This window comes from Embiotoca jacksoni, unplaced genomic scaffold (genome assembly GCF_022577435.1).
Source record: "Embiotoca jacksoni isolate LCO1_2020_lvr unplaced genomic scaffold, fEmbJac1.0.p SCAF_4, whole genome shotgun sequence".
Taxonomy (NCBI): domain Eukaryota; kingdom Metazoa; phylum Chordata; class Actinopteri; family Embiotocidae; genus Embiotoca; species Embiotoca jacksoni.
Window position 1 is genome coordinate 16,692,501 of NW_027185392.1, and position 113,806 is coordinate 16,806,306.

The window sequence follows — 113,806 nt, forward strand, 5'->3', positions numbered from 1 at the left end:
AGACCTGCTCCTCAGCTCGTTTTCAAGTCTTCACGAACAAGATTTAGAAATAGCCTTTTGGTCAGGGTTGACGCCGAGTGCAGATAAAAGGAGCCTAACAGGAAGTTAGCCTTGGTTTCAGGGGATTAGATTTGCCGTTGCATGCCTTAAGCCCCCTGTGGCACCAAGCCAGGGCATCTGTCTACAGGTTGTCAAGTGGTTATTCACCCACTAAGGCGATCCCTGGTTTGCAGTGAGATTTTCACTCTCCCAGTACTGATCTGTCAGCTTTAAGAGGGTGTTAGTCACAGGGTGGAGGGTGGGTTGGTCTGTCTGTCTGTTGATGTACAGTATGCAAACACACCGGTTAGCCCTTTTTTGTTGTTGTTGTTGTTTTGCTTCTTCATCTTAGTCTCCAGTCCTATTTGCTGAACTCCTTAAATCTCGAATTACTCCTCATTGTTCTCATGCTTCTTCTGTTTTGCTTCTGCTTGGTGCATGACTGGTATGCCTTTCCTGTCCCGTCCCAGGGGTCCTGCCTCCAGAGTGAACAACGCCTCAATCTGCAGATTAATCTGTCTGCGCGCGGCGACCGGCCCGCTGACCTGGACAAGCTCAAACCCTACGTCATTGAGCACATTTTGGTCCTGCTGGTCGCCCCCAGCGCTGGACAGGCTGCATTAGGTGAGTGTCTGGCTTCTCTGATCGGATGTCTGAAGGCAAATTCACTGTGGGAATGTGACTGTGTGTCGCAGTGTTTGCAATACGCCATACAGCTGGCTTTACACTGATGTGTCATTCATAATATATATTTCATATGATATTTGTCTCAGTTTTTTCAGCATTCACTCACATAACCTCATTGAATGTCTTATCTTCTGTGGTGGAGCACTATCAAAGCAAAAGTTTACAAGGTTCAAATACTGTTTACATTCTGACGTTGGATGCCGACCTAATGAAGTTTTCTGCATTTCACGTGGCTGCTTTTTCATTTCTTTTGACTGAGTTTGACTCTGGGGAAAGAACATATTTAAAGAATGAGAAGATACTGTTGCTGTTTGTAAAAAAACTGTCAGATGAGAGATATAAGAGGACTTCAGTTCTGATTTCATGGGCCCACTTTACAGAATAACACACGGGCCAAAGATCAAATAAAATCAGCCACCGCATTTTCACTGGTTTACAATAACTTAATAGTGAGACACAATTTTGTTTCTTAAAAGTGGTTTCTAAAGTCATGATGTCACCATTTTATTGTAAGCAGTTGTATTTTATTGTGTTAAAGATTCCTGTCACTTGAAGGTTTAGACTTTATATGGTCTTGTTTTAACCTCTTGTTGCATTTCTTACAATGTTTTAACCCAAATAAATGATAGCTTTGTTTAAGCTGGCATGGTCTGCCTGTAACAGAAAATGTAGATTTGCATATAAACATTATTATGATTTGTCTGTCATTGTTGTGATCTTCAACAGGAGAAGCAAAGATAGGAGTTTACATGTTAAATTCTGGAGGGAAGAAGCTCTATGTAAAGGTGAAAGTTTCTCTGTTTTGCATCATCATAGCCTCTAAGTAAAATCATTCCAGCTCTGACAAGATGTTTTATGTCCTTAGGACATGCAGGTGCTATCAAAAGTGGAGGCCAGCCTAGACTTCAATCAGGTTCTCCTGACACCAGAAACAAAAAACTTCACTGAAGTGGCTTCTCTTGCGTGCACAGGTGAATACTCAATTCAGTGCCGATCAATTCCTCTCAGCTCAAACAATATCTTCTGTGTGAAATTGCTTTTCAGTCAAATGTCTTGAAATCTGTCAACAACAGTTTTATTTCTTGTATCAGGTTCATTGCCAGGCCATGGACAGAAATGTACAAGTCACATCAGTTTAAAAATTCTGGGAAACAGGACAACCTACAGCTTCCCTGGACTGCATATCACACACAGGTAACATGGAGGAAGTTTGCTTAAACTGAAGTTGGAACAAACCTGAAGGGTTAGAGACAAACCGTTTGAAAATAGTGGTTTTAAGTTCTGATGGCACAAAGAAGTGCATGCATTTGTATTACAGTATTTGTGAAGACAAACAGATCTATATTTCCCTTATGTGAAATGTGAAACTTGAGTATTATGGTGTAATTGAATGTGTCGTTGCCTTCTGCAGGGGGATCGTGGAGAATTTGTTCAGCCTCTTCCAAGTAAAACAAAGCGGTGCCAACCAGGTGGACCTGTGGCTCACCAACCGCTTCACCCTGCCACTCACTGTGCTCAATGCCAGCCTCTCGGAGAAGCTGCAGGGAGTGATGAAGGTAAGCGCCACTGCATCATGGGATGATGGGAAGCAGCTCCAATCACATGATCATAAAATGGGGGTCAGCAAAGCTTTTGTTATTTTATAGTATACAGATTTTGACCTGGAACACTTTATTGATTTATCAAAGGGATTTTTGAGGACAAGGTTTGACAGATTGTCTCTGCTGCCCCCTGTCTGTCAGGTGATGAACTTCAACAGTCCGCTGACTGTTCCTCAGGGCTGCTGGCGTGTCCTGTCCCTCCAGTTGCTCAGCAGGACCCTGCCCGTCAACCAGGTGTCCACCCTGAGTCTGGACACCAGTCTGGGCACAGCCCTGCACATTCCACTCCACTTTCAGTCTACAGCTTCAAAGGTAAACTACCAGCTCTAGTGGCCAGTTAGTGGGGTGCTGAGTCGGGATCTGTATAGCAAATCAAAGATGTAAATTATTGTTGTGTCTGCCAGCAGGGGGAAGTGGTGTTTGAGGCTGAACAGGAGTGTGGACGCCCATGCCCTCTCCAGTTATCAGAAGCGGGTAAAGCTTGTCATCTCATAATGTCTTCTTAAGTGAGAAAAAGTGATATTGTAGGGTTTTTATTGTTTACTTTAATGATTTTGATCTCTAATGTCTCATCAGGGCGTTCAGAGTGGCAGCGCTCTCTCCTCCCCGACTTTTTACCCTCATCCTGGGCTGTAGACAGCAAACTGATAGCTGAGCTCTGCTCTCGATGGCAGAGTCACAAAGACAAATTGCCTTGCAGGTCAGTCTTAGATGCAACATACGCACACATTTTCTTCCCTTATTGTGCCTTTAATCCATCATTACTCAGCATTATGATCCTTAATCATTTCAATATTGTTGTCTTGTCAGGTGGCCCAGACTCCCTGTAGAGGCATCCTCTCCTCTGGATTTTGGTGCTACACCTGTCAATGAGAGCAAGGTGTGCAACACTTTGTGATTCTTTACTAGAAATATTTTATTTTACATTTATATATTTCCAGCTAGATATTCAACTTGTGACATCTGTCTAATATACTAAATCGGTTTGGTTGTTCCAGGTGAAGACGTTCATGCTGAAGAATCCTTCGTCCTCAGTGGTTTCTGTAGAGATTCGAATCCTCTCCCTGTACCCCGCCCCCCTGGAGGCCCTGGACCTCCTAACCAAATGGTACACTGCCGAGAATATATTTTATATCACAAAGAATTGGAGCCATGATGCTGCAGCACATCCTTGTAGTTTATTTGTAAAAGTGTTTTCTTTGTTTTCATTGGCAGGTTTAATATCAGCCCCCTCTCCGTCAACATCAGCACAGCAGAATTTTCGCTGTTGGCTTCTCCTCACAAGGTAAATCTTAAAACACTCATTTGTCCCAGTGATACATATTATAGTATTTACTCACTGCTTTTTGGCTGACAACGTACATTCCCTAATTTAACTGTGTACATTTTTTGAACACATTTTGTCATTTTTCAGTCTGGCTTGTGTTGCCTTCTCTAACACCCTTTTTTCCCCCCCTGTCTCTATCTGTGTGTTACTGTACAGGTGGGTAAGAATATACAAGCCTTAACAGGAGATGGTGTCCTCCGTCTGTTGCTGCAGCCCTGGGAGTCCAGAGAGGTTGCTGTGGTCTTTACGCCCTCCGAACACAAACCCACCACTACCATTCTTATTATCAGGTAACAATTCATATTAGTAGGACACATTTGTTCATGACTTCTGGGTGTATATGGTGTTCAGTTTTCATACCAGTTGAGAATTTCACATTAATTCCATTATCTGCCATTTTTCTGGCATCTGCTTTTGTACAAAAGTGCAGTGAAATTTTTATTACAGCCAGTACCTTGAATGTAAAAAAACAAAAAACACTGAATAGATTTGTACAAATGAAAAATGTGGCTTTGATTTCAGTGGCTTTGACTGTACTACTGGTTCATGTGATTCTTTTTTAAGGGCTGAATCGAGGCCTTAGTTTGTGCGTGTTCTCCATTGTTTTCAGGAACAACCTGACGGTGTTTGACATGATAACGGTGCAGGGCCACGGGGCCAAAGAGCTGCTAAGAGTTGGAGGCAAACTGCCCGGTCCAGGAGCCTCGCTACGCTTCAATGTTCCTCAGTCAACTCTAATGGAGTGTCGTGATGGTGAGATACATGTACAAAGTTAATATTAATAAATGATCTTTTGATAATATTCCCCTTAATTCTACTTTTACTGTAAATGGTCACTTAAGCTGAAAAGGTAAGAACACGAATCTCACAAATGAGTAATATTCCTGTGTTTCACTCACAGGTCTGCGCACCAATAAGCCCCTTTTTGCCATCAGAAAGAGTTTTAAGGTGGACAATGCAGGAGAGCTTCCTCTGACGGTCATGTCCATGAACATAAATGGTTATAAGTGTCAGGGATTTGGCTTTGAGGTGCTGCAGTGTCGTTCCTTCAGCCTCGACCACAACACTTCTTCTGAGATCACCATTGCGTAAGTTGAATTTTAGATTTATTTTCTTACTTTTGTCCTTTAATATTTAAATTATGTAATGTTTGTGAGTCAGATTAAATGGATGAGATTTTTTTCTTTGGCTGCACAGTATTTTGGTTTCTCAACTGCAAGCAGTGCCCACATTTGAAATTTTTTCTACTGTCTCTTCCTCTTTTGCATGCTCGTGTAATATGTCACAATTATATCTTCCTCTTCCTTTTTTATCTCCTTATTTTAGCCTCAGTTCACTCTATCTTACATTTGTATGTCTTACTTCACCCATTTGTGTTCTCAGGTTCACCCCCGACTTCACTTCTTCCTGGGTGATTCGGGACCTCACCTTGGTGACATCACGCGGCACCTCTTTCCCTTTTACCCTGAATGTGACGCTTCCCCACCACATGCTTCCTCTCTGTGCCCAGGTGGTTCCCGGCCCCAGTTGGGAGGAAACCTTCTGGGTGATCACCCTCATCTTCACATGGTTAGTAACTTCATTGTTAAAGGAGAGGGGCCAGTGAACACTTACTGATGGGAGTTTGACTGAATAAAGATTGTTCTTGGGCAACTCATTTACATTTGTCAGATCTTCTCATAAATGTAGTTGTATCTCTTTTTGTTGCAGCTTCTCCTTGTTTGGTGTGTGTCTGATGGCCTTCCATCAGGCGCAGTATATCCTGAATGAGTTCTCCACACCCAGCATCAGAAGCAACCACAACTCTGTCCTGTCCCGGGACAACGGCTCAGTCAATAATATCATGCTCAATGGAATAAAGTATGTGCAGCAATTTCTCTTTTTTTTCTGTAATTTAAACGCACCGTTCACAGACATACCAAGTGGATTTTTTTTTTTGGTGTTAAATACTTTAAATTGTAATTTCTATGTTTGTTTGTGCAGTAAAACAAAGGGCAGCTGTAAGACCTATGTGGACTCTGGTCACACATCAGACAAAGGCAAAGGGCGCGGCTCTCCAGCCTTGGCCAACAGCCCCACCTCTCGTCCTCAACCCTTAAAGAAAGGCTCCTCAACCACCATGTCCCAACAGCAAAAGAAACACAAAGTTTCACTCTATTACACCAAATTTAAGTCCAGCGCCTCCACAGCTGCAGCTACAATGGATGAAGAGCATGAAGACCTGACACCAGACGCTCCCCTTACCCCAGACTCTGATGTCTGCAACAACAACCAACCACCTTTAATCAGTGATCTGTGCAAAAAGACATCCACGGACTATAACGAAGTCCTCCAGAGCAATATAGAAGACACAGCGCCAGCAGCGGTTATGTTTCCCGTGGAAATGGCTGCTGGTTTCCCAGATAAAGTCGCAATGGGTCCAGGATCTAGACCAGGCCTTTTAGTGTGCAGACCTGTAGAGAAGAGCTGCACGGAGCACTATACAGAGAAGATGGACTCTGAGAAAAGGGACAGCTCTGAACTGGAGGTAAGGAAGGAACTGCATATATGCCAGTAATTATTATTCTGTGACTTTACAAATTGATTCAGACACTTTACAAAGAACATAATCTAAAGGGTTCCTATGGAAAAGTAACTGTCATCCCTTTTCTTTTATTTTACCATTCCAGTTGAGAGAAGATGGAAAAGGCCAGAAAAAGAAGGTGCAAAGCACAGAGACTGGCACTGCACCAGGGAACAATAAGGGAAAGAGGAGTCGCAGGAAGACAGAAATCGTCTCCAGGTAATATAGTGTGTTAATTCCTCATAGAAAGATACCTGACAACAATGGTCTGTGAGATGTAGTGTTAAAAAGGGAAACCCAAGAGCACATCAAGTGGCCACTGAACCAACTAAGACAGGACAGCTTTTAGAAGCATCAAATAGTAAACTGACTTGTGTTCTTATTGTTTTTGTCTGATTACTACTGTAGTGCTCCTGAGCACAATATTGTAGTGATGCCAGAAAGGGACAAAGAACCTGATTGGAAAACATCGGACCGTAACGTCAATGGAACCCGCAACAGGAACCGCTGCTCCAACGGCCCCAAGACAGAAGCACTAAAACCGGGTCAGAGTCCTGAGAGCCCCCTCAAACAGAACGGTGGGCGGCCAAATCGGATTCTACCATAACTGAACTTGTTTAAGTCGCATCACTTTGAACTCCTGCATTCGTTGGCTTCAACAGTAACACAATACTGGATCTCAGTAAGACCACTTTTGATCTCACTTGCTTTTGTTGATTTCTGGCAGGTGTGTGTCCAGCTCGCAGTCGGAGAAAGTGTGTTGCAGAGCGGCGTGTAGGTGGAGTGTGCGAGTCAGGCTCGGACTCCGGCAGCTCGTCGGGTAGTGTGAGGGCCAGCAGAGGGAGATGGGGCAGCTGGAGCAGCGCCAGCAGCATGGAGGGAGACAAGGACCCCAATGCCCGAACACACCCCTGCACTACCTCATCAAGAAAAAGTATGAAGCGCCTACACACCACCTTCTCTTGGAAAATTTAGCTCAGTGTTTAGTTCTTCTGTTTTTGAATTAATAATGAGACTATTTTATGCTATTTACCCCCAACACGGGCATTATGTCTGCTGTCCTGACAATACCCTAGCCAAGGACTTCTTAAAACTAGTTGATACTTTTCATTTCTCACGGGCTCTAACAGGACCCGCACACAAAGGACTTATTCTTGACTTGATTTTGTATCGGGGCATCAGGATCAGTGATGTTATATGCCAAGACAGTGTGGTATCTGATCACAAGTATCTGCTTTTTAACACCTATGTTCATAATGCAATTATCAACTACACAGACCAGTCCTATTCCCACATTTTCAACTTAACTTCAGCTGCCAGTTTTTGCAATACTTTTGCCTCCATCGATATGGGTTTCCACTCTAAACTGAGTATTAATGACATCACCACCACTTTCAATTCAAGCCGTACAAATATTTTCGACACGGTGGCTCCATTAAAACCAAGAAAACCCCACATTACACACCAGCCATGGCTAAACAGTTACATCAAGTCCCTAAAGCAGTCGTGTCGCAAAACAGAACGAAAATGGAGGCGTTATAATTGGCCTACAGACTTGAACAAATTGAGAGTTTTACAAAAAAATGTCATTCAAGCAGTGAAGATGGCAAGAGAACAATATTACAATGACCTCATTAACAAATATGGATCCAACCCCAGAATCCTTTTCAATGTTGTAAGCCGCACATCCGGTCCACTAACCAACTAAGCAACCTCCACATGTGCATTGCTGAAATAAAAAACTGGATGGCATCAAACTTTCTACTGCTAAATTCAGAGTAATCAGAAATTATCATCATAGGTCCAGATTTATCCCAAAATTATATTTCCTCCCACCTCAGTTCCTTCTCAGCTAACATTACTTCCTCCTGCAGAAACCTCGGTGTAATCTTTGACAACCATCTTAACTTCGACCAGCACATCAACTCTGTTGTCCAATGATGCTTTTTTTCAACTCAGGAAAATCTCAAAAATCAGTTCATTTCTATCCCCCAATAACCTAGAAACAGTAATCAATGCTTTCATCTCAGCCCGTTTAGATTACTGCAATGCACTGCACTCTTGCCTCACACAATTTAACATAAACAAACTTCAACTCATTCAAAATGCAGCAGCCAGACTCATAACCAAGTCCAACAGAAGAGAGCACATTACACCTGATTTAAAAACACTTCATTGGCTCCCTGTCCATTTTAGAATAGATTTTAACATTTGAATGATCACTTATAAGACTCGCAGGGGGCTGGCGCCTGAATATATAGCGGACCTCCTGTCCGCCTCCGAGCCTACATGCAACCTGAGATCCTCTGGTGGGTCGTTCCTGACCGAACCCCGAACCAAACACAAAACTAAAGGTGACCGGGCGATTTCTGTTCAGGCCCCTCAGTTATGGAACGAAATGCCAGAGGTGATCAGGGACGCTAACAGTTTTCTTTTAAGTCACTCTTAAAAACACATTATTTTAGACTTGCCTTTTGTTGACTGCATTTCATTTTATTGATGAACTCTGTTTTTTGTCTGTTGTATTTTATCATTCTATTTTATACTGTTGGATATTGTGTTTTAAATGTGAAGCGCTTTGAAACTTGTTTTTCAAAAGCGCTACAGAAATTAAGTTGTTATTATTATGTACATAATGCAGTTTTATGACTGACGAGAGGTGTGGATTGCTGCATTTTGACATTGGCCTGGTTGATTTTTGCAGGGGACTCCATGCAGTACAGTGTCTACCCAGTAGAGAGAGACTGCTACCAGAACATGAATGCAAACCACAAGGCTCTAAGGTACTCGATCAAACACAGTAGCTGATACAAGAACTAGTTTGAATCATTGCATGTGAAAGACTGTGAACCATGCTCAGAATAAACATCAATGCAAATTTGCCAGTCTGATAGATGAAAAGGCAAAAAGTCAAATCTGTGGATTGTACTGATCCCCTTTTTAAGTAAAATAGTACTCGGCAAAGAACTTTAAAGAAGCTCTCATTTGCACTGTGCACAGGATAGTTTCATTTAAATATATTCTTAGTGTTGCTTATGCCTGGAAGTAGGTCATCAAAGAATAAATAGCTGCTGTTTCTTATGGAAAATACACTCCTCTGTTTTCATTCGTTCCCTGTGTAACTTGTAACCTTTGCCTCTCGTCTGCTTAGCATGAACAGCTTGTACCGTAAAGACTTGTGCCAAAGCCCTGAACCCACAGCGTCCAGCTTCGCCCCGAGTTTTGCTGCTGTTGCTGCAGGAATGGATAGGAACATGGGTAAAGGCAGGAACATTCATAGTAAATGCACACTTAACTTGTAAATAAACTCTTGTCTAAAAAAAAAAAGAACGACCTCTGCTTTCTAAAGGAGTTTTCTTGTGCTCCCTTTCAGACCTGACAGGTCAGTATCTGACCGAAGAAGCGTGGTCCGCTCCGTCCATCCCCCTCACCAATGAGTTCAGATACAACACCACCGAAGCTCTGCCCTACATACCTCAACCACCAGCCACCGGGCCATACAATGGGTAGGTTTTTAGACACTTTTAATAAAGCTCCATTAATGAAAGTTTTTCTGTATTATCAGTAAATGAAATGTGTCTTTGTGTTGTTAGAGAGGCTGTTTGTTATAACAAACCCAGCGCCAGGCAGAAAGCAATGAAGTGAGTAAAGGACATAAAGCAGTCAATGGTGGAGACCAAAGCAAAGCTAATTTCCACAGTAAATATTAGATTCATGGAAAAAAATATAACTTCACATTAATGCATATATTGCTGTGTGTCTGCTGGATGTAGAAGTAAGAAATCCTTTGGTAACTTTACCTACAACATTATGTTGTGGGTTTATTTGCCCCAAGTCACAAAAAAAAAAATCTGATAATACAGATGTAAAGTTATCTGTTTGTTTTTTACACATCATGTGATCCGAAAATGGGACAGAAAATCTTATTATAATTGTCTAATGTTAACATAAAATGTCTCTGGCTGTGATCAGTCTGCATATCCGTCTGTGTAAACATCATCTCCAACTGTTCATTAGTTAGCACATAGATCTGTCTGCCATTATGATTGATATTGGATTTTTTTTGATTTTTTTTTATTGTTAGGATAATATCGTTCCCATCGTGCTGCAGCAATGTGCGTTTGTGTTTTAGTAGATTAGCGTCAACGTTTTCTTAAAACCTCTCGAATGTTTCCTGGTCTCCTGCAGGTTTACGTGGAGCAGTGCCAACAGCCATTGCAACAGTCCCTACACCTACTGTAACGAAAGGAACTACATAGGTACGAGCTCAAGCTCATGACGTGCAGTTTGAATCCTGTTGCGTGTTACATGTTGTGCAAGATCTAATTTTGATGAGAATGAACGAAGGAATTCGATCCCGTGAACCAACGAACAATCATTTACACGGCATCATTGAGGTGGATCCGGGTTCCCGCTCAGCATCTGTTTGTTGTAATCATTTTGCAGGTAATGGAACATTTCCGAGTGGTTTTCCCAGTCAAGAGGCCCACAACACGCACGGCAATCAGAACAGCTGGAGTGAAGAGCAGCCTCAGGAATCGTCCTCAACCTGGGACACGGCATCCTGTGTGGGCAGCAAGGTGAGTCCTCGTAGCACTAAACAAAGCCGAGTGATCTGGCTGCTCTCCTGCTGCAGCTGAAGGGTATTCTTTGTTGTCATAGGAAGGAAACTTAGAGCTACATTTTAAGGCTGCAAATTATTTTTTGTTGTCGATTAATCCGCTAATTCATTTCTCGATTGTTTTGTTTGTAAAATGAAGTCGAATGTTGGAAAATCCAAAGATATTCAGTTTGAACATAACCTGATCACAAGTGTTCGCGCCACACTCCCAACTCCAAAAAAAAAAATCTGATCGAGTGTCTTTTATTATCACCGACAAGAGCAACGTTGCTCTTTTCTGGTTAAAGATGTTTATCTTTCCATGACTGACATTATTTTTGAAGAAGTCATACATCACACCAATGAAAATGAGTGAAATGAGTTAAAGTCTTGGACAGAAAGTGACACGGTGTGAAATACCAACAATAAAAGGGGTTGTTAAAAAGCTCCGTACTGTTTTGTCACACAACTGATTGTGCCAGTACATTGTAGCTCCACATTACAACACGGCTCTAAATGGAGTAACGCAGTAGTATTTCATTGTTGCTTGAAAGAAAAGGAACTTTGGGTTTGGTACCAGAGGTCTGATTAGCATAATTATTCATACGATACCTGTGGCAACTTAAACGCCTAAACAACTCATATACACGTTAACTCCCAGATTTGGTGTCAAGTTGTAGGTTTAAACTGGAGCTGTGTCATTTTGAGCAGCATAAGTCCACGCAGACATTGAAGACAGTACTGACTTCTGTGTTCTGACTTTGTATATCTTTCAGACGACGTTATCAGCTCTCGTACATTCATCACTCGTCTTTCTGTGCGTGAGCAGAAATGAGAAACGAGAGCATTGCTTTTAATAGACTTATTTATTCTAACACAGTCTAATTTAAAATAGGTTTTAAAACACTTCTCTTTCGTTCGCTGCTTCTGCTTTTCGCACAGCTGTTGCATTTATTTCGTAAACTTTATGTCCAGTGTTTTTACTCAAGTGCCCAAACAGTGCAACAGTGAGCCGATACTAACAGTCAATACCCACCTGAGTGCAAAGCTGTGAGGATTTAACTAAAAAAAAGTAACACTTGTCAAAAGAAATGTTTAATATGTCTGTGAAAAAAAAGAATCACTGATGCTTTAATGTCCTCATTTTGTACTATAAAATGTAGGCCTCGACATCCCAGTGTCTAATGCTCAAGTCATTTCTACTTAAACTGTGTAATGATGTTTTAAACAAAAAAAACTTCATATCATATGGAACGGGATTTTATGAAACCGCCTATATCATTGATCTACGTATAGTTTCCTGACAAACGTACCTTAGTCACAGAAATATCAATGTTGTGTTTAATTAAAACTTGCAGCTGAAGTATGTCTTCAACTTAAATCTTTTTTGGTATATTTTGGTATGTTTTTGCTTTGGTGCCAGTGTAATAACAAATATAAAGAAACAAAGAGGTTTGTGATATATAACGCTGCGTTCCATGACCTGCGCCTCACACTTGTCACTACAACACTGGAGGAAAAACTTTTTTTTTTTGCTGAGGATGGAGAGAAACGTTGCCGTCTGTAGTGGAGAGGTCTTTTTTTTGTTTTTAATTTTAGCTGAAACGAGAATAAAAAGCTGAGAAAGAACAATCGGGTCATCCCCGCAGGGAGCAGATGGTAGCGGAGCTCGGTGACAGGTGAGGTTAGAAAATTACAGAGAAGTGCAGAACTTCTGTGGACAGCAGCTCCCGGGCACACAGAAACACTGTGACTTTGTCCTGAGGTAATTATTTTCCTCTCATCATCCTCCACAGCCATACTTCTCGGGTACCCGCAGCCTCTCCCCCATGTCCAGCCTGTTTGGGTCCATCTGGACCCCGCAGAGCGAGCCTTACCCGAGCCACTTCCAACCTGAGCGATCAGCCCCGATATCCCCCGTGTCGCCCATCACACCGATCACCCCTCCTCACACTCCCTACACCCGGGAGCCGGTGGGGACCTGCGGACCGATCCAGTACTCTAGCTTCAACCCCTTCGGCCCACATATGAACCTGGACATATGGAACTCCTCATCCAACCGCAGCTCCAACTCGCAGCTCTCCAACGACTCCGGCTACTGTGGAGATGTTTAGTATTCAAACATAAATCCAACAAAATGGCAGACCTTAAAGATTGCAAATGTATAAAACATTGATATGTAAAAGAAAGGAAATAAAAATGAATGTTCTTTTATCATTATTGGGGAAAATGTGAATATTTCTTTTCTTTTATGTTCCCATTTTCAGATGTTAAATGTTGTGAAAGGTTAAGCATTTGTTGTATATTTTTCTAGATGTTTTGCAGTTTTGATCATAGAAAATTAAAAAAAAAAGTTTTTGTACTTGAACATGTCTTTTTTTTTTTTTTTATTAATTGCATAATTTACTGCTTAGTTTGTACCTAACCGTATTTTCCCAACTTTCATTCTTTCCTGACTTCCCTCTAAAATTTGATCAGGTCATTTATCAGAGTTCAACCTTCGCCGATAGCTTTTGTTTAATCCTCCTGCATATGTGAAACCCATAAGACCAGAGGCTCTAGCTTCTGAGAGCCACCAAACAAAACAGCTTCCACTTCCCAAACTGTATATGTAGGATATGTAGACAGCAATCTATGAAAAACGGTACAAAACATACACCAACCTATACATGATACTCTTACCCGAATATCTACAAAAGAAAAACAACAGAAAGGGAGACCAAAACTAAAACAAACACATACGAATGCATGCCAAAAGGACAATGCCATTCGTCTCCTCTCCTTATGCCCTTCTGACCTCCGCTCTGCCTTGACATCCTGTCCATAAATAGCACAAACCGGAGTGGAGGAAAGGAAGACCCGAGGACCACGTTGAACAATCTTGACTTCCTGCCAAGTATACGGAAACAGCTCTTTCTCCCGGAGCTCCCTCCGCAGAATTTCTCAGGGCAACACGGTCGTAGTCCTTCTAAGGCCTTGATAAACTCCAATCTCTAATCATGATCTCATCTGAGGGGGTGAAGAGCCGGTTCGCTCTTCCTCGCCTGGGTCGGAATCGGCGTCGATCGTCAGTCTGAGGTTCAATCAGCCGGAGTCTCCTTTCCGCCACCTTGGCATAGACTTTTCCAGGGAGACTGAGAAGTGTGATACCCCGATGGTAAACCGACGTAGCCACGTCCCCTTTCTTAAAGATGGGGACCTTTTATCCCGGTCTGCTTGTCCAAAGGCTCTGTCTCCGAGGGCCATGCCACAGCCAGAGCCTTCATCTCATCCAACCCCGGGGCTTTGAAACTTTCTTTAAGATCTATAGCAGGTGTCACATTTTTCAGCGCACCATCAGACTGGATCAATCTGATCTAGATACCAACTTTTCAGGATTACCAAATCCAGATCACCAGTGCTCGAAATGGGACTGCAGGGCTCAGTTGATCAGATCTGGATTTGGAAATCCCTTGTTTTGTTATCCAGGATCAGGTGATCCATCTTATTTTTCAGATCACTCTGATCCAGATACAAGCTTCCCCTTTGAGATCACCAACATTTTGAATAGCAGCTGTAATTTAATAACTAATTACAACTGATTACAACTACATATATTTTATAATTTCATTATTAACTTAATTTAATTAGTTACTCACTGGTAATGGCAAGGTATTGGGATCTGTGAAAATGTCTCAAAAATATTGACTAAATGAAAAAACAGTCCTCAGAAAATGTGACATGAAGGACTGTGATGACTCCTGTAGGTGGCGACACACACCTGCTGCGTCACCCAATGAAGCCAAATCCACAGGAGGAAGAGGAAGAGGAGGCTTTTATGCTGCTTTTCAAGCTGCCAGGTGGACTATTTATTTCCTCTAAACTAACTCAGAGCGTGTGTGTGTGTGTGTGTGTGTGTGTGTGTGTGGTGTGTGTGTCTGGGGGGGTTGGGGGGGGGTTGTGTGTGTGGGTCTGCGGGTGTACTGACAGATCCGTGAGTCAGCTGTATCACCTCTTCTGTTGTTACGGCTGAGCCAGGATCAGACCTGAACGGACAGCCTATCGTTAGATCACAGTTAATGAGCTGCTGCACAGTTTGTGGATGTTGTAATTTAAATAAATAATTTCATAATAAAGGCCTGCGGAAGTTGTTGGAAATAAATATGGAAGATTCTTTAAAACACTTAATTATTACACACGATGCTTAATCATGAGTTAACTAAAACTCTGTAAAAGCACAAAAAAAATACAAAATAACTGGAGGATCAGAGCTGCTGACGATCTTTAAATCAAGTCACTGTTTAATTAAAATACCATTTGGTGTCATGTATCTAATAATAATTGACGTCATGATTACGTGTATTGACAGGTCGTTACATTTTGAGTCGTGTAAATAACCTCTGATGTGAAATTTGTGTTCCACGACTCAAAATAGATATTCCGATATCCTTCACATCTCTCCCAGTAGTATCCCCCTAATGTCCTTTAGATGCACAGAAGCGTGTGTGTCTGTGTGCGCGTGTGTGTGTGTGTGTGTGTGTGTGTGTGTTCGTGCGTGTGCGTGCGTGTGCGCGCGTTCATGTGCTTGTGTGCCTAAAAGCGTGTGTAATTCATTGTTAGGCTCTTGAGAGCTGACATATTGCCGCTATTGATCTTTAGTCCTAAAATCAACACAGAAGCCTGGATACTGGTGACAGGCAGGCCAAGGGAGTCAGGGTCTCCTGATAACACACACACACACACACACACACACACATATATATTAATGCTCAACATGCACACATAAACAGAAGCACATGCACATATGTACACTGCAACAGATGTCTTTAAAAATGTGTCAAATCTGAAAGAGCAGGATTTAAATCATCAAATAATTATGGACCTGTGATATAAACATAGAAAGGCACTCTTACATGTTTTACATACAGTACACACTGTACACTGGCATTAGTTTATTTTATTCTACTGTGCCCTACTGTCATGTCTTTCCAAAGGTGTTGTGTGCACCTCTAAATATTGCACAATTCAACATAGTACAAACCCACAGCTCTAATTTACATGGAACAAAGATTTCAAATATCTCAGCTTACATTTTGAACAAATACATGAATATACAAGACATTAAATATATTTAATATAATGAAAGGATGGTGCTGTAAAAACATAGTTGCTTGTTTTTAAATGTTTTACAGTAAGTTCCTGGTGTGCTTCATCTACAAGTGCGAGAACTGGACAATCCAGCATATTTAGAAATTTATTTGACAGATTACATAAATCTTTAAAATATTTCCAAGAAGTTTACTACTTTGTTCTTGTTGAGACATCCTGAAACTGTACATTTGTTAAGTCTGCACTCATTTAATTGGGTATGTAAGACTAAAGACAAAAAATGCTACAGTACTTGTAGAAAGAAGTGAAGCACAGTTCATTTGAGGTTATCATTTTTTAGAAACAGCTACTAAAGTCTTCATAACTCAAACTGACAAATGTGTTTACTCTTTCCCAAATATAAATTTGTGTGATTGGAAAGTCTATTCTGAGGATAAAAAAAATCTCTGGGCCATGCAAGAAATTGATTAAAAAAAATGACTTCTTTGTTTCAAGTAACTCCAAACAAAATAAATTACAGAATTACAACACAGTCCCATACATGTCTGCTTTTAAGGGAATTATTCAAAAGCTTTCCTACAATGTGAAAGTAATCAGTGTTCTTGTGTCTGTAACTTTAAAGCCAGATTCAGGGCAAAATTAGTAGGGAAAGGAATAATTTAAGAGGTTAAAGGATTTATTCAAATATTTGGGGGAAAAAAACCATTCACATTATCAGTTTGAGAAATTAAGCTTTAAAACAGACTGTAACAATTCTCTGTTTTTGTTGATGTGACAAATCCCATAAAAAGATTAAAACAGCATTCAGCTGATCCTCCTGGCAGGTGTTTGTGTCGCCAAAGCCAAGAGCGTCTCTCGCCTTTAAAGTGAGCGGATTTACACCATTTGATACAAACAGAACTGCCACGGGAAGCGCTCAGCTGCTCATTATGCGGCAGTTTGTTGTTTGTGGGGACTTCGTGACGCTCTTGCTACCTGATCTGTTGTCTGTTTTGTTCAACAGAGGTGGTCAGCAGCTACAAGTGAAACTGATGCCGTGTCTGAGCACACAGTCATCTTCTGTTGATTAAAGACTGGCAGGTGTGGAGGTCGATGTGCGAGTCTGATGTTGCGTCCTGATGCACCTCACTTAAAAACAATAAATTACAGTGTGTGTGTGTGTGTGTGTGTGTGTGCGCGTGTGTGTGTGTGCGAGATCCCAGGTTGCGCTGTATCTCGGTGGTGTTGTAGGTGGGCTGATGTCGGTTCAGAGTGTTCCCCTTTAGAAGTCAAAACAGCATATGATTTGATTTCACGCTCTTTTATCCTTTAACTAGCCTGATAACAGGGACGGAAAAAAAAGCAATGATGTGTTTGTGTGTGTGTGTAGAACAACTCTCCATCGTCCCCCGGCAGAGGATCCATTAGGCCCGGACCCCCTCCCCGGTTGCCCAGTGATAAAGTAAACAAAGTCTGTTTGACCAATTCGGCACGCAAATATTTGTTCTGGAAGCTGCCTCATCCGACGCGAGACGCACACGTCTGTGCTGCGGTATATATACAGTGACGATCCTGCTGGACCTGTGTGACATATGCACACACATGCACAGAAAGGGGAGATCCATCAGTGACCCGGGACACAGGCTGAACACGGAAGAACCCGGCTGCGAATTTGCACTTCACCAGGTGATAAAACAAACTTTTTTCAACCAGTGTTTCTCGTCAACAAACTTCTTTTCGATCAGTTTCTTACTTTTTCTCTTCTGTATTCATCTCTCCAGGGTTCTCAGTCAACATGGCGACAGGAGTCATCAGGAACTTCCTCATCCAGGCCCCGACTCCAGCCTACTACCCCCTGATTTTCCAGCAGTCTCCATGCAAGGAGGATGAAGAGGAGAAACTGCAGGGTAAGCCTGAGGAGAGAGAAGACGAAGAAGAAAGAGAAGAGGAGGAGGAGGAGGAGGAGGAAGATGAAGATTCTGAGGCTCAGGAGGAAGAGGAGGACTGTTTGGAGGAGGTTTTCCTGATCCCGGCTCTGGACGTGACGAAGCAGCTGCTGAGGTTTGCTGACCTCATCAGTCGTGACGTCCAGCGATATTTCGGTCGCTGCTCCGGTGACCAAGAAGTTTGTGACATCTACAGTGACTCTGTCTCCATGACGACCAGCGGGCGTCTGCGTTACTATGACGATCTGCTGAGAATCGCGAGAGCAGGAAGTCCAGAGGAGCAAGACAGCAGTTTTGCGACTTGTGCTGATGACCAAGGAGTCACGGTTGCTAAGGGCAACCGTGGTCTGGGGCCCCTGGCTGAACTGTTTGACCACAGGGGCCCGAGCCAGGGCCGAGGCCACCCGATGATCAAGCGACACCTCCCGCTCAGTTTCTGGACGGAGCCGATGCCGTGCTGCTCCCTGGTCGGTTTCAGCGGCACAGCTGACGTCTCACACGCAAACAGCAGCACACCGTCGCAGGAAGGCACACACGCAGACGGTAACACAGACATGCACTACAACCCGCTCACACACCACCACACGCACACCCTCGACAGCGCTCAGCCGGACTTCAGTGACCTGCTGGCAAACTGGGATCCGAACCCGGAGCTCAGTCACACACTGACGGAGAACACACACATGCAGCATTAAACAGCAGTGTGCTGGGACTGACATCTGCGTCTGAGAAAAGACTCCGTTCACGTCCTTTAATACAAACACGGAGCGCAATAAAAAGGAAAACAACAGAAACAACGTTGCCTCTGATACGCTGTATATTAATAAATATTTGTGTGAGGTGCTTTTAGGATCCCAATTGTGCCTCTCACCGAAGAAGAAGTGTTTTCTTTTGTTTGTTTTAAAGGGTCAATTCATCTAAAGTAGAAACAAACCTGCCTCTTGTGGTGTGATGTCATGCCGACAGTTTTCTGTGCTCAGGTCTTAGCTCAAGCTCCTGTAGGATTTCTGTTGTTGCCCTAATGCGTTACAAATAAAAGAAATTCAGACTGTGAAGCGCAGAAGTTTCAAAATTTCAAAGATTCAGTTTCTGAACTGTTTAACTACTGTTTACTGTAGAAAGACCTTTTTTATTGGAAGATACACTTTTATTTGAGTTTGTCCAGTTGTTCACATTTTAAGGCAAGGCAAGGCAAGTTTATTTGTTTCGCACATTGCAATTCAAAGTGCTTCACATAAACACCATTAAAAGCATCGAACCATCAAGCAAAGGAAAAGGAAATTTAAAAACAATTAAGAACATTGATCGAAACATTAAAAACAGCCATTAAAACATTAAACAAGCTAAAAATTGAATAAAAGTTGCAGAGCAGTTTAAGAAATAAAATACAGTAATAAAATGCAGAAATGCAGGAAATTGATCAACATCCTTGAGTCTGGTTCGATTGAAGGCAGCAGCAAACAGAAAAGTCTTCAATCTTGATTTGAAGCAGCTGAGAGTCTCAGCAGACCTGCAGCTTTCTGGGAGTTTGTTCCAGATATGTGGAGCAGAAAACCTGAACGCTGCTTCTCCATGTTTAGTTCTGACTCTGGGGACAGAAAGGAGACTCGCCCCAGACGACCTGTAGCGTTCTGATTGACTTTTTAGAGAGACCCATGAACACACCATTACAATAGTCGAGTCTACTGAAGATGAATGCATGGACAAGTTTTTCCAAATCCTGTTGAGACATAAGTCCTCTAATCCTTGATATATTCTTCAGGTGATAGTAGGCTGATTTTGTAATTGTCTTGATATGGCTGTTCAGATTGAGGTCTGAATCCATAACTACACCTAGATTTCTGGCTCGGTTTGTGGTTTTTAACATCAGTGATTGAAGCTGAGCGCTGACTTTCAATCGTTCTTCATTGGCCCCAAAAACAATTACTTCTGTTTTATCTTTGTTTAATTGAAGACAATTTTGGCACATCCAGTTGTTGATTTGTTCAATGCATTTACCAAGCCCTTGTATGGGATTATAGTCCCCTGGTGATATAGTTATGTAGATTTGTGTGTCATCTGCATAATTATGATAACACACTTTGTTTCTTTCCATAATCTGAGCGAGTGGAAGCATGTAGATGTTGAACAGAAGAGGCCCCAGAATTGAACCTTGGGGAACACCACATGTCATTTTAGTCCGCTCTGATGTAATTAGCTATAGACACAAAGTATTCTCGGTCCTTCAAGTAGGATTCAAACCAGTTTCGAGCTGTGCCAGAGAGTCCCACCCAGATTTTTAGTCCGTCTAGTAGTATGTCATAGTCGACCGTGTCGAATGCATCACTGAGATCCAGTAATACTAAGACTGAAATTCTGCCACTGTCTGTGTTTAAGTGGATGTCGTTGAAAACCTTAACAAGAGCAGTTTCAGTACTGTGGTGCTGTCGAGAGCCTGACTGGAAGACATCAAAACCCTTATTTACGGCCAAGAAGTTATTCTTTTTTTTTTTTTCTAGTACTCTATTAATCTCCGAGGGGAAATTTCTTCGCTATTCGGTATTCAGCTGTTGAAAAACCGCCTTTTCAATTATTTTACTTAAAAATGGGAGGTTTGATATTGGCCTGTAATTTTTCATTGTTGCGGAGTGTAAATTAGCCTTTTTTAGGAGTGGTTTGATAACTGCAGTTTTTAGGGCCTGAGGAAAAACACCTGAGAGAAGGGATGAGTTTACAATTCGTAAAAGATCAGTGGTCATGCAGTTTGAAATATTTTTTTTTAAGTCTGTTGGTATAATATCCAAGCTGCAGGAGGAGGACTTCCGATGTTGTATAATGTCTTTCAGACTTCTATGGTTGATTGAATGAAATTGTGTCATGATATTTGAATGGATATCATTTAAAGACGGGGACAACACATATCCTGTGGTTGGTGTGGAGGCACTGACTCCTCGTCTAATTTTCTGTATTTTGTCAGTAAAAAAAGAGGCAAATTGATTGCACGCCCAAGTGGATTGGAGCTCAGCAGCTGCTGACACTGGAGGGTTCGTTAGTCTGTCGACGGTAGCAAATAAGGCGCGTGTATTGTTATTGCTTTTGGTTACGATGTCAGAGAAGAAGGCATTTCTCAGTTCCAAATTGTAATTGCGAAGTCTTTCTTTATAGATGTCACAGTGAACCTGGAGATTTGTTTTTCGCCACCTCAGCTTTTCGATACTCTCTTTTCTCTATTCTGACTGGCGTGGCATTTCTCAAAGGAGATCTTTGCTTACCAGCAACAACCTTCACTTTAGTGGGTGCAATAGCATCAATAAATTTTTTTACTTTAGAATTGAAGCTATCTACAAGCTCACTGACTGAGATGCCAGAGAGGGCTGGTGTGGAGGAGAACCTCTGAGTAAATAGTTCACTGGTGTTTTCAGAGGTGTAACACTTTGTCACAACCTCGGTTTGGACATTTGTGTGCAAGGAGATTGAACTCTCAAAGAAAACACAGAAATGATCGGAGAGTGCAACATCAGTCACAGCAACCTTGGAGATGTTTGGACCTTTGGTGATGATGAGGTCCAGAGTGTGTCCTCTGTTGTGGGTGGGTCCTGTCACATGCTGAGTGAGATCATAGTTATCAAGGACACCACATAGTTCCACCACTCTGTCCTGGGGATTATCAACATGGATATTAAAATCGCCAACAATAACAACACAGTCAAAATCAATACAGATTATAGACAGCAGCTCAGTAAACTCATCAAAGAAGGTTGCACAGTATTTCGGTGGTCTACAGATGTTTAGGAATAAAGCTCGAAGGGAATTCAGAGCCAAATATTCAAAAGAAGTAAAATGACCAAAGGAAATCTGCTTGCATTGAAGAGAATCGTTAAATAAAATATCAACTCCACCTCCTTTCTTATGCGCTCTTGCTTCACTCATGAAACTGAAGTTGTGAGGTGTTGACTCAATAAGATCAGCTGCACTGTTATCTTGGTCCAACCAAGTTTCAGTTAAAAACAAAAAGTCAAGTTTGTGCCTAACAATAAAATGGTAAAGGGAGGGAGGTAAAGACTCCTCCTCTTGGAGGGGGAGGAGGAAGTGGGTGATAAGAGGCGGTCCCTGATGATGAGGTTGGAGACTCCTCCTCTTGGCTCTCCTTTGGTGGGGGCATCCTTCCCCGAAGGTCTCTACGGCAATGTTGTGGGGTTATCTCTTGTTTAGACTCCTCTTGTCTCTTGTCCTTGGCAGTGGGAACAGACGGGTGACGCAGGAAATAAAATAGATTAGAGGTAAACAGTCTTACCCCTGACCGTTCAGGCAAACTCCATCTGCCTTAAAAAGATGTCTGCGCTCCCAAAAAAGGTAGAAATTGTTGAAAAAAATTTAATGAATGGTCAGCACATACAGTTGACAACCATTTGTTCAGTGCAAACAGCCTGCTGAATCTTTCATCTCCTCCTCTAACAGGTGGAAGAGGACCATTGATAAACATCTCAGCATTGACAGAGCTGACTGTGTTTAACAGATCAATAAAGTCTCGCTTCAGAACTTCAGACTGTTGTTTCACAATATCACAGTTTCCTGTATGCACCATGATGTTTTTCACCGTGGGATGGTCAGCCACGATGTCCAGGATTTTGTCTCTCCTGTTAGAGACCATATCTTTCGGAAAGCAGAGTATTTTGGTATTCTTGCTGCACATCGTTCTACAAACTTTTACAGCAAAGTCACCAACAGTCAGAGTCTCAGGTCCAATCATTAGCTTTCCCTGCGGCCTTTTACGTTCATTTTACTCTTAGTCCTTACCCTGCTTTGAGAAGATAGCTGCTTATCCAGGTCATCAGATGGAGATTTAAGATCCTGCGACAATGGAGCAAATCTGTTTTCAAGTTGTAGGCTCGATTGTTGTGGAGGTTTTTTTTTGGCTGGTTCTCCTTTTCCCAGCGGTCCTTGGATGTGTCCTGCTGAGTGCAGGGGTTGAGGAGGAGTTCTGCCTGTGTGGTAGTGCAGGCCAGCCAGTCGCATCACAAATCTCAGGGCGCTGGGCTCTGCCTGTCAGTCGTCCTCCCACATCCTGAGGGTATGAATTCCTCTTTGGCTTTGCACCGAGAGTGTTCCAGGGAGGATTACTGTTTGAGGATTCATTATCTGCTACACATCCCTCCTATTTCTTGGTAGGCCTGGTGGTGTTAGTTAACTGTGTCTTGGCTTGCATTTTTCCAATGTTTTGAGTCCATATTAAAGTGGTATCATTCCCACACAGTCCATTTACCTCCACATTTACTTCTAGTCTGTGGATTTTTGTTTCCAAGATTGCAATCTTCTGCAGGAGTTTGTGGTAGTCGTCCGTGGAGAAGGGAGGCATCTTGCTGCTACTTAGCTTTAGCTTAGCTGCTAATTAGCCTTAGCAACTGTTGGCTTTGCTCCCGTAGTAATGAGGTGAGAAGTTGTTTGTTTTTTGGGAAAAATGGCAATGGCTTAATTAATCTACAAAAAATAAAATGACAGTGATCTCAGATTTTCACAAAAAAGAAAGGGAAATAAAAGCAGAAAAATGCAAGAAAATGCAGGAGCAAGCAGAAAAGCGTCTGCACTGCTTGAAGGTGACCTTCTCGTCCAGAAGGACTTTTAAGTTGAAATAAAAAAAAGTCACGTCTTGATTTTAGAAATGAGATCTATTTTGTGTCTTTCCTGCAGGCTATTTAATACAGAAAAACATTTTTAAAAAGTGAATACATTCCAAATAAAATAATCATTTTTTTTCAGCCTTTAATTAAGGCTTTTAAGTTTCATTTTCCTAAGATAACAAAAAAAAAACTCAGTGCAGCAAGAAAACTTGGTTGTTCAGAATTTGTTAGTTCCAACTATCCTCTAAAATCTGTTTTCCTTTTATCTCAAAACTGTTAACCTAAAAAAAATAACTCTAAATTGTGTTTTTATGACCTCCAGTGGTTTAATCTTTTCCACCCTAGAGGTCCACCAGTGTAAAAATGCTACCATCTGCTGGGTGGCCGGATCAGTATGAAAATTTTTTTTTTTTTAAATGGAGCAAACAGAAGAGAGAAGTGTAGGTGTGGTGATTTCGATCAGCTAGTTTACTCATTTCTGTGTCTACAAGGCACCATTTGATTGGCTTACACTGGAAAGAGTCCAGTGAAGGCCTAATGTTTGATTGGAAGAGAGAGAAGGCCAGTAACATTTCGACACACACTCTCCATCTGAGATAAATAAACCTACAAACGTGCAGTGACACATGCATTGAAGGTTTCTCACACCTGAGCAGAGGTACCAGAGCAGCTCAGACACAAACGCAGTCATGAGGACGCACAAGCTTTTGTCCATAACTCTGCTGGGCCTGCTGCTGTGGGCCTCCTGCACCCAGGCCGAGGACACCACTGACCAACAGACCGAGACACAAGAGGAGACGACAGAGGAAACAGAAGAGGCACCAAAGAAAGAGAAAACATCGGAGATAGAAGAGGAGAAAGACGTGATGGTTCTCCACATCAACAACTTTGCCAGAGCTCTCAACGAGAATCAGTATTTACTGATCGAATTCTGTAAGTTGAATTGAAAACAGAGTCAAAAATTCTTTAAAACAGTCCATTATTATGATACATGAGCTCTTTTGTGTCCAATTAGTGATTATTTCCTTATAAATATTTCCCTCATATTTGTTTGTCTTTTGTTGTTGCATTTCAGCACAAATAACATCAGTTACAACATATGTTAAAATAAAACGTGTTTTCATTGGCAGATTTTGTATTCAAATATGTCACAGATGTGTACCTTAAATAAGACATGCACATGTAATAATACAGAAACGTACATGTAAATTTAGCACAGAGGTTCCTTCTTAAACTTCGGAACATGAATATTTGGAATAAATTCAGCTGAAGAAGGTTGTTAGCTGTGAATGAAATCTTTAGGAGCTGAATTAGTGGACGAGGTTTGAATTTCTTTTGACAGCACAAAATAGAAAATGACTACTATAGGTTTCCACGAGTGCTTTCTGTCCCAGGGCTTGAGAGCATTTAGGCATTATCATAGGAACGTCCAAATGTGCACACACGTGACCTGTCCTGTCCAGATGTTGTCCCGGTTCAACTCTCCCACAGATGAGCTCAGCGTTACCAGAGGAGAGGCCATGACAAGGAAAAGAGCAAAGTGGTGAAGGCTGAGCCCAACTGGCTGTTTTGGTTAAAACCCCTCAATTTTCAGTGTCTCCTGTAAATAATGCTGCAGATAGACATAAACTATAATATATATATATATATGTGTGTGTGTGTAGATGCTCCCTGGTGTGGCCACTGCAGACAGCTGGAGCCAGTTTATGCCGAGGCTGCTGGGAAGCTGAAGAAGGAGGAACAGGGGATGCGTTTGGCCAAAGTGGACGCCACAGAGGAGAAAGAGCTGGCTGAGGAGTTTGACATCGGAAGCTTCCCCACTCTGAAACTGTTCATTGACGGGGACCGCAAGCAGCCTGTCGACTTCACTGGTAAGCGCACACACACACACACACACACACACACACACACACACACACACACACACACACACACACACACACACACACACACACACACGGGATTCACGTTTTTACATACCTCACCAGTGAGCCTGTCAGTGTGTGTGTTTGTGTTTACCTGTTCACCTGTAGCTTGCTTAATAATGTTTTTATTTAATATCCAGTTGAAGAAATAGTTTTAAAAAAATCTTGGAAAAATAGGGGTTACACATGTAGAAACAATCTAGGATGTTCATGCAGCAGCAAGTGACAGGAAACACATTTTCACAATGTCACAATAGCTTACTGTATACTACTACTTTATTCATTTTGAACCTGCTGTCATGGACATCTGTCACCTATGGCAACCTGACACAATACATCCTTTTTCAGAGCAGTAATTTTGACTCGTCATAGCAGGTAAAGCACAGGTGTATTAATGATAGCTGCTTTCCACTTAGGGGAGAACGGTTGTGCACGCTGGTTCACTGTCATGGCTCATACTGGCACACTGAAGGGAACTCAGCCATCATTAAGTGCTGATTGTTACTAAGTCAAAATGGCTGCCGTGTAAAAGGTCTATTGTCCAGTGAAACTGTGTCTAGAAGCAATGTTAATGCTAATATAGGCTGCTGTTTTCCTGCTGCACAAGTTCAGGTTACAGGTCTGGTTAGATTTGTAACGTATGAAAGTCCTGTCCTATCTTCAAAAACAGTTATTCTAAAACCCATCTTTACAATTATCCACTTTGTTGCTGAAAATTAGTTGAGAAATAACGATGGCTCTCATGAAGCTTTAGAAAGGGAGGTGATTAGCTTTGTCTAGTAAAGCAAGCAGCTAACATAAAGTAAAAACTCAATCCACCTACCGGCTCCTCTAAACAGCCATTAGGTGGTTTGCATCAGCCTTTTCTGATCCGACTGTTTGTTTACTGACTGTTTCTTCTCTCTCTCCCCTCAACCTGTTTGTCTAAATCCACCTAGTTATTCCACATTTTTAAAATCGTACCTCTTTGTTGTTCAATTCACCTGAAATAACTAATTTACTGAGACTACTTGACTGTGATTTGTGTGTTTCCAGGTAAGAGGTCAGCAGTGGGAATAATGCAGTGGATGAAGCGTCGTGCTGGCCCCGGTGCTCCAGCTCTCATCTCTGCAGACTCTGCAGCTCAGTTCATCGACGGCCAGAACATCGCTGTTGTCGGATTCTTTGATGTAGGTTTTTCTATTTAATCAAAGTTATGCAATCATCTATACATTTTTATTTATTGCGATGTGTCGTCATCTCGTTCCCTCCTGCAGAGTCTGGAAAGTGAGGCAGCTAAGGTGTTCAAGGAGGTTGCTTTGGATGTGACTGACACAGAGTTTGCCATCACAGCAGCTCCAGAGGTTTTCCAGAAGTATGAGGTGAAAGCCAACTCGGTGGTGCTCTTTAAAAAGGTATGAGGCTTCACTGAGGAGCAGAGTTCAGTGTTTCACAGACAGGCAGTGCAAAGATATACAAGAAGCCCTGATGATGTCAGCTTTGCTGCCATCTAGTGCCTAGAAACAGTTCCTACAGCAGGCTACGTAGGTCTGAGGTTCAAATGATCTCACCGGGGAAGAAAGTCAAACATATTTTAATGTTTTTGGATTTGTTTAAGGGGTTTGATGACTTTAGATTTAAGGTTTAATTTAGAACGAGAACAAGGGCTAACCCACTGAGCACCTGATAAAATGATCAAGCCTGCCAGTACTGCAATAAATATTGATTATTGATTAATTTGCCACAAGTCAAGTAAGAAAATAAATGACAGAACTACAATGTAATACAATATATTACATTTTTGTAATGTAATAGTGGCCCAATGGGTTGGGGGCCGTAGTTTAGAGCATCTATTTGAAGTGACATAACATTTGTCATTGAACAACAACAAAGAGACTAACTGAGCACAAATAGCTGCAATATGACTAAAAAATACACAAAACAACCACAAAAAGACACATGTCCCGGTCTGTGTAGGGTAAACTGTGAATTATTTAATTTTTCTTGTGTTTTGTGAATATTTGGCTTGACCTGTATGCTATTTTTAACAGAGCAACGATTATTGTTTTCATAATATAAAAGTTTTTAATATAAAAATGTTCACAGGATAAAAATAATGTAATAATTGAAATTGTGGTTCTGTTGGATGACTAATTAGTTCATTAACTAATTGTTTCAAAATTAGATTTGTGGTTAAGGGTCAAGGTATACCAGACTAAGTTTAGAAAATGTATGTATTTGTGTGTGTGTTTGCTAGTTTGATGACGGCAGAGCAGACTTTATGTTGTCAGAGGAGGGGAAGCTGGACAAAAACAATCTGATCACCTTCATCAAGGAAAGCAGCCTGGAGCTGATCATCCCATTCAGCGAGGAGGTAACACACACACACACACACACACAATATATATATAATTTGATATGTATTTCAAATTTATAATCATGCATTTGTGTGTGTGTGTGTGTGTGTGTGTGTGTGTGTGTGTGTGTGTGTGTGTGTGTGTGTGTGTGTGTGTGTGTGTGTGTGTGCGTGCATGTTTTCAGACAGCAGACAAGATCTTCACCTCCAGCATCGTCCTGCACAGCCTGCTCTTCATCAACTCCACTGTGGAGAGTCAGAAGAGCCTGTTGGCCGAGGCCAGGACTGTTGCCAAAGATTTCAAGGGCAAGGTAACAGCCTTGTGTGTGTGCGTGTATGTATGTGTGTGTGTGTGTGTGTGTGTGTGTGTGTGTGTGTGTGTGTGTGTGTTTGTGCGTGCGTGCGTGCGTGCGTGCGTGCGTGCATGGGTGTGTGTGGGTGTGTGTGAGTGTGTGTGTGTATGTGTGGGTGGGTGGGTGCGTGCTTGTATTGCTCACGTTGTGGGGACATAAATCTTTTTACATAGTCACAGGGCTCGACTTCCTTTTCAAGGACAAAAATTAAGTCCAGAAACATAAATCCTTACATTTTAAGATGAGGACTTGGCTTAAGGTAAGTCAATGTAACGTCCTCTAAAGTGATGGAAATATAACCGTGTGTGTGTGTGTGTGTTCTGCAGATGCTGTTCATTGTGATTGATGTTACAGCAGCTCTGGTACATGTACTAAAATACTTTGCCGTGTCCGAGAGCGACGCCCCCACTGCACGCATCATCAACATGGAGACAGGAAAGAAGTTCAACATTGACTCCGGGAATCTGACGGCCAACTCACTGCGACAGCTGTGCCAGGAGGTTGTGGGTGGCAGTGCCAAGGTAACACACACCTACACACACACATACCTTTCATACTTGACACAGCAGCATTAAACCCAGTAACTGGTCCTGCTTTGTGCTGCAGCCCTACTTTCGGTCTGAGGAGCTCCCGGAGGACTGGAACAAGGGACCAGTCAAAGTGCTGGTGGGCAAGAATTTTGAGTCTGTTGCTCTGGACCCGACCAAAAACGTCTTCGTGGAGTTTTGTAAGTCAGTCTGCACTTTTCAAACTGGGACTGGAGCTTTTGATATCAGTGAAATCAGCTTATCAGTTATCATTAAATTCAATCAAATTCATGTTGTCTTGACACCATTTCAGACTTTAAAATCATTAGTTCATGACTTGACCTCCTCCTCTATTCATTAACACACTTCACTGCACAGGATGATGTGTTTTACAGTTCGACTCCAATCTGCTGAAAGTGAAAAGTCGCACTGAGCTCTGATCTGAGCTGAAGGCATATAGCTGTGAACAGGATTTGTGACATCACAACAAGTTTGGAGGATAATCCTGGTCCAACAGAAAACTAAAACCTGCATAATACAAACACTTAGAATGGTCTTCCAGTGATTCAGGAGATTTCCTGTATCCAGCAGTTCAACTTTTAATATGAAAAATATTTGCTTATGTACCGCAGTGCGGGGGTTGTGTTGTTAGTTTTTAAAAAATTCTAACTGATTGAATTTATCAGGCACAAGTTACTAATATTAGCAGGTCTGTTTGTTTTTTTTTATTATATGAATGAATATTCTGCTGATTGTTTGCACCTGTCTCTGAATCTGTCAGAAAATGGAACAAAAATGAAGATTCATGTGTCTGAAATATTATTTTACTGCTCACTGCAGAGGAAGGTGCTGAGTTTTTAGTTTGTTGGAAATACAAATGAGTGATGAGGCTACTGCCAGTGAGCTGATGCAGCCCTTATATACTGATATTATAAATGTTTTGCCTTTAAATATGAATACTATCAACATTTAGGTTGTGTAATTATGACATGGAAACACCTTCATTTGTAAAACCTGGAACCAAATACACAAAAGTGCCTGAAAAAGCAACTGAACATGGACGGCTCCCATCAGCCATCGTTCACTGTAATGAAACCCTAATTTTAATGGACGATTATGTTAATGCTTACAAGTTGTTCACATATGCATCTTGATTTGCAGCATTATTCACATGCAGTTCTTCCCAGCATGCATTGCATTTGGGCTAAAAACTCTTTGAAAAGTGCTTAGTTTGAAAAAAAAGTAGCCTGAATGTACATTTGTGTTTTTTGTGTGGTTTTTTTTTAAGAATAATTGTGCTCATTTTAATATAACCATCATTTCTGTCTTTTATTCTCATATATCTCAATACATTTTGGAGATATGAGACACATCAACGCTGCAAAGTCAGATGAGGCTAAATTCATTAATGATCAGTAAGACAAACCTGTGATAGAAATCATTGATTTGGAGGGAAGAAGTCAAAGGAGAAAGTGTTGATTGTTGATAGAAATAGAGAATAGAAAGAGTGGAGAGTGTAAAGTTGTCTAGCCAATCTATCTCTGAGTTCCTCCCCTCCTAGCTCCAGTTAATATTGTTACCCAGAATGTTCTTTATTTACCTTTAAGGAGAGGCTCCTGCTTTATCCTTGAAAGTTGGTCCACCCCATGAAATCAGACTGTCTCGGTCTATAACTGTAACAGACCACGCCTTAAAGCGACAGAGTTGAAGAGGACGTAGTGACCTCATGAGCTACAGAAACCTGATGAGACAGCGACCTGATTGATAAGATAGGGAGACCTGATGATGAATGAAAATTCCTTCTCATTTTAGTCAGATGATCAAAATCAAGTTTATCTGTCAAAAACAGTTTCTGCAGGTTTTTTATAAAATCATAATGAACTTCTGAACAGTTTGTGTTTTTATCCTTATGCACAGAGCCTCTAGATGTAAATATATCAAATAAAGGTTTGCTTGAACACATGTAGGCCGGAGTAATGTACATTTCTAAAAGCTTTAAGGCACCAAAGATGTTCTTTACTTTGAAATGTTTCTGCCACCCCAACATTAAAGAGACCAGTTACAGTATTAATCAGTAGGTATTAATAAAGTAAATACCTACCGACCTACCTACCTATGAGGTCTACTGATGCCCCCTTTCATCCCCTAACAATGCCATCTGTGTGTGTGTGTGTGTGTGTGTGTGTGTGTGTGTGTGTGTGTGTGTGTGTGTGTGTGTGTGTAGATGCTCCTTGGTGTGGACACTGCAAGGAGCTGACTCCCATCTGGGAGCAGCTGGCTGAGAAATATGCAGATCATGATGACATCATTATAGCTAAGATGGACTCCACAGCCAACGAGGTGGAGTCTGTTACGGTTGATGGATTTCCAACACTCAAGTATTTCCCAGCTGGAGGCAAAGAGGTTTGCACGCACCGCCCACACACACACACACACACACTCACACACACACACACACACACACACACACACACACACACACACACACACACACACACACACACACACACGGTCATACTTTCTCATTTCGTTCTGTTTCTCTCAGGTGATCAACTACACTGGAAAAAGGGATCTGGAGACGTTTTCTAAGTTCCTGGATGGTGGAGGAGTGTTACCTGAGGAGGAGCGTGAAGAGGACGAAGATGAGGAAGGAGAGGACAGTGCGGAGGAAGGTGATGGTGACGAGAGCAAGGTTTGTATTTTTGCTGCCACTTCATTTAATTTTCACTTGAAAATAACTCGACTCACAGCTTTCACTTTCTTTGTCTTTCTTTCAGGATTCTGAGGAGGTACCGACCAACAAAACATCCAAAGATGAGCTGTGATGTCACTTCCAGCCAATCCAGATCAACCTAGCATCTTCTAATTTTCTTAATAAAACTGATTAAGGTTTAAAAGTGTTGTGCACTCGTGAGTATCATGAATGGGTTGAAATTGTTCTAATTTGCATTTTTAAAAGTCTCTTGAAGCAGTTTAGGAAACTTAAAGCTCGGTTAATTAGTTCAATTTCCCAACTAAACTGTGGAATATGTGATACATGTTTATTAAGACTCTTAGTATAAAATTCACACACGTAGTCAGTGGTAAACACAAGAAATGGTAGTGAGCTGAACAAAAGAAAGAAAGAAAGAAAGAAAGAAAGAAAGAAAGAAAGAAAGAAAGAAAGAAAGAAAGAAAGAAAGAAAGAAAGAAAGAAAGAAAGAAAGAAAGCTGATCAAACAAAATAAAAAATAAAATGAAGAATCATTCAGCTACTGATCTCAACATGGACTTAATCATAATAATGCTTTAAATTGTAACTGTTTGCCCATTTTTCCCAAAACATGCATAGTTGTCTGTTTTTAAGATTCACATTAGAGAGTAAAGAATAAACAGACAAAAACTAAACGTTCTGTACAAATACAAAAACGTATTCTCTTGTTCAGGCTGCGATTCCTGATTGATCTAAACGATGAGGATATTTATATACACAGCTATTCCTCTCTCTAAATGTTTGGTGTCACAGTGCTCTGATATTCATATCAGGATTAAAACTGACTTTAAACTAATCACTGGGATTTATATTATTAGATTATTAGATTTTTCAGATAAACTTTTTTTCCACATTTGATCTAATAATACACCCCATGTTTGGGATTTACTGTAATATATATTAAATAAATACAACCAATTACAACTTTTAATGTGTAGACATTTTATATTATGAGTTTGAGTATGGCTGTGTTTTACTATTTTGTCATTCATGATGTATTTCTTCAACAGCTACCACTTTGGTGTCCACTGGAAGAGTTACAGTTACAATAACATACATTTAAATCTTCCGTCAGCTACATTTTAAACCATTTATTCAATTCAATGCAGATGCTAACTGATTACCACTGGGTTTTAACAGTTCAATTTCCATAACAAAAAAACTATTTTAAATCAATGTAGCAGGGCCAGATATTGTCTTTAATATTTTGTTTTACTTTTATTTACCTGCCTTAATTACCCACAATGTTATTTTCATTTTGCATAGTTACCCAGTACATTCTTTTTTTTTTTTAATCTATATTGGTAAATAAAAGTATGTCTCAACGTGTATGTGTCAAAACTTACATAAATCATTAAGGAAATGTTGCACACACTACTGGATTACATTTTAGTGGTTACTGAAGTGTAAAATAAGTGTTGCCAGAGAATGAGTTGGCAATTAGGAAACCGGTGTAAGAAGGTAAACTCACGAGAGAGAAGGCGTGGAACAGGGTGAAAGTGCACGAGGGAAACAGAGGGTTGATTTTCAGTCTGTCAAAAGGAAAATGTTTCTAATTCCAGAGGAAAACAGGTTCAACAGGCTGTGATGTCACGGCTGTCACAATATGGTTCGTGTTTTCTCCTGCCAGCCACGCTTCCTCCTTCGTCCAAGGTAAGACCACTGATATATTACACTGTTTAATTAGTGGATAACGACACATGCTCTTCACAGGCAGTATTAGTGGGGTGTATATGGCAGGGAGCAGGTCTGTGCCCGTTTGGATCAGACACCAGGGCCTGGATGATTCTTGTTTACATAAGAGGAGAGTTCCCATGTGAGCTACAGAGTTACATGGCTACATTTAGCAGGTGTGTTTAATGGCTGATACAGTTGGTTTTAGGTGACATGTTGGCACGAAACGATATCTTCATGATTCAGGGTTTCTCATGTTCAGCGTTACATGAGTATCCCCTATTCTATCAGGTGAGATAGATTTAATAGGAGTAAAATTATTTTAAACAGATGTTATCTCTGAATTTATTCTATATGTATTAAAGTGCTCTGGATATTAAAATTGTACAGCAGGACTGATTTTGTATGTTAACTTTGAAAATAACCCAGATTCATTTATAGGGCATCACAATGTGTGTAAGTGAGGAAAAAAGTCTGGGAACGTTACACTAACTATACAGTACTGTTGGAGTGGGTGGTGTTTTGACCCGAGGAGATGATACAGAATCAGAGCTGCAGACTCAACTGCAGTAACGTGATAATCCTGCATCACACAGCCTGTAATACAAAGAGACAAACAGCTACCTAAAATACCTGCAGTATTTACAACTGACTATTTCCAGTATCAACATACACTCTGCGGTAGATTAAAAGAATTAGTATTAAGTACTATGAATAAAATACAGTTGTAGATACAGTGGTGCTTGTAGAGTGTGTTTCATTTGCACTACAAACTGGAAAAGGCAAAGCTGTAAATGAAGAACATGTCAGATTATTTAAATTCATTTAAAGTAGTAGTTAAGTGCCATTGTAGACATTATGTATAGATATTTTGTGACTTTAGTATCTTCATTCTGCAGTATGGCGAAAACTGGTGCAGAGTATGTGCTGGGTCAGATCTATATTGCGAGGAGGGCAATATCTTATTTTCTACCTGCATTTTTAAATTTCTTCTTTTTCTGGCATTTTGCCTTTATTAGTTAATGCAGTGGAAATAAACATGTGGGGAGCAGGGGAATGACATGCAGCAAAGATCTGGTCCACTGAGAATTAAAACAGGTACTCAGCTGCTGAGGCCCTTTCATTACATTACATTACATTACATTACATTACATTACATTACATTTAATTTAGCTGACGCTTTTATCCAAAGCGACTTACAATAAGTGTATTCAACCATGAGGGTACAAAACCCAGAACAACAGGAATCAAGAAAATACAATTTCTTCAAGAAAGCCAAACTACAAAGTGCTAAAAGTAAGTGCCATTTTAAGTGCTACTAAAGTTTTCCTATTCAAGGTAAAGTCTGAAGAGGTGTGTTTTTAGCCTGCGGCGGAAGATGTACAGAGTTTCTGCTGTCCTGATGTCATCGGGGAACTCATTCCACCATTTAGGAGCCAGGACAGCAAACAGTCGTGATTTTGTAGAGTGTTTAGCTCGCAGTGAGGGAGCAACAAGCTGATTGGTAGATGCAGAGCGGAGTGAACAGGCTGGGATGTAGGGTTTGACCATGTCCTGGATGTAGACTGGACCCGATCTGTTCACAGAACGGTACGCAAGTACCAATGTTTTGAAAACGGATGCGGGCGGCTACTGGTAACCAGTGAAGGGAGCGGAGGAGGAGGAGTAGTGGGAGTGAATTTAGGAGGTTAAAGACCAGTCGAGCTGCGGCATTCTGGATGAGCTGCAGAGGTCGGATGGTACTAACAGGTAGACCTGCCAGGAGAGAGTTACAGTAGTCCAGACGTGAGATGACCAGAACCTGGACCAGAACCTGCGCCGCCTTCTGAGTGAGAAGAGGACGTATTCTCCTGATGTTGTGCAGCATGTATCTACAGGAATGCATTGATGTTGGCAGAAAGAGAGTTGACTGTCGAGTGTCTCCGAGGTTCTTAGCAGTCAGGGTCGGGGATAACACAGAGTTGTCCAAGGTAGTAGTCAGGTCGAGGGTGGGAGAGTCTTTCCCTGGAAAGAAGAGCAGTTCGGTCTTGTCGAGGTTGATTTTCAGGTGGTGTGAGGACATCCACAGAGAGATGTCAGTCAGACAGGCAGAGATTTGTGCTGCTACCTGTGTTTCAGATTGGAGAAAAGAGAGGATCAGTTGGGTGTCATCAGCATAGCTGTGGTAGGAAAAGCCATGTGAGTGAATGACAGAGCCGAGAGAGTTGGTGTACAGAGAGAAGAGGAGGGGACCCAGGACGGAGCCTTGAGGGACACCAGTAGTGAGAGGACAAGGTTCAGACACAGATCCTCTCCAAGTTACCCGGTAGGTGCAGTCGTTGAGGTAGGATGAGAACAGGGAGAGAGCAGAGCCTGAGACACCGAGGTCCTGGAGAGAGGAACTAAGGATCTGGTGGTTCACTGTGTCAAATGCAGCAGAAAGGTCAAGCCCATGAACTGTTCAACTCAACCACTTGGCCATCAGGTCGCCCCTGTAGATCTATTTTTGATGAAGAGTTAACCTCAGTCTTTTTCTATGTGGTAAAATTATTAAAAGATATATGCTGCTGGATTCCATTCATACATAATTTCCTGTAAATTACATTACATTACATTTCATTTAGCTGACGCTTTTATCCAAAGCGACTTACAATAAGTGCATTTCAACCATGAGGGTACAAAACCCAGAACAACAAGAATCACCCTGAGAGTAGGCGGGCTACTTGATGTGGGAACGATAGATTCCACCACTTACTGTAAAACTACTCAAATCAGTGTCTACATTATGTAAACACATGAATATCTATTCGAAGAAATATGACCACTAAAAGTACCCAAAACAGTGTTCGAATTCATGAAAAGTCTTTAAAGCTTGGTCTGTAGTTGGCCACAGATGAGAACAACCCTGAATGACAAGTTATATCCTTCAGGTTAGGAACCCCTGATGTAGATGAACAACAGGTCATTCCAACCTGTCATCGGAGGAAAAGAACAGGTGTTATCAACCACAATAACCTTTAGTTTGGTTTGGGCCTTTTTCTTATCTGGATCTGTCTGCCTGCCATTGATCATTAGCATCTTGTTTGACTGGATGATCTCCTGATGGAACCTCCTTCATATGAGGACGCCCGTTTCCACCCGCCTGCACTGGGCACTGAAGCATTCAACTCCCCCCCTCCCCCCGGCTATGACGCCTCCATCTTGTCCCCCACAACACCTCCTCCCACCTACGGAGAAGCAGGTGAGATGAAACGTTACTGCTCTGTAAGTCAGCTCGTTAGATGCCGCTGAATGTACGTCCACAGCAAGCCAGCTAAATTTTAAAAACTAGTCTTTATCTGTTTATTTTGGGTCGTTTATCTACATGAAGTACCAGTTTTTTACAATTCAACTAGGGTTGGGCCCCAACGTTTGACAGACAGGTTAAAGCAAACAAAGACGAAACTTACAAAGATTGGTGTAAAGACAAAAACCAGGAAACTGAAAACAATACAGAGAAAAACAGAGTCCAAAGTCAAAGGTGAACAAAACAAAATGAGATGAGATGAGTCTAAGGATTTGTTTATTCATTTTCTTCTAGTTACGTTCCAGCCAGATCCTTTTCCTGTCCTGATTCCACCAACGCTGCCAACTGATGTGACCTCACCTCCCCAAAACACTGGATCCACGGTCCATCAAATCACACAAAGTCAATACTACATCTTTACTATTATATCTTTACTACTATTTACTATGTGCTTCCCCATTAGTTGCCCCCCCCCCTCCTCTAATATCTGTCTCTGTCTTCTAAATGGCAGTTGGTGTAACACCGTCGTCCAACGGCATTCAAACTCAGCCGGCCGTCGTTCGGACGCAGCCGCAGCCCGTTCCAATCTCAGTGACGCATCTGAGGGACGCCCCCGGTTTGGTACGCTGCCCACACTGCCAGCATCTTGTCACCAGTGACGTCACATACGAGCCGGGGTGGGCTGCGTGGTTCATTTGTGCCCTTCTCACACTGATGGGGTGAGAGCAAAACACACACACACACACACACACACACACACACACACACACACACACACACACACACGAGTATTTAACATAAGAGTGCTTCAACAAAGCTTCCCCTCTGTGTTCTCCATCTGTGTCTCAGGTTGGTCTGTGGGTTCTGTCTGATACCGTTAATGTCACGTCGACTGCAAGACGCACATCACTACTGTCCACGCTGTCGGAATCAGCTGCACGTTTCCACAAGATGACGCCTACAGGATTCACGAAGCGCTTTTGTCACACCGTGGACATGTAAACTAAGAATATAAGGAGCATATATGTGTTGTCTGTGGCAGACACAGCGCATGCTGAATGTAGAGGTGGACAGAGGAGCAGGGTTTTGCTTTTGGAACAGTTTAAAAAAAATGTTTGGACATTTTCTGCAGCTGTCACTGTTGAACTTTTTTACCAGCGGGAATGAAAACTCAGCTGCTTTTTACTATGAAGGACAAAATTACCATCTCGTAATAACCAACTTTTAAACTGCACAGGATGAGTATGCATAAACCAAACAGCTTCTGAATATCAGTTTTTTTAATCCTCTGCGACTGGAGGCATTATGTTTTCAGGTTGTCTTTCTGATTGCCCCATTTTTTTTTTTAGGCAAAAATGTTCACTTGGACTCAAGGATGATGTTCTGTCTATTGGGTTGATGTTTAGATTATTTTAATTTATCCCCCTGGTGGTTGCATGTGTTATTGCAGTTAGTTTAGCAGTAGAAGTCTTCTCTTCATTCATTGGCCAATAGGGTCACATGACGTGGCCAGAGCAATGATTCCAGCGCACAGCAGAGGTGAGGGATGACATGTGGGCAGCTGATCCTCTGCCTTTCTTACGTTGAGTGCCTTGAGAAGCAATGCTTGTGAGTACCAAAATATCAGGTGTGCTGAATTGTACTGCTTATTGAATGTTTACATAGAACTTTAACATAAAGAGAGACGTTTTTATGGAGCTAGTATTTTTTAGCATCTAAATTAAGGTAAAGCATTGTGATGACTCAGCAAAAATGTTAATTATCAAGCCATGCCTTGTTTGTTGAAAAGGAAGGTAATTTAGCACAGTGTTTTATTCTGTGTGGTACATCAGAAAAGATATGTAATTTTATTTTGACATACATACTGATTGAGTGATTTATTTTGTCCTTATTTCAGTTTTACAAAAAAGATTGTTGTACACGAGAAGAGGAAAACAAACAGTAAACGTTCATTCAACTTTACTTCTTCGTCTGACTCTCTATGCAACAGTATGTTCGCTATCTGTCGAAGTGTGGTCTGACACCTACTCTGAGGACAGAATAGTAAAAAAGCATTGCTTCTCAAGGCACTCAACGTAAGAAAGGCCCCTTTTAACTCTTTCAGAATATTCTGCCTCCACATCTAAAACAAAATCATCTGCTACAACAGCTGCTGCGGTGGCACGTGCTAAGGTGCAAGCAGCTAAAGCACGTGCAGCATTTGCACAACAGGAGGCAGAACTAAAAGTGAAAGAAGCTCATATAGCGGCTAGGCTGTCCACTCTGAACTGTGAAAGGGAAGTAGCAGCAGCTGAAGCAGAGGCTCAGGTCCTGGAGGCAGCTCTTGAACCGGAGTCTCGCAGAGGGAGTAAGAGGGACCTTCAGGTTACAGCAGAAGGAGCTGCTCAGCGTACTCATGACTATGTCGAACAACAGTCCCAGCTGCATAACTCTGACTGTGGAGCTCCTAAACTCAGTACATGTCTGCCAGTCCCACAACCCCACCAGCAGTTGAGAGAGCATCCTCATCACTCCCATAGTACACACTGGTATCCTCTCAGTGCTGTGCCTCAGAGTGGTTACTATGATGATACGCATGCAACAGCACAGCCCAAAAGCCCAACACCTGAGTTTTGCCAAAGCTCCATGGGTCAGGAAAACGACATCTCCAGGTCACAGCCAAAAGGGCAGATGCAATCGCATCATATTGTACCGCATGATTTCCCAACGGCTAATTCTAGTTCTTTAGCACAACCCTCTTTTGGCCAGCAGCCTACTTCTCCAGTTGATAGGGCAGCATATTACCCACAAACCGACGACAGAATTGGGGTAGGTGAAATCACAAGATATTTACTACGTCGTGAGCTAGTGAACTCCAGCCTTGTTAAATTCAACGACAAACCAGAAAATTATGCAGCCTGGAAGTCCTCATTCTACAATGCTATCGGTGGACTAAACTTAACTGGCAGTGAGGAGCTTGACCTCTTAACGAAGTGGCTGGGAAGTGAGTCAGCAGAGCATGTAACAAGAGTTCGTTCTGTACATGTGACAAACCCAGCAGTAGGTCTACAGAGAGCTTGGGAACGCTTGGAGGAGTGCTATGGCTCTCCTGAAGTTGTGGAGAAGGCACTCTTTGAGAAAATAGAGAACTTCCCAAAAATTAAACATGATGACCCCGTGAAACTCAGACAGTTGGGTGATTTATTAAAGGAATTGGAGGCTGCTAAATCTCAAGGAAATCTGCCTGGGCTGTCATATTTGGACACCGCTAGGGGTGTAAACCCCGTTGTTGAAAAGCTCCCTCGTGGTTTGCAGGAGAAGTGGCTTGTGCAGGGTTCAGTGTTCAAAGAGGAGCATCATACTTCCTTCCCTCCATTTGCATTCTTTACAAGCTTCATATGTAATGAAGCACGACGAAGAAACGACCCAAGTTTCTTTCTTTCAACAACCCCTGTGGTTACAAAGTCGGAGTATATCGGAAGAAAACAAGACTTTGATAAACGCCACATTTCAACTTACAAGACAGAAATCAGTTCAGGATCTCAAGTAGGTGGCTTGATTTCTAACCTCAAGTCAGCTTCTCAGACAAATGTTTCAGCAAATAAACTCAATGACATTGATAAACAGTGCCCAATTCACAAGAAGCCTCACCCCTTAAAGAAGTGCAGAGGTTTCAGAGCCAAATCATTAGAGGAACGCAAGATGTATCTAAAAGAAAATGGCATATGTTTCAAGTGTTGTTCCTCCACTACTCATTTTGCAAAGAGCTGTAAAGCAACCTTGAAATGTGCTGAATGTGGAGACAACAGTCATGTCACCGCTCTACATGCTGGACCTCCTCCATGGGTCAGTAACGACACCCCTTTAGAGCATGGCGGGGAGTACGAAGGAGACGTGCCTCAGCCAACTGTTAGCTCAAGGTGCACAGAGGTCTGTGGAATAGGTAAAGGCTCCAGATCCTGTTCAAAGATCCTTCTGGCCAAGGTGTACCCCCACGCTCACCCAGACAGAGCAAAAAGAGTCTATATTATGGTGGATGAACAAAGTAATAGATCCTTGGCCAGGTCCGATTTTTTCAGTCTGTTTCATATTCAAGGTTCAGAGGCTCCTTATACTCTCCGCACATGTGCAGGAACCACAGAGACCTCAGGGAGAAGAGCAACCAAATTTGTAGTTGAATCTTTAGATGGGACAGTTAACGTCCTACTGCCCACTCTCATAGAATGCAATGACCTGCCGGAAGATCGGTCTGAAATCCCCTCTCCAGAGGTTGCAAAACATCACCCTCACCTCAGATCCATTGCTCACAAGATACCACCTTTGGATCCAGAAGCCCAGATACTCATTCTCCTGGGACGCGACATCCTACGATTGCATAAGGTGCGAGAACAACGCAATGGTCCACATGACTCCCCTTATGCTCAGAGGCTTGACCTCGGTTGGGTTATTATCGGAGATGTTTGCTTGGGACCTACCCACAGACCAACAGAGGTGGCCTCATTCCGCACTAGTGTGCTTGAAAACGGGCGTCCATCTTACCTGACTCCATGCCCCAACCGGATCCATGTCAAAGAAAAACATACCATGCCAGCTTGGCAGAAGGTCTCTTCAAACAGTTTCAAACCAACTTCAGGTGACTGCACTCTCGGAAAAAACATCTTTGAGACAACTCGAGACGATGAAAAGGTGGGCCTTTCTGTTGAAGATAGGCAGTTCCTAAAAGTCATGGACCGAGAAATGCACATTGATGACAGTAACAGCTGGGTAGCACCCCTTCCATTTCAAGCACCCCGATCACATCTTCCAAACAATAGAGAACAGGCAGTAATGTGCTTAAACTCTCTTTGTCATTCTCTCGAGAAGAAACCAGAAATGAGAGCCCACTTTGTGGCCTTCATGCAGAAAATGTTTGATTGTGACCACGTTGAGCTAGCACCACCTCTGTCAGAAGGAGAAGAATGTTGGTATTTACCCATTTTTGGAGTATACCATCCACAAAAGCCAGGAAAAATCCGTGTTGTTTTTGACTCTAGCGCCCAATACCATGGCATCTCGCTCAATGATGTGCTACTTACCGGCCCAGACTTGAACAACACTTTGCTTGGAGTCCTGTTGCGATTCCGACAGGAAAACACAGCCGTCATAGCTGACATTGAACAAATGTTCCACAGTTTCCTTGTCAGCGAAGACTCTCGCAACTTTCTTCGTTTCTTGTGGTTCAGAGGAAATGATTTCAGGAATGAGATTGCTGAATACAGAATGAAGGTGCACGTATTCGGAAACAGCTCATCCCCTGCTGTCGCTATCTATGGTCTTCGTCGCGCTGCACAGCATGGAGAGACAGAATACGGGGAAGATGCTAAGCACTTCGTGGAGCGCAATTTCTATGTTGATGATGGCCTAACATCCCTCCCATCGGCCACAGAGGTCATTGACCTGCTCAAAAGGACACAGGAGATGTTGGCTTCCTCAAACTTGCGACTTCACAAAATAGCATCAAACAGCACTGAAGTCCTTGAAGCCTTTCCCACAGATGACCATGCCACGGATCTGAGAGATCTGGATTTGGATAATGGCGTCTCCTTCATCCAACGTAGCTTGGGACTGGGCTGGGATCTCAAGAAGGATGTCTTTACTTTCAAGGTGGCATCTTTGGACAAACCCTTCACACGCAGAGGTGTTCTAGCTACAGTGAACAGTTTGTTTGATCCTCTTGGCCTTGTAGCACCTGTTACCATCAGAGGGAAGATGATTCTCCGAGAGCTCATCTCTTCAGAAAATCTTGATTGGGACACACCCCTTCCAGAGGAGAAGGAGGCAGAGTGGAAGTTATGGAAAAAATCCTTGGATGAACTGAAAGGGTTGGAGATTCAGCGGTCTTACACAGCCTCTACCCTTTTGACAGCACAGAGAAAAGAGATCCATGTGTTTGCCGATGCTTCAGTTAAGGCTATTGCTTCTGTGGCCTACCTCAAGGTGATCAACAGCACTGGAGAATGCTCCATAGGATTCATACTTGGGAGGGCAAAGTTGGCACCCGTGGCTGCACACACCATCCCAAGGCTTGAATTGGGTGCTGCAGTATTAGCAGTTGAAGTAGCTGAGCTAGTCCAGAATGAACTGGATACGAGCTTGGATACAGTACACTTCTATACTGACAGCCGAGTGGTCCTTGGTTACATGCATAACCAGAGCAGGCGATTCCATGTCTATGTGTGTAACAGAGTTCAACGAATCAGGAAATCAACAAACCCTGAGCAATGGCACTATGTGTGTTCCACACAGAACCCCGCTGATCATGACACTCGATCTGTAAGTGCAGCTGACCTCGCCAGCACAACATGGCTCAGAGGACCTCCATTCCTTGCTCAGTCTGGGACGACACCAGCTTCAGAAGAGGAACCATATGATCTAATTCATCCTGACAGTGATGTTGAAGTACGCCCTTTTGCCACCACACTCTCCTGCCCCCAGTCCAATTTGGGCTCACAACGTTTCGAGCGGTTTTCTTCCTGGAAGGCCCTAGTGCGAGCTATAGCGTTATTGAAGCGTTTCGCTCATCACTGGAAACTAGGTGCCAAACACAAAAGTCAAGTGCAAAACCAACAATCAAACCCACTCACAGCGGAGGAGCTGGTCGTAGCACAAAATCACATTGTAAGTTGCGTTCAAAGAGAGAATTACTGTGAGGAGTTTACTAACTTGACCACCGGTAAGGCGATCCCTAAAAGCAGCCCTCTGAAAGGACTAAGCCCGTGGGTTGATGAAAATGACCTACTAAGGGTTGGAGGCAGGCTGAAGCATGCCATGAACGATGTAACTGAGAAGTTCCCTCAAATCATTCCTAGACGTAGCCATGTAGCAACACTACTTGTGAGACATTTCCATGAAAGAGTGAAGCACCAAGGCCGTGTGCTCACAGAGGGTGCTGTTCGCACAGCGGGATTCTGGGTCATAGGAGCCAAGAGGTCTATCAACAACATGATCCTCAAGTGTGTCCTGTGTAACAAACTCCGAGGGAGAACTGTTGAACAGAAGATGGCGGATCTTCCCTTCGACCGCCTGAGCATGGAACCACCTTTCACCCATGTGGGGCTTGATGTGTTTGGCCCATGGACTGTCACCACAAGGAGAATGCGCGGAGGCCAGGCCAACAGCAAAAGGTGGGCAGTATTGTTCACCTGCATGAGCACCCGTGCAGTGCACATAGAACTCATTGAGTCAATGGATGCATCTTGTTTCATCAACGCCTTACGGCGATTCTTTGCTTTGCGGGGCCCAGTTAAACAGATCCGTTCGGACTGTGGAACCAATTTTAAGGGCGCTTGCAGAGAGTTAGGCCTGCTCATTAATGGAACCAGTGAGCCTTTAGTTAGGAAGTACTTGGGAGAGGAAGGCTGCATGTGGACATTCAACCCCCCACACTCTTCCCACATGGGGGGTGTGTGGGAACGCATGATCGGAATGTCCTGCCGTATTCTAGATTCGATGCTCCAGGAAAGCAATGCCCCACACCTCACCCATGAAGTACTGTCCACGTTGATGGCTGAAGTGACAGCAATTATCAATGCAAGGCCCTTGGCACCAATCTCATCAGATCCTGAGTCACCGTTTCTACTGACACCATCCTTCTTGCTAACTCAGAAAGTCTGCACTCCTGTTCCTCCTGTGGGGACTTTTAGTAGCAAAGACCTCTACCATCGACAATGGAGACAGGTCCAGCACCTTGCAGACTGTTTTTGGAACAGGTGGAGAAAGGAATATCTTCCTACTCTTCAAAAACGAAACAAATGGCTGGAAGACAAACCCAACCTCCAAGTAGGCGATCTAGTCCTGCTTAAAGACAGCCAAGCAAAACGAAATGAATGGCCACTGGCACTGGTGTCGAAGACATTCCCCAGTCAAGATGGCAAAGTGAGGAAAGTTGAACTGAAAGTGACAAGATCTGGTTCAGCAAAGACTTTCCTAAGGCCTGTTTCTGAGACAGTCTTACTGATGAGCGTCAAAGCCTGTTAAAATATATATATATGTGTATATGTCTACAAGTTCAGTGACTTATACTCTCAACTGTTCTGAAATTGAAATAGTGGAATTTATCAATCCCAAGCCGGGAGTGTTCTGTCTATTGGGTTGATGTTTAGATTATTTTAATTTATCCCCCTGGTGGTTGCATGTGTTATTGCAGTTAGTTTAGCAGTAGAAGTCTTCTCTTCATTCATTGGCCAATAGGGTCACATGACGTGGCCAGAGCAATGATTCCAGCGCACAGCAGAGGTGAGGGATGACATGTGGGCAGCTAATCCTCTGCCTTTCTTACGTTGAGTGCCTTGAGAAGCAATGCTTGTGAGTACCAAAATATCAGGTGTGCTGAATTGTACTGCTTATTGAATGTTTACATAGAACTTTAACATAAAGAGAGACGTTTTTATGGAGCTAGTATTTTTTAGCATCTAAATTAAGGTAAAGCATTGTGATGACTCAGCAAAAATGTTAATTATCAAGCCATGCCTTGTTTGTTGAAAAGGAAGGTAATTTAGCACAGTGTTTTATTCTGTGTGGTACATCAGAAAAGATATGTAATTTTATTTTGACATACATACTGATTGAGTGATTTATTTTGTCCTTATTTCAGTTTTACAAAAAAGATTGTTGTACACGAGAAGAGGAAAACAAACAGTAAACGTTCATTCAACTTTACTTCTTCGTCTGACTCTCTATGCAACAGTATGTTCGCTATCTGTCGAAGTGTGGTCTGACACCTACTCTGAGGACAGAATAGATGAACTTCTTAGATTTTGTAGCCATTTTGCCAGAATTCATTCCCAAATTATGACAACATTTCCCATAAAGTCTAATAGGATAAAATAATGATATTCTATATCAGAAAGGTCAAAGGTCAACTTCGCTGTGGCATTATGATGTTCTTCAAAAATTCCTTTCGGGCCATTATTCAGCACCATAACTCAGGAACAGAAGGAGAGCCTGTGACCACATTTCACATTTGATCGGGTACTGACTTGGTGACAATAATCTTGGGCCTAAACCTTGATGATTGTACAGGTCTATCTCCTGTGCTGTCAGGCTGACGATGTGTGTGAAGCATCCATACCTGACGAATTGTTTACGATCACATCTACAACCTCGTAGCTCAGAATCTGCTTAATTGGCTAAATTCCCTTCAAAGTTTTCAGTACATATATTTTCTGAGTCTGGACAGATATGGATATAAACAGTAACTTGACTGATTGGTGGAGGCAGACAACTGTGAGGCAGTAATTCTTGTCAATCATGTTTGGTCTCTGACCAGTGAGCCGCTTGGCAGGTTGCATTTTAAGGCAGTCTTCACAAGCATTTCTAAAATATAATGATTAAAGACAAAGCCAACACACTTTTTGCACAAAATGTATTTTAATGGGTGTTTGCAAGATTTAATGAGGAGGGTCTGCTCCCACATATGTTGATGGTATTTCACAATGTGAGTTCAGGATGTAGTACAACACTGCCGACAAACATTATACAGAGAAGGTATTCATGATAATTTCTTGTTTATTTGTATTTGTGATTTCATTTTCATACATTTTACAATGTATTCTCTATATGTGAACACAACAAGAACAAAATATATATATATGTAAACATAAATGTTGTTATGGAAAAAAAAACCCTATTGTAATTCATTTTTCTGCAAAATTCTTGTTTATGATTAATAAAGGTAAACGCACACAAGTGATTTTAAATATTCTGATAAGACCTCCTTTCTGCCCTCTGTGGGCGCATTACAGACCGTTTGATTGACATCGTTCGTGTGCTTGTTTTTATCTCTGTTGCACCTGTTGAGCAGGTCAAATAATACCTCATTATTCTTATTATGAAACTGATCTCTAATTCCAGTGTCTTACTCCATAACTGTATGACAATTAGGGGAATTCACTTGAGCTTCAGCTTTCCTTAGCATGACTGCGAACAACTAGCCGCTGGTTAGCTGGCAGCGAGTGGAAACTCTAGCAGGTCAGACTAAGAAATAGTTCAGCACACATGCTACGTCTACATAATATTGTCACAATGTGAAGAACAGGAAAACCTTCCAACCCAGAAAGCGTTTACATTTCACACCTAATGAACAGACTTAATTAGCTACTTCATTGTGTTACTTCTTTGGAGCTGTTTTTTCTTAAGAAAATGCACATATTAAAACGAACAATATCACTCCCTGAAAAATAAGCTAGATTGACTGTATTCATGTTGATATTAGGTTTTATTTAGCTCTAACTACCAGTACTGGGGATGCAGCACAGAGGATAGCACTGTTGCCTCACAGCAAGAAGCTTATTGGTTTTAACCTGCAGGTCGTCTGGGGCCTTTCTGTGTTTTTATATTCTCTGTGTTTCAGTTTCCTTCCACCGTCAAAGAATGCCTGTTTGGTGGACTAGTGATTCTAAATTGGGCGTAGATGTGAATATTAATATGAATAATTTTCTCTTTCTGTCTTTCTGTGTTGGCCCTGTAATGGACTGGTGACCTGTCCTGGATCAGCATAAAGCGGGTATACATAATGGATGGATGCCAGGTTTTCAGTAGACATTTCTGTAGTTTAAATCACCAAGTGGGAGATGGCTTATTATGTCTTTCCTTATACATCTAATTGCAAATTACAACTCTGAGGCTAGTGCAAATTGTTTTTCCTCTTGAATGCTCATAATTTCAGTCTGAACCATATGGCAACACAACACCATGTCAATAATTAATCCTCTCAATTTTAATGAGAAGGTTTTTGTTTGACATAATATTAGAGCGCTAATGGCAGATTGTTACATTTAGTCAGAGCCAAACTAGTTGCTTCCCCCTGTTTCCATTCTTTGTGTTAAGATAAGCCAACCTAATTTAGTGTACAGATATGAGCGTCTCATCAATCTTTTGATATAACCTTTGGCAATAAAGCAAATAAACATGTTCAATAATGTTCGACTTGACGTAATTAAACCTGGGGAGAGTGGTTGGTATCGAAAACCAGTGAAGGTTGTACATAAAGGATGTAGTGTAGTGCAGTAGGGTTCATTGGTTCAGGTAGGTGAATTTTGCATGTGAATGCAGAAAAGTTTGACCTTGGCATTTAGATATTAGTAATATATCAGATATGAACAACAGCCAATAGCGGAGATCCAGCAAGGCACAGATAATAAAGTTAATCAGCAACAGACTGGTGGGTTCAGTCGGCAGATAACAAAAGCATTCACAACTATACCGGCTCAGGACTGATACACAGACACATATCAGCCCTTCATCTCAGCACTCCCGCCGTACCTTCTAGACGAGCTTATTCCATTGTCCAGTGTGTCAGTCTGTGGGTGAACCGTCATGAAGAGGTCGTTGCTGCTGGCCTTCTGTCTGTGCGTGTTTGTCGCCGCTGACACACAGTCCGACCGGCAGGGAGATGGATCGTTCCCCGAGGAGGATGGAGTTTTACAACTGAAAAAGGGAAATTTCAACAGGGCACTGAGAAAACACAAGCAGCTGCTGGTGCACTTCTGTAAGTCACACTCAAAGAGACATATGGCACAAAAAATGATACCATTAGAGTGACATTGTGGTTTGTAATTTTGACTGCCTCATAGCCAAATAACCACCTCTAATAGCAGCTTATTCATCAAATCACTGTTTGTCTTTCAGATTCTCCTCTGTTTGCAGAGGGCCTTCGTGTGTCTGCAGCGTTCGAAGGCGCTGCCGGAGAGCTTCAGGGGTCAGAGGTCAAACTGGCAGTAGTGGATGTGACAAAAGAGAAGGACCTGGTTAAAGAGCTCAATGTGATGAGCCCACCTACAATTAGACTCTACCTCGCTGGAGATAAACATAACCCTGTACCCTGCCCTGGTGTGTGCAAATTTATATCCTGTACAGATTATTAACTACGCTTTACGGAGGTTTCATTTACCACTTTATTAAGAACGATAACCCTCTAGCATCCTGGTTCCAGGCAAAGTTTTTTTGTGCCACAGAACTGATGATACTATGGTAAAAGTTTTGCAAGTTATAGGCACAAAAACAATTTAGTTTGGAAAGCATCATGGTTTAGATTAAAACAAGTACCCTGTTATGGCTTTAGTACCATTGTCGTCATGGTTACACTAATAAGCCTACAGTTAAAGTTATTGAACGACTGCTGTTAAAAAAAACAAAGGTGGCCATTGGTTTAAAACTGGAAACAAACAGCGGACTCCCATCCTGAAATTCAATGTTTTGTCTCTAACATCTCTTCAATTTCTCCATTGCTCCTGTCATATTTACCTCGGCCAAAAGAGGGCTTTTTTTTTCCTGATTGTGAACATGTCATTTTGCTGACATTACTGATTCTTGACTGTATGTGACTAATGGCCCCAGAGCATGTTAAGCAATAACTACAAGTTTTAAGCTGCTCGTACAAACAACCTATATGGTCATTTTTTAGGAAAGAGTTTTCCTGGAGAACAACTAGGCTAATCGCTATTTAAAAATAGTGGCAAAAGATGTTACATACACTCTTTAGTTTGTCTTTAGCAGACAATATAAAACAGTAAAAAAAAAAAGTTGGTCGACAGTTGGATCTTTGTGCAATAACTCTACAAATAATAGAAAACCCTCAGGATGGAAGCACGATAGTAAAAGTCATTAGCCTACCGTGGTTTATTGAATTTCTTAGCTAGCTTCTCATAGCCACTTCTAGTTGCTAGGACATCGAACAATTGTCAATATATTTTCTTGAATATTTTATTTGTCTTACTGAGATCATTGAAGTTATTGACATTGATGTGTGAAAATTCATGTTTTCTGGCGGCAGTGACATTTTTTTCTGTTCATTTCTGAAATTCCCAGGTTCATTAAGATCATCCAGCGTGTTGAATCTGATTTGTTTGGGGTAAAATATTGAAGATAAATTTATTTGTTTTCCTGGATTGTGATGAAGTTCCTCAGAGCTCGGCTTCTATCCTGACCTGGCTGAAAAGGAGGGTGGGGTCACCTGGTGACCTCATCACTGATCTGACCCAATCAGAGGCCTCAGAGGAGCTGACAGTGGTTGGATACTTTAAGGTGAAAACCAGCTGTTTGATTTTCCTTTTCACTGAAGTTATAGTATTTTTTTTTAACTTTAACAATTCACACGGGTTTGTGTTTGTGAGTTTAGGAGCTGAACCACGATGACGTTCAGGTGTTCTACGCTGCAGCGATCAACCTTCCTGACGTTAACTTCGCTGTGACGCAGAACCATGAAGTCATCAGCAAATATGGTTTCACACATGATGTTGTTCTGCTGCTCAGAAAGGTACTTAACATGCAACTCACACAAACACAAATTTACTGGGGTGTAAAGTAACAGAACAAATCAAATAAAACAATTTAAAAAGAGATTTATTACATTTTCATAAGAAAAAAATAATAATATCAACTTGCAGTATTTATATGAGTTAGATATGACATTGCTAGTTAGAGAGTCATTTGGAGACCAAACATTTTTAAAATGATTTGATACACTGACATTTGTGCAGGAATGTGTCTTTTTAAAATCTGTCATGAAAATGAAATTGGTTTAAGGAAGACGTTTAAAGAAAAAGTTTTAAAACATGACCACTTGTTTTGTTTGGTTGTCCTTTTATTTAGCAAAAAATACATCACAATACATCTAATATTTTAATAAAGCAAAAAGTACCTTTAAATTTGGGCTTTGAGTCATGACATCATCACACATTTTCAAGAAAATGTTCAAAGCAGGCTGGTGTTTACTGTGTCTTACCTGTGTGTTGGTGTGTCTCCATGTGTGTGCTGCAGTCTAAGCTCATCCAGGCTTTCAAAATGATGCCTCAGACATCTAAAGAGGAGCTGATCGTCTTTATCACGGTCTACCAGATGGACCCAGTCACCGAGTACACCGGACAGGTACAGTGTTGTGTGCTCTGACAGCTTGAAGAAGTTTGCAGTTCAAACTCACAGGGATTGCACTCCAGCCTCCAAACTTTTATTAATCTTTTTTTGACACGGCCAGAAAGGTGATACCTTTACTTTGAATGTATTACATAGATACAGAGGGTGGGCGTGTTTATTTTTTCCACCTCAATACCATGCATGCCATCATAATAAACATGTGGTTATGTCATGGAATGGTTAAAAAAAAAAACAGATTTTTGCTTTGAAGTAGGGAAACAAACAGCATGTGAAAGTCAAATGATTTGTTGTCCCATTCATCCACCTCAACCTCCTCCCTAAACAGCAGAATCTGCGGGTCTTTAAGGATATCACTTCCTGCTTTGCTCCTGTCATAATTTGTGTGGCCTCTAGAGGGCTTTTGTCCTTTAAATGTGAACACGGTTTGTGACATTTGACTTGCATTTGCACCTGCTAACACCACATTTCATCATCTAACATCATCTCTTACAGACAGCCAATCAGATCTTAACCTCGCCTGTATTAAACCACGCCCTCCTGTTTGTCAACAAAAGTTCAGTGGACTTTAAAGACATTTTCTCTGCCTTCAACGGTGCTGCGGAGACATTCAGGCTGAAGGTAAACAACATACACATGTTTGTACTTTTAACTTGGTGAGGCCTGACCTCTACCCTTAACCTAAATCTAATTATAACGTAAGCCAGATCATTTCAGCTTGGTCACATAACAGCAAGGACACATATAAACACAAAAGACAGTGAAAACAACATGTTACACAATCCCAGGGTACATGAAATAATGAATGAAATAGATACATTTAGATGACATTCAATATATTTTAACCCTCATTTAAAACATAGATGATGGAAAAAGAGTTTACAACATTTACTGTTTTAACTAAAAAAGTATAATGAATGAGAATTTAAAGCGATTACATATGATCTTTAATAGTCTTTAGCATCAGTGGTGAGCTCTGCAGCAGAGAAGTGATCACGGCCTGAGAGCAGTTTGAGCCTGATTTCAAACATTTCTGTCGAACAGATGAAACGGGCTGTTTCTTTGGATATTCTCCTGACTGTTTCTCATCGTTCTTTTTAGTGTGATCTTACAGTTTGCATTTAGAAATCAAGACTGAGCCATCAAGCAGCCCTTTGATGGTCTGTTCAAAAATGACGACCGGACAAAATGTCCTCATTTTCCACAAATGTCCCGACTCCCATGATCTGAATCTCAGACTGGTTTCAAATAGTATTACTACAGTGCAGCTTGATCTTGTGGCAAGCTGTTGGAGTGCTTGAGGTTTGTGTTTGTTCTTGTGTCTGTATTCAGGTTTTGTTTGTGTTGGTGAACGTGAATGAGCCTCGTAATGGAAGAATCATGGAGTACTTCCAGGTTCGGGACTTTGAGGCGCCTCTCATTCGACTGGTCAACCTGACAGATCATGTGACCTACCACCTGCCCTCTGACATCCTGAATGAAGAGACCATAAAAACGTTCTGCCAGTCCTACCTGGAAGGCAAGGCTAAGGTAACTCACACTCTGCTGATACATGACAGAAGCTGGGGAGGCAGGATGTCCTGATGTGTTCGATGTGCTTGTAACAGCCTAAGATGCAGAGTGAGCCGATACCTGAAGGATGGGACCAAAAGCCTGTGAAGGAGCTGGTGGGAATGACTATGGAGCAAGAAGCTTTTCACCCCAACAAGACCGTTTTTGTCCTGTTCTGTATGTAAACACAGTTCATTTTAATGCTAAAAACATGAATTTGATCCCCTTCAAATGAGAGTTTTTGTGTCTTTCAGCCTGTTGTTTTAGTTTCAACATTCATTGGTCCTGCAGGAAAATGTCCTCTGTGGAAAATCTCAAGTGCACAGTGTGCAAAAAAAAGGAAGTTGATGGAGAACAAAACTAGCGCTAAAAGGAGTTTGAATATTGGATTTCATTTGCCTTGGTCGCCAGAAAAAGATTAGTGAAAATTTCAGTTACGACTGAATGTCTAAACAAGCATCTGTTTTCTTACATGTCAACGATAACAATTTCAGAGCAATAATGTCTCTATAGTGTGTTTTTAACTTCTGATGCCCTCCGATTACCAAGCAAAACAATTAGCCATTGAAATACATGTCATGGTTAAAATGCAATATTTTAGTGGAATCATCAAAAAAAATTGTCATTGATTTGACAACAGATTCAATCTTCCAGTGTTGTTCAATCACTCTCATATTTATGGTCTACTTCTGTTACTTTGTGGTTAGAGCCCTCCTTGCTCAACCTCTTCTTGCAGCCTGTGGGAGCTGATTTTATATTTCTCTATTTAATGCTTAACAACGTCTGTTTGTAAAAAACATTAACTGATTATAAAACCGTAGCACTTATAGACTTCTAATTTCATTTATTTGTAGTTTATAAGCTGCCAGTGATTTTGTATTTGTGTGATACAGACCTCAGTTATTGAGCATCTTGTTTGGTAAACAAGTTGTAGAGGCCGTCATCTATGTAATGCTGTAGTATATAGTTCACTTTTAATTGCTGCCTGTGCAACATCTAAAACATGTATATACTGTTTTTATGTGTGTATCCCAGATCTGCCCTACAGTCAAGAGTCCCGCGCTCTGTTTCCACTATGGGAGGAACTAGCAGCGGCCTTCAAGAAGCGGGAGAATGTGGTCATCGCTCGTATCGATGCCTCAGCCAACGATATCAACTTGTCGACGCAGGGAGCGTACCCATCACTCTGCCTGTTTCCTGCTCTATATGCTGAAAGGGTATGAATCTTCGACGAAGCGATAAACTTTGGGGGTGTTTAGTCCACTTTTTCAACCTGCTATCACGCCAAAGTGTGTAATACACCCACCAGTCTGCTAGAGGACAGCGTGTCACTGTCGTGACTTTACCTCACCTAGGCTTTAAAAATCATGTGGTTTTGTTTGTAAACCACATGAAAAACTATGTGGTTAGGTTTAGGGAAAAACATCCATGTGGTTCGGGTTAGGAAAACAAAACTACTTTGTTAGCCTTAGGAAAAGATTTCTTAAAAAAAAAAAATCCTCGTGGCTTTGTCAGGGAGTCAAATTCTGCATTTTTGTACTTAATCAAATGACCTCCGTCACATGAGGCAAGATGAAGCCAACTGTCACACTGATACATTGTCCTCTAGTGGACCGGTGGGTTTATTACAGGCTGTGGTGTGATAGTGGGCTGGCTATTTTTTAATCTTTTATAGTCACTGTAATGTTTATATCTCCTTTTTATGTAAAATAACTTGTCTGTGTTAACAACTAGTTTGGGGGTTTTAAACTATTCTCTGGAAAAAATATTGCTGTATCAAGGAATCTTATTACGTGGATATGAACTCACGAGTTATGTTATCATCAAAAAACAGATAAAAAAGGAGTTATCTCAGTTCACCAAGAAGGAACCAAGACATGTTAGAGTGAGGTGATTATGCTGTGATCTGTGTTTCTTTCAGATGGTGGTTTACACTGGAAAAAGGAAGTTGAATGATTTGGTTAAGTTTGTAGATAAAGAGATGGCGAAAGCCAAAAAAGATAGAGTTCAGGTAAATCATCTTCCTCATCCTTCTGCTACCAGTTTGTTTGACTGAGTGCATTTTTTTGAGAGTTGCCTTTTGTTCTCTGTTAAAAATAAACTTCTTTTCTTTTGTGTCTCCAGGAAGATGAAAGCAGGAGGAAGTACATCGAGGCATTAAAAGCTGAAGAAGAAAAAAAATCCAACAAAACCAAAGATGAGCTTTAATACAAGCGCAAAGACAGTACCACGTGTGTGTCATTGTGTGTGCCATACCTCTTAGTGTGTACTTTCTAAACATGGATCTGATTTTATTTCCTCAACTGAGCTGTCATAGACTTTCTAGTCAATCCAATTAAATAAAGGCTTCAGTTAAAAACATTGAAGACTGCATTTTTTTTTAACCTCAGTGATCTTCTGTCATTGTCATGTTGACTAGGTTTTCTTAGACTAGTGTAAGGTCCAATAAGTTTGTAGAAAACTACAACTAAAACAGAGGATTGAATAATTAATCATACACAGAACTGTACAAAAGGTTTTAGGCATTTTAAATGGCTCACCAAAACATTTGTCATCAGCTGTTTTATATTTTCTGCATGAATGTGTCAAATTTTAGATTTCATTCAAATAATAAAGTGTTCAGACAAAACAACATAATAAGTAGGTTGAATAGGGGGGGAAAAGGAGTGAAGAAGATATAAAACTGAGGGATAGCCAGACTAAAGAGAGGACTGAGCATCAGAAAGGTCTGTCACAGGTAGAAATTCACAACAGACGGGTGTTTCCATATGTGCTGTCTCAGCTCTTTTGCAGAGACACAAAGAAAGGAGTACCACTGAGGTTACTGAGCGAAGGAAGGACCCATAAAACTGACTCACAATTGCAACTGTCCAGCAGTTCCATTAAACCTAGCAAAAACTAGTGGGACCCTAGTACACCCATACAGTCCAAAGAAGTCTGGTGAAGACAATGAGCCTTTCCTTCAATGTGAAAATAAAGCTGAGTATGAAAACACAAGAATTTGGGTGCAGAAATATGACATCAGATGCTGTGGACTGATGAGTCAATACTCAAACTATTTGGCTTTAACAGACAGCAGTTTGTTCAGAGCAGGAGAGCACTAAAGGAATAAGTGTCTGCGGGCAAAACAAAAGCATGGTGAAGGTTTCTTGTAGGTTTGGGGCTGCACTTTTGCAAATTGAGTCAGACTTAGTGGCTAAATGCAGACAAGTACAGGCAGATTCATATCAGTACCGTCAGGAGTGATTCTGATCGGTCCCAAATGCATTCTGCTGCACAACAATGATCCCAATCACACAGCATAAGTAAGGAAATCACTATTTCCCCAGCATCATTAATTACACCTGTCAGTATTTTGAAACAGCGAGTATTAACAACATGGTGAAGATTGGGGGCCAAACAGCAACCCTGAGTGTGACCCTGCTGCTGTGTCATTACTAAAATATTTTTACATATGCAAAAAAAACCATCCTTCAATCACTTTTTTTTTGTTTATTATATTCTTAATCATAATTTTAAAATCTTAAAATCTGTGATTTGAACAACAAAATCTTCTAACAAGATAGATCATGTTGGTACCATCATGACATGGTTGCAATGAGAGTAGACAGCCAATAAATTGTCAGTTTGCAGAAATATTGCCCAATCATGAATCAATAGGAAAATTAGGGCAGCCTACATCTTTTCTTTTAGGGATAAAAATCTAAAGTCTAACAAATAAAAAAAAAAGGAAAATGGATTGAACAGAAAGCATTCTGTTAATTTACGGTTTTAAATCCATGGTGAGTGTTGTTTTTGCTGCAACCTGTGATCTGCTCTTAGTGACGCGGTGTGACTTCACACGGAGGCTGGAGGAGGACGCCGCCGCTCCGCGCAGCTCTCCGACCGACTCGTCTCGTTCTCTCAGCGGGCGTCAGGCAGCAGAAACCCGGAGGGATGGAGCCAGCGGGCGCGTACGGCGCCGGGAAGGCCGGGAGCTTCACCTTCGATCCGGTCGCCTTCTTCACGCATCCCCGCACCATCCTCAGACTGATGTCGTGGGTAAGGCTCCCCTGCAATGTGCGGGTCTCCATCAATGGACGGGCCTATCTGCGGCTCCCCACTCTTGTCTCTCTCCCATTCACATCTGTGTCTGTCTGCCGCGCGCTTTTATCCTCACGAGTCCGCTTTTTAAATCATATTTTTTCTCTAACCCGGAGTATTTGAGTTACAGCTCAGCTTTCCGGACTGACAGCTCGATGTAATAAACAGAAATCATTTCCGCCTCTGGCACATCTGGAGCCTCTTTGTGTCTAGATTGAGCTAATGTGAACGCTTTGGGCTTATTTCCTGCCAAGCAGAATGTAACACCTCTCTGTTTTCTCTGTGCTGAGCAGCTGTGAGTCACCATACAGTGTGGACCGAAAGCAAAAACAAATCAAAGGAAAGTAAAAGAAGCAAAGCAAGTTAACAGAAGCAAACTAGTCCTTCTTCTGTGTGTTTGTGTGTCTCTCACAATTCAGTTCAACACAGTTTGTCACAGCAGTTTGCCAATGTTGCTTTAAAAAAGGATTCAACCGTAAAAATAACTTAGATTACAGTAAATAAAACGTAAATAAATCAACTTAATTTAAGTCAAAACAAAGCACCGTCATAAGAAAACACAATATAGCACACAGGTCTGTCAGTAAATGACCTTACAGTGAAGTGCTGTAGTGGGCTCAGGATTAGTTTCATGGATTAAGATTTCCTGTATCCAAAACTGATGTTGTCAAATTGGTTGTTTTGCCAATAAAACCAAAATATGATCAGTTTATTAGCAGATAAGACAGAAAAAAGCAGCAAATACTCAAAACTGAGAAGCAAGAACAAGGAAATATGGAACATTTTTACTTGAATACTGAGGCCTCAATCAGTTGGCTGATCATTTCCGGTCTAATAGAGGTGTCTAAAGAAGTTAACTGTGTTTTGTTGCCAGAGACAGTTGCAGTAAGTGCTCCAAATTTGTAGCAGTTATAGATATTATTTTGTTTTTATCTGCTTTGACATGTTGTGAACTGAGATCACAGACATCTACCAAATGCAGCTTGCTTAAATGGCTGAAGCTTAAGTAGCAGTAAAAGTAAGGATTGGCATTTTTCACGAGTAAAATATGACCTAAATAAGTATTTAGTATAGTTGGTGATATATTTAATGACAGCTCCTGCATTTTTTACTTAAAATCTAGTTTAATATTTAGTTACAGTCCTTAAATCAATTTGCTCTTTATTAAATTACATTGACAGCTCGGTGGGTAGGGGAGATCTAAATTGAGGCCACAGCCCATATATTTGGGTCAGTTGGGCTCTGATAGAGGCAATTTTGTTTGTGGTCTTGAAATAAAATCTACCAAGGTTAAATTATTATACTCTTTAAAAAACATAACCTTAGTGAATCTACTTATGGAAAGATGTCCACATCCACCACTGAGAATAAACTGAAGAGCAGTGTTTCTTTCCACATAACTTTTCTGGTTACTTGAAATATTTTTCAGACCTCGGTGTGGAGATCTTTGTGTTTCCTACCTTACATGTCTCTCACATCTGTCTGACGGTGAGGTCACAGTTGGTTTTGGAAAGACACACTGCTCTTTAGTTTTTCTCAGTGGTGGAAATATAAGAATCTCTTCAAATAAATCTGAGTGTCAGCATGGCTTGGTAGCTTTAAGAGCAAGTGGGAAGATATTGAATCAAGATTACCTTAAAAAAAAAAAAAAAAAAAAAAAAAAAAAAATGTTCTTAGTTTTCACTTAATCAAACTGGATGAAATTTTAACTGGAATAGATGAGTAAAACTTTGCTATCAGCATATCCAAATACGTCTCACCTGAGGTAACTGGTCAAATTAAATGTAAATGTTGTATTATTTTTGTTTGTGATTCGGGTGAACTAACCCTTTAAAAATATTACATAAGTATTGGGAAGAAGCTTTAAAATTTGCCTCACCTCTCATCCACACTCACTGAAATAGGAGCAGTCGGCACTGGCATGTCTGAGGAATGACAGGCATTCGTGCGACAGTGTGACTTCGTTCTCTTCTGCATGTCAGATCGTCATACTGAGGGCGTGTGTCTCCCTGCAGGTTTTCTCCATGGTGGTGTTCAGCTGCATCGTGAACGAGGGCTACATCAACATTGGCAGCGAGCGTTTGCTCTGCGTCTTCAACAACAACGCTGATGCCTGTAACTATGGTGTGACTGTGGGCGTGGCCTGTTTCCTTGGCAGCATCTGTTTCCTGATCCTGGACATTTACTTTCCTTCCATGAGCAACGTGCGGGACAGAAGACGGGCTGTCCTGCTGGACCTCGTCTTCTCCGGTACACACGTCACGGCCTCATGGCCAGCTGCTGACAAAAATACATTAACAAAGAAAAAACGTGAATATTAGAAGCAAATGGAAAACCTTTTAGCTATAGCGTATTAAAATACATCCTAACTGGGACAGATTCAAAATAGAATAAATAAAATCTACTAAAATACAAGAAATTTAGATAAGGTAACTTGAAAAGAATTGTTTGTCATTTTTTGGGAAATACCCATGTGAGCTTTCTTGCCAAGAGTTTTATGACAATAGCGATACAAAGCTACATCCAGCAGTTCATTAGCTTATCTTAGCTTAGCATAAAGACTCAAAACATTGGGAAACTGTTAGCCTGACTCTATCCAAAGGTATTAAAAGCCCCTCACCAGCACAATTAAAGGTCACAAACTAACACATCATGGTTTTATGATGTATTCTGGGCAGGACTAGTTGTTCAGCAGCTGCAGTAACTTCCTGGGGTCTCTGGTGAGCAAAGGTTTTACATTTATTAGACATCTCTATTTCACATTTAAAGATGACAACATCGATCTTGTTTGGTTCTTAAATGGACCAGTAACACACAAATAAAAGGAAAACAAAATCTAATAGCAGTAACAGTACAAAGGAGCATCAGAAAATCCATGTAGGTTCATAGAACTGAGATGGATAATTGGGGGCATAAAGACTAAAGTTTCTTAAAAATGAAAAATATGAATGACTAACCGTGGAAAAGATCTAAAAGTCCTGTTTCCCTCCTTCAGGCCTGGCCAGTTTCCTGTGGTTTGTTGGCTTCTGTTTTCTAGCCAATCAGTGGCAGGCGACGTCTCCAGACGAGCTGCCATTGGCTCAGGGCTCCGACGCCGCCAGAGCCACCATCGCCTTCTGCTTCTTCTCCATCCTCACCTGGGTCTGTATGTTTATACATGTTTATTGACACCGTCCTCTGCCTTTTTCACATCTGTGAGCCTGTCTTCATCATCCTCCTCATCTTCATCGTTATCATCATCATCATGTGTTTGACCAGTTGTGCGTTCACGTGTGTGTTTTCAGGGTTATCAATGTCTGCTGGCCATGAACACATTGAAGAGCGTTTGCTTCATGGAGGTCAAACAGAGGCTGCTGCCCGGGACCCCACCACCCCCCACCCCCCTCCCACCCCCCACCCTCTCTCTAGCCTAATACTGTCACACACTCTCACACACTGCTCCGGTCAAGATGCTGCTGGTTGTACTGAGTAGCTTATAGATGTGAATGTGTGTTTAACCGTGTGTGTGTGTGTGTGTGTGTGTGTGTGTGTGTGTGTGTGTGTGTGTGTGTGTGTGTGTGTGTGTGTGTGTGTGTGTGTGTGTGTGTGAACAAAACTTTCTCGAAAGCATCGCAGTGATGCTCTCCAGATTAAGTTAGAGAGCTGCAGTGCCAGAAAACATTTCCAGTCCCACAGTCAACTGATTTATTATCCAATAGTGACTCAATGGAGCCTCTTAAAACTGACTTACCATCAAACCTACAGGAGCCATTCGTCTTCCAGAGTGTGTGAGGAGGGGTAATTGTGTAAGGAATGTCTGCTATAGAAGATCTTTTCACTTTTTTTAATCTGTCAAATCATTTTTTCCAATAGTTCAGTGCAGAATGACTTCATTGCTCCTCTGTAGAGGATTTATTGCACGTTACCGAGAATAAAATCAAAGGTTTCACAAGTCCTTTTCTGACTTTAGCTACTCTCTGCAGGGCTTTACCAGTTAAACATGACTGGAGAACATATTTATTTTATAATTTTTTTAAGTACTGCTCAGCCTCTGAAATTTTTTTTGTTTGGTCTGTGTTGGTTGGGTCTGATGTTTCAGGTACTGGTTAGAGTAGAGTCAAGTTTGAGTGACAAATCAATGAGCTTAGAGTCGCATTAGATACACAGCTACAATGTGGAAGGCATGTCCGATGCATTAATTACAATTTTTGTTGGAAACATTTTATCACATTTTCAACGTCATACTATAATATAAGGTTTTTATGACATTTAACACGACATACCATAGTATGACATTTTTATGACATTTAAGACGACATACTACAGTATGTCGGCTACATACCCATCGTCCCATGTCGTTTTGTTCAAAGCCACAAAAATCAGCTAAAATTACTGTTTTTATTATTGGAGTCTGGTGGCTTGCAGCAGAGCAACATTTCAGCTGTTTTTTTTTTTTTAGATCAAACAGAAAGGTCTAACATTGTAGGAATTATTTTCATATAATTTAGGTTCAAATGATATGAAAAGAATTCCTACAATCCACTATTAAAAGTGCTTGTTTTGCCGCTAACAGGTTTATTAGTAGCAAAACAAGCACTTTTAATAGTGGATTTTAGGCAGGCACTGGTTAGCTAACTGAGCTAAAAGTCTATAAAGTGTACATTGTACAGTGGTAGCAGTCAACTGAGATGTTGGTTATTATTGCCTCTTTCCCAAAGCAGATACCTGTTCAGGACTTACTGTCTGAAAAAAGACTCCTATGTTGGACTGCCGTCCTGCTTTCTCTGCTGTTTGGGTGATGTGACCGTTCTCCATCTGTTCCTCTCTGCTGACTGACCAACACCAACACACTTAGCTAAGGAGGGCAACCAAGTGTATAATTGGGAGGTGGGAGTCAAAGGATTAGGTTTTCCTTCACAATGGGAAATAAATTGAAAATAAACAGCAAACAACAAAAGACAGAAGCATTGACGGTGTTCATAAAAGGAGAATATATTTAACACATTTTCTACCGGGGCAAATAGGTATTTTCTCAGCATTGGGGGGGACACGACAGGTCTTAAAGAGTGAAGATTCAACTTTTTAGCTGAAGGCCTCAGCATTGTCACCCATCAACAACACCATCATCCCATTGAAACAAATGAGCTACTGTGTCTCTTAATGCAGTGCATTGTCATCTGAACAATCAATCAAACTGCATTATGGAAAATGAACAGTCCAATCTATTTGGAGTTTAACACATTAATATATCCTGACTTCTGCTTTTTCTTCCTCTTCTATCCGTTTTTTGTAACTGCAATTTAAAGCCAACTATGCATGTCTACAGGTTTGTTCAATCATGTTAAAGTGTGTCGGTGTGTGATTAACAGCCTCTGCTAATGTGTGTGTATGTGTGTATGTGTGTGTGTGTGTGTGTGTGTGTGTGTGTGTGTGTGTGTGTGTGTGTGTGTGTGCGCGTGTGTTACTAACAGACTGTGCTGACGCTGAGTGCACTGCGGCGCTTCTTGACTGGTGCCAACACAAACGTATTCACCTGGCAACACCTGGAGCCCGCCCCCAGCAACGCTCGAGCTACACCGTACCCCATCCCCAACGGTACAACCATAGTAACCACCAATTCCTATCAAGCCCCACCCTTCACTGAAACTCTGGACCCCAAGAAACTCACACAGCAGAGACCCATGGCTCCCGCCTTCTAGAGACAGACACTCAGAGAGAGAGGAAGAGGAGATGTGAGTTGAACGACACTGCACACGACGCAGTCATGGACAACTTGCTGCCTTACTGTTTAGCAGTTTTCCATCTTTTCCTGGGATTGGCAGAATTTTGGGTCATGTGATGTATGATCTATTTTTCACCACGGTAACTGCTGGCTCAGCTTAGTTAGTTGTAACTTCTCTATGTCAAGAATACTGTCTTCTGTTCATGCACACACACACACACACACACCGATATCGACGCACGCAAACACAGATATACTCACCTGGAAACAGATATTCTGTACATGCACACCTGGAAACACATGTACATACACCTGGAAGTTCACACTCTCACACCTCGACTGCATGTACGGTGAAGTGCAGATTAACATAGATGTACAGTAGATCAGTGATGATGCTCCTTTTGCCTTATTAAGGAATACAGTTGTGGAAATATGGAGGACAGTAAAGCTGTGTAGCTCCGTTTCTCTGTTTCTGTTTACTCTCTGTCAGTCTGATCAATCACAAGATGCACTTCAGCCATGTGGCCTCCCATTGGCTGACCAATGGATTTAAAGCAAATGCTTGAGGGACGCAGAACTTGCAGAAAATGCTACATTTTCTTGGCAGGGAAACAAAGGCAGGACCGCTTAATGCATTCTGGATGCTATAGTGTTTCAGTGTGAAATATTCATGTGATTAAATATTTTATTGTGATATGCTGAAGTGGTATACTGACTAATTAAAATAAAATCTATCCACCACCACCTCCATCAGAGCTGTGAGCCCGCCTTTGTTCACATTATCTTTAAATAATTACTTCTTTGCTTCTGGCAAAATGAGGAACACTTTTTAATGTAATTATGTATTGCGAACAAGATCCAAGGATCTGTTAGGCATATTAATCAACATCTGCTGGAAGACCATAATTAGATAGAGTTACGTTGAATTCATTAGCAGCAGCAGGCAGCTGCTGAATTCCAGTTTTAATTTTAGATTTAAAAGGCACATGTTGAAGGACTGCAACCCCTCCCGTGTCCTTTTTTTTTTGTCAGTATACAGAAGGAAAGGACAGATTTAAAAACAAGGTTATGGAGTCAAATGAAAGTCAGACAGGAAGTGGTTTTATTCCAGCACTGTCCAATCATGTGCTGCTCACTGCGCATCATTCCCCGCTTCCATTATATGTTATGAACATTTGCATCATCCAGAGTCGTCATCATCATCATCATCATCATCATCATCATCAACATCAACATCCTGTAACAATGACATCCTTATCATCCATCCTCATCGCCGCCAACAGATAAATAGACATTCAAAAATGTAGAAATTCCCCTTTGTAGTTCTCATATCATCCCTGCTGTGTTAATAAAATATAATCTTCTGCACTGTTTTATCACCTGAATAAGCCCTTCTGTACATCTGCTTAAGTCTTCACCTGGCACCCGAACAGTGTATTCACACATCAGGAGAGAGGGGCCGGCTCTGGGGCCAGACGGCAGGGGGCACTCTACCTCTGCAGAGCTCTGATCGCATGCTTCACACTCAGCTGTGTCTGAACTACCTCTACCCTGAGAATACTAAGACAAAAGGAAAGTGGAGGGGAGTGAGAAAACTGAGCAGACTGAACATTCGGCTGGGTGGGATCAGGAAAAAAGCGAGGTAGAAACTACTAAAGCCTAGGTCACGCTGCACGAGTTTAACTTAAGGTTCAGAGAGCAAATTGATCTTTCAGACCGTCAGGGTTGGGTGGGTTCATGTGTGGGAGGTTCACCTGGAAAATCAACACGAGCTCAAGGTTTTCTTAGCCTACAATCTGTGAACGATCAAGCAACATCCAGTGGCAGTTTAGCGAAGGTCAGGAGGTGAGAAACAAAAGGGATCATATTAAGAAACAAAAACTCGGTTAAGATTTTTCATTATGCTCCACTTTTAACAAGCTACTGTACAATTATTACTTCTTTTTTTGGAGGAACAAGTCTCTTATAAAATGGCCTTGTGCCTGCACTATTTATACAGGTGTGAGATTACAATTGAAGCATTTTTCAAGTATAAAATTCTTCATTAACTTTTGTAAATTCATCATTTGAAAATGTATCTATTTTGTAAACATAAACTGTAATTTCTGCACCACAGAGAAATAAAATGGGAAATTTTACTCAAATTATAGCTCTAGCAAATTAGAAAATGATCGCATATGAGACGTGAGTAATTAGTTATTCAGCAGAAAATGTATCAGGAACTACTTTAGTAAAAGACTAATACATTTTTAAGCAAAATAATTGAAGTTTGAGCCTCATAAATTTTAATGTTTGATGCTTTTCTTTATTGTAGTGCATTGAGTTTCTGTTGTTTGGACATTTGGTGGGACAAAAGAGCAATTTGAAGACGTCACCTTGGTCCCTTGGTGTTTTACAGGCCAAATGATTAATTGATTAATCATTAGATCAATTGACCATTAAAATGATCACCTGTTGCAGCCCTAGCTGTGTCTTTGTGTCCATCAGCAGATCAGTCAGTCACTTGATCTGCACCTTCAGCGTGATTTCGTCCAGTATTCTGACCTAGGCTCGAGGTGCAAGAAAAAGTATAAGTGAGGAGAGCAAGCGAGGGGAAGGTTAGTGTTTGAGTAAATATAGCTGGGAAGTGGCTAATAGTCTGAACTAAAGCTAGGACTATGACAGAAGAAAAGGAAACTTCTTCTTGTGTGCATCTTGTGTGCAAATAGCACAAAGGGGCCGAAGTCTTTGAACACACACACACTCATACACACACAGAGTTCTGCTCACACACCATGTGAAGATCCTGTGAGTGGACGAGGCGAGGGGCGGGCCAGGACACTGGTACCCTTCCAGTTCTGGATTACGGCTCCCTCTCGTGTGCTTCAGCAGCACATTCACTTCCTTCACTTTAGAGAATAACCAATCCCGTTTCTTCATGGTTTAGTCGTCCACAGAACTTCCCTCCGGCTGATTAGGAGAGAGGGTTGTGGCGTCAAACGACAGAGTCCGTCTTCTCAGATCGACACTGCTGTCCATTAGCTGGGTTGCCATTGTCACAGGTTCCTCACCTGGTGGCGGGCTCATCCGCTGTTTTCTGCTCTTGCCCGAGACCGGGGACACTGATTGGCTGAGGCGGCTCCTGTGCTCCCCGGGACTCGGGGTAAGGTGTCTGCTTTTGTGTGAGGAGCTGGGAGGAGGTTGTGTGTGTGAGTGAACAGAACTGTTAATACGGCTGACTTCCTCGTCAGCGTCGTCTATTTGCGGGGCGGGGTCGGAGCCGGGGCCCGAGCCGGGGCCTGAGCCGGGGCCTGAGCCGGGGCCCGAGCCGGGGCTGGCAGCTCTGGAGCCACAGAGTGGAGGTGATAGGGTGGAGTCACCGCTGGGGACCTTCAAACTGGCCAGGCTCTGCGGGCTGACAGGCCTCTTCTCTACATTTGTTTCTGGCTGCGAGCTGCAGACGGCCTGCTCAGGTACGTGTTCTTGTGCGGTGGTCTCACTGTTGCTCCGGCTGTGGCTCCTGCATGAGATGACCCGCTGGGGGTGTGTATATTTCAGTGTGTGTACACTGGACGATCGCTGGCGTGGAGGCGTGGAAGAGGTGGCGGGCACAGTGAGGCGGGGCTCTGTCAGGTCGTCAGTTGAACCACTTTGATCCAGAGAGTCACAGCGCATGGCCTCCTGCAGACACAACACATGCACAAACACACACAGTCATACAATAGATAAGTGCCTGCTCGTCACCCTGGATCAAAACACAACTTGGAGAGGCAACAACAATCATTTTTCTTCCTTATAGCTACAAAGAATCATCACATGCACAAGTGCAGTTTTTTTAAGATTGTATTATCCACAGTTTTTTTTTTTTTTTACTATTGAAATCATAATCCATACGGGCCATGATGCAGTCTGTACCTAGAGCGACTGTACTGTAAAACATGGGAGAGAAAAATCACAGTTCTTGTCGTATACAAAAATATTCAAATATATTCAAAACTAATATAGTGCTTCAGCAGTCTGAGTTGCTGGGCCAGATAAAAAGGGATTGTAAAATAAATGTCTACCAATATGTGACGACCAGGAAATATTCCTACAGGCAAACACACAGAGAGCTGTTAAAGCCTCACAGGGGCTGAATACTGGGATGGATTTTTGCACAGAAATAATATCTCCCATGTTTACAGTGTTGCATTAGGATTGGACTGCTTCACCACCAGGATGGTTCAGTACCTTCTCTCTCCTGCAGTTTTGTGCTTTTTCTACAGGTATCTCCGCCTCTGCAGCTGATCTGTGGTTACTGGCCCCAACAACCTACCCAGAGTTTATTATTTTTGGTTGTCTTTCTATGCTGTTCTTGTCTCTCTCTGCTCTCCCCTCACCCCATCCGGTCGAGACAGATGGCTGCTAAGCCCTGAGCCTGGTACTGTTGGAGGTTTCTTCCTGTTAAATGGGGGTTTATTCTTCCATCTGTCGCTAATGTGGGAAGTGTTGAATTGTTGTGTTCCTCCTTATAATGTAATGTTCTGTTGTAAGGACCCTGGGATGACTATATGAATATGATATATTAGCATATTAAGATGGACTTGACAAATATTAACCCGTTCCTCAATATTTAACAGTGAAAAGTGCAAGAAGCCATCATATAGAAATATAAAGGGCCATGAAGCTAATTTTGCTACACGATCCTATATTGTTTCTCTATCCCAGCTTGAATTTGTGCAAATAATGCTGTTGTGTGTTTTTTAGGCACTTTTGCTGCTATTCCAGGCATTGTTTGACTTTGGTTCATTTCTACGCAGTATAAAAATCAATACCCAGACTCTTGAAACTCACCTGAGCAGTGTAATCAATCACAGTGAACCCACTGTGTAGTCTGCTTTAATTATGTTATTAAGATCAGTCGAGTTATGTTAAATTAGCATATTGTTTAAGTCGTTTAATTGCAGATTAAAAAGTTTGTTGTGCAACTGTAATGTGATTCAGACAAGAGAGAAGAGTGACTACAACACACCTGTCTCCGTAACTGTCTGCTCACAGTGCGGAGGGATGCAGGTCTCCGCGGGAGTGAACTATCCGGAACATAGCTGGGACTCAGCTTGTTTCTGTCTAAACTGTCTTCAGGACTGAGCCAATGAGAGGGACTTCTGTGTGTGCTACTCAGTCTGAGAGACGGATGTCTGTCTATACTTTGGCTGGACATGAGCTTTGGTCGGTCCGCGCTTTGATCTGGATTCAGCCTGTATCCGTCGATACTGTGAGCAGAGTTGAGTCTGTGTCTGCTGATTTGACGTGTCGGGCTGAATTTATATCCATCGATGCTGTGAGCAGAGTTCAGTCTGTGTCTCTTGGTTCTGTGAGCTGGACTGAACCTGTGTCCTTCTACGCTATCAGCTGGACTGAGTTTGTGTGGGGAGTGTCTGTCGATGCTCTGGGCGGGGCTGAGGCAGATCATCGGCCTTGAGCTGCGTCCAGACCCCAGTGAAGCGTGGCTGATGGTGGGCAGGGCCCCTGGAACCTGCAGCAGAGAGCCGCCTCCACTGGAGCCCAGAGAAGACATGGAGCCTGCAGAGAGCACAGTGGCACAGATCACATGGATAAGAAGAAAAACAGATAAAGATACAGTATTTCAGTACACTAGGAGAATGTAACGAAACAAAAAAAAATGATATATTGTAAATAATACTCCAGAGGTTTTATTTAATCAGGTCCGACTCACATTCATGAACCCCATCAGCTCCTTTATTTAAAAAACTTAAAAAAAATTTACAATCAATTATATCAGTGTTTTACTTTGATATTTCAAGATACAGTTCAAAGAAAGAGGTTCACCACATACTAATAATTTCAATATTTAAAAAGGAATCCCCAGATTCACTTTTACTAATCCTTAATCTGATTATCAATGATCAAATTTCTGTAAAATACATAAATCCTACTGTCGACAGCTCTTTGTCTTTGAATGTGTATTTATTGTATTCTGGTATACTCTGGTAGTCCTATGGATTTCAATTTTCCATAACTATAATAAACCCATTAGCGAGACCCACTGTTGCTCTGAGTGACATGTTTCTTCATTTTATTAAACATGAGGACTGGAGTTTATTTCATGTCAAACCTCCCTGCTGCTGTAAAAACTCACTGGAGCATCAAATATGTTTTAATCTGTCGCTGAAAACAGATCCCAACAAATCCGTGAGAGGGTTTTATTTTGCTTTTTATTTCACAAACTACAGAAAAAATACACTTGTAGCTACGAGTGCTGTTTTCCATGATTTAGATAAAGGTTATGAATAAGTCCTGTTTAAGGCTTTGTCTCTCTACTTTCTGTTGCTTTTTTTATTTTTTTTTATCTCACAATTACCTATCCCAATGTGCCCCTTAGGATGGTGTTACAATCTTAAAAACTAAGGATACTAAAGGACCAGCAGTGGTGGGGGAAAAAAAGGCCACTAATATGCTTTGCAGGCAACAAATCTTAAAAACAACGTCTCCCTCTTTAAAGGCCTATCATAATAGTGCTTCATCACATCTCAACGGTGTTCGAAGCTATTTATGGACGCCTTAATCTTTACAACCGTCAGTCAGTGGTTATAGGACAGCATAAACTGTTCCTTCATTTAATTGGCTATAAACAACCAAATTACCTGAGTAGCTGTAGCTGGGGTAGGCCTCATGTCCAATGGGAGGGTAAGGAGAGAATCTGAGTGGCTGAACATAGCTGTCGCTGGGGAGAGACAGCATGCGTCCCATGCTCAGCAGGTTGCCATGGGAACTCTTCTCATCCTCTACTTGCACCTGCCATATGAAATCATCACCGCTGTCAGTGTCAGTGTCACCGCCGCTCCCTTCCCCACCACACATGCAGAGGTATGACCACACCGTGTCCGTTACCTGGGCAGGTTGGTCCACGTTCGCCTCCGGGTCTCCGCCCACAGAGGCAGCACTGTGCCGTCGGTTGGCCTCCTCCCTCTCCATCCTCTCCTCTCTTTCCTTCCTCTCCGCCATCTCCTCCCTCTCCTTCTTCTCCTCCATCTCCTCCAGTTGCGCCTCCTTGTTGCTCTCCTCCAGGTGCTTCATTAGAACGGCCACGACCACGTTGACCAGGACGAACTGAGCCGTCAGGACAAAGGTGACGAAGTAAACGGGGGATATCAAGGGCAGGTAGGTGAGGCAGTGGCGGTCCTGTGGGCGACACTCGCGCAGGGTGTCCTGGACACAGGCAAGAGGAGGGGATATAGATTATGAAGCAATAATGAAAACTAATATCAGATAAAGGGATAAAGGTGATCTATCAATGTACCACTTCCTGTTTTCTCCAACAGGGGGAGATGTTGATCTGAGTGTGAAAAGACCTTGAGCCTGTCAGTGAGAATACACTCTCCTAACCCTCTTATGATAGAAGCTCTTAGTCTGTCATAAAACAGTGATCTCTCTGCTTAATGCAGCACCTGTCTCATAACCATGTGCTCAGACACAAACATGCACTCTGCCGTCTATTCATCTTCTTTAAAACTCCCATACAACGGAGGAGAGAAAGAGAACAACCTTCATAATCCCATTCCAGTTGTCCCCGGTGGACACTCTGAAGAGTGTGAGGAAAGCCATGCCAAAGTTGTCAAAGGTAGCGTGGCGACTAAGACCCTCACATGGGTTCTCGTCAGAACACTCTGAAAGAGGATGAGGAGAGTATTAGAGGCAGTAAGTGTGTGAGAGGAAGGCAAGGTGAGGGGGAGAGGAGAGAGAATTGTGTGTAGATTAGAGCGCTGATTATAACACTGATTCTAAATTGACATAATTATTGTATGTAGCTCAACAAAATTTATTCTTGTTACGTAATATCTCCCCAGCGGCAGCCGAGGCAGACGCACACATCTGCGCATCAGCACCAATTTATATGCATGCACCCACTCACGTGCTCGCCTGCACACACTCTCACCCGTGCATGCACGTCCACGCACACACACACTAACCCAGTTTTCCAAAGAGCTCAACTCCGAGAGCTGCATAGATGAAGAACAGCAACATGAAGAGCAGACCCAGATTCCCCACCTAGACAGACATATTACACGCACACACAGATATATACAGTGTATGATACACAGAAAAATAGACATGTACAGTATACATCCAGAGAGACACAAACAGATAGAAAAGACAGAGACCGCTGAGCCTTACTGCACTACTCACTACTTGTTAAAAAAACTAACAGGCGCCATCGTGACGCCTCGAGTAGAATAAAACCTCCGATTTTAGTTCGAGAAACAAAGATGCACTTTAATAGCTGCGATCCAGCCCTGATGAAACACAAACATGCTTGTTTATTCTAATTACAAAGGCATTCACAGAGATCTGGCTTCCCTCATGGCAGGAGGTATAGAGATGTCTAATTAGATGATGGATAAAACTATTGATGAAGCATGGGGGGGAAGCACTCGGACACCACTGCAAAGACCCGGGTTCGATCCCTTCCTGCAATTTGTCACTTCAAAGACAACTTTGTGGGAGGGCAGGCAGTGAAGGATCATGCATACAGATTCCCACTGGTTTATTGTATTACCCGCGTAGAGGAATATGTGTTTCAGGAAGGATGGTGTGAAGCTACACAATCTTGGAATAACTTGTTCCAAATTTCTCCGGAAAAATGAATGGATATAATTTATCTGAAGGTCAAAGGTACAATCACACCTCGAACAATTTATGAATGTCTATTTGTACTGTGTACCTGCATGCTCTTGTTCAATGTGCACCACCCTTCCCCCACCTTTCTCTCTTATTTCTTATAGGCTCCCCTGAGGGTTCACTGCACCTGCAGTTGTGGTGGATCCTCCCTGAAGGCTTCCCACACTATATTAAAGTAAGACAGGCCACGGCCGCTCTGTGAGGCTGTACTTGCACACAGGAGTGCTTTGACTTAAATGTTAACGTTAACATGCTTACAAATGCAATGTTAATGTGGTCTACCAGCAACCTTTACTATGATCTTAGTGTATATACGATAGCATACTAATATAACGCTATATATTTGTTTATAATATATAACATAACATGCTAATATTTTTTTAATTAGAGTTTACCACACAAACGCAGCTGAGGCTGAAGTGAATGACACAAGCTTCGAAGATATTTCATCATAAATCAAAGTAATTGCCGAGATATATTTTGAACTGATGATGATGTTAGATGGAGAGGGATCTCACAAATTATTACAATTCATCCATAGTGAACATTAATATGCGCACCAACGTTCATGGAAATTCTTCTGATAGTTGTGGAGACATTTCAATCTAAACTGGAAACATCAAGCCTCACTGTGGTTCAAACTAAATTCACCAGGATTCATCCTCTGATCATCATGACAATCCATATAATATTTGTCGAAATATTTCAGTTTGGACCCAAGTGGTGACTAAACTCGTCGTCCCTGGAGCTCAGCGCTATACCTCAGATGGTTTAGTCCTTGCTAGTGAATGTCATGTTCAGACTTACAATAGAACTGTAGGTGATATTATCAAGGGCTTTGGAAAAAAATATCTGTCCTCTTGAAACAATATGCAGCGTGTCGTCCAGAGACAAACTGTTCTTGCCAAATGCTATTGTCTGTACCTGGTGGAATATTTCATTGTGTAGCTTGTAGCATTGAGATTGTATATAAATCTCATATATAAAAATGGATGTAGTCTCTGGGTCTGAAAAGTGAAGCTAATGCAGAAGTGCCTCAAAGTGCAGTACCACTGAGTGCCACTAGGGGCTGGCTCCAATAAGCTCCCACATAACCTTTCTCATGAAATACAGAGTAAATTGTGATTATGGTGTCATTAGCTAAATTCACTCCCTCTGATCAGTGTTCAGGTGGTGTTTCTGAAAATAATTCCATCATTAATTAGATATTAGTCCTCAGAGATGTATGTTTGGGGGGGTGTCTGGTTTGATTGGCATCCCCGGGGTGCAGTCAGGTTTTCTGGTATAAGTGGGCAGAGCTTAGTGTTCCCAGGTTCTCAGTCAGAGGAAGAGGATGATTCCTCCCCCTGACTCCTCCTCAGCTTGACCAACAATCATCACTTCTGGTTCCAAATAAACAAGACAGCGACGGCATAATGCCAGACTGGAGGCTTCAAACCAGCAGTTTGGAAAATCGATGGGTGGGTTGCCACTTGATTGAGATAAAATACTGCTGCTGTGATAACTTGACAGTGTTTTACAATCCTGCCTAAAAGAAGAATAAACTGCTGTGTGGTGTCTTTGTGTATCACACACTTTCAGACTGGATGTTCTGGTTTATATTTTATGAAGCAATAACGTTATGTGCCATTTGATTTGTCCGCCACACTGATCCATTTAAGGATCAGCATTTAGCCTCCAGCTAAATATGAGGATGTTGATCTTATATTTACTTGTTCAACAATGATTTGGAGTTACTGGTTTAACACCAGCCGGTCAGGGGAATCAGTAATGTTAGTAAATCACGCAGTAAACAGGTGGTGCCAGGCCTCGTAAATTTCTGAATAAAACAGGCCATCTGCGTTTCATCCGATCTGGACACCAAGCTGGCCGTTAAAAAGACATCTTTTACTTTAGAGCATCAGGGCTACTTCTTACCTGAGGCAGCGCTTGCATCACAGTGTCCAACAGAGCTCTCATCCCTGTCGCCATCTTCAACAGCTTCAGCACTGAAACATTGTCATGTGTCAGCTCTCATCAGCCACATTTCCCTGTGTTTGTGTGTTGTTGTGTTGTTGTGTTCATGTCCCTTTGGTGTACCTCGTGTTATCCTCAGGACCCGCATGATGCGTATGATGGTGGGGTTGATGGGCAGGGAGGCGCTCAGGTCTATTTCCTCCAGTGTGATTCCCATGATAGACAACAGCACAATGGCAAGGTCCAACTGGTTCCACCTTAACACAGACACACACGCAGACACACATACACACATACACACACGCAGACACACATACACACACACACACACACGCGCACGCACACACACACACACACACACACACACACACACACACACACACACACACACATACACAATTTCAGTCTCTCTAAGGATGAAGCTGTATGTTTGAGAGAGTCTTTGTGTTCATTGTGTGCAAAGCATGAATACCTCTCTTTGAAAAAGCGGCGCAGGCCAAAAGCGATGAGTTTAAGAATGGCTTCGATGACAAAAACCACGGTGAAGACATAGTTGCAGTACTTCAGTATCTCCTCGAAGTACTGCAGGACACACAGACACACACTTCAAAAGCCTACTGTGGCTGCGCTGTACCACCGCACACCGCTTCATTACTATGGTTCTAGGACAGGTGGTAGAAGGGGTTGCCATAGTTACCTTAGGCTGGTTGTAGTGCTCCATGCTCATGGTGATGAGGTTTGTGAAGATGATGATGGTGATGAAGAGATCAAGGTAGTGGCTGGTGCACACGGTGTGGATGGATCGACGCAATGGGGAGTAGTCGGCGTAGTACGGCTTCTCCAGGGCCCCTGCAACACACACACACACACAGACACACACAAACACACACACACACACACACACGGTCATTAAAGTATTTCTGAAAAAAATACAATATGAGCTATGAAGTCACTGATGAAGTGTGTACCAAGTAGCACTCTGCTGTGTGTGTGTGTGTGTGTGTGTGTGTGTGTGTGTGTGTGTGTGTGTGTGTGTGTGTGTGTGTGTGTGTGTGTGTGTGTGTGTGTGTGCGTGTGTGTGTGTGCGTGTGTGCGTGTGTGCGTGTGTGTGTGTCCAGAATGTACAGACTAAAAGTGCCACCTCAGGAATTCGATCCTATCCATCAAACACACACACACACTATCTGTGGCACCTCAAGGTGTCTTTGGGCAGAAACCCTCAGTGTCTGCTGCCAGGCAGTTAACTGACGAAGAGGAAACTGAATGACTACGAAGAGGAAAGCACTACTAGAGATTACACTGCAGAGAGAGAGAAGGACAGAGTGACATCATCAGTTTGTGGAGCAACAGAAAGAGAAACAACAGTGTGTGTACTGTAGTGTTGAGTAAAGGTGTCAGAGCATAATATGGGCAGGAATTATGCATGTGCTTATACAGAATATATGTGGGGAAAAAAAAGGTTTTGCATGTGTTATATTACATCTACACCATTTGGCCAAAACTGTGTGGATGTGCCCGCCTCGTGTGTGCTTGCATGGGTTGGGGTCAAGCCTTTTAGTTCAAATTTAGAGTTATCTTAATGCTCCAGCAAATAATATTACAGAAAATACTCATGAGTTGCCCATGTTTTCCACATGGGACACGTAATCACATGTATGACACATGTTGCAGCATATGATAACTAAATATGTGGAAAGGTTTTCACATGAGAACCTACATGGGCTTCACACGTTCACATATTCCAAAGCCACATGTTTCACAGGTGCACAATCACATGTGATCACATGAGCTTTTGCAAGTTTTTTCTGGAATGGTTGGAGCACCAGTTTCAGCAGAATAATACCCCCATGCACACCATGCTTGGTTGGAACAACTTGACTGTCCTGCTTTGGAGCCATGCCCTCAACCTCATCCAAACACTTTGGGCCAGGTGGTACCACCCAACATCAACAGTTTTTAGTCCGTTCTTCAGCAGCCATGTTTCCGGTGCTGATTAGGGTATTTTTTTTTTTGGATGTAATCTACTCATGTAGCGCTCAGACACTGTAACATTTCTTCACATAGCTGAGCTCCACCAACCAGCTGAATAAGCTTCTTTTATGTGAACAATAACAAATTGATACTCAACACACACAAACTCACCCAGTAGCGACCCGATAGCTCACGAGCTTCTGGTTGGAGACCACCTGATTTAAAGTAAATTATTAACCAATATAGGAATTCATGCAATTTCACGTTGACATATTAACTGCTCCAACCCCAATAGACCTGATAAGATAGCGGTGCAGAGAAAAGAGCCACACATAAACCACAAAAGACCTGTCCTGTGTTCAGTGTACACTGACAGACCAGTTACAAGGGAGGCTGATCGTCCCTGACACTGGGAATAATGCTTTTGTGGCTGAAAGGAGGTAAATACCAGCAGTCAGGATCCAATCTCTTGTGGAAAACCTTTCTAATCGAGTGCAGGCGGTTCTAGCAGCATATAAATGCAAATGTATTTGGAATGACATGTTCAGTAATTATATGTATGAGTGTATTTTTCAGGGGTCCATATAGTTTTGGCCATAAAATGTAAGTGTTACCCCCCCCCCCACACACACACACACACACACCACCACCACCACCTTCCCCTCATGCTCTCTCACTTCTCCTCCTCTTCTCCAACCGTCTCTGTCGTTTCTCTTCCCTCAGCCGCGCCTCCTCCTCCTCCTGCTGCTGGCGACACTTGTGAAAGTTTTCCACCACCACGCCCACAAACATGTTGAGCACAAAGAAGCTGACGATGAGGAGGAAAGAGATGAAGAACAACAGCATCCAAGGGTTGTTGTTTCTTATTGGCTGCAGTAAGAGGCAGAGAGAGAATATAGAAGAGATGATAGGAGGTAGCACGGGGATAAAAAAGAAAAAACAAGAGGACCAAAAGAGTGACGAAAGAGGATGAGGAGGGGTGGAGAGGAAGAAAAGGAGAGAGCATAAACAAGAAGACAATGTAAGTCCTGAGTCAGCAGTGGAACTGCCAGCACTGTCAACTCACATCTATTTATCCATCTGCCTTTTTTCCTTCCATAAACCTCCCCTCGTCTCTTCTAAAATATTTTCCCTCTCATTCAAACAAAGCCGATGAAATGTGCGTCAGACACAAAACAGAACAAAAACACAACATAACACAACATAAACTGGCTGAATGGTTTCTATGTCTCCCTGATAATTTATTATTTTCTTCCAACACCCTCCTTTTCTTTTTTCACACCATGTGGGACTGAGCATTTCCTCACCTGCTGGTCCACACCAACAGCATCCAGGCCGTCATACATGATGCTGACCCAGCCATCTTTACACGACAGCACGAAGAGTGACATCAGCGCCTGCAAGAGTGAGAAGCATAGAAATGAGCTCAGTGCTACCAATCAGTTTGTAAGAGCAGATGTCAGTCCGAGATGTGTGGGAGGGAGACAAACCTGTCCCAGGTTGTCAAAGTTGTATTTCCGTCGAGCCCAGCGGTAACCCTCCTGCAGACAGTGGCTTTTATTGGTGATGTTACTCACATTGAGCCCCTCGCAGTGGAAGAATTTCCCTTTGAACAGCTGCACACAAACAGACAGATGTGCACGCAGTTGAAAACATTAGAGAGCACTGTAACCTCAAGGTAATACAATTTTTTTTTTTTAAATAAAAAAAAAAGCCTCATGAAGTGGAGATAAGACTGTTGTATTGATGTACTGTAAATTACTCTACGAGTGCCTACAGGCCTACTTTATATACCAAGTACCATCTACTCCAGTCTGCTTTACATTCATTACAAACACAGACACACTCCATCATGGAGTGTTCTTATTACAGGATAATCCAGTGGCGATGTGTTTTTGAGAACTGCAGTGTATTCCTCTGTGTTAATATTAGCTTCAGCATTTATCAAGCATTATTTCCTGTAAAAGCGTTAAATCTGAATACTTAGCAGGAATTTGAAAAAATAGAAATTAGCTCAAAGAGGGGGAGAGCTTTCCGAATTGACCGGCTTTTAGCACAAAAAACACCCCTGAAATAAAAAACCTTGCACCTTGTTGTTTTTAAACCTATTCATTAGCTCACCTTAAAATGAAGCAATGCGCATGTGACATATTAGCACTTCAACCAAAGAGCAAATATTCTAGATTCCTTACTTTAAAGGATTTTTGGAGCATTTTAAGGCCTGAAGCAGTAAAACCATCGAGTATTTTTTTTATTAGGAGTAACAAAGTAAACATCTATCATATGTACAGTTATATTATAAGAACCTTTAATGATTAGGGACTTCTCAGATTGATCTCTGGACCTCATGAAAGGCCCTAACCCCTAAATTGGTAACCACTGTGTTCTTTTTGATTGTCCCTTTCATAGTTTGTTATTTTAAGTTTACAGGTTTGTTTTGAGTCTTAACAAAAGGGCCAATGGCCTGAAATGAATAAATAACCATTTGTATCCATTAATTAAATTCATTATAGAAAAATCTAGGTGAAAATCCGATTTGAAAAATACTTCCTCAGCACAATCCCTCTGTAGAACCATTGTTTTTTTTAATTACTTCCAGGGACTCTGCTGCATAATCAGCAGCTCATTTGCATTTCCTCCCAATTTTTCTCTTCACCTTTGATTACCTGAAGCATTTTCTGAACTGTGCCACATTTATTTCAAACTACTGTGATCAGTGGCTTCTTGAGGCAGAAAACACAACAAGCTTTGGATGTTTGGGTTCATAAAGTAGAGATGAAAATGAATTAACTGCGTATTATTCGATGAGACTCAGAATTTTTTTTTTTTTTTTTTAATGCAGCTTATCATCAACCTACAGACGATGAACTGAGAATATATAGAAATGTTTACCTGGACTCCCAGAATTCCAAACACAATGAAAAAAGCACAGCAGATGAGAACAATATTCCCAATCGGTCTGAGAGATGTGATCAGAGTCTCGACCACCAGTTTGAGACCCGGAGCCCGACTTATCACCCTGCAACACACACACACAGTCACACACAAGTTAAACATGTACTCTTGATGATTTCAGGAGAGAAAGCACAAGAGGAGATCTCCTGCCCTCCCACCTGAGCGGTCGCAGTGTGCGGAGCAGACGCAGGACCCGGAGGATGCCTAAGATTCGATTGCCGCCTGCTGACGCGATGGAGACCAGGATGTCCACCAGCGACACAAACACCAGCAGTCCGTCTAAGATGTTCCAGCTGCTCTGCAGGTACACACCGTTTCCAAAGTACAGGCCCATAGCTGCCACCTTATCACACACAAAGCGAACAGTACAGAAACACACAGCAAAAATTACTGAAATAATAAAATAATATGAGGTGTAAAATGAGACGGACGGCCGTACTGACGCCTTCCCAGCAAGAAAATTGCCTTTTTACGAGTAAGATGAAAAAATTACTTTGTAGTCGAGTGCTTCTTTCAAATAAACATGTTACCTTGATCATCATTTCGCTCACGAAGATCACAGTGAAGATGTAATTGGACACACTCAGAAATACCCGCTCCTGCCACACACACACACACACACACACACACACGCACACACACACACACACACACACACACACACACACACACACACACACACACACACACAGACACACACATGTTAGAGAGTGCACAGACAAACACAAAGAAGCACCTTTATGAATTTAAAAGCTTTGCATCCCAGTGGCTTTATCTCAGATTCTGTACTCATACTCAATAACTGCAACATGATACATAGCTGTAAGAAAAATCCATTGACACTGTAGCAGAGACATAATTAATACATACAGGGAATAACATGTTTTCTTACAGTGACTCCTGAACTGCTCTCATCATCAGCTGTAAACACGAGCTCTGCTGTGGTCATCAGCCCGTGTGTGTGAGTGTGTGTCTCTGCGTCTGTGTGTGTGAGTAAATGTCTACGATTGTACATGATTTTATATCCTGGCGTGTACTTAAACCTAAATACACACAAACCCATGGGGACATGTGTCACTGTGGGGACAAAAATTCAGGTCTCCGGGGGGTAGCGTCTGCTCTCTGAAGGTTAAGACTTGGTTTGAGGATTAAAGTTAGAATTATAATTAGGTTTAGGTTTAGGTTATGGTCAGGGTTAAGGTTCGGCACTTAGTTGTGATCATTAAGGCTGGGGTGAGGGACTAGGGAATGCATTATGTCAATGAAAATCCCAGTGAGGATAGTGAAGCAAGTTTGTGTGTGTTTTTGTGTGAGAGAGACAGTTTTAGTACTTCCATGTTTGTGAGGATCGACTCACTTCTTTAAAGAGCTGTTTAACCCTCGTGTTGTCCTTTGGTCAAAATGACCCACAGCTGTGTTCAACAAAGTTCTATTTTATTTCTATATTTTTATATTTTTTGGGATCATTGGTCATCATTCTTTAAAGAAACTGTTACAACCTCCTTGTCACCAATGATCCCAAAAAATATGAAAATAAAATAGAACTTGGTTGAACACAGCTGCGGGTTATTTTGACCCAAGGACAACACGAGGGTTAAGTTTTAGCCTCGATATTAGGGTTAGTAGGAGATTTTTTTTAATTTATTTTTTATAGAACTTATCAAATACAGTGCTTTAAATATAAAAATTTAAATTCATTAAAGCAACAGTTATAAACACAATGAAGACAGAAATGATATCAGTAAAATAGTATCCAATAGTCCAGACAATGAATAGAGTTTAAGTACAAGGTTGGGTTTTAGACGTGTTGTTATGATGTTTCTCAGGAATTTATTATGTCCCTTTGAGTCCTCACAAGTATAGACAACAAACATACAAATGTGTGTGTTTGCGAGTGTGTACTACCATGCTGTTGGACTGTATGTCTGGTCTCTCCAGTGCAATGGTGATGCAATTAAGGAAGATGAAAAGGAGGACGACATGATCAAACATCTTGTGACCTATGACCCTCTGACACCACATCCTGAACCTGAAGGGAGACACAACGAAACACAAGAGCATCAGCAGCTACTCCTCTGCCTCTTACATATGACACACTAGCTGAATCATTTCCATCACTGCATTTGTCTACATAATGGGAATGGATGTGTTCACTTGGCCAGCTTTAATTGATAAAATGGAAAATTGCAATACAAAGCCTTCGCTGTTAGCTTCACACTTTGACTGTGAATTTTCACACATGCTGTGGCCTAAGCCACCGAGACCGCTCAGGAGAGCATCAGGGGCTTTATACACGTGTGTGTGTGTGTGTGTGTGTGTGTGTGTGTGTGTGTGTGTGTGTGTGTGTGTGTGTGTGTGTGTGTGTGTGTGTGTGTGTCTGTGCTGGGTGTATTTACCGGTTGTGTGGAGCGAACAGATAGAGGGACCACTCTTCATGCTCCAGGCACCACTGAGGCTCATATGGCTCCAGCATCTTCTTCAGCTTCTTACATAAACTCTGCAAGTAACACACACACAAACACACATCAGTGCATGAAAAAAATGTGCACTTTTGAATGCTTGAATACACAATTAAGTGATGCTGTTGGTCCATTTCCTATATCATAATGTACACCCATTAAATACACACAATCACGCCATGCTTATGTTCAGAGTGATTAAAAGTGATTTTATTTTGTAGTGACCATGTGGTATCGGAACATCCAACATTGTTCCCAGTCTTCCCTCCACCCTGCTCGTGATTGAAATTCAGCTGATTAAATATTTTCTAAGTTACATAAGTGTCTACGGTCACCCAGGATGGGATTTATGCCTTTGCTGGATAATTAGCAGCGTCTTTTGAACTTTTGAACATGACGAAACGAGCTCTTTTATTAGCTTGTTTGATCTAGAAATAACAGCTGCAGAACACCATCAAAATGCCTCCGACACGTGACTTTTACATGAGCTGCCTAAACTATTAAAAACAAGTAAGTATTCACCTCCTTAATCTCTTCCTCCTCTTGATCGCCATCGTAATGTGCCGTCGGGGGCGCGTCGTCGTAGCCGTGGTCTGGGAGGTGAAAGGTGGTGCCGTTGCAGTCGGGCGAGTGCAGCATGGGCACCTGCAGGTAGTCGGGCTGATCCAGAGACTGCTCCCTGCTGCTGCAGCTGGTGTGAGCGTCGGACAGTAGGGACTCCATCTCTCCTGACTGGCTCTTCCTGTAGAGGCTGGGGGCCCGACCGATGCTGGTCCAGCTGGAGCGACGGCTCTCTGGCCCGTTGTCCCACAGAGACTGTGGAGACAACTTTGAACAACAGGTAACGCCCGGTTGGATTTCTGACTGATCTCTCAAGTGAAAATAACAATTTAATTCTTCGCAGAATAAAGCTGAAAAGGTTTTGGCTGATAGCAGATCGGTGGAGCAATGTTTTCATGAGGGGGTTCCTGTTTAGTTTGCATCAGGCTCTACCAACCTGCACATGAAGATGACCTGAGGCAAAAGACCAGGGGCTAAGATCTCCTTCCCACTGATGAAAATCGAAGAACGATTCTTAAAGTTTTCCCTTAAAGTTAAGAGTAGATCCTTGCGGCAAAAGCTGTTCACAAAGCAGTTCAGCACTTAAGAGAGCTCCTCAGGTTAAAAATTGTTTGGAGCTGTGAGGAGGACTTTTAAGAGACCTAAGAATTTCTAAGCAGAGGAGAAAATTGCGGGGAAAAAACAACGTAAGAGAAACATTCTTCAAATACTGAATGACAAAGAGTTAATGAAACACTATGTTCATGGTCGATCTCATATCTCCCACTCAACGCGATAAAACAATAACACCACATATTTTGCAGCTGGAAAAATGCAACAGTGCAGCAGTGATGACTCAGGTCTGTCGCAACCTTCAACAACAGCGTGATCACAAACAAAAACAGAGTTGTCAGTCATATTGGGACGCAGTTTATCTAATTTCCACTGGGTGGCTGGATGGCACTGTCCGTTCTGTGCCCTTTATCATAGTGCTTTTTTCTTTTTTTTAGATTAACCAGTCACACCTTTTAAAAGGATGTGTCATACGTAGCAACAGGTTCAGTCAGACCTCCTCACTGAGAAACATTTCTGCAAAAAGTTTCCCTGCTAAATGTTTTAAGGCTAAGTTAGGAGATCTTTGAGAGGATTATAAGAATGTTTGCAAACACGCCCACTGATTAACTTGAAGGTGATATGCCATAGTTTGGGCCGAGCCAAATCCTGTGTTGGGTCTGGTCTCGGTTACAAGGATGAGTAGTGAATATTGATGACCAATAGTTTTGGTTGTTCTCTAAGAATTAGCTAACTTTTGGACATCTGGAAACATCTCATCAGTTATTAGCTAAGCGATAAAAAGATTTTGCTTAAAAACAAGGACAGCTAAAACTGGCATTTATCTCAAATAGAAGTGATTTGTATGAATAAAAAAATTTGACTGATCATCAGCTAGTGGTAGCCAAAACAACGCTGGTTCAAAAATATTTGTCTTTGCAAATGTTTTATGAGGAATACATTCAGGTAATTGGTTCGGTCTACAGAAAACACATGAATGAAAACAAATAAAACTCTGCAGGGTACCTTTCACAGAAGGTCATGGAAATGTTGTTTTCTCATTTGGCTATTGCAACTCTGTTTTTATTACTTCAACTTGTGCAAAACAAACACAATTCCCTGGTTGCAGGATTTAGAATGGGATCTTTCTGATCTCAAAACTAGGGTCAGTTTTTATTTATTTTTTATATTCTCTGACTGTTTCTGTAAATCAACTTTATTACTGATAGTTAGTTATGTGAAGGCATGTGCCCTAGACTCACCGGCGACCTCTGTTCAAGGCTGTGGATGTCCATGGAAGCAGCACTCGCCCGGCGTGACTGGCTGGAGTTGATGTTGGGCGTGGCTGCAGTGTGGGTGATGATGGGCAGAGGTGGAGGAGGGGGTTGAGGCATGGAGGCTTTTGGGTTCAGGAGACCATTGGGGCTCAGCATCATGGCCTGGATCTTCATCTCTGCATGCACACACAGAACCATTTTTGTCAAAAGATAATTCCTGTTTCTTAAAATTTGGGATTGTAAGTATTTTACCAGTTTTGTCCATCAGTTTTTATTGGCTTTGATCAGGGCTGCAGCTCTCATTGATGACAAAGAGGTAATGTTTTAATCTGGGGATTTAAGGACGTGTTAAAATGTTGTGATTTAAGAATACATTGTGTGAAATTTTAAAGGTCGGATGACAGTGTTTTTCGACTAAATTATTAATTAATCGAAAATGGGAAATTTTCAAGCCAAGAAAAACTGGAAAATACATGAATAAATAAAACAGTTAGATGAACAACAGTATATATTTCTGGCAGAGTCGAGAACAAACAGCTTTTAGATTTCCGTTATTAGAGAACCTTTAAGACAGGCAGCTGTTTTTAAATGATTCAAGAATTGTATGAATGAATAAAAAAATAAAAAAATGTATCCAAATTAACAGAACATTTCACAGAAATTTAGGGACCCTTTGCGATTGTTGGAGGTTGGGAGAGTCAGCTTGATCTGATCTCTAAACAGGGAAACTGTTCTTTGTGCAACCACATCAAGTTACAGGTCAAAGTTAACACAGGAAAATGGTTCCTGACAAACTGTTCAGACAGCACTTTCACCGTTCGTGTTTGTTCTCTCTTTAAAATAGGTTTGGTTGAAGGTACAATATGTAACCTGTTTAGTTGAACCCTCTAAACACCAAGCAGTTTCTGGGCGTTTTTTTGCTTCTGTCACATTTTTTGCACTGCACCAGGAAGTCATTGAAACAGCACAACTATATACATGTTTACATTTTTACATTTTCTACAAACCTCTCCTCTCTGCTCTCTGCTCCAGGCTGCAGTTCTGTCGAAAATTTGCTGAATTTTTGTCACATCATTTAAGTCTTTCAGTTCTATTTAGGAGCGCAGACTTGTTTTGTTTTTGAAGAATCTAAATTATACAAACACTTTATTTTTGGCAAAATTTTGAATGTGATTAATGAGTGATTTTAAGTTTTATACTTAGATTTGGTTATTTTTTTCCCTGCTGGAAACATTTGGTGCACATGATTATTTCAAGTACAGTGTCTGGCTTTGATTAATGGGGAATTTTTGGCAATTTCAAAACATGCCTTTCATCCCTGAGGACAGGATGGATGCTACAGTGACTCCCTATTGTCTCTTAACATGCAAAGTACAAAGACAGGACTTGGTTTTTATAGATGCATCTGCAAATTGCAGGTTTGTTTCAACTAGTATGATGAAGTCACTTGTTGTATTTCTACCTGACTGTGTTGTGGCTATGAAAAAAAAAACTACAAAATTGTGACCCAAGTTGTACAAAACAAAATGATCCTTTAAAGTGATTGTGGGTGAGATTGCATTTTCATGCCCAGCTGATATACCAGTTTGTACCTGCAGCGTACAGCTCTCTCAACTTCTCCTCATCCTCGTAACTGAGCGATTGTCTCTCGTCATCGGCTTCAGATCTGTTGGCATCACCCTGAAAACCCACACGCACAAACACACACAGAGGACCGGGATCACCACTATCATCATAATCTTTATCATCACCCTCCTCCTCTCACTGTCTGTTGACTGGTGTAAAAGTGAAAAACATGAGCAAGTCGAGAGGGGGAGACTGAGAGACAAAGAGCGGGCGGAGGGAATCTCCAGCGTTCTCTAGTTGAGTTATGTGCATGGCTTTGGCAGCGATCTCCTGTAGTCACGCCAATAAAGCTTTACTGAATTTAATTAAAATTCACGCCAGAAAGATGGAAGCAGACGGCTTTGGCAAAGGGTATCTGTGTATGTGTGTGTGTGTGTGTGAATGTGTGTGTGTGACAGAGAGAGAGAGCAAGTGTTCTCTGATGCTGGAGATAAAAGATGAAAACTAAACAACAAAAGCTCACCAGCTGTGAATGGCAGGCGATATCAAACACATCCCTACCCCGGAGAGTATTTTGTGTATGTGTGTGTATGTGTGTGTCTGTCAGCGAGAAAGAAAGATAGAGGAAGAGAGAAAAAGGAGATGTGGAAAGTGCAATAGAGGAAGAGAGGACAACTGAGAGAAAAGAGTGATGGATAAAGAGAGCAAGAGGAGACACCACCACACAGGCAGGATGGTGGAGATTATTCTCTTGTAGGCAGCTTTGCTATCATCCGCACAACAGAGCTCAATTAGTCTCATTGTCTCTGCCTTGTTCGTTAAGTAGCTCAAGTAAAAATGCATCTTTGCCCTTACTTCAGCTTGAAAGCCTTCGACCAAAATGGCTACAAGCAAGTTGAAGAGGACGTAGTTGCCGAAGGTCATGAGGGCGACAAAGTAGAGGGCGGCCAACGGCGAGGTGGAGGCCATCCCGTTATAGAGCACTGCGTTCCAGTCCTCCTGAGTGAGGATCTGCACATTAGAAGAGATGTGAGAGAGAGGTGATTGAAGTCAAACTATGTGTGGAGATAACAAACACACACTTTCAAACACAAAAGGACCTGAAGTGTAGCTTACATTGCTGGTAGGTGTTCTAAGCATAATAAGAGGAACACCTCTGTATTCTCCTTTTAATATCTCTTTGTCAGATGAACAGTAATGGTGCTCATCAGTGTAAATGAGCTCCTGCGGAGTGTGTGTTTCATTACTCTCGCTCCCCCTCTGCTTGTGAAGCAAATCTTACCTGCCCACTGGGAGAGTTTTTATACTTTGTTGAAAAACTGAGCGTGAGCACCCCCAAATTGGAGCAAATGAAATAAAGGCGAGGATCAACAGAGCTGGTGACAGCAGCAGCTGCCGCTTAACCCTCATCCCTGTTCGTTTTTAAAATGGTAATTTTTCAATGGGGAAATTCCCCTTCATCAAACATTGTGGATCTGTTTGTGTATTTGTGTGCTTTTTATGTTTTCATGTGTGTGAAAGAGAGTGTGTGTCAGTGTGTTTGTCTAACCTGAAAGACCGTGACAGTCGCCCAGAGCAGAGAGTCAAAGTTTTTCCTGTCAGGCAAAGTGTCTCCACTGTCTTGTTGCAAACCAAATTTACAGCCAAACAGATGCATCCCCAAGATACTGCAATACACACACACACACACACACACACACACACACACACACACACAATGAGAAAATACTTTCATTACATGGTAATTTAATATGGGTACAGTAATGCCGCCTGCGTGAACAACTGTGTTTGTGTAAAAGGCAATAATACATGTGGTAAAATGAGCAATAGCTGAGGAAGAAAAAGGTCAGGAGAGGTCTGGACTTTTGAAAGAGAATAATCAGTATTATCAAAGCTAAAAAGAAGCTGAGAAAACATTTTGGCTTGTGAGTCTCATCACCTACACAAGAAGAAATAAGATACCTGAATATGAATATAAAGAGCATCAGCAACATGCTGAACGTAGCCACGTTGTCCATGGTCTTCACCAGCACCACCAGCTGCCTCCTCAGGGCAGGAAGGAACCGGACCAGCTTCAAAACTCTCAGCAGACGGAAGGTACGCAGCACCGACAAGCCTCCCTCAGCCTCACCCGCAATCTCCCACACACTGAAGCACATACAGATGACATGAAAATATTAACCCACAGTTCAAATTCACTTTAATATCTGCTGAATAAATCGTTTTAAGTTGCTGCAACTCTTTTGAAGTCAGCGTTAGTATCGCCCACAAAAAACCTTGGAAATCTTGGGGGAAGCGTGTGATTCTTTTTCAAGTGACATGTGGCAGCTGAACAGACGAAATGGGCCAGTGCTGTTTACAGTTCACCGGCCATTAAAGAAAGCAAGAGCGGTGTGGATTGGCACAGTAAACAAGCAATGCTTTTAAACACAGATGCATAATTTAACTTGTAGTACTACATAATGGAGGGCAGCCGCTTGGCCCTGCTGCCAGAGCCAGCGTCAGTGTGACAGTTTGGGAGATCTGACTCCAGAGCTGCGTCGCAACGGTCACAAGACTCGAGCTCACGGACAGAGAGTCCCTCCACCTGGAACCCCACCTGATGATGACGATGATGCTGTCAAAGCCGTTGTAAGGGTTCTTGATGTAGCCGAAAAGCCCGAGAGCCATGAGCTTCAGCAGCATCTCCAGACCGAAGAGACTGGTGAACACCATGTTACTGATCTCCAAAATATCTGTCAGCTCCTGCGGCTGAGGAGTGGGAAGCGTTTGTGGGGAGGAAAGAGGGAGAGATTGATGTACGGAGACGGACAGGCACAGAGAAATGAATAAACAAACAGACAGACAGTCAGTGTGGAGCGCAGCACACTCAGCATGTTAGGAATTTCTGATATAAGATCTCAGTGAGGGTCTATGTGGACTGAAGTTCACCAGGTTTTTACCCACATTTTTTTTAGAGTGGACTGAGATAATATATTTCTACTATTAATATGATTGATATTACCTAAAGCAGTAAGCCAGAGAGGAATTGCACAGGAGTCTAAGGAAACAATTTCTCATATGTTAACAAAGCTGTTCAGATTTAAGTTATTAACACTCATTCAAACTGAAAACCAGGTACCAAGTAGAAGCTGTCCAGGTTTGTAACATGGGGGGACTGCACAGCTTTTACGTCATTGATTCAACTATTAATTCTAAATTAAATGAAAGAGAGCTGGAATATATAGTTGAAGTTGAACCACGAGTGAACTTTCAACAGGATAATGATCCTAAACACCCCAGGACTACCACCAAGGAATTAAAAAGAACAAATAGATGGTTAATAAACAGCCATAACAAATACCAATTATTTGTTTTGGGGGATTTGAAATAAGCAGTAAACGCACCTTTAAACTGAAGGTGTTTTGCATGGAAGAGTGGTCAAAAATTCCAGCAAGCTGCTGTAAGAGACTGGTGGACAACTACAAGAAGTTGTTTCTACTGAAGGAGCTTTTGATGCCAAGGGTGTACTTCCATTTTCCACAGAAGAATAATACATTTGTTGATATTTTTGTAGAATTAATAATTTAAAAAAGTCCCAATTATGTCACAAAAGCCAGCACTTTCCAATAGTATGGACTTATATCTTCACATGATTGTTCTCTTTAAAAGCTCAGTAAACATATCCAAATGCTTTTAAACATAATTTTGGATTAATAATAATTTTGTATGTCGTCTACACAAAAATGACACATTACTCTTGTTGGGATTATTTTCCCATCCCATCCATTATTTAGGTTTCACAAGAGGTCTCTAAAGGGAAATCCCACTGTACATTCTTTGAGGGAATATCTTTGTTGATATTAATTCATAGCGCATAAAACATACACGAATAGAATATTTCCATATTTGGCCTAATAACAATAAATAATGATAATTTCAGTATTTTGCCACTTTCATCAAATGTTTAAATGACCTTTCTTAACCTTTCTGCATATTGGATTTTAACAGGGTCAGGGAAAAAAAAAAAAAAAAAAACATTTTATATTCATTATCATATGGTATTTTCCAGATACAGCACTGCAGTTTGCAGGACCCCAAACAATGAGGAAGTAAAGCCCCTGTCAAAAAAACACGAGAGTTAATATTATCCACACATGCTAATAACAAGTCGTTCGCTGTCTGCATAATCAAAGTGTAATGTTCTACCTCTGTGCCACAGAGCTGTTGCTGAACAAAAACTATGATAGTAAAAACACATGAAAGAAATCCATCATGGCAGTGGGTGACATTTCCTCACTACAGTGAACACAGCCGCTGTGGTTTATTTCTCTCAGCTCGTCAAACCAACAAAGCAGTGTAAACAAGCAACTATGTCTCTGAGCATGCTCGATGACATCTGTCTGACACAGACATAACTCTCCAGAGATGAGAAAGTCTCTGAGTTGCTTCAGACTGAACTGCACTGGTCACGTTGATTGAAAGGATGAAATATGTCCCAATGAAATGCTATGGCTCTCGTGTGTATTTAATAGTTATTAAATGATAATATAGAGTTCTCTGGCACCGAGGAAAAATACATCAGGCTTCAGCGCCACATTCATCTGTTATTATAGTCACGCATATATCCCTACTGTTCATTTTAGTCTATGCAGGGAGGTTGTTGGTAATATTTTTTAAAAAGGATACAAAAAAAAGAAAAGGTCAGCCCTTGTCATTAAACATTAGCCATTCAATACGTTAAGCCCATCCAGACCTGTCATATTGTTCAGGAAATGGGCCAAATGCAATCTTCCCTCGTCTTCCACAATCTGTCCCTGCCTTTCAGCCAATCACAATGTCAGATCTGTCCTCCTCCTCCACCTCACTCCTCCACCCGCTTCTCTCGCTCTGCTCCATCTCCAGAGCCCTCTCTCTCTCTCTCTCTCTCTCTCTTTTCCCAGGGTCACGCTTTAATTAACACTTCAGGTCTTATGAGTTTCTCCATCTCCTGCTACACGCCTGCACACACCCACACGCAGTCTCATGTGCACTCACAGTCATACACCCACAGACACACACGCACCTCATGATCCCCATATGCCCGGCGCTGTAAGTGTTAATTGGAGGGTAAGTTTATTGACTCCACCACACACAGTGATTAGCACATAAATTTCCAATCAAACTTTAGTCACATCCAATCAGCGCGCGCACGACTGTGCACGTTCACACACGTACACGCAGCCTCTCACACCAGCACGCACGCAGACATACCTGCTCGTGGTACTCTATGCCCATCGACAGCGTGTTAATAAGGATGGCAATCATGATTCCTCTGCTGAAGTATCTGCTGCCAACAATAAGTTCCAGTTTAGTTTGTAGTCCCGCCCAGCAGCGCTCCCACAGCCTTTTCTTTGGCTCAGACACCTGTGCATCACCGAGGCAGGGGCTGCTACAGTGGCACGGGCTGTTACTACGACACGGGCTGTTGCCATGGCATGAGTTGCTGTACCCATGTTGCTGGTCTTGAGGCTGCTCGTTAACATTTTCGCTGTCACTAAGTTGGCTGTAGTAGATGCAGTACGGGCATACTGAGGACTCTCCAGGGACCTCACCTGGCAACGGTAGCGCTGGATGCGAAGCACACCCTCCTGCAGAGACATCAGAGAGGAGGTGATATAGACACGGGCCACATAGCCACATGAATCATACATCCACAGGGGCATTATTGCAGAAAGCTGATTCTGTATGTTGCATCCGTGTCGACATTCTGTCATATATTCTATGCTCAGTAAAGGAGAGGAAATTCTTTTCATTTCTGGGAGACAAAAATTCAATAACATGAAAACCACTGTGCAGTTGGGAAGCTTTTGTGCAGAGGGAGAGCTCTTTTATTAGAATGGGGATGTGTGTGTGTGTGTGTGTGTGTGTGTGTGTGTGTGTGTGTGTGTGTGTGTGTGTGTGTGTGTGTGTGTGTGTGTGTGTGTGTGTTTGGGGTGGTGGGGCTAAGATTTCAGCAGAATTCATTAGCGAGCCGTTCGGGAGGAATGCTCCAATGACATAACAACATACACTAATCTAGCACGAGCAGTGCACTTGTCATCACAATTACAACAAATTCATGTTTCACTGGAGACTGATATAGTAAATCCAATCTAGTCATTCTTTGGTGTGTGTCTATAGATAATGGGGCCGACAAGGACATTTTCAGCAGGCACACTTGCTAAAAAGGACTGCCTTGTCTCCATGTACAGAGGCTGTGGCCCCAGTGTATGTAACAGCAGTCATTTCTTATCACTTTTCTGTGTGGGAGAGACGCCCCCAGCTCCAATTAGTATGTAATACTGAATTGTATTCAGATTTGATATGTATTTTCTCTGTTACTTAACCAATTTTACAAATCAAGGTCAGTTTACTGAGCGCTACACAGCCTGTGAAAACAGCTGTAGAAAGTGTTGTGAAACACTGAGGGGCTTTGTTCGCTCTGAAAAAAAATATCCCCCGATGATGTCTGGATTATCGGGATTATATCAGTTTGGATTTTGAGATAACTGGGCTCTGGACTTTAAAAAGATGCATTGTGTTTTTGGGACATGACTCATGCTCGGAAAAAAGTCAGAATATCATTGGCCTCTGCTGCTTTCGTTTTGACCGTATAATTTTGTTTCCTCCCGAGTGAGTCCCCCTAATTTAGAGCAATTTTATGAAGTACCCCTTTAAACCATCTTCTAAGCTCTTGTCTCCTAAAAGCTACGTGGTTTATCCAGGGTAACTTGACATTGTCTCAGACAAGACAAGCTGCTCTTGTTGTTTTTCTAAAGGTTTTTTTTATATATATACTTTTATAATGCTTTGAGTAACTCCCCAGCTGCACACAGTGCCACAACATAATGAAAAAAAAAACATTGTTTCACAAGTAAAAGGTTTTTCGATCAGTGGTGTTATCACACGTAATCCAAAGAACATAATGAAAGAATCTTCAATATCCTGTTGCAAGTAATTTTCATGAATATTTGCATCCTTTCTCTCCCCTGGGATTTCAGGGAAACAAACATGTTCGGCAGCACAGATGAAGAGATTGGATAAAAACAATAGGTTAGAGAGAAATGTTTTTGGTTAAACTGTCTGTCGACACTTTAACCTTTGGGCTTGAATAAGGCTTCACCTGACTGTTTCTCACAGTTTTCGCTGTGTCTGGAAACCCTGTTTTCATGAAGGTTTGCTCAGCCGCTCTAAAGGGCGGACCGATTAGCGACCAGTGGGGGGTGACTAAGTGAGCTGGCGTTGAAATAGTTTCCACAATGGCAGAGGTGGTGGAGTTTCAGCACACATATAGTATAATGAGGTCAATGCTGATTGGTTAAAGGCTGCTTCAATAGTTTCAAAATTACCAGGTCTACGCCCATTAGCATGCAATGACTGGAAACAATCTTCAATGGAGTGTGGCCACATTCATCTATTCACACACTCACTATGGGTCTGGTCAAACGTGCTATGCTCTAATTTGTCATATTTCTTATATTTATTTCGTTTTTCTTACAAAGTATATTTTTCGAAACCATGTCGTTGTAAGGTGTAATGACATTTTCCTTATGTCTTAATCAGCATGATTATTATTGGAGTTTACAGTTGATGTGAATGTAAAGTGTAAAGAATATAAAGTTCTGCTGTAAGGACTTTAAATGTGTTGAGTGCCATGAAATAACCTGTGTTGTGATTTGGCGCTATATAAATAAAATTGAACTGAATTGAATGTGTGCTTCCCTTTCATTTGTTCCATACACTGTATCTCTTATTGTCCATCTTTGTAGTCCATGCATGCATTAGGATTACAACACCCTTAAAAAAAAAAAAAAAACAGCCTCTGGCAAGGGGAAGAAAAGTGTGCCCAGTTGATATCTCAAAATTTGGTCAAATAAATCTGAAGGGCTCTGCATGTTTAAATACTACTGAGTGGAAAATGTGCTTTTGTAATCTGGGTGAACCGGCTGCCAAAGATTATTTCATAAACAAAATAATTAATTGAAATAAAGCAAGCTTAGCCAAATCACTCCGACAAACACAAACAGAGGCACATTAAAGCTTTTATTTTCCCATCAAAAGAGTCAACACTGCTAACGGTGCTAGAATGCAGGGGGCTAGTCTTTGACAAGGGGCTCAAAATGTGTGCCTCTGCCTCTAAAACCCAGGCCAGGGTGGGAGGTTGTAGTGATGAAAGCATTCACAAACTCACAAACTCACAAACTCACCATGCTCCAGCACCAGCTGCGGCAGTCTGTTGACGGTCTCCGTGGCAGCCGCCCTCTTTGGATCCTGGCCCTTTGCATCCTGGGGACTGTAGAGAGGAGCTATGAAGGGATAATTAAAACCGTTCCCCCCTTTACTGACAGCAGGCTCGGACTGAGGCTGAGGACGCTGGTGATGATGCTGCTGATGAAGATGATAAAGCTGATGTAGGTGTGACAAGTCATTGGGGGCGTGGCCTGAGTGCCGGTGGGCAAGTCCGTTCATTTCCCCAACTCCGCCCCCTCTGGCAGATCCACCACCTTGCTCTTTCTGGCACACACACATGCAGTGAAACTGTGTGCGTCTCTGGGCGTAGCAACGGCACAGTCGGCGCGACGCCTTACGGCCCAGGTGTGCCAGGTAGCGGATGATCTCCTCGTAGCAGCTTCCTGGTTGGCTGTAGCTGGCCAGCGTGGAAGCTGATTGGTGGAGCTGGCGGGCGTGCTGCTCCGACTTCATTAAGGCGTGTTCTCTCTGTTTCGTTTCAGAAAACTGGGTTGCTATGACGACCAGGCACAGGTTGATCATGAAGAAGGAGCCCACCTGGTCAGGATAACACACACGTAAATACACTGGCTGTAAAGCAACTTTTTATGTTTGAGTGCGTGCGTGTGTCTTTGGGTACTTACTATAATGAGGAAAATGAAGTATATGAAGTTGTAAAAGGAATGTGCATCCATGACATAGTACATGATGTCTACCCAACCCTCCAGAGTAATTACCTGAATGAAAACATGCATACAGACCAATGGCAATAAAAGTGGTGTGTAGTGCACATATCATCATAATTATTTATTAATAATAACAGATTGATGCATTCCTGTAAAAAAAAATCCTGCAGATATTTACCTGAAAAATGGCAATCCATGCATATCCGATGTTATCAAAGTTAATAGCTCCTTTGTGTGGGTTAATTTCCCCAGCACGACACTGATTGTAATACTGGTACCAGTTCACACATGAGACTGGTTCATCTGCTCCTAGTGTCACTTCTGGATGGGCCTCCTCAGCACCCAGGAAGCAGGAAGTCCCGTCTACACTGCGGCGAGGCACATCAGAGCACCGGAGCATCCCATTGTCTCTCTCCGTGGAGCAGATGAAGGGGTGTTCATCTGTACCATCGGGCCGATAAAAGCCATTCAGGAAGGAAATGTTATATTTCCTGGAGAAGATGGGTGAAAAGTGAATGAACAAATGTTTTGTTTTACTTTTTATATTACATGGTTAAAACAGAGCAGATAAATATGAATGAATCTAACAACGGAACATAAAACAGCTGTATGTTTCTTTATTGACTTTAAAAAAAAAATCCATGAAAAGACCAAAACCATGAAGGAAAAGATCTGTTCTTGGTACTTTCACAACTTCCCTGTGGCAGTCAGACTTAAGGCGACTTATTCACAAAAATTAAGGGCCTGTTGTTTTTAGAAAATGTTAGAAAACAGATATTTGGTGTCCTGGTGGATATTTATTAATTATGCATAGATGGCGTATGTAAAGGAACACTTCACTCATTGTGGCTCACTGATGTGTTATTTAATTTAATCAAATTAATTTCACACAGTGGAACCAAGGAATGAGCAATATTAGGCTGTGGCTACACAGATACAGTAATAGTTGTAAGTGGAACAACTCCAAAGCCTGAAGCTTTAATCGGGCAAAACATGGAACAGACTTGAAATACAGGGAGTGAATTTCTAACACAAACTGAAGTGAAAGTTAGATGGATCAATCATTTTATTGATCTCTTGGTTCTGCTAAAGGTCTGTTTTCTAGAAAAAAGGAGAAAGCCGGTATGAAATACACAGGGGTGCTAAAGGAGGAAGTGAGGAAACAGAGAGAGAAATACAGATGAAGGGAAAATAATAAAAGAGTGGGAAGGTGCAGAGATAAACAATCAATCATCTGTGGTGTAGATAGGGGTCACAAGGGAGAGCTGCTGCCTCACTTCCTATTACAGAAGGTCATTTTGTTGTTTATGAGGCACAAAATACGAGCATTACCGCCTCGTGGTTGTTTGTCTCCGCCAACCAGTCAAGCTGCAGTTTACATCCATGTCTGTCTAGACTCATATAAAATATGTTCTGAGGACTTTGACCAATAAACCTGATTCTGATGGACACAAAGTTGTAGCTATAACAGTAGACGATCCTTTAAATATGGATGTTTCTATAAAGAAGCTACACATTTTCAAACAAGGATGCTTCACAAACTTCTTCGACCTGACTGCACAGAAGATCCAAACAATCAGCATTGTTTCAAGGTGGACACTCAAGATTAGTGGCACCAATTCAGTATCTGACCGAATGTGAAATATGGTCACAATCTCCCCCTCCGTTCCTGAGATATAGTGTTGAATATAGGACAGAAAGGTGTTTTTTTGGAAAATGTTATGATGAAGCTGACCTATGACCGTTTGGATACTAAAATTACATCACTTCATAACTTTTTACTATTAGACATTTGTGTGAAATTTTGTCATAATTAGCTCATTTATTCTTGATTTACGGCCACGAATATGTTTTGTGAGGTCATAGTGACCTTTGACCTCCAAAATGGTATCAGTTCATTCTTGAGTCCAAGTGAATGTTTGTGCCAAATTTGAAGAAATTTCTTCAAGGGATAGATATCTCATTCACAATAGGGGACTGACATGAGGTCACAGTGAACTCGACCTTTAACCTTTGACCCCTCCCTCCTCCAACATCTAATCAGTTAATCTTGAAGTCCACGTACAAACCACGTGTCCAGGTTTGTGACAAATTTGAAGAAATTTCCTCAAAGGGTTTCTGAAATATTGAATTTACGAAAACAGGACGGACAGCTGGAAAACCTGAAAACATAAATGTCTCCGGTCTTGGCTATCACCGCTGGAGAGGCATACAAATTCAAACTGCTAAACTGAGTAGAACGGTTAGTTTTGAGTAAAATGTTAGGCCGCTGTGAAGCAGGCATAACAATATCATATTGCTTTCCCTTATACAGCCGTTGTATAGACGTAGTAAACCAGCTGTCCAGTCCAGAAAATTACTTGTTTAATTCCTTTTCATTTGGTTTAAAGCTGCTCTATAAAGGACGTTTCTTCTTATTAGTGGTATTTACTGTGTATTCGTGATAAAACCACTGATTGCTTGTATCTGCCTACTCCAAACAGGACAACAGTACACCACCACAGCACCGCCACCGATTATTATCTAAGTGGGTGAGATGAGCAGATGTGAGATCAGGAGGTAAGAATGATGTTATGTGATATTTTGTGACCACAGTGTGAACAAGTGAACGGGAGCGGTAGTGTGAGCAATGGTGTCACAGCATCGGTGATTGAGCATGACACCGGGGACGACGGCGTGAGGGAGAGAGCGGGAGCGACAGTGAAACTCGGAGGGTTTTCTGTGGAAGCAGCCACTAAGAGTCGACCTCCGAATAACGACACTCCAAATTAATTTAGCCCTCTTAATCCCTTGATGTGTGATCTCTGATGCCTAGAGGGTCCGGCATTGAGACACATTTACACATTTAGTACCTCCCAGACAGAGCTGATTAGAGAACAAACAACATCAGATGATCTGTGATATCAATCCCCACTTATAAATAATAGCTGGGTGAAGGAAGATAATCAGTTGTGAGCAAACTTTTGACACAGCGTTCCGAGTAATGAGGCCGGTACATCCCTTGTTGTGACATCTGGCTGTTACTGCGATAACTCACGTTATCACATCCTCTCCCATGAAACAGCGGTTCCTCAGTAGCCCCGCCCACAGTTGTACGCCAACAATGCCGAAGATGAAGAAGACAAAGAAGCACAACGCCAGCACGTTGCCCAGCATAGGAAGGGTGTCGAGCAGGAGGGTCACCAGGATACGCATACCTAACAAAACACACACACACACACACACATACAGTATAAATACCAAGACGTTACAGTCAGACAAGCAAAGATCTGCGTTTGAACTGTAATTATTTGCCATTTAACTAACTGCTCTGCTTCAGTTCTGTGCAGAATACTCGCAGAGATTTCTCCAGTCTGGCCAACATTTCCTGTGACTTGCATTTTTGTAAGGTGTACTACTATTACACTGATAATTGGCCCCCACTCCACTCTCCTGTGGAGCACACATACAAAAACCTTCCCCCTTCCTGCTTCTAGACTTTTGGTTACTTCGAGTACACTCAAATTTAACAAGACCTCAGTCTGAGTTTTGTCAAGGTCACACAGTGCGGTAAAATAAACATAAAGTTGGCTGGCCAGTTTGTCCGGTGAGCTGTTGAGAACAACACAAGCATCTCAATGATTCCCATGACTTTGTTCAGCGTGCCCTGATTTGTTTACACAGGCATCCATCAAAATGAGAGCTGCGGTTGTTAACACATGCGTAGCTTTGGGAGGTTAAAGAAAGGAAGCAGAATTTAGAGTAGTCAGAGAGTGCAAGGACAGTGACACATTTGTCATTGTCTTGGCTGTGACTAACGAGGTTGCTGACTTTCAGCTGAGGGTTTTGCATCATCAGATGCAGCAATTGCAGCTCTTTTTATACATTGTCCAATTAATCGGGAGAGAAAGCTGATTGGGCAAGTTATCATAGTCTTGCACAGTCATCATATTTAATATTTTGTTCAGTCAGTGGCTTTCTGAAGTCTGCAATCCACAGACATCAGCAGATGTTTGGTATATGTCCTGCTGATGCTTTGCCAGGAACTGTACTGCAGCCATCTTCACTTCCTGCTTGTTTCAGGGCTTTTTGCCTTCAATCTGGTCTTCAGCACATCAAACACAGAACCATTTTGGATTGCAGTGAGGTCTGTATCTAGTTCAGTCAATCAGGAGAGCCCTCCACTGTTCACCGAGCATAACTCTGACCACAGCTCACGGCTTTAGCCTTAAACAGTGATTAAAGTCTGGAAACTCTGTTCAAACCAATCAGCGACCAATGGGGGCGGCTCAATGGGATGAAGCTGAACTTGTTCCAATGAAGGAGTTTCAGTGCAAAACATACAGTATGTGGTGGTAAATGACAACTGGTTAAACTTTTAAAATGAACTCGACTTCTTCAATCATTAGGGCGCAACGACTGCAAACAATCGTCACTGGAGCGTGTCCGGACCTGTCTATACACACAGTGAGTCTACTAATACCATGCGACTGTTCACTCAGTTTGGATGTGAACACACTTTTAAAAGTTCAAGTCAGCACTTTAAGTCAACCTCACAGTCAAGTTTCATTAAACATCACACTGTGTTGAACCGCAGAGTCAAAAGAATGGAAGACAATTAAAAAAAATGTCCTAATAACTTCTGAGAGAGCAGCATGTTGGAGCTAAAAAAAAATTAAAAAAAAAAAAAGGAGAAACACTCACTGGGCACTCGGTTGATGGCACGCAGTGGGCGGAGAACGCGAACGGTCCGGATAGCTGATAGGCTGACGTTGTGTCCATCCAGCGAGTACTCCAGCATTCTGCAGAGAGGGAAAGCCACCGCTGTGTCACCGGCATTCGGATCAGGCTGACCTTGGCAAACCCAGAACATCCGCAGGGAATCCAGCAGAACGCAGTCTCCGGGATACACCGCCTTTTAACTACCAATCACCAACGTCTGTGTCTCTCAGGACCGAATAATGCGATTGTCATTCTGTGAAGCTATTGTAGACACACACACACACACACACACACACACACACACACACACACACACACACACACACACACACACACACACACACACACACACACACACTTCCGCCGGTGCGTCCAGGCACGCGCGCACACACGCTTGACATTTAACTGGCATTAAACAAGTGTCTAAGCTTAACACAAAACACACACATGCACACACACTTTTGGCTCATATTTAATGTCAGATGCGCGTGTGTACGAGTGCATGCGCGTGTGTGCGTCTGTCAAACACTCACCCCACCAAAACAATGAAGAAGTCCAATCTGTTCCATGTGTCGCCGAGGTAACCACTCTGACCTATGACCCCGAGAGCCACCATCTTCATCACCATTTCCCCAGCAAAAAACGCAAAGATCCCATCGTCCAGAGCCTGTGCACGCACACACACACACACACACACACACACACACACACGCACACACACGCACACACACACACACACACACAGAAGGATTAGTGTAAACTGATTAAGTGGGGGAAAAAATTAAGGCAAAACTTTTCAGACCCTTGATAATAAAGTCTCAGCTGAACATAATTAGTTTCTAATTTCAGATGTGTGTGTGTGTGTGTGTGTGTGTGTGTGTGTGGAGGGGGGGGGGGGGGGGGGGGGGCTTTACCTGCAGCACGAAGGAGGTGTGGCCACAGGGCTGGAACATCCCCAGAGTCACACAGTTCAGCAGGATGGCCAAAATGCTCACACGCTCGAACCATGTGACACGAGGTTAAGGGTCAACACCACGGCAGAGTTTGAACACATATTACGATGACAAAATTCAACATTAACACATTTTAAAAAGCTGTGCTTTCAAACTTTAGGTTGACAGTTTGACTGACAGTAGTCTGAGCCAATCACAATGAGCCAAGGAGAGACGGAGATTCACTTCACTTGATGTCAGGTGTCCTCCTTTTTACCGATATCAGACATTCTCCCTCTGACATTTGCAAAGATGTTGGTAAGCAGGGAACTGAAATTCAATACTTCAAAATACCGTGTTCTGCATCCTGAGTCGACTGAGTTGACTTGGTGTTAAGATTTGATTAACTAAATAACAGATGAATATCAAGTAAAGTCTCGTAGTAAATTGCTGGGACATCAAAAGCTGTCAGAACATCTTCAATCCTGCTTGACATGGACTTTCAATTTTAAGTCTGTCGAACTTTACTGGAGTGACAAACATTTTTTTCTCAGCATATCAGCTCATTATTTATTTTGATTATCACAGTAGAAAATGCTGTTTAACATATCTGTCCAACGTCTCCCATTTAGATCTGGTTGCTGTGAAGGCTCTAGCATATTATTCACATAATTTTTATACTCATCAAACCAGTCAGTGACCCTTCGTGCCCTATGTGGAATCATCTGCATTCATTATATTTCTCCACTTATTTATTCAAGTTGTTCTCTCAGCCTTAAGTATGAAGCCAATGTTAATGTCTGCCGAAAAACCCAGAGGGAACCCTGAGGAAACTGCCCAGCCATGTCTGTCCTGCAGTGTCCAAAACATTACCAGACTGAATTCACAAATATCTGTCTGAGGGTTACATGTGCATGGATTTGGTGTCAAAGAGCTTTTAAATCAAAGTTACAATCACAGCACTGAATGTACTAATCTCATAAACAAAACAATTTTATAAATGGAGAAACTCGCAATAATACACTTAAATATGTCAACCTTCATTTACAAACTTCTGACGGGACATTTGACATGTTAAATATTCACAACTACAAAAGCCAGACAGCTACCATTAAGCAGTCAGCGAGGCATTTGAAGTCAGTTTAAGTGTAAAATTGTGTTTGGTGTGTGTTTGAGCATCTGCGTTGCTTGCTATCTGTCAAACTGGAAGAAGGAGCATGAATCAAAAGGGAAAGGAAAGAAGTTTAAAAGGGGGAAATTAGTCTGAAGCAGAAAGTTAAAGGAAAGATTGCGTTGGGTTTGTACAAACACGGACACACACACACACACACACACACACACACACACACACACACACACACACACACACACATTTGAGTGCAAATGTGAAAACTGCTGAAGGGATGACAGGAATGTATTCAAGAGCCAAGGACGCATACATAACAAAGCCTAAAGCATGCACATGGACACATACACACTGACACATGTGCACACACACGGGCGCTCACACATAGTCCCCTTCCCGGACACTTTGCTCTCAAGAGGGCGGAAAAAATTAATGAGAGTACAATCCTTTATCACCCTTGAGACAGAGACAGAGAGAGAGAGAGAGAGAGAGAGAGAGAGACAGACAGAGAGACAGAGAGGGTAATCCAGTGTCCTCCCTTTGCTGTGGTTGCCATGGGAACCCCCATCTCACCGTGGGAACTGACTTCTGAGTTTCACAATCCGCTTGCATCCTGTCTGGACTGGAACACAATTAATACACACACACACACACACACACACACACACACACACACACACACACACACAACGAAACACACTTGCGTACACACAACAGAAAATGATGTCCTTCAGCACGTGTCCTGCTTGCAGCATCTTGTCAAAGCCGAGGAGGGTCGTTTTAATCCTGTTCTATCTGTATAAGTTACAGCGGCTTATATAACCCCGTGTGTCTACGAAACACACCCTCACACGTACACTTAGGCACGCGCACGCGTCGTTAAACAAGGGACGGGGCAGGGTCAAGGTGTGAGTGACGGATGAGATGGGAGTATTTCCACCGTTGGTACATCATTCAATATCAGCGATGAAACATACCGGGAACGTCCTTTCCTCGGCTTCACTCTCTCCATTGCTTTTCCTTTATCTCCTCTCGCACTCAACCTTTCCCCACATCATCTCTCATTTTCCTCTACAGCCTTTTTTTCCCCCCTCTCTTTGGCCCAATTATTTTCCTGTCCGCTTTGCTCCTCCTGCTCTCTGTCTCTCCATCTTCCTTTATATAGTGCAGCATAATTTCCCATCTTCATTCCGTATCACTTCTCGCATTTCTGTTTTGCTTCTCCCATCCACTCCCGTGCACATACATTCTCATTTCTCTCTGAAGCGTATTTTCTCTGCGCCCTCCCCTTCTGCTTCTACCATCTCCACATTTGACTGCCCTTGGGTGAGGTTCAAGTCTCTGTCAGAAACCTGAGTCCCAGCCAACAGATAAACTACAACTACACTTAATAACTAGCATCGTCAGAGAGATGGAGAGGCGGATACAAGACAGGGTGAGAGATAGTTATAGATACAGTAGGGGAGAAAAGAGGGGGTCGAAAGAGTGACAATTTTAGATGAGGTGAAAAAAAAATGGTTTGATGTTTAAGAAAAAAAACCCACAGCTGAACAGAAGGATGAGAGAAGCTACGACCCGACGTTTCAAGCTTTTAAGTGTAAGTAACTGCAATTGTTGCGTGGCCTCCATGTTTAGTCTTCTCTCCCTCATTACCTCATCCTCTCATCTTCACGTTCTTCCACCCTCTCCAGGAACCACCTCCTCTCCCCTCCTCGTTCTCCTCTCACATGCTCTCCCTCCCTCGAAGTCTCTCTCCTCGAGTGCCAACACAGGTAATAAAGGTCAGGCAGACATTATAAATCAAATCAGATCACATCACCCTGATCTTTCCGGCATCATCCTCCACCCTTGGCCCGGGATACGCATGCTGAAGCCAGCGTGTGGGAACATTTTCATGTGAAACGTTCATTAACTTAAAAGGATCAGCCATAGGGACACGCAGGCCGTCCTGATATACAGAGAAGCTCATATATTTTCCAGTGTGGCGCCTCTGGTCTCATGAGGCGTTCTTTTTAAAAGGTTCCTACAAGTTGTAACTTACAGCTAAACCATTAAGAAGAATGACCTCTAAGCTCCCTGGTTGTAAAAAATACATCTGGCTGGTGTACTGTATATCTTCCACTAGCATGACACTTGCTGTGTCTTTGTACCTAAGTCTTAAGTTCATCAGGACACCTCTTCAGTGGATTATTCAGTTATTTAAATTTGAGAAAAGTGCTGGCAAGAAGCATTTATTAACAGTTAATTAACATTTACTTACTGCACACTTGATGGACTGTTGTAAAATCCTTTTACTAATTAGACCCACTGACTTATTACAAAAGAGCAATATTGTATGCCCTTATTAATGACTTCTCAATGGAAATATTTTATATTTTTCTTTGCCTTGCTAGCACATGGCTCTTTCGATGGTAATTTCAGCTTGTTGGTTGGTTGATTCACAACTCTGATCCAAATTAAAATATATATATATATATGTACATCTATATACAGCTGTTGGATCGATTGCCATGAAATTTGGTGCAGATATCCGTGGTCACTTAGAATATTAATCCTAATGACTTTAGTGATCTTCTGACTTTTTCAGCAGTGTGACCAATATGTTCACATTTGTGGTTTTGATTGAAAAGTAATAACAATTACGTGATGTTAATTGCCAAATGGGTGAAGTCCCTTTTAGATTCTGAAGACTGTATTGGCAACCCACGATGACGTCACCCACTGGTTTGTGAACTGCCTTTTTAAAGCCCCGAACCTTTGCCATCTTGTTTTTTTGGAGCCATAAGTGACCGTATTTGGACGTGAGGGATCTGACAGAGGACAAAAGGACACTATGGCCATCTACCTACACTGGAAACCTGACTGTACCTCAAGCATGTTGATCAAACCAGACACGCCCTCAAATGTACCTCTCTTTGAGGCCTAATATCAACATACCAATACCAATTAATGATCAAATTATTTTCCTGAAGGACCACCAGAACACTGATCATTTACTCAATGACAACATAATCACTTGTGGAAAAAAATGTATGACATTTATGCATTTTGTGCATTTATATGGGGGTCTACTGGAGCCAGAGGATTTTTGGAACCAGCCCCCTCGTGGCCTTCAGTGGTATTTCACTTTAATGGATTTTTGCTCTGGCTTTACTTTTAAGGCCAATAGGCTTCATCCATTTTTATATGTAGTCTGTGGTTTTTATGCCATTCCCCTTTTTCTCTTCTAGTTTCATGTCCTGTGACTGTATTGCTGATTGATGGCAAAAAAAAATCTTTAAGGAAAAGTATTAACAACAGTTTGAACTGTTGTCACCCAAAGGATGAATAACTAAGAACTTAACTTAAAGGTTAAAGTGCCGGCCAATAAAGAGCAATCAACAATGTAAGCAGTATATCAATGTGGCATTACATTTTAACATAATTGCAAACAATATATACTTTGTCAATGTAAGCAATACTTAGTCTTATGTGTGTCTGTATACATAGAAATATGTGTTTCAGAATAATTAGTATTCATAAACATTAAAAATGGTAGGAAATATATCTGATTTAAATTATTTTTTACTTGTGATCTATAATGAATTAGTGAATGATTTTTTTTAACCGTGAATAAAACCTTTGGTGACACATTAGAAGGCCTGTAAAGGGCATTTTAAAAGAAAGTGGTACTGATGTGGGTAAATGAGCAACCTGCTCACTAGTTCTCTCATGCTCTTTGCTGTTTGGCCTCACACTTTCACATTGGAGCCCCTAAACACAGACTTGATTAAACATAACCCAGTTAAGCTCACAGTCTGTTGTGTGCAGTGTGTGTGTGAGAGCATTAGTGCAAGAGACAGGGGGAGAATATCTGTAATGAAGATGGGCCGAGTTAGTCAAGTTGTCAAGTCCACTGGCTCCACCCCCAAATGAGTGTGACAGATGGTTACCATGGAAACACTTGCTGGAATCATGTTAATTGGCTGAAATGATTGAGACGGCTCTACCCACTTTGAGGAAGATCTCCCGCTAGCCATTGTTGTCTCCCTATCACCTCCTATACACACACACACACACACATACATACACCTCAACCCTATTAAGAAACCATTTAGGTAAAGGGAAAGAGAAAGTGAGAAGGGAACATGGATTGATATTAAGTAGAGAAGGATGAGAAGAGAGATACAAAAGAGGGGGGAGAGCAGAAAAAGAAAAGGCAAGCGAAGAAAGGTACTTGTAAAGGAGCGACAGAATCAGCTTTTCTCATCTTTAAACAAAAGGAAATTCTCTGAATGTTTCATGCACTGCTGAATAAGTTATGTCCTGTGTGCGTGTGCGTGTGTGTGTGTGTGTGTGCGCGCGTGCGTGTGTGTGTGTGTGTGCTTACCCAAACACCTTCACACACATGTGAGCGTGTTTCCGTGTGCTTGATATGTTACAGGTTTGGGATGTTGCCAACATGGAAAGCTCAGCACTTCACAAAGTAGGCACCTTTTTTCCACACTTACAGTATAACTAATGTCTCCTCCCCAAGACACGGGAAATAATAGAAATCAATGTCGCTCCCAAGGAGTAAAAGAGATCGTTATATAATAACAAAAGCCAGTATTGTTTTTGTTCCAAATAAATTGAATAGATGTGCTGTAGGGGCGAAGAGATGTACAGTATGATGTAAACATGGCACAAAGGAGCATGGCTGTTTTAGTTGAGCAGGAGGAAATGGAAGGACGGAAATAGGAAATAAATTTGTAATATGTACTAAGTGCAGAAACAGGCAGGATGAAAGGAGGGGTCACCTAAGGAAAAATGGGACTTGCAGCTCTTGGGGACCGCCTGCACCCCCAGCGCGCTGACATTAATGTCCCTGTCGAACAACGTCCACCCACATTACTTCCCCCGCAGATCACTCACAGTAAGCCCAGCGCGCAGACGCACACTGTAAGTACGAAGCAGAGACGGAACGCACAAATAAGCACAAAATGGGACACTTGCCGAAAACTCTACGGACATGCAAATGGGGGACAGAGACAGACAGACAGACAGACAGACAGACACACACACGCAGACACTCATGACAACAAAACAAAAACTGCAAGCGGAAGTAACCAGGCCGTCGGGGCAGAGCTACGCTGTTGCCAAGCAACCAGGTGATTCCTCTGAAGAGTCGCTCCATGGGAGATTCCCTCATTTGTGTGAGGGCATTTACTCGCTTGTGTGTGCACACGCTGGCATGTGTGTGTGTGTGTGTGTGTGTGTGTGTGTGTGTGTGTGCATGATGGTGTGTTTGTAAGTGTGCTCCATAACTTAGTGCTGACACAGTGAGTGTACAAGGTTCTGGGATACGACCACGGTAACAGTCCAGCAACCTACAGCTTGGTGCACGGTGTTTGTAGTTTTTTTTTTTCTTGTTCTTCTCCTCTTGGTGTACATTTTATTTATTCAGCAATTATGTATCTATATTTTATGGAGTACACAGAGTGCTGACGGTGGCAAATACCCGCAGACGTGCACTGACAAGTGCATAATGACACACACAAGCAGAGGAACAGACACACACACGCGCGCACACACACATATATATAGGCGAGCACACAGAGAGTCATAAGCTGTGGAAAATATTCAATTTGGAGAGCCTCAACAAATCCCTGAGGTGTTGCTGACGTTTATGCATGGTTCAGAGTATTCATAGCTGCTCACACACACTACAGCGCTGATAAACGCACACCAACACACACTCACACCTTCACGTTGAGGCAGAGCGTGAGAGACAGGGAGGAGAATGTGAGGTGAGACGATGAAGACAGAAGCAGAGCGAGGTGATGTGAGTCTTTACTATTTGTGACTTCTGCTGTGTAAATGGAGGACGGTAACAATGCAACTGACAGGCAACTGTAACCCTGGAGATTCATTGTCACTATGGAAACCTCCAATCAGGGAAAAAAAATTTTGGCCGTCTTCTCCTGCAGCTAATGGGTCCAAGGAAATACCTGAGTCCCTCCAAACACACGCATACATGTGCACACACACACACACACACACACACACACACACACACACACACAGACATGCACGATACTGACTTTCTTCCCATCTCCCTTGTGTTTAAACGTAAAGTAAACATCAGGGCGCTATGTGCCTTGTATGTACAACAGCTTTGAGAAAGTACAGAGCTGAAACACAAACAGACAATGTCTCTCCCACTATAAACAGAAGCGTACTTAAATTCACACAGGCACACATGTTCGCAGCGCTTCAGGTGCACTGCCAGCAGTGAAGGATATGGGTGGCAGACAGCTCGAAGGCACCAGGAGCGGGGTGGGGTGGTTTGGGTCAGAGCCAAAAGAACCACTGGTGCAAGAGAGGGGTATGGCAGCTCTTCCTTTTCCTCTTCTTCCTCCTCCTCTTCCTCCTCCTCCTCCTCATCCTCTTCCTCCTCCTCCTCTTCCTCCCCTGCCTGCTCTTTCTCCTGTCTCTCAACTGACACATGCACCTTCTCCCCCTCCTCCTCCTCCTCATCCTCTTCCTCCTGCGTTGGTCCTCTGTGGTGCTCACGCAGGTCTGGCTCCTGGATGCCCGTCATGGCCATGCTGTGAACAGCCTGAACCTGAAAGAGGGCGCAGGGGCACCGGCAGACTGTTCAGGACACGGCAACCTATAGATGCATATGTGTGTGTGTGTGTGTGTGTGTGTGTGTGTGTGTGTGTGTGTGTGTGTGTGTGTGTACCTGCGAGCATACTCTGAGCTTTTGCACTGTGCCTGAACAAAACAAACTGGAACTACGACTGTCAGTCCAACAGCAAAGAAGCATGTAAAAATATCTTTTTCAGTTTTTCTGCGAAACAATGAGCGACCTTCCAGAGAAGAATCACAGCCAGCTGGCAGTCCTGAGCAGGAAACATCAATCTACATAAATCTAAACAAAGTGAACAAACAGACACGAGCAAAGGTGCAAACACAGGGTGAGTGCCGACAACCGGAAACACTTAGACCTCTTCATAATAACCCTACAGCTCTACAATTCTGTGACGAAAACAGACCATTACTGCTGATGCTTTTAATCCAGACTGGCTTTAAACACTCTGGACATAGAGATAAAGTAGCTTAGACAGCTATTTCATATTGCTATGAAGAGAATAAAGCGTGCTGTTGGGTATACTGATATTGTCACTTCTTTCATTTCTTTTTTCATTTACAAGAAATTTCCACTCATGGTGACTTATGTTACTTAACTCCCTGTTATGGTTTTTCTTTGAGGTATAATTTGAGATAAAATTGGATGAAATGCAGTGACATTGTCGAGCTACAGCAGGTTGCGGTTATTGTTTATAAGTACTGACTGAAATTTCTTGGAGCATGGAATATCATGTGGGAATTGTCAATTCGAATAATAATCTCGTTTTAAATTGAGTACGTGATCACAAGAACAGATTCATTTCTTGGCTTTGGTTTTCTTTTTCTTTTTTAATTTCATGACATTTTCTGTATTATTCAGCAGTAGGCAGAGGAGTTTGGCAGTAAAAGATGGGAGTTGAAGCATGTGACACGGTCCACATTGTCACGAGCACACAGCAAACTGGACCACCATGTGCTCGTTCCATTTGCTTATTGATCCCCTGAGATCCAGGCAAATTTATTCCAAAGCTACCAATTTGTAAAGTTGGGAAAAAGAGCTGAATAATTTGGATGACATAAAGAAGAACCGAGACAACAGAAGTCTGGGCCAGCCATGAGTCTGTGCAGGCACATACACTCTGCTGACAGTGTGACAGAACAACAGGAGCGCTGGCATGCAGGTAGCTTGAAGAGGAGTGTAACTGTGTGTGTGTGTGTGTGTGTGTGTGTGTGTGTGTGTGTGTGTGTGTGTGTGTGTGTGTGTGTGTGTGTGTGTGTGTGTGTGTGTGTGTGTGTGTGTGTGTGCGTGAGTTTGATGAAAATAATGAGATTGAATCTGCTACTTTTCCTTCCTGTGTATTCATAATGGGCACGCAGCCTAGATTGTTTAAAGAGTCCAGGGCTGCACAGTTTAAGTCTTTTTGTTGGGATTCAATAGCTGTTGGGCGGACATCAATTAACCAGTGAAAAATAGAAAGCCATTCTTCTGCAGTTATAAACCTGCTGATGAGTCCTTTCAGTACATTTTAGAAACTCATTAAGAGCCTCCCTTGCTAACAGCCCGGCCATGTGTGAATTAAATCATTCTTGTGGATCTCAACCTGTCACCACAACACAAACATATTCATGGGCTACATATAAGACCTGAGATCCATTAACTTGGTTCTATATTTATACTGTGCAATCATTACAGCTGCATTCATTGGCTAAAATCTGTATCAATAATGTATAATTGTGTGTTTCATAATCAATAAAACCAGAACATGGAGCAAAAAGCAAATCAGCATAAAATATAACGTTTGTTTTTACTCAGTACGTCCCTCTGAAGGCCACCCAGTACCGACGACATCCATGATGCTGTTTCCCAGTATTATTCTGTCTCGGAGCAGTCCAAAGAAAAACAGCCTAATTAATCCTATAATAAACTGTAGAATCCACACAAAAAAAAACACCTTTGAATTAAATGATGTCAAATGTTTATAGGCCTGCCCTAAAGTGATAAGGTCACTGACTCATGTTATAGAACTACATGCACTTTATAACTGCCCCTGAGAAAAAAAAATTTTTTTACCTTTTTGTGGAAGAGACACCGCCATTGACAGAGAGCGACATCATGAGATCTGAACATTTTCTAGTGTGCCTCAGGCTTTTACCCAGCGTAGTGTCCGGGACAAGAGCAAAGAAAAAGTACATTATAGCAAAACAAAGAACAAAAACTTTGCCTGTTCTCACCGGGGAGCAGCGTCCATCCACTGACGTCCCTCACTCCAGGTCCGCCGTGCGCCCTGAGCTCCCGGAGCCCTGGTGCTCCATCTGAGAGCAGCCCGCTGGTCCTCTGCCTCCTCCCCCCTTTCCGATATCCAAACTCCGTCCGTCCGTCAGGAGGATGAAAAAGATGAGAAAACGAGAGAGGAGTGTGACGCACAAGTTTTAATGAACGGGGAAAGTAAAGTTGAATAGGACCAGGCGGTCCCCCCCCCCGTGCGTCTGTGTCCCCTCGGCTGCTGGACGCGCTCTGCTGTGTCAGGTGCCGGAGTTCAGGCGCACCGGGGAGGGAGAGCTGCGTCAAGCCAGCCAGCGAGAGGCACACCGGATATACTGAGAAATTATCTTCAAAATAAGACAGTCTGGTCCCGGAAGTTGCATATAAAATAGTCATTAAAAAAAAAAAAAGGTAAATGAACGCTGAAAAAGAAACGACTGTACATTTCCTTGTGGGCTACCACATATGATGGAGACGTCACGGGACAATTCGTGTTTTTGATAGTTTTAGGTTTGCATAGAAGCTATGTGCTAAATGATTCCGCAGTCAATAGTTTAAGCAGACAAGGTTTCACCGATTTAGTATAAATGAAACCATAGCATTGTTATTCAGATAAGTCCACCTTTTCCTTTTATTAATAGCTGTCTCATATTAAACACTTTAAGAGCAATTTGTCTCTGTGGAAACCAGGTGGTTAGCTATTACCTGCTACTTTGTTAGGCTGAACGGGCTAAAGAAAACTTTAGGGAACCGTGTTTACCATTAATAAGTAACTATTTATAAGGTCATTTCTAAGGTAAAAACTTGTTTATACTAATTTAGATTTTTTTATTTTTTATTTTATTTTTTTTTTTATGATGGTTTGCTGTTGTTGACGAAATCATCTTGTTTTTAATTTAATGTTAATTGTTTCATCCAGTGTTGAACTGTCCTATAGTACAGACTGGTAAGTGAATTTGATAAAAAAAAAAAAAAATACTCATCATCATCATCATAATCATAGTACTCATAATAATAATCCTAATAATAATAACGCGGGACTGTGTCCTCGCCAGGAATAGTCTTATTTTGAAAGCTTTGACTGAAGAAGCTTATTATTGGATAACTTGACTCTATAACAGAGCGAGTCAAATCCCTCTGTCTGTCTCTGCCTGGCGGTTCTCTCACCAACCAGCGACCCCGGACAGTGTGTGAGGGTGTGGGCGGAGGGTGCTGTCATATATGAGATGATGCTCCACAGTCTCACTCAGCAGGGGGGTCGACTCACTAAACCAAGAGAGCTCCAACACAATACCTTCAATTCAGTTTATATGCTATGCCAGGTTTTCAGAGGACAAGGGATTACTAATGACTGACACTACAGGCTACTGTGTAAGATTTCCATATTAGTGGTGGAAGAAATAGCCTCGGCTCTCCGGAGCCTTTACTTCAGTCAAAGTAGCTAAATGAAACAGTGGGGGGGAAAAATGTAAATACTCCTTACAAAAGTCCTTTATTCATAGTATGAAAATAACCTATTTCAAAAAGTTTTAAACACATATTATCCAATATTTGTATTAATGCTGACATGTTACAATTTTCTTTCTGTATGGGGGGTATAGTTTATTCTATTACAATGTATTATGATCGACTAATCATATGTTTTAGGTCATAAACGAAGCCTTAAAAGTAGCTTGTAACTATAGCTTTAAGTAAATAGTAAAATTACTATCTCTGTGTAATGGAGTAGAGGTATAAAGTGGCATAACAAAGTAGTACAAGTACCTCAAAACGGTATGTGTTTAGCCTACTTAAGTAATACATGTGCAACTTTACCCATAATTTACCTTTATTTAAGTTATATCAATATTAGAAATAGTGTGGGTTTTTTTAAGCCTTTGTTATGAAAAGACTTGTATATATTACGCTTAGGTAAAACTAAGGTGACAGTAACAAGGCAGAGAATGAAAAAGGTAGACTAAACATCCTTAACATCTTAAAATAGCACGGATAACAAACTACTGCTCATTTTTTTCTGGGGGCCTCCCTGCAATTCCCTGAAGGCCCTCTGGCGGTCCCTGGATCCCACTTTCGGAGCTGATGTTAGAGCTACAGTAGGCCTTAGCAAACGGTTAACAGGCAGCACTAGTATTAAATGCTCTTTTATATATACATATATATATATATATATATCTACATGTGGCTGCCAAATAATTTCTGGTGATGTTTATCTTGATGTTTTCACTCCATCAGACAGAAAACAAGAGTCCCATGGTGGTGGTTGTGATAGGCTAAAATGCTCATTAGATGCTTGAAAACAAATTTGAAGGGGTTAAAAACAGACAACTATTCTTAGATCTTACAAGCGGGAAAAAAAGGAATCTAAGCGTTGCTGTGCTGGTGGAAAAGCTGTGCTGTTGTTGCTTAAACCAGAAGGAATTATCTTCTGTCGTGGGCCTTTTCAGACATCTCAGATTGTCAGTGATATTAGCTTCATAACATCAGAGTGATGAGACTGAACGCGAAGCAGATTTTAATGGAGACATGATAGCATTAAAACGCAACTTGAGGATGTTTAAGTATCACACAGCTCCCATGAAACAACTCGTGTCCCCGATGACGTTAGCATAGGATCAATAGTATCCCAGCATGCCTAGTCCAACCAGTGTGGGGATGTCTCACCAGACACCAAATCATTTTAAGCTGTATACTGCGAAACAGACAAATTTACCTAGCGGTGATAGACTTAATCAGCATTGTGTGAACGCGTTTGGCACCTGAGGTTTTGGGCTTTGAGACCTGAATTATCGAAAGAGACGTTCCACACACAATCAGTGCATAATTTGCAAGTCAGCTACAGCTGATGTCTATACATTTGGGTTTTTATGGCTGCAAAAATTCCCCCACAAGTAGATTTGTGCATATATGCAATAAGTCAATAGGAGTGCTTCATATTTACATAGTTTTCTTGACTGTGTCGGTCTCAGGTGTATTTAGACAAAGCTTTGAGCTTATGCTTTATGTGTTGAACCCTTTAATGAATATGGCATAGTACATTTTTGATCCTGAGAACTTGACTTCTATATCAGTTTGTGATTGATGCTTTTTTCAGTGCTATTTTTTTTTAATAGTAGGGGGCGACAGATGTAAAAAGTTCTACTGGCTCACTGATGCTGTGATGAGATAAAGAGTTGTGTGTTTAAAAATGACAATTATTAGTGGGGAGGCAGTTTAGGTGTTGAAATGAGGTACTGAATGACAAAGCATTTTTGATTTTAGATACTTTCGAAGCAATTCAGTGGTGCCATTATATTTATAAAAACAAATTCCAATGATACACTCGACTCATTGGTATTCCTCACACTAATTTTAGTACACTGCTGTCAAAGAGCCATAGATGATTTTTCTTTTTAAAACAGTTTTAGTTGGTGTGGATCTGAGATATGTAATAACGTATGTTTTTAGAAAAACAATATGCTGGATGAAACCTACAAAGGGAAAATGTTGAAATTTCCAGTTTGTCCTCATGGTCAAAGCGTTGTCTCACCAGTTCAGTGCCTAAAATAAGAGACGATGATACTGAAGAGTATTTATTTGGCTTGTCGTCATAGCAACGTAATGGGTTACAGGTTTAATTCAGAGCAGCATTTTCTCTTATATTGGAGGGTTTTGATGACAACCGCTCTGAAAATGAAAGTGTGCCTGTGGCTACTGATCACAAGAAATTAGTTCTTGTGCCAATCCTCCCTGTTAACTTGAAGAGTAAGCATTATTAGAATACAGCTTATTAGGCTGCAGAAATAAGATTAAGCAAGTTAGCCCTCCGAGCACAGCTGAGCTTGAAGGGAATTTGTTCATTTTATTTAGGTTCAGACAGGTGCAAATTAAAAACTCGAAGAAACCAGTTGTCAAACATAATAAATGCATATGCTTGCATCAGGGTTCACTGAACACATTGATGAGCATGGAAATGACTTTGGGCTAACATGTTAGACTGCAACGTCCGTCAGCATCATCAAAACACAACAGGAGGAAATGTGCTTTGAGAATTAAAACACGAGGCTCAACACCTTCCTAAGACACAGTTTGCTGGTTTTGTCTTCATGTTGCCAACCATTCGTTTTCTTGTCGCAAACTAATAATTGTTATCTGTTGGTGGCTCTGGATATGAAGTCATAATCTCCCGAGTCTGTGTCGTCCACTGGTAACACTAATGTCTGCTCTAAATTATCGAGATATGTCATGCCCTGGACCGAGAGTCGGATTTGTCGCAAAACCATTTCAGCTCCAGTGTGACTAAAAACTGAGATTAGGTTTTCACTCCGAGAAGGGAAACACCGTGCAATACCCAATCTACGCCCACAGCAGCCAGACTCCTCTCGGCTATTATAACTCTTACAGCGTGCATCAAAGATTTAGTGTGTCTCAACAACACAGTTTAAGATATCTGGGACACATTCAACCACAATAACACACACACACACACACACACACACACACACAGAGCTCCACAATCCTCCTCTCCCTGTAAACGAAAGTGAAGAGCATTGTTGGAAGCCTCTGTGTGTGTTTATGTGTTGATTGTAATTGGTTGTTGTTCGGTCTCCCTGGCAGCGCGCTTCCTCACCCGTTCGTCTCCAACTCTTCTTCCAGCTCATCTCATCCTTCTCACACTTACTGTCTTGTGTAACTCATGCAAGACTCTTTCTGCTCCACAGAATCACTTCATGCATTTTTTACTCCAGCTCTGTCGCTGTGGTGTGTTCAAATGCTGGTTTACATTAGTACGGGCGCGCGCACACGTAGGGAATTACATCCCCTCTGTTATCGGTTGAGGATGGGTATCTAGGCCAAACATTTATTATCAGTGTGCGGTGGGCGCCCCTTGGGTGCGTTTCCATAGTGACCATCACATAACATTACGTATGGGGAAGCGTTTTATTCCGTGCCATTGTCAAATGCACGCGCAAAACACACTGGGGGAATTCGATTACAGATCGATCATCCTGATCAGTCATTGAAACTGCCATGAAAAAAAAATTTGCCCTCGGGGATTAATAAAGTAAATACCTACCTACCTACCTACCATGACAACCACCCGAGGGCACGTCCTGATACCAAGCCCAAAACACACACACACATGTCCTGTACGTGTGCAGAAACACATGAGCACAGTGACACTGAGCCTGCCTACCGGTCTACTTGACCTGGTTAGACTGGGAGGACACGAGGAGGACACGAGGAGGTCAGCAGAGCGCGCACACTGCAAATGACAGTGTAAATATGGGCCGACAATTAAAGAAAAAGTAAATCCCCAAATCAATCCAGCATGAAAACATAACCATGGAGAGACAGAAAGTCCAAAAAACGGAGCGGTTAAAGAGCACCTGAAGCAAAGATAAACCTGAAGGGTGAGGCAGTATAAAACCACTGCAGGTTAAAGATAAGGCAAAACAAACACGCAGAAAATAATGGAGTAACAAATATCCATTTAAGAAGGACAAGGAAATAAATTAACTGGTATTTTACTAAATATTGCAGCCTAAATAATTGCAAGGTAAACACTGACAATAGGACAATACTAATACTCTGAGTGTTTTCAGCTTGCACCGTGGCTCTGAGAGGGGCAGTGTCATCGGGTCCATCACTTTGGTCCTGGCTGCCTGGATTACCATGAATTTTGGTCCTGACACTCCTGCTCCACTCAGAGGGATTTGTAGTTTCCTCCCTTAACTGGACTCTGTGGTTTTGTGCCAATTAGCAAATGTCAGTTTGCTGGCACACAGAACTCCTGTGGTGAAAATGGTGCATTTAGACCTGCAAAACATCCCCACGTTAGCATTGTTATTGTGAGCATCTTAAAGCACTGCTGCGCACCGATA

The 113,806-nt window shown here is 42.0% G+C and overlaps 8 protein-coding genes across 17 annotated transcripts in view; 6 read left to right on the top strand and 2 right to left on the bottom strand.

Moving 5' to 3' along the window:
- Positions 1-13,185, top strand: part of tmem131l (transmembrane 131 like) — a 32,664-nt gene extending 19,479 nt beyond the window's left edge. The window contains exons 9-35 of one of the 6 annotated variants that reach the window (XM_069167018.1): positions 510-663; positions 1,453-1,511; positions 1,592-1,697; positions 1,818-1,920; positions 2,138-2,282; positions 2,469-2,639; positions 2,732-2,801; positions 2,904-3,027; positions 3,138-3,207; positions 3,326-3,435; positions 3,543-3,612; positions 3,811-3,944; positions 4,265-4,407; positions 4,556-4,742; positions 5,038-5,223; positions 5,365-5,514; positions 5,638-6,181; positions 6,324-6,436; positions 6,626-6,795; positions 6,945-7,151; positions 8,922-9,000; positions 9,369-9,481; positions 9,591-9,723; positions 9,811-9,858; positions 10,406-10,476; positions 10,664-10,797; positions 12,614-13,185. In XM_069167018.1, the coding sequence (XP_069023119.1) occupies positions 510-663; positions 1,453-1,511; positions 1,592-1,697; positions 1,818-1,920; positions 2,138-2,282; positions 2,469-2,639; positions 2,732-2,801; positions 2,904-3,027; positions 3,138-3,207; positions 3,326-3,435; positions 3,543-3,612; positions 3,811-3,944; positions 4,265-4,407; positions 4,556-4,742; positions 5,038-5,223; positions 5,365-5,514; positions 5,638-6,181; positions 6,324-6,436; positions 6,626-6,795; positions 6,945-7,151; positions 8,922-9,000; positions 9,369-9,481; positions 9,591-9,723; positions 9,811-9,858; positions 10,406-10,476; positions 10,664-10,797; positions 12,614-12,931 (3,912 nt within the window). In that variant the 3' untranslated portion in view covers positions 12,932-13,185. The remainder of the gene's footprint in view (positions 1-509; positions 664-1,452; positions 1,512-1,591; positions 1,698-1,817; positions 1,921-2,137; positions 2,283-2,468; positions 2,640-2,731; positions 2,802-2,903; positions 3,028-3,137; positions 3,208-3,325; positions 3,436-3,542; positions 3,613-3,810; positions 3,945-4,264; positions 4,408-4,555; positions 4,743-5,037; positions 5,224-5,364; positions 5,515-5,637; positions 6,182-6,323; positions 6,437-6,625; positions 6,796-6,944; positions 7,152-8,921; positions 9,001-9,368; positions 9,482-9,590; positions 9,724-9,810; positions 9,859-10,405; positions 10,477-10,663; positions 10,798-12,613) is intronic. The other 5 variants (XM_069167019.1, XM_069167020.1, XM_069167021.1 and 2 more) reach the window with 5 other exon arrangements.
- A 4,354-nt stretch (positions 13,186-17,539) lies between these two features.
- On the top strand, positions 17,540-18,531 carry LOC138209083 (protein PERCC1). The gene is made up of 3 exons (XM_069167443.1): positions 17,540-17,570; positions 17,666-17,791; positions 17,828-18,531. Exons 2-3 carry the CDS (start codon positions 17,680-17,682, stop codon positions 18,523-18,525), a joined length of 810 nt encoding a protein of 269 aa, XP_069023544.1. The 5' UTR covers positions 17,540-17,570; positions 17,666-17,679; the 3' UTR covers positions 18,526-18,531.
- A 5,563-nt stretch (positions 18,532-24,094) lies between these two features.
- Positions 24,095-31,662, top strand: pdia2 (protein disulfide isomerase family A, member 2). Its single transcript, XM_069167444.1, has 11 exons — positions 24,095-24,360; positions 25,092-25,298; positions 26,388-26,521; positions 26,609-26,746; positions 27,589-27,705; positions 27,873-27,998; positions 28,367-28,561; positions 28,647-28,767; positions 30,792-30,970; positions 31,113-31,259; positions 31,345-31,662. The coding sequence occupies exons 1-11, from the start codon at positions 24,117-24,119 to the stop codon at positions 31,390-31,392; spliced, it is 1,656 nt and encodes a 551-aa protein (XP_069023545.1). The 5' UTR covers positions 24,095-24,116; the 3' UTR covers positions 31,393-31,662.
- A 1,268-nt stretch (positions 31,663-32,930) lies between these two features.
- On the top strand, positions 32,931-38,275 carry LOC138209106 (lipopolysaccharide-induced tumor necrosis factor-alpha factor homolog). The gene is made up of 5 exons (XM_069167472.1): positions 32,931-32,972; positions 36,048-36,213; positions 36,553-36,660; positions 36,770-36,977; positions 37,108-38,275. The coding sequence occupies exons 2-5, from the start codon at positions 36,075-36,077 to the stop codon at positions 37,211-37,213; spliced, it is 561 nt and encodes a 186-aa protein (XP_069023573.1). The 5' UTR covers positions 32,931-32,972; positions 36,048-36,074; the 3' UTR covers positions 37,214-38,275.
- A 5,988-nt stretch (positions 38,276-44,263) lies between these two features.
- LOC138209609 (protein disulfide-isomerase) lies at positions 44,264-54,050 on the top strand. Its single transcript, XM_069168297.1, has 12 exons — positions 44,264-44,580; positions 46,771-47,764; positions 47,905-48,105; positions 49,175-49,299; positions 49,394-49,531; positions 50,035-50,142; positions 50,641-50,766; positions 51,478-51,675; positions 51,753-51,873; positions 52,732-52,913; positions 53,618-53,707; positions 53,821-54,050. The coding sequence occupies exons 2-12, from the start codon at positions 47,593-47,595 to the stop codon at positions 53,902-53,904; spliced, it is 1,545 nt and encodes a 514-aa protein (XP_069024398.1). The 5' UTR covers positions 44,264-44,580; positions 46,771-47,592; the 3' UTR covers positions 53,905-54,050.
- Positions 54,051-55,472: 1,422 nt separating this feature from the next.
- On the top strand, positions 55,473-62,230 carry LOC138208607 (synaptogyrin-3-like). 3 transcript variants are annotated; one of them, XM_069166620.1, is made up of 4 exons: positions 55,473-55,737; positions 57,795-58,029; positions 58,775-58,920; positions 59,064-61,215. In XM_069166620.1, the coding sequence occupies exons 1-4, from the start codon at positions 55,633-55,635 to the stop codon at positions 59,190-59,192; spliced, it is 615 nt and encodes a 204-aa protein (XP_069022721.1). In that variant the 5' UTR covers positions 55,473-55,632; the 3' UTR covers positions 59,193-61,215. The 3 variants fall into 3 exon arrangements, with proteins under 3 accessions (XP_069022721.1, XP_069022720.1, XP_069022719.1); XM_069166619.1 differs by lacking the exon at positions 59,064-61,215 and adding an exon at positions 61,230-62,230 and having other exon boundaries at positions 55,481-55,737; positions 58,775-58,924; XM_069166618.1 differs by lacking the exon at positions 59,064-61,215 and adding an exon at positions 61,230-62,230 and having other exon boundaries at positions 55,485-55,737.
- Positions 62,231-62,570: 340 nt separating this feature from the next.
- On the bottom strand, positions 62,571-98,044 carry LOC138208606 (voltage-dependent T-type calcium channel subunit alpha-1H-like). 3 transcript variants are annotated; one of them, XM_069166615.1, is made up of 33 exons: positions 97,945-98,044; positions 97,564-97,697; positions 97,013-97,110; positions 95,367-95,526; positions 92,508-92,820; positions 92,288-92,380; positions 91,622-92,201; positions 88,647-89,023; positions 86,014-86,165; positions 85,377-85,562; positions 84,964-85,081; positions 84,270-84,425; positions 83,441-83,528; positions 81,834-82,024; positions 80,002-80,307; positions 79,417-79,517; positions 78,926-79,049; positions 77,551-77,619; positions 77,179-77,363; positions 76,958-77,084; positions 75,556-75,681; positions 75,373-75,462; positions 74,743-74,935; positions 72,792-72,943; positions 72,567-72,676; positions 72,218-72,351; positions 72,056-72,126; positions 69,430-69,508; positions 69,005-69,126; positions 68,351-68,668; positions 68,104-68,254; positions 66,471-67,021; positions 62,571-65,140 (listed from the first exon to the last, which is right to left on the bottom strand). In XM_069166615.1, exons 1-33 carry the CDS (start codon positions 97,981-97,983, stop codon positions 64,403-64,405), a joined length of 6,432 nt encoding a protein of 2,143 aa, XP_069022716.1. In that variant the 5' UTR covers positions 97,984-98,044; the 3' UTR covers positions 62,571-64,402. The 3 variants fall into 3 exon arrangements, with proteins under 3 accessions (XP_069022716.1, XP_069022717.1, XP_069022718.1); XM_069166616.1 differs by lacking the exon at positions 77,551-77,619; XM_069166617.1 differs by lacking the exons at positions 69,005-69,126; positions 69,430-69,508.
- A 6,761-nt stretch (positions 98,045-104,805) lies between these two features.
- Positions 104,806-107,806, bottom strand: LOC138208717 (sodium/potassium/calcium exchanger 1-like). The gene is made up of 3 exons (XM_069166799.1): positions 107,754-107,806; positions 105,309-105,674; positions 104,806-104,811 (listed from the first exon to the last, which is right to left on the bottom strand). The coding sequence occupies exons 2-3, from the start codon at positions 105,654-105,656 to the stop codon at positions 104,806-104,808; spliced, it is 354 nt and encodes a 117-aa protein (XP_069022900.1). The 5' UTR covers positions 105,657-105,674; positions 107,754-107,806.
- Positions 107,807-113,806: the final 6,000 nt, after the last annotated feature.

Bases quoted from the DNA above. Each gene is read 5' to 3' on its own strand.
- LOC138209083 (XM_069167443.1), top strand. From the start codon at position 17,680: ATGGCGACAGGAGTCATCAGGAACTTCCTCATCCAGGCCCCGACTCCA. The intron at 17,792-17,827 runs GTAAGCCTGAGG...AAGAAGAAAGAG, and splicing joins TGAAGAGGAGAAACTGCAGG to AAGAGGAGGAGGAGGAGGAG.
- pdia2 (XM_069167444.1), top strand. From the start codon at position 24,117: ATGAGGACGCACAAGCTTTTGTCCATAACTCTGCTGGGCCTGCTGCTG. The intron at 24,361-25,091 runs GTAAGTTGAATT...GTGTGTGTGTAG, and splicing joins GTATTTACTGATCGAATTCT to ATGCTCCCTGGTGTGGCCAC. The intron at 27,999-28,366 runs GTAACAGCCTTG...TGTGTTCTGCAG, and splicing joins CCAAAGATTTCAAGGGCAAG to ATGCTGTTCATTGTGATTGA.
- LOC138209106 (XM_069167472.1), top strand. From the start codon at position 36,075: ATGGAACCTCCTTCATATGAGGACGCCCGTTTCCACCCGCCTGCACTG. The intron at 36,214-36,552 runs GTGAGATGAAAC...ATTTTCTTCTAG, and splicing joins TCCCACCTACGGAGAAGCAG to TTACGTTCCAGCCAGATCCT. The intron at 36,978-37,107 runs GTGAGAGCAAAA...TCTGTGTCTCAG, and splicing joins GCCCTTCTCACACTGATGGG to GTTGGTCTGTGGGTTCTGTC.
- LOC138209609 (XM_069168297.1), top strand. From the start codon at position 47,593: ATGAAGAGGTCGTTGCTGCTGGCCTTCTGTCTGTGCGTGTTTGTCGCC. The intron at 50,767-51,477 runs GTAAACAACATA...GTCTGTATTCAG, and splicing joins CGGAGACATTCAGGCTGAAG to GTTTTGTTTGTGTTGGTGAA. The intron at 51,874-52,731 runs GTATGTAAACAC...TGTGTATCCCAG, and splicing joins GACCGTTTTTGTCCTGTTCT to ATCTGCCCTACAGTCAAGAG.
- LOC138208607 (XM_069166618.1), top strand. From the start codon at position 55,633: ATGGAGCCAGCGGGCGCGTACGGCGCCGGGAAGGCCGGGAGCTTCACC. The intron at 55,738-57,794 runs GTAAGGCTCCCC...GTCTCCCTGCAG, and splicing joins TCCTCAGACTGATGTCGTGG to GTTTTCTCCATGGTGGTGTT. The intron at 58,921-61,229 runs GTCTGTATGTTT...TGTTACTAACAG, and splicing joins TCTTCTCCATCCTCACCTGG to ACTGTGCTGACGCTGAGTGC.
- LOC138208606 (XM_069166615.1), bottom strand. From the start codon at position 97,983: ATGTTCCAGCCCTGTGGCCACACCTCCTTCGTGCTGCAG. The intron at 97,111-97,563 runs GTGAGTGTTTGA...CCCTCTCTGCAG, and splicing joins TTCTTCATTGTTTTGGTGGG to AATGCTGGAGTACTCGCTGG. The intron at 92,202-92,287 runs GTAAGTACCCAA...TATCCTGACCAG, and splicing joins ACTTCATTTTCCTCATTATA to GTGGGCTCCTTCTTCATGAT.
- LOC138208717 (XM_069166799.1), bottom strand. From the start codon at position 105,656: ATGGCCATGACGGGCATCCAGGAGCCAGACCTGCGTGAGCACCACAGA.